At 41.7% G+C, this 142,333-nt stretch overlaps 4 protein-coding genes across 6 annotated transcripts; 2 read left to right on the top strand and 2 right to left on the bottom strand.

The window, feature by feature from the left end:
• Window positions 1-9,441: 9,441 nt before the first annotated feature.
• LOC121920816 (low affinity immunoglobulin epsilon Fc receptor-like) lies at window positions 9,442-48,721 on the bottom strand. 2 transcript variants are annotated; one of them, XM_042448029.1, is made up of 10 exons: window positions 48,686-48,721; window positions 41,924-42,036; window positions 28,645-28,767; window positions 25,896-25,958; window positions 23,011-23,064; window positions 21,929-21,991; window positions 17,806-17,895; window positions 16,379-16,530; window positions 14,079-14,185; window positions 9,442-10,362 (listed from the first exon to the last, which is right to left on the bottom strand). In XM_042448029.1, exons 3-10 carry the CDS (start codon window positions 28,655-28,657, stop codon window positions 10,224-10,226), a joined length of 681 nt encoding a protein of 226 aa, XP_042303963.1. In that variant the 5' UTR covers window positions 28,658-28,767; window positions 41,924-42,036; window positions 48,686-48,721; the 3' UTR covers window positions 9,442-10,223. The 2 variants fall into 2 exon arrangements, with proteins under 2 accessions (XP_042303963.1, XP_042303962.1); XM_042448028.1 differs by lacking the exons at window positions 41,924-42,036; window positions 48,686-48,721 and adding an exon at window positions 34,124-34,236.
• LOC121920817 (hepatic lectin-like) lies at window positions 47,192-62,325 on the top strand. The gene is made up of 8 exons (XM_042448030.1): window positions 47,192-47,291; window positions 50,538-50,654; window positions 51,393-51,509; window positions 53,500-53,719; window positions 56,882-56,889; window positions 57,681-57,832; window positions 60,430-60,536; window positions 61,309-62,325. Exons 4-8 carry the CDS (start codon window positions 53,508-53,510, stop codon window positions 61,448-61,450), a joined length of 621 nt encoding a protein of 206 aa, XP_042303964.1. The 5' UTR covers window positions 47,192-47,291; window positions 50,538-50,654; window positions 51,393-51,509; window positions 53,500-53,507; the 3' UTR covers window positions 61,451-62,325.
• A 2,899-nt stretch (window positions 62,326-65,224) lies between these two features.
• Window positions 65,225-71,121, top strand: NDUFB7 (NADH:ubiquinone oxidoreductase subunit B7). Its single transcript, XM_042448914.1, has 3 exons — window positions 65,225-65,413; window positions 69,957-70,125; window positions 70,936-71,121. Exons 1-3 carry the CDS (start codon window positions 65,302-65,304, stop codon window positions 71,027-71,029), a joined length of 375 nt encoding a protein of 124 aa, XP_042304848.1. The 5' UTR covers window positions 65,225-65,301; the 3' UTR covers window positions 71,030-71,121.
• Window positions 71,122-73,838: 2,717 nt separating this feature from the next.
• Window positions 73,839-131,161, bottom strand: TECR (trans-2,3-enoyl-CoA reductase). 2 transcript variants are annotated; one of them, XM_042448913.1, is made up of 13 exons: window positions 131,028-131,161; window positions 103,190-103,240; window positions 89,413-89,464; window positions 85,550-85,594; window positions 85,014-85,117; window positions 84,808-84,923; window positions 84,059-84,164; window positions 83,714-83,786; window positions 81,938-81,981; window positions 80,809-80,866; window positions 78,435-78,523; window positions 78,090-78,135; window positions 73,839-75,626 (listed from the first exon to the last, which is right to left on the bottom strand). In XM_042448913.1, the coding sequence occupies exons 1-13, from the start codon at window positions 131,040-131,042 to the stop codon at window positions 75,499-75,501; spliced, it is 927 nt and encodes a 308-aa protein (XP_042304847.1). In that variant the 5' UTR covers window positions 131,043-131,161; the 3' UTR covers window positions 73,839-75,498. The 2 variants fall into 2 exon arrangements, with proteins under 2 accessions (XP_042304847.1, XP_042304845.1); XM_042448911.1 differs by lacking the exon at window positions 131,028-131,161 and having other exon boundaries at window positions 103,190-103,716.
• Between the last annotated feature and the right edge of the window lie 11,172 nt (window positions 131,162-142,333).

Genomic DNA, 142,333 nt, shown 5'->3' with positions numbered 1-142,333 from the left:
GTGAGCCTCTTGCATCAGAAAACAGATTGAGAGTGGCAAAATAAGCAATGCCTGCAGTTAGGGATGCCATATCCCGGTGGCCGCCGGGAAAATCCCACTTTTGGGGGGCCCTCCCGGTCACGGCCCAGTTTGGTCCCCACCCAGGTATTTGTCCCGGTCCGGGGCCCGCTCCCGCAGCCATTGCTGTGGGCATATGCCCAGAGTGGTCAGAGGCACTGCAGTCCATAGGGGGTATCTACAAATGACTGGATTGGTATTGGACACAACGTGGAAATACAGGAACAAGCTAGTGAACTGCTTGAGGGTTTTGAAGATTCCCAGCTTTCCTACTCCTTACAATATCTTAAAGCAGGGGAAGGCAACCTTTTTGAGCCGGGGGCCAGGTTGCTGTTCCTCAGACAACTGGGGGGCCGAAGCCAAAAAATAAATAATTAAATAATTGTTTTTTAAAACTAAATAAATAAATAAACCGGGACAAATGTAGGACAAAATTTTCAAATGGAGGACACTTTTATAAAATGGAGGACACACGAAAAAAATATTGGTTTTTTAAAAAAATGTTAATATAAATGCATGTTTCTGAGGTTTCTATAGCCTCCCTTGCCCGCCACTTGCCCCCCCTTGCCCGCCTCCTCCTGATAGGCCAAAGGCCCCACACCCTTACGCGAGAGGCCAAAGGCTCCGGTGGCAATCGGTGGCAGGACTGGGCTGGGGCCGGTCCCAAGGCCTTGCCGGGCCGCAGGTTGCCTACCCCTGTCTTAAAGCATGGGGCTCTCTGTTCAGAAAAGATGACCATCCTTTGTCTTCTTCTGTTCTGCCTTTGCTCCAAGACTAATTCAATGAAATCAAGAATGCAAATATAGCTGGTCTGAGTGCTGGAAAGAGTTTTGTGTGAGGTTTTGTTTTTTTAAAATATCCTTCTATGCAGGAAAGAGGCCTGAGGTAGGGGTCAGCTTAAAAATCCAACTTACATCTGTGAAAAGCTAATATGAGGGCAGCAACTGCCATGATCAGAGAGAGGAGGGCCAGTACATAGGCAAAGTTAATAGGAGATCTGCACCATCCTTTCAATTTGTCAATACCAGATGCAAACAGATCTGCAAATAAAGAAGAGCATGAAGACAAGTTGTAGTAAGAGATAATGGCGTTTATCACACGTGAGGAATTTCTCTTAATTTCGAATGAAAAGAAAGTGGGGCCAGAATGCATTCACGTAAAGTCGCTAGTTTAGCGAAATTAAGTGAATGCTCATTGCATTCAATCTGGCTTCCCATTGCCCGAAAATAGCATGCCATTGCCCGAATTTGCTTGTAGCAGCACCCCATGATTGCATGTGGACTTACTTTCCATTGCCCGAATTTGTGTGTAGTGGGTTATCACGCAATAACAGTAAACCCCATGATTGCGTTCAGATTGCCATTGGATTATACTTCCAATTTCCCTTGTCTGATAAACTCCAACGTACAGTATTTTAGTTGTTGCATTAGTACAGGTTGAGTCTCTCTTATCTGAAATGCTTTGAATCAGAAGTATTTTGGATTTCAGAATTTTTTAAAATTGAAATACCTATATTTTCACATAACCACATAATGCAATATCTTAGAGATGGGACTCAAAGCTACACACAACTTTTATTTATGTTTCATAAATACCTTATACACATAGCCTGAAGGTAATTGTATACAATATTTTAAATAATTTTGTGCATGAAACAAAGAAGTTTATCACACGGGCCCTAAAACAGACCCGTTGCATTCCAAAACGGATGTTCGCAGGGGGGCGCACAGAACAGGATGGTACTAAGAACTGCATTTTACTGCACAAGGGAATGCCGCTACTGCCGCCAGGTGTTCCAATCGCGTCCTCCCTCCATTCCAGAGGGTACAATTTCTGAGAACTGTTCTAAAGCATTCTCAGAAATTGCGCCTTCTGGAACGGAGGAAGGACGCGATAGGAACGCCTGGTGTCAGTGGCAGCGTTCCTTTGTGCAGTAAAATACAGTTCTTAGCCCCATCCCGTTCCGTGCACGCCGCTGTTGTAGGACACAACAGGCCCGTTTTAGGGACCGTGCAATAAACCTCAAAGTCTGTGTACACTGAACTATCAGGAGGCAAATGAGCATTTACTGCCAGGGACCAAGAAGACAACTCTTCCCCATCACACCTCCTATCTGACTTTTAGGAGCACTTCATCTTTCGGCCGTTGAGGGAGAGAGCAGGCCGGCCCAGCGTCATCAGGGGCTGGCCTGAAGATACAGTGTATCTTAATTGTAGATTTTTCTTATACTGTTATATAATTTTCTTGTACACCGCTATGATCTATTTGGAATAGCGGTTTATAAATAAACTTCTGGACTCGTCTCTGCAGTTGACATCTCAAGTAGATGCGACAGTCAGAAGTGCTTGCTATCAATTTCGGTTGATACGCCAACTGTTGCCCTTTCTGGGCCAAAGGGACCTTGAAACTGTGGTACATGCTCTGGTAACCTCTCAATTAGATTTCTGTAATGCGCTCTACATGGGGCTAGCCATGTACCAAGTCTGGAAGCTTCAGTTAGTACAAAATATGGCAGCCAGATTGGTCACTGGTGCATCCAGGTTTGACCATATAACACCTATCTTGAAAGATCTTCGCTGGCTGCCCATTCGCTTCCTAGCGCAATACAAGGTGTTGCTTGGGCCCGAGTTACTTGAGGGACCACATCTCCCCATATGATCCACCCCGCACACTCAGAACATCTGGGAAAAACTTACTGGTAATTCCACCTTCCAAATATGTTGCCACATCCCAGATGGCCTTTTCAGTGGTGGCCCCACGGATGTGGAATGATCTACCCGAGGAGCTCCGTCTGACAACCCCCCATTCAAAAAGAGGCTTAAAACTCTTCTTTTGTGTCAAGCCTTCCCCCCTGAAGAATGAAGTTATCTACCCTGTTGCCATCGATTACCTGCTTACCCTTGAAGGCGAATGATTGTGCTTAGAGTTCTGTAATTGTATGGTTTTATTATGGGATTTTATCCTTTTATGAAATGCCTGTATGGTTGTAATTGTCTGAACACCGCTTTGATCCGTGGAAAAGCGGTATATAAATAAAATTTATTATTATTATTATTACTTATATGGACATGGGAAGGCATGAGAGGAGGCCATTTCATTGCTTTTTTCTTCAGGTGAAACTTGGCTGAGCTATTCAGCTGGCACATAAATTACAAAAGTTCACTTTAGGATGTCAGAAGTATCAGAGAGTACAGATGCCCCTCTGTTTACACAGACTTCATATCTGTGACCCTCACTTACTCATGAGGAACAACTGGAGGGGGTTAAAATGGGCTGCACACCCCCATTCAAATCTATGGGGCTTGAATATCTGTGAGTTTCCGTTTTCTCAGGGGGTCTGGAACGGATCTCCCGCAAAACTGAGGACTGACTGTATCCTGTTTACTTTGATATGTTCTCTCATCTATTCTAGACCATGGAGCATCCAGAAGTGCCCCTGCAAGCAGAGAAAAGGAAAGCCACCCATAATCTTTCCAATCACTGATCCAAGATAGCTAGGGATTACATTTTCCACTCTCATTTGGCAGGTTCAGGCATCAGCTGATTCCCAGTGCATGACAATTTTAATACTCACGTGTATATTTTTAATTATATTGTTCTTTGAATTTGTAACCCACTTTGTGTCCCAATTTTGGGGGGAAAGTGGGATATAAATAAATATAATAATAACAACAGCAGCAGCAGCAACAGAAGGGCCACTCTTTCCTCCAGGTAGTAAGCAGCAGCGGCAGCACACTTCCAAGATCAGCAGATTTGTTGTTTTCTTTGCCTGCGGCCTGCATGAAGCCCTTGCCACTCTGCAGAGCTACTGCAGCTTCACATAGTTTTTCAAAGGGGACTGTTTTCCTAGTCATGGACTCTGATGACCAGAACCAGGCAGGTTCAGTGCGACCATCTACAGAATCCTTCTGCACATGAGATCATGAGATGGGTGGTAGGTGGGTGCCAGGGTGGTAAGGGCAGCAGATAGGGCAGGAATCGGGGGAGCTTGGGTCATCCTTGACCTTTTCATTTAGCCACTTTTTACAGTCATATCATTCTAAATAAGCATAATGCCTCTGTTTTGACTTTCATCATCTCTCACCTTGCTGTGTTTTCAGCCCTTTCTTGGGTAGCTTCCTCATCAACATGGCAGGATCTGGGATGTACTCATCATACTCCTGAGTCTCCTCATCACTAACAGACAATGATCCTAGAGATAGAAGAGGCAATGACTCAGGTACTGTGTTCTCAGCAGTGCATTTACATCCCTCTAACTCTTATAGAACTTTATTTTGTCAGTGATTATGGCCTATATTCTCTGGAAAACATCCTTCATGAAAATGGCTTCCATAGATGAAAATGCATGTACAAATCCTGACTGTGCCCCAAGACACTGAGATTCAATATTGCCAACAAGCCTCAAAGATATCCCCTGGAATGTTTAACCAAAATCCAAAATCCCTGGAATTCCCTAATATTTATTATTATTATTCAGTCAAAATCCCCGGAAAGAAATTAATTAAATTCTCGGATTCTGGGGAATTCCCCAGAAATTGGCAACACTGCTGAGATTCTCTCTTCCCCACTGATAGCTAGTGGCTTCCATACAAATGATGCAGTGAATCCACTCCAGGTTTTAATCCAAGCCTTAAGGGAGGTGCCCAGATAGGTTCAGTAACCTTAAGTGCTCTTTAAAGCTAGCCAAGACCTGAAATGGATTCACATTCCCACTGACAAGGGAGCTCCTTTACTCTTCTCCTGCCTACATCACATGCATATATTTGGTGTGTACAGTTATAAAAGATTTTGATTTGCACATATGCTTCAAGTAGCAGTGTGCATTTCTCAAAGGATGACAGAGTTGGGAAAGATGGAGCAATGGAGAAGGGCATCCCCTGGCCCATGGGCATAATCCAGCCCACAGGGATTCCCCATCTAGACACATATCCAAGCTTCATCTAATTTTATCTGCTGTCATTCAAAATGGGAGATGTCTTGCAGTAAACTGAGATGTGATTTGTAGCTCTTCAAGATTTTGCATTTCTGCTTTTCAGACTGGAACATAATTAGGTCTGATCTGGATTTGCATTCCTAAAAGCTGTGGAACTGGAAGAAACTGGCCAGATTTATATCTGGCCCCACCTGATTTAATTTGACCATGCTCCATGCTTATAGCTCTGTCCTCAGCTGGGATGTAGCCCACAACATCTTTCCCAAACTGGAATTGAACCATGAGAAGGTTTCCTCATTCCTGGTCAAGAGGATGACATGCTGGTCAGGGGCTGGGTAACTGGATATTCTCATCCCAGAACAATCTGGATGGGCCACCTAAAAGATAAGGCTGGGCTTATGAACAAAGAAGATGAAAACCTTCCATCACTCTGCTCTGCCACTCTGCTACCTCTGGAATGGCAACAGGTGTCCTATTAGAGAGATTTGCAAAGTCATTTGGGTAAACCCTATGTGTTGAGCTACACACGAGCATGAGCAACAACACTGATAAAACTATGATTTCAACATGTGACATCTGCAGCATGATCAGCAGGGATGGAAAAGGAATAGGATTGCAGATTGGAAAAGGTAGCTAATACCAAGTAGAGCATCTATACTCTGCCCAGGAGATCCAATTTATCTTCTGTGGACCTAACATAGCTCTTTAGATAGCCCCTTTCCATCCCTCTCCCCTGACCCTCCATTTTATGTTTACCTGCTTTTCCCAGTTCTGAGTAAGCTTCTGGGGCATGGGACAATTTCTCCAAAATGCTGTCTCTTTGGTAGTCTTCATTCTGGTAGTCATCACCCATGTTGGGTTGCAATAACAATGATTTTAAGGGCAGCTCCTTCCTAGAACCAGATACTGGTGCTTTATCTGGAATCATTATCAGCTTCTAACAGGCCACATAGAAGAATCAGTCACATGTACCACCCCAATGCCCTGCTGCTTGGGAGGAGGGAAAGAAGAAGAGAAAATCCTCTTGTTTACAGGGTAAAAACTACAGGAAAGTACATCTCCCAAAGTTAGGAACGTCATTATAAGTAAGGGACAACCCCCCCCCCCCCTTCCCCAATTGCAAGGAACAACTAGAAATGTTTCAGGATTTGTAGCTAAGGCTGCAGAATTAACACAATTTGATACTGTTTTAACTGTCATGGCTCAATACTCTGAAATTCTGTGGTTTGTCATTTTTGTGAAATATTTAGCCTTCTGTGTCAGAGAGCTCTGGGACCACAACAGATTACAAATGCAGGTACTCCATAGCATTGAGCCATGACAGTTGAAGCAGTGTCAAACTGTATTAATTCTGCAGTGTGACAGCAGCCTAAGAAGAGAGAGGGAAGCAGGAAGGAAAGGTGGAAGGGGTGTTCAGTTCCAATTAGGATCATGGTGGGAAGAAAGGGTTAAAGTTTCCCTATTCCCATGCTATGACTGCAGTTTGCAGCTCTTCCACACTGCAGAATTAATGCAGTTTTGCACAACTATCATGACTCCATCCTGTGTAATCCTGGGATCTGCAGTATGGTAAGGCATTTAGCCTGGTCTGTCAGATAAGTTTGGTGCCTCACTAAACTACAAAGCTCAGGAGTCTGCAGGATAAGAGTCATGTCAGTTAAAGTGGTGTTAAATTGCTTTATTTCTGCAGTGTAAATACATTCGTGGTTTCTCCTCCTTCTTTTAATTTTTCTTACTCCATTACTCCATTGTGTATATAAATGACATGGTAAACTTCTTGTTTGGACTGGTCTTGAGATGGCGTTCTCAAGGCCAGTCCAAACTGTGTTTGCCATTAACTGTAGATCTCATGTTTAAGGTCCCCTCTATAGTGTCTGTCAATGTGAGAGCAATGATCTAAAACATGGGTGGGAAGAGTGCAGCCTTCAGGCCAATATATAGCCCCCAGATCCCACCAGTCTTCCCAACCCTCCATATATGTGGTGCATTTTTGCCCAAAAGCCACACAGCAACCCTAGCAGATGAAAACATATAAAAATGCTCACACAGGTGTTGCATGTGTGAATTCATTTAACTGCATGCAAATTTTAAACCACTCAGTAGCTTAATCCTGAACTGAACATTACAAAAGTGATCAATTGAAACCCACTGGGAGAAACTGACCTTTTAAAAAAGAGCTGGTCCTTGTCCTTAGGCTTTTGTGATGGGTAAAGGATTGTGTTTCCTGAATGATGGCTAGTAGTGACTGGAGGAATTTCTCTTTGGTTTGGGACTGTTTTCAGGAAGGGGTAGGAATCATGTAGACTTCTAGATGTTGCTGGAGTACAGTTCCCAGCAGCCCCAACCAGCATAAGCAATGATGAAGAATGCTGGAAGCTGCACTCCAACAACATCTGGAGGCCTGCACAATTCTGTTGTGTAGGGGCTCTGAACTGCATTGCCACTCTCCTTGGCTTGTCTGTTTCAAGCCTACATTTCAAGCTAGTAAAGTGACCAATGCACATTGGGCCTGAAGCAAATTGGGACTGATGCACTATGGGCCCTGGCAAGGGCATTCCGATGTGTATCTTGCACTCTTGCTGGCATCCTATGACACATCTTTGCAATTCAGTAAAGAGGTTTCTGTCTCTGCTACAGAGCTAGGTACAGTACTGTATATGAAAAGTTACATAATGTAACAATTCATACAGGATTCTAGTGCTACTTTTTAAAAAGTATAACTATAACAGCAACAAACTACTTTGAGAGTCTTAGAACAATGACTGCAACAAATTACTTTCTGAATGCCATTTTTCAAGCTCTTACTATTATAATGCACAGCTGGAATAGAGTGTTCAATGAATGTTAGGGTGCACTCTCAATTCATACTCAAGTGACAGAACAGCCCAAGTGTTCTAGCCAGTCCCTACTTGAGCAGAGAGTCCTATCCCCAAAACATAAATCCTCGGCAATGCACAACATTGCTGTGGCAAACAAGCTGATGTGTGAAGGTTAAACCCTGAACATTTTTTTCAAATTACTCTTGTTTTGCCAGGAAGTCTCACTTCTGTCCTTCTTGCAGTTCATAGGCAGGTAGTATGTGGGCAGGTTAGTGTCTGTGAACAACACACACCCTGTAATTAATACATTGGGGATTTGTTACCAACACTAGTGATCACTCTGTCAAACATGGATAGAACAGACCAAGAACCTGTATCTTGTTAGCCTAGCATGAATGTTGGTGTAGTTATGCTGGATCCCACTGTTGCACAACCTGTTATGCAACAGATACCATAGCCTTGTCCTTCCCATTGCACAACCGTTCCCCACACACCATTTCAAATGTGAACAAGAGGAGGCTGTGTGTGTGTTTGTGAAATGATTAGCTGAACAAGTGACAGCACTCACAAATCCTTTGAGAAAAGTAGTATTTAACTATTTTTACATTAGCATAATGAGCCAATGATATCTGGATAGCTATATGTAACCAACTAAATCACTCTTCATATTAGCTGCAGTTCTGTCCCCTTCAGTTGTTTATTTCTTCTGTGAACTGCTGTCATTTAAAAGTAACAACAATCTAGGTAAAAACTTTTCACTTTGTCTGGGGATTATAAGCTTCTTAGTCTATTATTTTGCCCTGCCTTGTACTGTTTTATTGTTGTACTGTTTTATTGTTTTTAGTACATAGCTGTTGCTCACCTCCCTGATATCTTTTAATAAAAGCTAGTATACAAATATGCAAAATTGAACGAATGAGCGTAATAGTCACAGCTACAATATATGGACAGTTTTTGGTCACAACTATTCATCAAGAACTTCATAGATGGATATGTATGGATTCCTCCTGATCTGTGCCAAGCAGCAAGGAGACAGCAAGGATATTGTTTATGCTCTACTGAACAAGGATGCATTGTTCACAACAAGCAAATATCTAAAAATAAGGACATTCTTACCTAACATAAAGTACAACATGCAAAAACCAGCAGCAGAACAACACAACACACAATCAAGAGTATTTCAAATATTAAAGAACAGAGACTAAAAATAGAAAATAAACTTATTCACAGAAGGCCTTCCTAGATAGAGGTCTTACACCAATGACTAGAAATATGTTTGGAAATAAATGAATAGGAGGACTTCCCTTGGAAGGGATTTTTGGAACTAAGGTATAGCCAAAGATCATTAAGCAGTAACAATTCCATTAAGTGTGGAATTGCTCATTGCTGTTCTCCTGGTACTTGCTATTGATTTCCAAAATGTGATGACATGTTATAGTAAGATTTCTTCCTCAATGTCTTAATTTATTTATATCTAAGAATATATCCTGCCCTTCAAATAAGTTTCCACAGATACTTTACAGTTGCTGCTGTTGTTGTGTGACTTCAAATTGTTCCCGACATATGACAACCCTAAGGCAAATTTCTTGGCAAGTTTTCTTCAGAGGTGGGATTCCCTTTATCTCCCTCTGAGGGTGAGAGAATATGTCTTGCCTAAGGTCATCCAGTGGGTTTCCATGGCTGAGTGGGGATTTGAACCCAGATTTCTAGAGTTGTTGTCCAACATTCAAACCACTATATCACACCGGCAGTACAAAATCCAAAAGTACAAGAAAAAGAATTGAAACTTTTTTTTAAAAAAATGTACAGGCTAAAGGGAAGAGAATCTGAAATTTGAGGAAGCATGAACCTCATGGAGATAAAACAGGTTTGCTTTGATTAGGGAGCCACAGCAAAGAGGACCTTGTTATTTTAATTACTAGAAAGTATATGGCAGGTGAGGTTTCATGAGAAACAAATTCTACAGTTAGGGTGTTACTAATAAGAAGGCCCTTTTCCTGATAGCAACTCACTGGACCTCTTCATTCTGTATACTATAAAAAATGAGCCTACTATATAAGGTTAATAATTGGCTTTTGGGTTAGGTTGTGTATGTGAGAACTAGATTAATCTCACTAGTAAACCAAATAAATAAAAGACTCTGGGACTGAAGCTGAGACCTTTGAATTTTACCTCCAGTTCAGGAAATTGAATGATGTCAAGTGGACTGTGGAAAATAGCTAGAAATTATGTCTGGAATCTTAGCTATCTGCTGACTTATTGCTACTTCCTTGATCCAGTTCAAACAGTGAGATTTCCAAGTGATGATCAAACCCACCACCCAGAAGGAAGCCAACATTTGCATTGTTGACAGTCTGTGACAACAAAGACTCAAGCACTTAAGAGTTATTTTCAGTTCTGTTCCTGCTGGTCACTTAGCATTTCCAGGCCTGTTCACAAATCCAGCCATCGGCGTTGCCTCCACACTCAATGTCATCCCACCAGCCAGTACCGGTCATCACAACACAGTCTTGCCCCCGGCCAGCATTGTTGGGTTCCCGTGGATTCCAATGGCTGCAGAGAGAAATTTAACAAATAAATACATGGTAGAATCAATAAAGGCTGGTAGGGTAGGTTTTACTCAAGCAGTGGACTAGGAGTAGAAAAATGTGACCTCCAGGCTTCAGGTAGCATTTCAAGGCCATTTTGGAGGGCCCAAAAGTTGCACAATGTACCCCAAACATCTTTGGTGAAAAACGCTAAAAAAAATACCTCACAGCTCTGAAGGCAATTTGACAAATTTTTTTGCATCTCTCACAGTTGTTTTTGCTTCTTCAAATTAGGAACTAATTTTATAGAATATAGGTACATTTTTAGGTTTAATTTTTTTTAAAGTTTAAATAAATTCTCCCTGAAGAGACCAACCCTAGTGGGGGAAGATGCCATCTAATGTCCCACAGGTGACCAATGTGAAGCCCAACTCCTGCCAGCCTCACATCTCTATGGTAGAACATAGTGTATATTCCCCTGTGCTGAACAGTAAATGACAAAGTCCTGTGAGTTCAATGATATCAAAAACGTATCACATTGTATTTCATAATTCTTACTGGTCCCAGTTGCTTTTCTTAATTGGTTTTAAATTGGCAAAATTTTGGTGTACGATCCATGACTCTATTCAACAAATTTTGGATATCAAATTTCCTATGAATCCTAAGTTATATTTATTGAATATGACCTCTGTTTTAGGCTCGAAAGATGAAATACAAAATTGGAGAACGTTATTATATATGGTCACCGCTGCGAGAATAGAAATAGCTAGACTTTGGAAATCAAATAAAATTCCATCATGGGAATCTTGGATGTTAAAAATAAATGAATATAGGGAATTAGATAGAATAACATGTATTTTGCAAAATCGTAATAATGTAAAAAGAAAGGAGGCGTGGAAAAAAGTTTTGATAAGATGGGAAAAGGAATGGGAAATTAAAATCTCCTTAATCGAAATTTAAAAGAGGTACTGTGTATTGGTGCAAAAATGGAGGGAAAATATGATTTGATAGAGTGACTAAAGGATGGTATTAATAAGATTGTGGTTTTTTCTTTTATCCTCCTCCTTTTCTGCTTTGTAAAAATTTATAGAATATCAGATCTTATTTTAATTACTCACTGTGTGATGGAACCCTTTTTGAGAGGGCCCTTAAATTGTAAATTGATGTCATCAATTATTAAAATACTAAAAAAAAATTAGTTAGTTGCCGATAGCGATTGTTAGTAGCTATATGGAAGAGCTGTATAGTAATCTTCTTCAAAAAGAAGAATTAGTGGTTGCATGAATTAGTTTTTTCTTTATATAGTGATAAGATTACTGTTTGAATTAGACATCATTTTATGATACAGGTTTCAAGACGAATAAAAGTTGTTACAGTGACTCAACCCTGGAAGGCAAACAAGGAAGACGGAATCGGGTGAAGACAGAAAAAAAAAGTTTTTGTTGTTTTTGCATGTATGGATGATGTTTCCTGTCTAGATTATGTAAAAAATTTTATGAAAACTTAATAAAGATGAATTACAAAAAAAAAAATTGGCAAAATTATGGAAGATAAATTATGCTGAAACCTAGAGTTGCCATAACTGTCAACCTCCAAACTGGGACAAATGTAAAAAATATGTAGGATAAAAGTAGGACAATTTTTTTTAAATAGAGGACATGTGAACAACTAAAAAATTAATAATTTAAAAAAGCATTAATACACTTGGGAAAAATACATATTGGAAAAAATACACATTGAAGAAATGCATATGGAAAAAATACATATAAGAAAAATACACTAGGGAAAATACATTTAGGAAAAATACACTAGGGAAAATACATTTAGGAAAAATACATATAAGAAAAATACACTAGGGAAAAATACATATTGGGAAAAAAACACTTGGGAAAAATACATATTGGAAATGGTCACCCACCTCCACCTCCTCCTCCTCCGCCGCATCCTGGGTGACCAGGAAATGGCCCTTTCCCCTCCCCGTGACCCAGAGCCAGAGGCCTAAGCTCAGTGCTCCTCCTCCTCCTCCTCCTCTGAAGCTTCGCCCCCTTCCTGAGGCTGGCCAATGGCAGACCGGGGCTGGAAACAGCCAAATCCCAGCTGTTTTGCTATTAGCCAGCCAGACTCAAGGGGAGGAGTTGCTCTTTTTTAGCCCTGTGTGCATGAGTGCTGCTGGCCAGGCCCAGGCAACTGCCACGAGTGGTGCGGCCGCACCGAAGCGATGCACACAGAAGTGCAGGAGGAGGCAGAAGAGGAGGAGGAGGTGGTGGGTGGGTGGCCGGCTGGCTGGCCGGCCAACCGGTCACATCAGCGGGCCAGGCCCCAGAGCCGGCCCCAAACCCGGGAGTTAGTGGCAACCAGGATGGGATTGTCCTGGTGCCGCTAAAACCGTGAATGTCCCGCCTGCCGGCGGGACATGTCAACACTACTGAAACCCTGAGTATGAGAATCTCTTTACCACAAGAGGGCAAAATTTTCTTTTTTCTTGGAGCTTATTGCATTTATAATTGGTGCAAATTATGAAAAACACACACATACGAATACAAACAGCTCCATTTGTATCTCAGTCTTACTCTAGAGCTAAGATCTCTCAAGCAGGTTGAGGTCCCATATATACTTAAGTATAAGTTTATCTCATGTCAGGGGCAGGTTTGGGGACCAAAATTTTGATATGGCCCATGGATAAGTCGAGAGTAAAATTTAAGGGCATGTAATAAAGGATGAAGCAAAGGTAAACAATGCCTAAGAGCGTAGAAAATTCCAGCAGGCATAACTGCTTGTGCTCATACTAATGGCTGGATGGATGAGAGAGTAGTACTTCCAGGACAGCTTACATTCTTGTCTTTCACCAAGGGGTGGTTCATTTTTATAAAATTTAAAGTACAGAATTTACACTGACTCATGGATATGTCGACTGAGGTTTTTGGGTCAAGTTTTCAACTAAAATTTCTAGACGTATACATGAGTACTGTATATACAGTATGTTCACAGTGTAGTTCCATCATAGTAAGACAGTATTTGATTTTAAAAATGGTAAGGAGCATCAAGATTCTTTCTCATTCTTATGTATATTCCCAAATTTGGCCTCAATCTGCTAAATTGCTAACTTGTGTCATTTTCAAACTAATTTATCTCATATCTGAGAAATGTGTTTCACTTTTAAGTTAACATATTGCTTGCATTAAATCAGGGTCAAGAAATATACAGCCTTAGGTTCTGGTGCAGTCCCACAACCTCTCCCTTTCCCTCCTGAAATGTTTTCTCCCACTCTTACTCACTAGGGACTGTGGCTGAATCTACACTGGAAAATTAATGCAGTTTGATACTGCTTTACCTGCAGTGACTCCATCCTATGCAATCCTGAGATTAATAGTTTTATGAGATATTTAGCCTTCTCTATCAGAGACTTCTTGTGCCACAACAAACTACAAACCTCAGAATCCCATAGGATGGAGCAATGACAGTTAAAGTGGTATCAATGTACATTAATTGTACAGTGTGTAGCAGTCATGTGAGTGGCAATTTCATCACATGAGGGATGGGGATGCGCTGAAGTGTGTTTCAGTGAGAGAGAACTTTTGTGATAAACAAGAAGTGACTTCTGATTGTATCTTACTTGTGAAACTTAAATCTTCTCCATAATGCAACCCGATGGGTTCTCTGTTTGAGAATTTCACTTTTAGTTTAACAGGTTTTTTTTCTCAAAAGAATACAGATGAATTGGCTGCATGTCACTAGACTTACGTGTACGATGTAGAAGTGTAATCCACCCAGGTAAATGTGCTCTCTGAGTTCATGTCACTGAGACCAATCCAGTAGATCTTTTTTTCTGAGTGTAAAGTGAGAAAACTCTGAAACAGAAACCATATTTAATTATGTGAGCTGAAGTGGAGCAGATAGCCAAATAATCTGTTATGACTAGCAGCATGTCATCTTAGATGCAGTGCCAGACTCATTCTGCCAGACTCACATGTGCCATACATCCAAGTGAAATGCCTAGCATCTCTCATTGAAAGAATTTAAATATCTGCTGTAAGGGTGTTTGGAGCAATCTCTACTTTAATCCTTGTCAGAAAGTACTGGGCTAGGTGGACCTAAGTCATGGCTTGGAATAAAACAGTTCCAATCCATATAATAGACAAAATTATGAAGGATAAGTTCATCAGTGGCTATTAGAGAAACATGGACCTTTCATGTTCAGAGGCAGTATACATATTTTATAGTATTTGTCATTTATTTAGAATACTTTTACCCCAGTCTTCAGCCTAAAAAGTTCCCAGGACAGTTTCTGTGTATTTACATGCTTTCCAGTCACTAGTTAATTTATGGTGATCCCTTGAATTTCATGTTGGGGTGTGAGTATTAAAGAAAAAATGACAGCAGAGGTTTGAAGAAATTTAACAAAACTTTACTTAACAGAAGTCTAAAAAAAACCTGAAGCAAAACAATATGAATGGCATAGTACAAAATCCTGATATAGCAGCATGCATACATGAGGACACCATGGAGAGCAAGATTCAAAAAATGCTCCCAAGACCCAGTAGATCCACAAGGAAATTATACCTTTCTAATTAGTTAATACAATCACCTGGTTTACTTGGCTTATTACCATGGTCTACACCTGCCTGCTCACTAGATTCTCATCCAGTCACAACTTATTACCTGGACATTTCATAGGTGTTTTCTTACATAAGGAATCCTCAGAGATGGTTTTGCCAGCTCCTTCCTCTGAAATATAGGTGTTCTTTTATCCAGTTTCTGACCAGAGCTGACCTTGCTTATCTTCCAGGATCAGACAGGATCTGGTGCCTTTTAAGGTATTTTGACATTCCAGGGTAGCTTCCAAATACAAACCATTAATCTGAGGGTTACCTGCTGTCAGGCTTACAATCTAAATAAGACAGGACTCACAAGGAAAGGGGGATGGCAATGGGGCAATGGCTGCTCTTCTTTCCCTCAGAGGGCAAAGCAATGACTATTGAAACAAGCAATGGGAATTGAAACATGGCCTGTCACCAGCTGCTAAGCCAAGGCACAATAGAGTTGTCCCTGGCTGCTCTTCGTTCTCTCAGAGACCATAGCAATGGTAGTTGGAATGGTAGAGAGAGGACCATATTTTTTTGTGGGCTTTTCAGGCTATGAGGCTGTGTTCTATAAAAGTTTATTCCTGACATTTTCCCAGCAGCTGTGGCTGGCCTCTTAAGAGAAGATGCCAGCCACAGCTGCTGGCGAAATGTCAGGAATAAACTCTTATAGAACATGCCATGAAAAACCCACAAAAAACCTATGGATGCCGGCCATGAAAACCTTCAACTTCACAGAGGGAGGACCATCTGTAGTTGGTAATTGCATATCAATTCTTAGATGCTTTAAAGAAAACATGGCTCTCTCAATTTTGCTCAGTTTTTGCACTAAGAAAATAAATTGATGGGGCGGTTGGTATGTAGCCTGAGGGACGGTACTAGAAAGGAATTGCCAAATAAACTGAACCTCTAACTGTTTCTTTCCCCAACTCTCCAAAGTTTACTGAGTCTTTGAATGAGAGAAATTGACTGAACAAGATTCCTTGAGTGCCTGGCGGTTTATCCCAGATGAAGGCAAAGTCAACAAAGTGCAGCCCTAAACAGGAGTACACTGCAATATTTTGTTATATGTATTGCACATACACATATACACTTGCCCATTCCACTCTTTCCTAATATATTCAATAAAGTCTAAGATGTAGTTGGACTGACCTTTACCACAATTGCTTAGCCAATGTGAGTTTGGTGAGTTTAGCAACTGTCTGTCTATTCATATACAATAAAAGATGGATGAATAATTGCATTTACGCTGCCAACAATACTTACCCCATCACTTTCTACACAAAACCATAATGCTATCTGAGAGAGAAAAAACAGCCTTCCTCAAATAATAGATGTACTTCTGAGTACTGTACCCAAGAATTGCACTGTTCTGTGATGAAAGTGCTAGCTTGAGGGAAGATATTGTGGACTGTGCTTAATAAAAGGAAAGCAGATCATCATAAGGGAGTCTTGCCTTACCTGCTCTTCAGCATCATTGATGACAACCAAGGAGCTGTCTTCATCAGTACATGACTTTTGGGCAAAAGACCAATGTTGGTTCATTTTTTGGAAAAGGTAGCAGCTTCCTCTGTTCAGCAACCAGCCCTCAGGACAAACGCGGCAGGCTGAGACTACAAAGTAATTGCAGAGATTTTAAAGCAATCAGAAAGGCACGGACAGGTTCCTGAGGTGTTAATGGTCATTAGCAGAAATGCCGCCCAAATTGGTAATGTTTCATTCTATAACCCACATTTCTGCTGTTTGCATTTCCAGTATCTGTAACAAGCCCTGATTTGATTCTCTGAAAAAGGACTGTATTTATAATTAAAACCAAGATTTCATATGGGTTACACTACATTTTCAACACCAGTACAGTTTCTCTGGTTGGCAGTCAAACTTTGCCCTCTTTGCATGCTCCAATCTAGGAGATTATCACTGCAGGCACAATTGTTACAATAAAATGAGAACATATTGCTTTCCAGGCAGATATAACTACACCTCCCATCACACTCTCTTCTTCATCTCTTCATTAATGCTGCTTCTCTCTCCCTTATGCCCTACCCAGCATGCCTTTAGTGTTTTTTCAAAAACTTCTTTCACGTAATTCTGGAGTTCTGCAGCCACAATTTAAACTTTAAAAAGGTTTTTTTTTAACTTCAGTTTGTGCTGCAGAGCTCCAAATTTGTGCAAAAAACTGGAAAAGAAAGAGAAAAGGAATAGCAAGGGATAGAGGGAAGAGGAGAGGACACTGACACTACCTGACTGGCAATCACACAACTGCTCCAGGAGTGACTGTTCACACCTGGGAAGTTGCACGATTGCCTGGTCATTCATGAGGGGAACCCATGAATGAAAAGGGATGCATCAAGGACAGAGCAGGTACAAGTTGGCAGCATTGGTGAGAAAGCCTCTTCTTTCCCAGTGTTCTCAATGTTTAAAAGACATGTGTGGTAATCTCCATAGTCCAATGCTCAAATCACTACATCATGGTGGTTCCACTAATTTGTACATACCCCATTAATTTATATAGTGGTCAGTCAGAGAAAGTTGCACAATGACATATGTCAGTGTGACAAATGTTGGTGGGAAACAAATATTGTATAAAGTATATTATGTTCTCAAGGTGCATTTTGGTAACATGCATGTAGCAAAATTTGGCAGTTATACAAACCATAGACTACAGAAGACCTCTTGATGGAGTTCATTTGCTGGACTTGCAAATCAGCTGCTGGACTCTGAATGACAATACAGTCACTTTGTCCACAGCAACATGTTGTTATCATTTTGCACTGGCTTTTTGAAGTGCAGTTCTGATTAGCACAGGCATGAGTACTTCGTAATAGCATCCTATTAGTTTAACGGTAGAATAAAAATAGAATTACTGGCAATACAGTCTCACATCTTACCATTCATCTTGTATAGTGCTTCCTGCAGCTTAAAGGTATCTTCTTGGATCCTTTCCTCTGCAGCATCCAAATCCGTCAGATGTTTGTACACTAGTAAAATAAAACATTAAGGGGAAAAGTTACAAACTTTATCTGAATACAAACTTTATCTGATTCAATTGGTAAATGACGCAGAGTTGAATCCTAGGACCTTATCACACTGAGGTTATTGAGCTAAGATCAGGGGTGAGTGCGGGTCGAATGATTCGAACTGACGTTATAATGTGGCTGTTTTATCACACCTGGCTGTTGTTCTGTTGCCCTTCTGAACTGAGGGGGAATCGAATCCAAGGAAGTCACATGATGCGGATTCAGGCAAAGTGGAGTGAGTGCAAATTGTATTTCCACACCTTTGTATACCATGGGGATTCAACAATTCGAATTGGGACCCTTGCGCATGCCCAGTGGGGCCCTGAAGGCATCCTGAACCTTTGCACTTCCGAGGTGAAGAAGGGAGCCTGGCTCCACTTTCACGGGAATGACAGCTGCCCCTTTCTTCCTCCCTTCGATTTTCCCTCCACTTTCACGGGAATGACAGCTTCCCTTTTCTTCCTCCCTTCTATTTTCCCACCCCTGGCAGCCAAATTCAAAGGGTCCTACGTGTCAGAGCCCCCTTCCATTTCATCCACATCTATATCTATCCTCTAGTCATTCCCCTCATCTATTTCAGCAACATATATCTATATCTATCCTCTTGTCACATCATCCCCTGCATCCTCCTAGACCCTGATCTGCTTCCTTCCTTCACCCTGACACCTAACCCATCATCCCCTGACTGCTCCTGCATCCCCATCTCGCCCCCTCTGCCACCTAACCCATCATCTCCTGGCCCCAGTGACCTATCCCATCATCCCCTGACTGCCCCTGCCTCCCGATCCTGGCCCCAGCGACCTGTCCCATCACCCCATGACTGCCTCTGCCTCCCGATCCTGGCCCCAGCAACCTCTCCCATCATCCCTTGACTGCTTCTGCCTCCCAATCCTGGCCCCAGCCACCTATCCCATCATCCCGACTGCTTCTGCCTCCCAATCCTGGCCCCAGCCACCTATCCCATCATCCCCTGACTGCCTCTACTTTCCAGTCCTGGCCCCAGCGACCTATCCCATCACCCCCTGACTGATGTGTATGTATATATGCAAGTGTGTGTGTGAGTGAGAGAGAGAGAGAGAGAGAGAGAGAGAGAGAGAGAGAGAGCTGGTTGGCCAGGCTGCTCTGCAAGAAGTGCAGCGGGGAAGGAGAGGGAAGGAGAGAGAGAGCTCCAAAGGAGCCCTGGTTGCCCTTAAAGCGGAAAGGGCCACCGGAAGCAAATGGGGCAAAATGCCAGCAGGGCATCATGGGAGATTTGCAACCCTGGGGTCTTGCGATGGTGTTCAAGAGCATCAGCAGATTGGAATTCCACACCAGACCAATCCGTAGTGAGTTCGAACCCAGTCTCAATGCGAATCCCGTCAATCCACTTATTTAGTGCACTTGCCAAAATGAGGAGCCAGGAAGGATTCAGTTCGGAAGCCCCGCGGAAGCCCCATGGAAGGGGCTCCCATTGAATGCAACCAGGTGTGAAAATACATGAACGTTCTAACGTGAATCCGCATCACTCAATTCGCACTCACCCTAGTTCTGAGCTCAAAAACCCCAGTGTGATAAGGTCCCTAGTAATACCTAACAACCAGATCCAATTGTGAGTACTCACTTGGCTAGAACTTTTGAATAAATTATAACTTGATAAATCAACACTTACATAAATTCTAGTAAATCAATAGATCAGCTCTATTTGAGATTAACAGTTGACAGAACACTTAAAAATCTTCAACTTCAATTGATAGGTTGAGGTGATACATCTGTGCCTGGGATATAGCACTTCAGGGTTCAGATGGAAGCTCACAGAACATAATAGTTTTCCATACCAAGAATTAAAATCCTGTTTATAGACAGATGCTGGGGAAAATACTAGGCTAACAATCTTTCTTGAAATTCAGATTTTCATATGGAATATTTGGGTGTAGAAGCCTTCCTTCAAGCAGCTACCTGGATTTGATTATTATTCATAACTGTTTTAACATTTGAAATAGTTAATATTTATACATTTTAATGTTGTACTGTTTTAAATTGTATTGTTTTAAATCTGCTGTTTGCTGCCTTGGTCCCTATATTGGGAGAAAGGCAGGATATAAGAAAATAATAATAATAATAATAATAATAATAATGATATACAGACAGAACAAATTTATGACCTGTGTGAGAACAAGGTTCCCATCTATTAATCGGTATTAGGGTGAGCTACAGAATATAATCTTAATTCGTGAAGCTATTATTTAAGGGTATACCTACATAGATTTTATATATGCAGTAAAATTTTGGGGGGAAATAAGTTAAATGTATGTATCCATGTTTACACCTGAATTTACATGTTCTTCCCCTTCATCATTCTAACATTTAAATTATTTTTTTGGATTAGATCTTCAAAATAACCTATTTAGTGTAGCCACCAGGACGATTCTAGGACCTGTTTTCTGACAGAGCAACATCTCCAAATACTGCTTCAAATATGTCAGAATTTGTAGCAGTTCAGGTTTTATTCAAAGTTCAAAATTTCTCCCTCTCTTGGTGGTCATGAATGCCAAGGCATATTATTTACCTTTTATTTGAAAGGCTGTCAGGCAATGTCCTCTGTCTGAACAACAGATTCTTTTCAAGATAAAGACCCTTAAGCCAACTGAGTAGTAGAGGGAGGTGTCTTGAAGTTGCTCATGCACAGACAGCACCTGTATAGCAGACTGAGCAGTAAGATGCACAGGGTACATTGTCTTCCCCCATGTATCAAGATGTGTCACATTTGTATTTCAATTATTCAAATAATTATTTATTTATTTTAATCTATAATTAACACATGCAGATTTTATGTGACTCTGATTATCATTTTTGTCTTCGTTTTGGTTATGCATTTTTGTATCGTCTTTGCCAAGGCTTAGTATGGGCCTCTTTATTCCCTTTCCCTCCCCAGGTTTGACCTGCTTCAGCAACCATTAAAAATTCTAGTAGCCTCAAAATGAGAGCAAAAAAAGAAAAAAGAAAAATAATAGTTTAAAATGGTGTTCAATGGCTCTCCTCACACATTGGTCTATGAATATGGAGCAGAGGGGAGGTTTCAGGGGGAGTAATGTGTTTACTGAGTTTGGAGCTTAATGTAGCGCGATCGCGTTACCCTGCTTTCCATTCCACCGGGGGAAAGGCTATGCGAATGAAAGAAAATGGCGCTAGTGATGCAGAAAGAGAAGAAAGAGGGTGACACCCCCAGACCAGCCCCTTGAGCACTGCTCCTCCCACCCCCAGGTTCCCGAATCAGACACCCTTTCGTTCCCATTCATTTTCCCCAAATCAGACTCCGGAGGCACAGGAAAATTCACTAAAAAGCCACTATTTTTTAAAACCGATTTATCGATCTAAAATTTGGATTTTTCAAGCTAATTCGATTCAGATTCGAATCCCAATGGGAACGATATTGGAGCAATGCGGGTCAAATGCGTGCTCAAATGGAAACGATGCACCCATGATTCGCGTCCTGATCCGCTTTATAGGCCAGTGGGAATGGGGCTATAGACTTCCAGATGTTGTTAGGCTAATTCCTTGCAGTCTTTGAAGCTGACCATTCTGGCTAGGAAGGTCACCAGATTCCAATCTCAGTTTTACAAGGTAACACGTTGGTATGGTTTAAAGAGTAAGTTATTAGCCATTACTCATTGCATTGCAATTAACATGCGGCTTTTAAATTTATTTTTAAAAATTACTTAAAAACACAAACAAATTCTTAACAAATATTTTGAAATTACTCACAAAATAATATTCTGAAGTATTTAATAAGGATTAGCCATTACACACACACACACACCAAAGGTAATAATGATGTCAGTTTTTACATTATTTTCCCGTAATGCGTCCATTATCTCTAAAAGCAAAGTAGTAACAGATAATGTTACTGCAAAAGTCTGATCCTGAGACTCGCTACAGGCAGATCTACCTCCATGAGAAACCATCCTCCACTTACCACCATCACTACCACCAGAAAATGTTTTTTAAATCTACTTACCCTCCTTTTTCATTGTATCCTGCTTAGCCTCTAGCTTCTTCAACTGTTCAGTTAGCCTTGATCCTGGAAGAAAACCACAGATCACAACTACTCTTCAATCACTGCTTACAGATCAAAGATATTGGTGAGTTTTCTACACTTCCCTGAGCAGGTTAGCAGCCTTTTGAGGAAACAGTGAGACTTTATGGAAACATTCTATTAATAATCCTGGATGCTGACCAATGCTACATCCATATTGCAGAATTAATGCAATTTGACACCACTTTAACTGTCTTGGCTCCATCCTATGGAATCCTGTGATCTGTAGTTTGTTATGGCACCAGAACTTTTTGACAGAAGGCTAAATGCCTCACAAAATTACAATTCCCAGAATTCCAAAACATTGAGCCATTGCAGTTAAAGTGGATTATTTCTGCAGTGCAGATGCAGCCTATGTCACACCAAAATTAGACTTACTGAGATTAATAGGATTTAACATAGTCATGTTTCCTATAAGCCCCACTGATGACAATGAGTCTGCCCTAAGTATGTATCCAGCCTGTTGGTTCAACTTGCAATAGTAAGAGTATCAGGAACAAATAGACTACTACAGCAGACAGCACAAGAGTTGATCCTGCTTCAGACGCCCCAAAGCAACAGCATAGATACCTTTATTCCAAACTCAAAAAACTGCCAGTTGACTATTCTTTGTCCACACACATGCTTGCAGAGCATGTGTCGCTTCTACTCATCCCCAAAACACCGTTCCATTTTCCACTCAGGAGAAACATGACTTGAGGCAATATTCATTCCCTCTGAATAAATGTTTCATTCTTTATTCATTCTTACATACTGTTTTATCCCAAAACTGGGACTCAAGGTGCCTTATTAATATGCTCTTTTTAGGGACATATATCATGCCTTTCAGCAAGTTCCACCAGTCATCCCTGAATATTACAGAACATAATCAGCTTAACCAAGATGAAAACTCTTTGAAAACCATGATAGTGATCCAGTAGCTACAGCAGTATTTAATGAGGGTTTGGGGAAAGAAAGTGAACAGCAGTTGTGTATATCAGAATCACAGCAAATTCATTGCATACCATCCTTGGAGTGATCAGAATGGAGTCCCGCCAATTGCTTTTCCATCCTGGCACCTAGAAATGACAGAATTCAATTAACAAGGCATAACTGGTTCAAAATGTATTTGTTGAAAAGTATAACAAATATTTATGTAAATGTTCACTCTGTTGGTTGTTCTTCTAAAGTACCAGGATGATATAGTCTGGGCAACACAACAGAGAGTGCCTTCATCCTGTGAGGAGAGTTTGGCACCTCAAGGACAAGTTAGCAAAGTATTAATGAAACAGTATAGAAGACTCCAATGAACCAAAATAGAAAGTAATTTCTTGGCAATATGGTGATACAATATATGAAAATTTATAGGTACATATTCAGATAACAACTGTGTAATAGGAGCATCTTCAGATTCCACAATTAGTCTTAGAAGGATACTAATTTCCAAGTCCATTCAAATAAATTTAAATTGACTTGGACGTTGGTTCCAAGCCCACTTGTGGAGGTCCAACCCACATAGGATAGGCTCAGCAGCTTGCCTCCTCTAGGAATTTATACCTTTTTTTATTAGTTACATTCACATCCCACTGTTCTTCCATGGGCTGAAGTGGTGACATACATAGCTATCTTCCTCCTCACTTTAACTTCACAGAAAATCTATAAGGTAGTTCAGGCAGAAAAAATGGCATTTTGCCTAGTGAAACTCATGGCTAGGTGGGGAGTAAAACATGGACTTCCTGAATCCCAGGTCAATACTGTTGCCACTGTGCCACATTTGGCTCTTGCAGAAGTGCTATGTAGATGGCTGGTGTGAGTGTGGTACTGTATATCAAAGGACTTTATCACATGGGGAAAACAGAGGCATTTAAACATTGATTATCCTGTGAAAATTGCACAATCATGATTAACATTTTCACACACATCGCAATTAAATTGCCATTATCCCATGAATGGGAATTCATGAATTAGCCCCATGTATGGTTTGTTGCTGTTTATTGCCTGTTTATTCCCAGGATAATGACAATTTAATTGCAACATCATGTGAAAATGCTAATCGCGACTGTGTGATTTTCATGGGATAATCAATATATAAACCCCCGATTTTCCCTGTGTGAAAGAGAAAAGATGTAGCCCCGCCCCAGTCCTCCAAAAACACATCTTCAATAACCATAGATTAGGATCCTTCCTGTCTTCTCAACATATCCTTCCATAAACCAGGTCCATTTACAAAACAGTGAGAGACTGGGGAGATTCCCACGCCCATTCTTGTGTTATCAATTATAGTGAGCCCTTGAGGTCAGCTGGAGTTTGGTTCCAGGTCCATGCCATATGGATATCAAAATCTGTGGGTGTTCAAGTCTCTTATATAAAATGGCTTGCTTATGGGCATGGAGTATGGGCATGGAGCCAGCACTTCCCGCAGTAATTTCAAGAGAGCTTCATAAACCAAATAGTCCTATGTTTTAGCTCCATGTTGTGCAATAATCTATAGTTGCTTAATTGTTAAAATCTCTTCCTGAAATAAACCCTGCAAAACAGAGAGACCTTTGCATAAACATTTGTTTTACATAACAGAAATAGCCACAGCAGTTATAAACAATAAAATCTTCCTTCTGTTAGGAGTCACAGCCTTTCTGTATGGATCCAGACTTTAAAAGGTCAGATCCTAGATGCAAACGATGATGTTATCAAAACAACAACAACAACAACAACAAAACATGTATCTCAACCCCTTCACTTTAATTTTTCCCGCTCCCACCCCACAAATCTGCTATGGGAGAGAGTTATGTTGTGTTCAAGGAAACACATGTTGTATCCATGTTGTGCCTAGAACCCTGTGGGAATAAGAAAAGTGACTTGGAACTGCAGCACAAACCAACAGGGAAGGGGGCTCACCAAACCATTAAGCAGAGATTGAGGTGGCATATGTTAAAAGGACAATGCTGTATATGTTTACTACACAGAGAGCATTGTACACTTCCCTAATCTGGCCTGTTGCCATCATGTGGGGTAGCTGGATCTGATAGCTGTCAGGCAATTCAAGGGTAAAGTTTGCAATTTCTCTGGTTTGTGCCTCCTACAAATGATAAATAACTTAGATTTAGTGATACTGAAGTGCGGGGTGGGGGACTGAGGGAGATAATTGTGGTGAATTTACATTAACATCTTGCCTTGGGATATCAACAATTGATTACCTGATTGTATCTTACAGTTTGTTAAATCTAGTGTGAAGTTTCAAAATAGCTGTATGTACTTACAGTGATCATTTCCCTTTGATTGTTGTGTTAAATCTAGAGGCACAAGGTCTCTATGTGATCCTGAGTTAACATTGGAGGCTAATTTAAGATTTTCTCATGTCAAATGGACTGTTAAATTAGAGTAAGCCTTAACCAATTTCTTACATTCAGAAAGCTGCCTTAGATTAAGAGTGTCTCCCCTGTCCATAAGATCAGCAGAAGATGCTTTACTCTCATATTACAATCTAACTGTACACCTGTAAAATTGTTTGTTATGTAGTAACCTTCCCAGACAACACACACACATCCTTCATGTCTAAACCTTGGTTTGACCAAGAGTGTTTAGAGATGAAAAAATCCCTTCTGCCTCTTGTATTTTCACTGGTATGATTCTTTCATACAGGACATAGCAGTTATAATAGTATCCAAGTCCTGTAATTGTGTAGTGGGAAAGAGACTACAGATAAACTGAAATTATATATATTTAAATATCTTTATGTCCCCTCTCCTTCTGCAGCCATTCCCATCTTGCATATATTTTATTAGACCAGCTTGAAACTAAGCCTGTTTTTAACACTGGTTTCCTAATGGGAGTGACTGGCCCTAAAAAAGCAGATTCCTACCCAGGGACAGAAACAAGACAGAAGCAGGAAATGGCAAAGCTCGGTTCTTACCACTTGCTGTCAGCAGAGTTTGATTGTTATGCAGCTGTTCAAATTCCTTGGCCATCTCTGAATCTGAAACAACACAAAGTCTGATCACTGTAGTATTGAGCTTGGTTAGTTTACAAGAAAGACAGCCTTGATTTTCACTTTGATATTTAATCACTCTTTTTAATCCCTGAGCAATGTGCCAAATGGATGCTTCTGAAGGACAGCAAGGAAAAAAGGTGCTTGGAAACACAGATTGAAATATTACTTTCATGGCAAAAGATGTTATCCTGAAGTCATTCATATCTCACTGGAGGTAGGATGGTGCTCTGGATCCCCAAGCATCATTCTGCTGATCAGTTATGGATGGCTTCAGCATGTCATCACTGTATTAACTTTGCTTAAATGTACATTTTCAAGGTCTACCAAAAAATAAAAATGTATTGCAGCATTAGATATATGCCTAACTTGTTTCAGCTCATTATGTTCTTCATGGCTAATTTGGTTTCATGCAATCTTATTCTTCTGTCCTATACATAGAATGTGACAGTGACAAGTGTATATAAATATTTGGCATATGATACTGTACAATACACTTTTCTCTCCGTATAATCAAAGGCTCCCTCTCACCTTTGTTTAGAGAGCAGGCCTTCAACTGCAAAAGCATAGATATGGGACTGTTCCCCCCCCCCCCCCCCAAAAAAAGAATAGTCTTTCTATTGTTTAGGAACAGCAAAAGACAAAGGAAAGGGAGATGCTAGATATTTGGGCAAAGAGTGAGGAAGAACTAGACATTGCCCACAAGTAGAAGTAGAAGCCAGAGTAAGACATAGCTGTGGGTATCAAACTCCCTTGAGTTGTAGGGGAGCAGCATTGCTCCTCTCTCTCTCAGGCAATAAAATATCTTGCCCACTGAGATGAAGGTAAAAGGAGAAATGGTGATCTCAGTAGTGAATAGCTGGCTAATGCAGCTCTGGGTGTGAAGGAATGTGGCAGTCTCTGGAGACAACAGGGGAAAATTAAAATGAATGGTCTCCAAGACAAGGTGATAAGAATGAGTGAGGGTACTCATTCTACAGCATCACGCTATGTCAGGATGACTGTACTTTGAGGACAATGTTACTTACAGGAGAGTATATGTCCCAAACACCTGTACTAGGACACTGGTTCCACCATACTGCCTTTTGGATCATTGGCATCAAGAGATGCATCAGATAAATTCCCAGAGAGACACAGATTCATTACAACCTGGTTACATTACGGACGTTATCGCACTAGTGAAATACCTTTCAGACACAGGATTTAAACTAGATTTAAAATTTAAAAACCCCACAAATGTGGGAAGTTATTCACACGACGTTCCTGCAAACATGAAATAACACAAAAATAAACAGAAAGTAAAACAGAGAAAAACGGCAGTTTTTTACTTTCAGAACTTCCCTTATTCAGCTTATTTTCACATTATTTCATGTTTGTATGTTTATCATGTGATAAATTTCCCACTTCTGCAGGTTGTTTTAAATTTAAGTCAAGTTTAAATCTTGTTTTTGAAAGGGATTTTGTTAGTGTGATAAGGCCCTATTTTAGGTGTCGGGAACCTCTATTGTTTCAGATGTTGTAGATTCCAACTCCTGTCAGCCCCACATAGCATGAGGTTCAGTCAGGAATACTGGGAGTGAAACAACATTAGAAAGCCTACCGACCTCCATCCCTGTATTGTTATATATGTTATAGTAACACTTTACCTCATGTGAATTCTTCTTGGGCCTCTGAAGAACATTTTCTCCTAAGTAGACTCACAAGGCTTTCAGATATATCAGTGCATCGGGGAAAAGGGGCTTTCACTTCCATGAAACACTGTTTTCAGTATTTCAAAACAGACTTTTTAAAACTTTGGTAATTGGTTGGGAAGTGCATTATTAAAAATCTGATTTGGATTTTAACAAATAAAAATACTATCAGAATATCATGTTTGGCTTTCATTTACTGAAAATCCCATGTTTGGGTCTGGAAAAGGTTAAATATATAAGTGAGTATGTGGTTCTAAACCTGAACCCAAATAAATTTTGAGAAACTGGAGACAAAATGATTCAATAATACAGGTTAAGTCTCCCTTATCTGAAACCTTGGGACCCAAAGTGTTTTGGATTTCGATTTTTTTTTATTTTGAAATACCTGTATTTGCATATATGTACATAATGAAATGTCTTGGAGATGGGAACCAAGTCTAAACACTCATTTATTTTTCATGTATACCTTATACAGTGGTCCCTTGATATCTGCTGAGGTTTGGCTCCAGGGCCCCTCATAGATACTAAAATCCATGAATGCTCTCAAGTCCCATTATATACAGTGGTGTGGCAAAATGGTGTCCCTTATTTAAAAAGGCAATATCAAGGTTTGCTTTTTGGAAATTATATTTTCAAGCTGTGGGTGTTTGAATCTGTGGATGCAGAATCTCTGGCTATGGAGGGCCTACTGTGCACGTTGCCTGAAGGTAATTTTATACAATATTTTTTAATAATTTTGTGAATGAAACAAAGTTTGTGCACACTGACCATCAGAAAGCAACACATGAAAAAAGTTTTGGGTTTTGGAACATTTTGGATTTCAGATGTCTGGATAAGGAAGGCTCAAACTGTATTAAAAAGGCTCCAAGTTTCAGTTTGTTCCCTCACTGCTTTTCTTCACTACTCTTCCTGCCACCCCCACCCTGTATGTCTGGTCTCTTAGAACAGACGCAGATAGCAGACCTTGGCTTCAGAATCCTTACATTTTGAAATCATAACGGCGAAGATTATGATCCACAGCAGAAATGACACAGCAGTCACAGCATAGAGGATAGGCAGGGAGGTTCTCTCTGAACCACATGTGCAATATTTCAAGAGGAAACTACCTGTAGATAACAAAAATACATCATGTAGCTTATCTGACACAGTGGGAATTGAGCACTTAAGAAGCTAGGGATATTTAGTAGTAGTAGTAGTAGTAGTAGTAGTAGTAGTATTTCCCTCCTCTCCCTTCAGAATGTAAACGAATAATAATGGAGACACTATAGCAATCAGGAGATGGAAAGTTAGCCACATAATACTACACACTAACCAAGATGCCTTTAATTCAGCAACCCATAATACTACAGCACCACAGAAACCAGGTACTGTACTTTTCTGTGTCGTGAGCTTTCACAGCCAGAAGACCTTTTTTCCCCTCAGATGTATGACATGGCTAAGCATGTCAGGGAAGGTCTGAAGAACTTGAAAATACAATCCATGACACTCCACCAGCAGATGGCTCTGAACATTTCTATGGTAGGAGGACATCAGTCCACAGTTTACTAGATCCTGTATGGCTTTGAATGCACCCAGATTTATGATAAGCAGTGCTAGTTCAGCCATTTTAATGGTATGTTTTCTATTATAGTGACATCTTATTTTGTTACTTCTCCATGCTTTAACTCTTTAATAAATGCTGGTGTTTTGCCTTTAAGTCATTTCCAGCTTATGGTGACTCTATGATGAAGTTTGCCTTTGCCAAATCATTACACCACGCTGGCTCTCCTTTGATAATTATACTTGAATAAACATATACTTTTAATTGTAGTTGTGATGTGTTATGACTGAAATGCCATCCTTCCTAGATGCCCAGCCACTCTTCCATGCCATATAACTGGTAATGAGAGAAGTGGCTGGGAGTATTTCCCCCTCAAGCACTAGTTCTCATCCTATCCAGATAGTTGATAGTTTTGAAAGGAAATGGTTCCAATTACTCCCAGATAAATAAAACAGAGGGCACACATCTCGGTCAGTTCTCAAAGACAGGTGCGAGCAAGTGTTTGCCTCATAACAGCCCAATGATCATTCTTAGTATTCCCCTATGATAAGCTATCCCAAGATTGATTTGAAGAACCCATCTATGCTAGTTTAAATTGTCCATCCCCAGCATTCTGCCCCTCTCAGTGCAGAGTATGTGTCATGTTGAGCACATGGAGTTCTGAATCTTGATGAGTCCAACAAAAGAGCTTGCTGGTCTCAGGCATCTGACCTCCAGGCTGATGAAAGCCAGGGCTGGGGGACCGTGCCCCTGAGCTGACCCTCTCTATAAAGGGAAGGGAAGGCTATGTGGTCAGCTGTTAATCCAGCAAATGGCTTGTGCAACAGAACAAAATTCATTCTCTGACTCACTGAGTAACAGCAAGAGGCTTCTGGTAACAGTCACAAGATGCTGCAGTGGACAGGAGAACACAGACAGAGGCCAGACAGTGGATACTTCTTGCAAACAAGGTTTTTGCTCTGCCCTGATGTCATTGGAGGACATCACATGGGAGGAATGTCTTTCAATTTCGAAAGAAAAGCAAGTAGGGCCAATTCAAAAATGAAGGCTATTATGCGAATGGTTATCAAACACACAGAAGAACACAGCGCCCATCCCAAAGCCAAAGTAGTGTGAATGCAAAAGAAATTATCATATGAGTATGTACCCTTCGTAGTCTAGAATTCAAAGTAGGGCCACAGCAGACATGCATATCACACCAAACAACATTGCATTGAATGCAAAGTAGCCTGGGAATAGGATTTGTGTATTTGCTAGATCACTGGTAGCTCCAGGGCCAGCCACATAACACCTGTACTAGCAGATCTGCACTGGCTGCCAATTCGCTTCCGGGCACAATACAAGGTGTTGGTTGTTACCTATAAAGCCCTAAATGGCTTGGACCCAGAGTATTTGAAGGACCGACTCTCCCCATACAATCAGCCCCGCACTCTCAGATCTCGTGGGGAAAAACTTTTGAGTGTTCCCAAGACAAGATACGCAGCGACTGCGCAAAGGGCTTTTTCTGTGGTGGCCCCGCAGTCTTGGAACGCTCTCCCTGAGGAGCTCCGCTTAGCCCCCTCCCTGGAGTCATTTAAGAGAAACCTTAAGACTCATTTATTTCGTCAAGCCTTCCCTCACATGTCCTGACTGTTTTGCTCCTGCATACTATTTATTGTATTTTTATATTGTTTTATTATTTTGATTGATTAATGATGGATTTTAATGATATATAGTAGTATACAGTTTTTTTATGAAGGACTTTAGCTGTTAATTTTGATTTTTAAACTGTGATTTTTATTGTATTATATTTATAACCTGTATCGTATTGTATCTTATTCTGTTTGTAAACCGCCGTGATCATAGGAACGGCGGTATATAAATAAAATTTCAATCAATCAATCAAAAATTAGCATCCCTGCACATGCGTAGTGAGGGCAGAATCGGATTGTGACCTTTTTACATTTCTGGAAGGGCTTGCATTTGGTTCCCATGGTTTTGCCTTGTTTCACATTATTTGTTCATTCATTACTCCTTATTTCACGTTATTTAAGCAATTCACATTATTTGTTCATTCATTACCCTTTATTTCACAGTATTTAGGCAATTTACGTTATTTGTTCATTCATTACCCTTTATTTCATGTTATTTAGGCAATTAACCAATTCAAAACCAGTCCAAAGCCACCTTGTATTTGGTTTGAGCATTGGACTATGACTCTAGAAGGCAGGGATCGAATCCCACTGGGTGACCTGGTGCAAGTCACACTCTCTCAGCTTCCTCAGAAAGTGGCAATGGCAAATCCCATCTGAATAAACCTGGCAGGAAAACCCAAAAAGTGGGGTGGGGGGGTCTCCCAATGGTTGTGTGTAAGATTGTGCCTGTGCCTTTAAGTCCCCTGCTATGTGGGGGGAGGGGGGAGGGAAGGAGTCCCTCCCAATTTGGGAGAGCATGGTGAGGTTGTGGGGGGCCTGGTTCCTCTCTGGTTCTAACCTGGCTCATTGGGAGTCCCATTGAAGGCAATGGCGTTGCCTCCTCACCATGAGTTGGAGGGAAAGGGGGGAAGGGGAGGGGAAGGTCTGGCGGCTAAGGCTACATCCACACTGGCGAAATAACCCAGTGTGGCACTGGTTTGACTCTTTGTGGCTCAAGATTATGGAATTCTGGGAGTTGGAGTTTGTTGTGAGCCCAGAGCAATGCCCCTGAGGGGAGGAAAACAGACCCCCATTCCCCAGGCTGCCCCACTCTATCATCCCCCAAAGAAAGAGGAATGGAGGAAGAAGAAGAAGAACTCTTTGGGGCTAATCAAAAGGGGGGGGGGGAGTTTTCTCTCTTTTTGAAGCCCCCTGGCCCTGGAGGAAGGGAAGGAAGGAGGCAAAAAGGTCCCTGGCAAGGGGCCAAGAACAGCGCAAGCCCAAAGCCCATCTTTTTGGACAGAGAGAGAGCTTGCAGGGCACCTCATGGAGAGCCACTCTTTCCTGTCAAAAACAGCTGCTTTTCCTCTCGGTTGCCTGGGAAGACCTAGGAGACCCGGAAGCCAAAACAAAATGGAGGAATTGATGCGAGGGTATGCCAGGGCCACAGCAGACATGCATATAACACCGAACAACATTGCATTGAATGCAAAGTAGCCTGGGAATAGGATTTGTGTATTTGCTAGATCACTGAATTTACTTAATGTTGGATTGCTGTGGAATTGCGTTCGGAGTGTGTTCGGAATGCCAGCAAATGCATCTGATAACTTTTTGTGCAATAACGTGAATACACATGATTGCATTCAAGATGACACTGGATTATACTTCCAATTTCTGTCGTGTGATAACAGCCATTGCCATTTGTAACATTTCCATGTTGTCCCATTTTTGCTCAGTTTACTTCTGTTTCTCCCAGTGCTATGAGTTGAACAGAAGCTGGATTAACCTCATCCCTTGCCCGGTTCGGCAGCCACAAAACCTCCTTCCAGTTCAGAACAGCTGCAGGAAGGACAATGGTAAAAGCAAGAATGGATGCACTAGCCCCATATTAGTGGTGGATCCCCTGACCACCCTAACCCTAACCCCTTGTTTTTACCATAGAAAATTAAGGATCTCTTTCACATTACACAATTATAGTGCTATGATTCCACTTCAGCTGATCCTGGGGTTTGTAGTTTGGTCAGAGGCACCAGAGGAGCTCCCTGGCTAAGGATTCTGAAGGCCCTTCCCTAAACTGCCCATCCCAGGATTCCATAGGATGTTGCTATGGCAGCTAAAGTTGAATCATAGCACTATAATTGTGTAATGTGAAAGAGATCCTTAATTTTTTGAGATTTGGGTTACCAGTGAATCCACCACTGGCATGGACTCTGAGCTGAAAGGGTGTTTTGTGGGTGCTCTATAATTGTGCAATGTGAAAGAGACCAAGGAAGAACAAGCAGACTAGTGAAATGTATCTGTCATGCCTTAGGGCTGGTAGTGCTAGGAGGTGTCCTAATATTTATCCATTTAGATCAGTATTGCCTTCTCCAATTCAAAAGCCCTAGAAAACTCTAGTACTCACATTGACTGAAAGAAGTTGTAGCATAAGCTTTCATAGACTTGACATACTGCATCTGAGGAAGTAGACCAAGTCAACAAAAGCTTGTGCTACAATTTCTTTCACTCAGTTAGACTCAAAGGTGTCACAAGATCCCTTTGCATACTGATTTTCCAAACTGACATGGCTAGGTCTTTGAATTCTAAAGTTATACATTCATGACTGTTTGGTATGTTTTTACATATTTCCTAGTTTAAAGGGTTTATAGGGACCTTTAAAGTCCCCCAATCCACACTTGCCAACTAGCAGGGTGTGATGCTATAACCCTGCTCCCTTGACCTCCAGCTCATTGCAGGTGTGTCATTTTGATTTTTGATATTTTTATAAAAATAAATTTGCATAATTTTGGAAATGAAGAATTTACGGTAGTTATGTGAGTCTCAACTGTAGTTTGGAGAGGCACAAGACAAACACATGATGAAAACTAAGCTGAAATGAGAGTAGAATAAGAATTGTAAAATACTTCATACAATTAGCTAAAGTTCTCTTTCCTTCTTGGATGTCTCCTAGTGTCTCATCCAGCTCTAAAAGTTGAAAATAATAATTTTTGTTACTTACAGTGCCAATCCCATGGATGCCAGTTTAAAAGACAAGTCTCACTGTGTTCCATTAACCTTAACATTTTTATAGTACGTGCCCAGAGTTACATCAGACTTTACCCATCAGCAAACTTATCTCTTCATATAGCCTTATTGCTCTGCTTCCTTCTCTCTTGAATGAGCAGAATCTTATGTGCAAGGGCAGCCTAATCAAGAACCTCACAGCCAGCCCTCCAAGACAAGTCAGTCCCTGTTCTTCAGGTCCCAGAGTCTCTTCTGTTGAGATTGAGAGGTGATCATTCTAAGATCCTGCCTGGAGTGGGCATTTACCTGCTTTCCTTGGTATCATGGTGTCCTTGATTTCAGCCTGTTCAGGTTCCTCACACTTCCTATAGATGCCTCCTAATGCCATTCTTGCCAATCTCAGCAAGCTGCTCCTCACAATTGCTTTGATATCATCTCCAGGTCCTGGGTCCTTTTAACCAGAAGGAAATGTGCACATGCAACCAAACTTCCTCTTTCAGGTTCAGGGCACATGGCTGTCACTTCCATTTTAAAGTTCTTGGAAATCTTTGTATGTGAACTGAACACACTGATTTCACAGGACAGCCTTAGAAATGTATTGGATAGTAAAACCCTTTTTAAGTGATATTCAGCGTTCTCTTGAATGGTTTCTGAAATGTTAGATTTTATGAGTTATTTGCGTATATTTTTCTTGATTATTTTGAATTTATTTATTTTTGTATTGCTTTTTATCCAGGCTTTGGAATTTCCTCCTTGGGAAGGCTGGGATGATTATCATGGTGGTTATGACAATATTCATTCATTTATATCCCACTTTTTTCTCATTTATATCCCACCTTTTCCTCATGGAACTCAAGATGGCTTATAAAAATTAAAACCAAAACAATTTTAAATCCCCACAAAGATATCAGCAAAAACATGTGTTATTTTTAAATATATATATAACTAAGCATTCTATAGAATTAAAACTGTGAGCCAGCATGGCACAGTGGTTTTAATGACTCTGGGGACCAGGGTTCAGTTCCCAGCTTGGCCATGAAATTCACTGGGTGATCTTGAGCAAGCCACATGCTCTCAGCTTCAGGGCATTCCTTTCTATGGGCACTCCTTCTGTGGCGCTTCTGCAGTGATTACAAAGTGACCCCTTATTTTGGTAAAATCGGGAAAAAAGTAACTTCACAGAATTCACTTTCAAGCTCACTTCAATTTTACTTCGAATTGGTCTGGTGTGGAAGATCACTCCGATGTCACCCTCCTTGGCCCCCCGTGTCCTGATCCTTCATCTCCCTCCTCCTCCTCCATGCTATCTCATCCTCTCTGCCACCCTGCGACCTATCCCATCATCCCCTGTCTTCTCCTGCATCTGAATCCTGGCTCCAGTGACCCCATGCAACTTATCCCATCATCCCTTGTCTTCTCCTGCATCTGAACCCTGGCTCCAGTGACCCCTGTGACCTATCCCATCATCCCCTGCCTTCTCTTGCATCCAAACCCTGGCCTCCAGTGACCCCCTGCAACCTATCTCATCATCCTCTGACTGTTCCTTCAGTCCAATGAAGGATGACAGCTAAGGAGGGGGCAGGGAAGGAGGATAGCGTCCAGAGCCCCACTGAGCATGCGCAAGGGTCCCAGTTCGAATCGTTGAATCCGCATGGTATGCACTGGTGTGGTAATACAATTTGCATTCACTGCGCTTTGCATGAATCCGCATCACATGACTTGCCTTGGATTCGATTCCCCCTCAGTTCGGAAGGGCAACAGAAGGGCAACCAAGTGTGATAAAACATTCACGTTAAGACGTGAATTTGCATAGCTAAACCAGGAGTCACCCCAGATCTGAGCTCCAAAAAGCTCCATGTGATATACTCCTAAGACAGAAGATAAAAATCAGCAAAACAACACACTGTTAGAAGCCCATTTCCACAAAAGTGTTTTTGTTGGTTTTGTATTGTATTGTGTTCTTTCAGCTTTTTGTATCCATCCAGAGAACTTTGGCTATTGGATAGATTAAAAATCTGAACTAGAACCCAGAACACATTCACTGTTGCACTGGCATGGAAGTGTTCATCATTCACTGGTGGGACATGCATAGGACGTCTTTTTACACTCACCAAATACACAATCAGAGGTGGAGGGGACTAGCCATTGTAGTTTGCATTGTCTGTGCTCTGAAAGTGTGAAAGGGTTGGTCTGAAATCTGTTCTCTTGAAGAATTTCACATTTCCTTTCTTCAGAGAATTGTGGTTTCTTGCAAAATTGCCCAGAGAGGCGATGTTATAGGGAAGTACAGAAACAATGTAAATAAATAAATGAGGTGGGTTACAATTGGAAAGGGAGCCTTTTAGTTAGCGGTGATTCATTTATAAAAAGCATGTTTCAGATAGATATATCTGACACTTTCATGGGTAAATGTTAGTCAACCTGCATCTTTTAATTTGCTCAAGTCTTTTGAAATCTTGTAAAAAATTACATTGAGGTAGCTAAGGTAATCTGTTGCACCTTATACGCTGAAAGATTTCTTCACAAAAGTGTCTCATATTGTATTAAATCAGTAACCTTTCAGGGCCCCTCTGGACTGTCCAATAGTTCCAGTAAATGTAATGCCTTGGTCACAGTTGCTTCCACTACCACATCCACTTGTGTACTAAATATAATGGGATTTTAGCTCTGGCTAATTGCTGGTTGTAGCAGGTTTTAATGTGAATTCTGATCTGCATGTTTCGTTTCCAATGCACTTTTCTCACACCTGAGGTGTGGTTAAGGCAGTGGTCACCAAATCTTTTTGAGCTACCACTCCCTTTCCTTTTCAGTGACAACCATAGTGCTTCCTCAACACTTACTTCTTGATATTAAGTCTATTGTTCTACTGCAAATTTAAAACAACAAATCTCAGTCACTGCTCCTTTTGCACTCTGTCACCCCAGAGGCACCAACTGAACAGTTGGCTGAGCAGTGACCAAGAGGCTTCACACCCATGACAGCCTTGTAGCAAAGGCCAGTGCAAGCAAGAAATTTCTAGGGGGTTATTCAGATTTTTTTTTAGTATGACTGGGGTCATTCCCACTATAAAAAGAATTGAATTGCTGATCGGATTAAATGACCCTCATTCCCATTTGAAACCGGTTCCTGTTGTGATGTGATCGATTTCTGTAATGATGAAGTGAGGCAAAGGCAAAAAACCTGGTTTATCCAGAGAGTACTTTCAAAGTGGTTCTTTTGAAAAGAATCCATTCTAAAGTGTGTTGGATAAATGGGAATGATAAATCAGTAGCACAGCATTCTGGAGGAGAGGGACTAATTGGAAGAGGGCTGTTTACCATCCCTCCACAGTTTTTGGGAGATTTCACACACACCCAGTGCTACCTTTTTATTTGTGGTATGACCTATGGACGCATGTTTTTTTTAATATATATATATATAGAGAGAGAGGTGGGGGGGCGGGAGAGAATTTGTGTGTGAGACTATTTGTGATTGAATGTATCTGATGGAGAGAGAGTCTGTAAAAAGCCTTACTAAGGCCCCATTCACACTATGGAAATAAATGGGTGTGGAACCAAATTATTTCCATAAAGTTCATATTTTCCCAACTGCACTTGGCGCAGTTTGCAGGAGAGTGACCAAAAAGCCCATTTAAACAGGTGCATTTGGCACCTGATCCCTTAGTGGTTCTTTTTTAAAGATCTGCAAAAATCCACATCTTTGGTAACATGACCATGCTACCGAATCGATTTGGATCATGCAGTATCATTCCCACAAATGGAGGCACCTCCATTTTAAATTGATACAGTGGCAAATGTGAATGGCAATAGGGTTCAAATGGCACGGAGAGATTAGTCACAATAAACTTAGTGGGAACACCGAACCAATTCTGAATCAGTTTTGAATAGGCACAGAGATGTGAATCTCTTCATTCAAAAAATAAATGTAAATGACTGCTGAGTGTATGTGTGAGAGTGTGTGAGGGAAAGTCACTCACACATAGGGTTGTCATAACCCAGCTGCAACTGGGATTTTCCCGGTTTTGGCGGCCCCGGGCCCCTCCCATCCCGGATGCCACCAAAAACTGGGACAACCCCACTTGCAGCCAGGTTGCCGCGGCCCGCGGGGCCTCGCTGCCCTCCTCCTCCTCGGGGAGGCAGGGAGGAAAAGGAGGGCAGCGAGGCCTGGGGCGGAGGAGGCGAAGATGGAGGCGGCACCTCCCCGCGCACCCGTGCCACCCACCTCCTCCTCCTCCGCCCCCTTTCCCCCAGGCCGCACGGCCACGTGGAGGAGGCAAAGGTGGAGGCAGCGCCTCATGCACGTGGCTGCGCCACCCTCCCCGCCTCCCCATGCGCCCGCGCCACCTTCCCCCACCTCCCCGCCACCTTCCCCTGCCTCCCCGCACACCTGTGTCACCCACCTCCTCCTCCTCCGCCCCCTCTGCCCCAGGCCACGCGGCGAATGGAGGAGGGGGAGGAGAAGAAGGAGGAGGAAGGGTGGTGAGTGAGTGGCCAGAGGCCTCAAAGTGGTTTTTTTTTGGGGGGGGGTGCTTTTAATGCTAACAAGTCTCCCTTGTTTTGACAGTGATAGCGTTGATGATGATGATGATGATGATGATGATGATGATGATATGAGTCAGTTTGAGAGGCATGCAGGCACTGTTTCAGAAGCCGAGAGAGTGTCACCTTCCAAAGTGTGTTTTGGGTGCTTTTAATGCTAACAAGTCTCCCTTGTTTTATAATAATAATAATAATAATAATAATAATAATAAGAAGAAGAAGAAGAAGAAGAAGAAGAAGAAGAAGTTTTATTTATAAATCGCTTTTCCGCAGCGGTTTTGACAGTGATAGTGTGATGATGATGATGATGATGATGATGATGATGATGATGATGATGATGATATGAGTCAGCTTCAGAGGCGTGCACGCACTGTTTCTGAAGCTGAGAGAGTGTGACTTTCCAAAGTGCCTTTTCTGTGTGTTTTTGGTTCTTTAATGGTGATATTGATAACAGCAAGCCTCTGAGGAATGGCCAATGTAAATTGCTGTGATTTTTACAAACTCATGCGCAGTAAAGAAAAACCAAAGTCCCTTGACCAAGTACACACTTCTGAGAAGTACACTTGGTGCAAGAACTGTGAAACCACCTTGACATGTTCAATATGCATAGCCATGTTAAACCATGCTAAGTGTTAAACCCAAGGGGTTTGGTTATGGAATAAGCCTTTGATGCAAGAGGCCATGTTAAGTAAAGCCATGTGAAATGCCCAAATGTGCTGTTGTGTGTGTTTTGGAATGCAGGCTGGGGGTGTTTGGCCAGAAAGGGAAGTACATTTCTGCCATCTGTCTAGAAATAATGCCCAAATGTCCTCCGTTTTGATCATGCCTAAGAAACATGCATTTATATTAACATTTTTTTAAAATCATCATATTTTTCGTGTGTCCTCCATTTATAAAAAATGTGCCCTACATTTGAAAATGTTGTTCTACATTTGTCCTACATTTGTCCCGGTTTGGAGGCCCTGACTTAGGGCAACCCTACTCACACAGAAAGAGGTACTGAGGGTGTATGAGAGAATTAATACCAGTGTGACTGTGTGAGAGAGTGTCACACTATCCATGTGTGAGAGAGAATGACCATGTGAGAAAGTTTGAGAATGTTGTGTCTGTGAGGAAAGGAGACAGTATGACTTGAAAGTGTGTGCGTAACAATTAACTGGTGAGGAAGATGTGAGGGAGAAAGCCAGCAAGAAAAAAATATCCAGCTGAACATGTGTGTGTCTGTGTGCATGAGTGAGAGACAGCCTTGTGTCACAAAGAGATAAAAGAATCTAGTGTAGCACCTTTTGAGACTTCAAAGAAATGGGTCATAGAGCCAGAGAATGAGTGTGAACCTACCCCGTGAGTGTGCGAAAGAACAGACCAAAGGGGCAGTTTGTCACCTGCCTCTACCTGTGAGTGGGAATCCTGGCTGGCTGGCTGGCTGGCTGGCCAGCCAAAAGGGTGGAGGTGAAGACATAGGGCAGCAATGTACCCAGGTGCATGCTCTGTCCCAGTGGTTTGCAGGAAGCTGCGCATTTGCACTGCTCCCCCACTGCCAGCCAGTCTGATGTCATTTGGGAGTGAAGCCACTTAGACCACTTCTCCTCTGCCTCTGAGGGAGTCCAACCAGAACCAAGCGATGGTGACAGCCCCAAGCAAGAGGCGCCACCAGCGTCAGCCACTGCCAAAGGCCATCAGAGATGCTGTGGGCCTAGGGCACACTGGACTAAGCACGCACACAGGTTGAGGCTGCAGCAGACTTGGGATGGGCTCCACCAGAGGCTGTAATCCAGAGAATTACTCTCCTCTCCTCCTTCATTTAACCACTGCCCTGGTGGCGCAGTGGTTAAATGCCTGTACTGCAGCTATTCACTCAAAACCACAAGGTTGCGAGTTCAAGACCAGCAAAAGGGCCCAAGCTCGACTCAGGCTTGCATCCTTCCAAGGTCACTAAAATGAGTACCCAGACTGTTGGGGGCAAATTAGCTTACTTGCTAACTAGCTTACTTGCTGTTCACCGCTATGATCTTTGGAATAGCGGTATATAAATAAAACAAATTTTAAACAAAATTCTCCTCTTCGCTTAGGCTGATTTAGCTGCTTCAATCACCCTCCTTCTATTTCTCTTCTCTACCAGAAAAAAGTGGGAAGTGGAGGAGGGGGAGAATCAGGGCTTCCAAGTCTCCACCCCCCCTCCCCTCTCAAGCAACTCTTGTTCCACCTCAGGATCTCACTCCACAGTTTGCGAACTAGTGGTGTAGTGGTTTTGAGCACTGCACTAGAACTCTGGCAACCAAGGTTCCAATATTCATTGAGCCTGGAAATCCAGTGGGTGACCTTGAGCAAGTCATGCTCTTTCAAAGGCAAACACCCCCTGAGCAAATCTTGCCAAGAAAACATTACTTGAAGGTATGCATCAACAACAACAATATAATGTCAAATTCAGGTTTGTACATTATGCTTTTTTATGCTGTTCTCTAAAAGTGTGAACATGGTTTTGGAGCTGTAAATTGGAACCTTGTAAGTGAAAAATTAGTAGACTTTCCAGACCCAGCTGAACGATTGATTCCCTTTCACATTTTCCAATGCTACTCTCTTATTTTTCACTTTCTTTCCAAGGTTTGCGGCTTCTGGTGTGGGCACATGTGCCATCAAGACCTGGCGTATGTGACTCATCATGGCTGTTGAGGGGACATTTCTGGAAAAAGAGGTTGTGAAACCAATGAACCCATTCTGTTCTCTGGTAATGTGTAATTCTCTTACATGTCTCAACAAAAGCCATTTTAATTCCTAAGAATGGAATAACTGACGCAAGAATTCTTGGTGCTTTCTTTGATTCCTGTCTCCAAGGAAGAAACCTCATGGGTCATAACAACTGTGAGATGTGAAGCACATGCGGCATGCAGATAGTTTGCAGCATAGCTCCCAAACCTAATAATTCCTCAATGGATCTCCCTCCTGGAAACTTCCACATAAGTATTGCATCTGGAACTGAAGTAAAAGCCATTATTTGTGGAATTGGCTCGGTCAGTGGTTGGTGGGGAAAAGGTTATGTCCAGGGTGACCAGACATAACCTCCTTTTCCAGGGCATGTCCTACATTTCCAGAACATGTCCTACATTTCCAGGACATGTCCTACATTTCAACCTTATGTGCAGGAGGAATTCCAAGTCCTCCATTTGGAGCATGATTAAGAATTATGAATTTATATTTATAGTAGTGTATTTCTGAATGTTCTAAATGTTATGGTGCTTTGTCCTCTGTTGTGGTTAGAGTGTTTGGCCACCCTGGTTAAATCCATACATCTTTGTGTGTGTCTTCAAATTGCCTGTCAACTTATGGCGACCCCATTAATTTCATAGGGTTTTCTTAGGCAAAGAAACTTCAGAGGAAGTTTTGCCAGTTCCTTCCTCTTAAATAATAGTCTACAGATTCTGATATTTATTGGAAGTCTCCCATTCAACTACTAACTAGGGCTGACCCAGCTCAACTTCCAAGTTCAGACAGTATCTGGTGCCTTTAGGGTATGTAGGCCCTTTTTAAGCCCGTATACCCAGTACTTTTCCATTCAAAATTATTTACTGACCTCACCAGTGTCCTCTTTGGCTACTCCCAACCTCTGAAGTGTGACAAGTGGAAAGAAAGCCTTCTCAGCTATGCTGTCTCAACTTTTTTTTCTTTGCTTCAGAACTGGGTCTCCTGGGATAAAAACAAATAATATTTTAGGTGCCTGAATAACAGAGCAGATCCAGTTCTGATCCTATTTGGAATGGTTCTTTTCATCACTGTTTTTAGATAGATGATAAAAGAGAAGAGATAAAAACTGGCTACAGCTGAGGAGAAAGACATGGTCCTCACAGACTGCCCCAGATGAGAGCAGGTATATAGCCAGTGCCAGGAGCCTCTATGGAATGAACCTGGAATCCATTTCAAAGACAAACCTGATGGCCCGACACCTTATTCCCAAGAAGAAGTGCTGGTTCTGGAGGTCTCCAGTGCACATAAGTATATATGTATGTGTGAATGGATGGATGAATAGACAGACAAATATTGTATAGATAGTGTGGGTAGCTTGAAGAGGCCCAGAAGCTGTGAAAATAACCAGGGACCACATGCAGTCCAGAGGTTGCATAATCCGACCATGTATCTGGACACTGACTTAGAAACCAAGAAACCAGTGTTGCCAACAGAGAACACACCTTAGATAGACTTGGAAAGCCAGAAATCTCAGTGCCCAAGGTACTGGAAATCCCCAAACCCTTAACAGTCCTGAAACCTCCAAACCTGAGCTATCATTGACAGCCTCTGAGTCCCCTTCCAGCACTGAGATAGCACATGTTCTGCCTTCTCTAGGAGCTGCACCATCAACCACCCTGGGACCTCTCTTTTCTCCTTCCGCTGAGCCTCACCCCACTCACATGATCTCTTCAGCAGTTTAAAGGGACATGGGCAAATGCCACTGCCCATTTCTGCCAAAACGCAGGTGCCTGAAGTGCAGTGGTGTCACCCCACCTTAGGGGCCATTCACACTACCTTTTAAACCGGTTTTGAAATCGATTCTTCCACGTGAAGTTCATACGGATTTTAGCCCAATTGTTTCACAATCCATGTTGAGGCTTGCACAAGGAAATGCCCCTTACTGCGGGTTATCAGGAATTGGGCTAAAATCCGTCTTTTCTGAAAAGACCCAGGTTCCGCGAAATATGAACTTGCCCTCGATCATGATCGGGACAAATTCAGGGAGGGATTAAGGTCAGAGGGCGGGCAGAGGCCAGAGCATTCCCTCCCCTCATCCGAGGGGAGGGGGAGGAGGAAAGAGCCGAAGGAAAAAAGGGGATCTGGATGCAAAGGGTGACAGGAGGCAAGAAGGGGGTGACTGACGGGGTCAATTCAGGGCAGGACAGGGAGCTACAGCAAGGGAAGCCTCTGCTATCTGGCAGAGACCTTTTTCCTTTGGATTTTTTTTCAATTATTTTTGGCAAAAAATGTGCATATTTCTTGCTAAAGATATATACATATATAGATATATAGACAGATCGTGAGCAGGAGCAAGGGTCAATTCAGGGCAGATCAGGGGGCTACAGCAAGGGAAGCCTCTGCTATCCGGCAGAGACCTTTTTCCTTTGGATTTTTTTTAAAATTATTTTTGGCTGTCTATGCGCATATTCTTTCCTTTGGAATGACTGCTGCAATGTGAATGAATGTTACAATTCGAATGTAATGTTGCAACTTGGCAAACTGATACAGCTTTTGCTACTGTCTCTAAGGAATTCAGGGGTAGCCTATTTTTTCCTTTGGAATGACTGCTGCAATGAGAATGAATGTTACAATTCGAATGTAATGCTTCTCTTTCCAATTAGGCAAATTGGCAAATTGATACAGTTTTTGCTACTGTCTCTAAGGAATTCAGGGGTAGCCTAGGTAAAGAAAAAAAAGCATCCTTTTCTGGCATTCCAAGGTGAGGAATTAATGTTGTTGTTGTTGTTGTTGTTGTTACCTGTGTATGAGGCATTCTCGGATGCCAAGGGAGTGGGATACAGGCTACAGAGATGGCACTAGCTTGCATTTTGGGGTTGAAAATGGGGCCAAGGGCAGATCATAACCTACAACACTGACCCAAATGCCCACAACACACACACACACACACACACACACGCACGAGGTTTTTACATTTGACAAGTGGTGCCTGGTCCTTTAAAAAAAAGGAGAGGAGGAAAGCACACTTCTGATGCCCCTACCAGTGCTGGAAACATCACCTATGACCATCGTGGAACTAACTTTGATTGACAGCCAGGCACCTTCACCTTAAACCCAAATTCTCCAAGAGGGCATTCATGTTAAAATGCCCCTGATTGGTAGTCAGCACTTGCTTCCGGAGAGATTCGGGAGGGGCCCCCTCGAATCTGCCCAGTTCCTTCCAGGGCAATGCCGCCAGTGTGAATGGGGCCTTAGGGTGTCACCTGGTGCAGTCCAGATCTCCACACCCCTAGTGACACCACTGGTACAAGGTAAATATCTGTCCTTTTAAGGCTTTCTGCTTTGAAGGAAAGGATGGATGGGGACTTGAAGAAGGGGTACCCCCATGGGTGGGCAGAGGAGGCTACCACTGTCAAGGAAGCTGCCTGAAATGATAGACCTTGATGGAAGAAGTTGCTCCCCAAAGCAAGCTTGGGTGCCTTGAGATGTATTGCTCCCCTTGATTTCAGATCATGGCTACTGATTTAAAAACAAAGTAGTTGAAGATGCTGCATTCTCACCCTTAATTTAGGATTATTGTTTGTTTGTTTGTTTGTTTGTTTTAGTTTTATTCACATGACACCATGAAATATATTTTATTGCTATTTTTGGTATGAAATAGTTTCTGCATTTGAGACATTAATTGCCCCAAGTCACCAAGAACCTCCTACACACACACACACACACACACACACACACACACACACCAGTCATCTTGGAGTGTGCTGTAGCTGTGAAAGATATCAGCTATCAAAAACTACAAATGTTTATTGATCTCCACCCTAATCCCCATCAGTTTGTGTGTGAATGAACATCCAGCACAATTTGCCTCATAAGGAGTTGTTTCAGCATGTTAGGACTGGAGAAAGGGTAGATCATTGTAAGGGGAGGAAGAGGAAGTAACATTGCTCACGGTGACATCTTGTACTCATTGTGTGAATAAAACACAGTAAGAAAAAGCACCACTCCCTGAAATATGGAGGGTGAGGAAAATTGCAATCCTGCTTATAGGTTGCAACAGAAGAGCATTACTCTGTCATCCTAAGAACCCTTCTGTTTGGAAGCACAGAGAGGTGGACACAGTGATTTGGCTTCAGAAAGAATCTTTGGGATCAGGATTTTGTCTCTCTGTGATGAGAAGCCTTGTGTGAGGGGTCGGTCAGTCACACTTAGGAGCTTATTGCATGAACTTTAAAAACCAGTTCAAGCCTCCCGGGCTGCAGCTGGGATACAGGATGGAAGCGGGGATAATCGTGTGCTAAATTGCTGTCTAATCACCAGCCACCATCAACCTGGGTCTACGCTGGGTCCCAGCCATGCTCCATCAGCACGTTTTAGAAGTCAGAAGCTTTCTGGCTTCTAAAAAGTGCTGGTGGAGCATAGCTGAGACCCGGGCTGATGGCAGCCAGCGATAAGGCAGCGATTTAGCATGCGATCTCCACCTCTATCCTGTGTCCCGACTGCATTCCAGGAGACTTGAGCCAGTTTTAAAGTTCATGGGATAAGCTCCTTACATTTTTTTTTACTGAGGCAATCTGGGTCTCCTTAGGGATGTCATTCTGAATTGAAGTTCCCACTGTGTTTGCCATGATTGAATCCTTCCATGACATTTTATCCCTATTTCCATTCAGACTCGGGGGGAGGGGGGGATAGAAATAAAATGCCACAAGAGATTTGATCATGATAGGAGGGGGGTGAGGAAGAGGAGTAGAAAGGAGGAGGAGAGAGGAGGAAGGAGGACAAAGGAGGATGCAGTGGTGGAAGGAGAGACGAAGAGAAGAAAGGAGGAGGGAGGAGGAAAAGGTGGTGGACTAACCAGATAATTTGAAAATGCAGGTGCCTCCATTTTCAAAATGATCCTGTGTGATTCAGATTGATCCAATCCAGTAGTGAGTTCTCACTACCAAAGATCCAGATTGTTGTGGCACTGCAAAAGAGACGAGGTAGATGACCCGGTGCCAGATACACCGGGTCAAGTGGATTTTTTGGTGGTCTCCCTGCAAACTGCATCAAATGCAGTTGGGGTGAGTGTGAACACCTATGAAATAACCCAGGTTGGGGTTTGGCTTATATATTTGTGAACACAGCAATTACTTGAAGAACAGAATTATAAGTACTTCCAGATGAGGTTTATTGTGCAGTTGCCTTGTCTCAAACTTGAAATGTTATACAGGGGTCCAGAAAATGTCATCTTCTAACCCACTTATGTTTTCCTATAATTTCTTCCTTGTTTCTTCTTATCACAAAAAATATGAAAACAATGGAAAGCTGGTGGAGCTGCACAGCTCGATCTTGCTAGGACACCTCTGTCTGCAAGTGCCAAAATCCCCAGTACTCTCTTCCTCCACAGAAACCAAAAATACTTCTTGCACGTCACCACATGCGGAAGTAGAGAGTGCCCCACAATCTCGGATTCATTAAGGACACACCTGCCCAAGACGTTCCGCTATTTTGAGATCTCTTTGGGTAGCTGCACTAGGCCATTGTGTCTAGGTTGACTATTAAGATTTTATATAATTTTATAAAAGTAAGGGCAAAATTACAAGCAGTGCCTGAACCATTTACTTAAAGGAAACGTATCCAGGAAAAGCCATGTTGGCTGTATAGCAAAGTGCAATATCATCCAAAACCCACAAAATAGTAATACCTTTATTGGACCAACCAAAATGAACAAAATATATGTCACAACATATATTATGTGCATTTTGGGAGGTCCAATAAAGGTATCACTGTTTTCTGGATTTTGGATGTTACTGTAGTTATAGGCAAGGCTGCCAGAGTAAAAACTGGAGACCGCTTCTGTAGTTTTAATAGTTGTGTAGAAGGGGGAATTTCAGCAGCTGTTGCTTGTCACACAACTAGCTAATATGCAACAGCTGCTGAAATGCCTCTTCTACACAACCATTAAATGGGCAGGTAGCAACTCTATTTGCAGGTGCTGTAGTACTTGCCAGGGTACAGAAACTATCCCTCTCAAAAAAGGAACAGAAACATAGGAAAACAGAATAAATATAGAACCAATAAAGAAATGAAAGAACCCTAAATGCCATAAAAGGAAGAGGAAAGGCTCTGTTTTAATCCATCCAGAGCAGCTCCCTTTCTGAAGTGTATACCCATGTATGATGACACAGAAGCACCAAGCAGGGGAGCGGATCTCCCATATGGGAGTTGGCGTCCTCTCCCAGCTAAGCCCATAGAGAAGACTGAAAATGTGGAAGGTAATTAAATTTGGGGTAGGGAGGATGGGTTTTGACATATGGCAGAATGGTCTGGATGTGCTATGTTTAATACTATAGTGCATTGTTGAGTAGTGTGGTATGTTTTTATACTGCTGTCTATAGGGAAGGCACAGCCAGAGCAGGATTAAAAGCTGAGACCTGTGGCTGGTGGACTTGATTGTCAGCTCCAACAGGAAAGTTGCAAGTGGTTGGGGAGGAGAGGAGGGAACATAGCTAGGTAAGCTCCAGGTTTGCCTTCCTTTCTCTGTGGAGAAAACCATTATCTATATGGATGGCCAAATGCAAAATAGAGCACGGCTCCTGCACCATAAACTGCGATGCAGAAGAAAGAACTGCAGCAGGTGTAGCTGGCAGAACACTGCACTCACAGGCACAGTTGGTGGAAATACAGGGCCTTCCCCATGGCTATTTTCAGGTTTTGAAACTCCCTTCTCAGGAAGGCTAGGCTGGCTCTTTCCTCTCCTTTCACCAGCTGGTGTCCTTTCTCTTCCAGCAGGTGTTTGGGGACTGATTGTTTTACAAATAAAAGGCTTTTTGTTTTAGTGTCGTGTACTCTTTTTACTCTATGCTACAGAACTATTAAAGGTGTAGAAGTCCTGTCCCCTTTTGCATCTGGACAGTAAAGAAATAAGTAAACAGCTATGGATGCTATGCCAAAACAGTCTAGTGTGGCTGAAAATCATTAGAATAGTCAAGCAGCTATGGAAGTGATCTAATCTAATTTCAATAACAAATACATCCTTCCCTGAAGATCCATGTTCAGGAGAAAACGGTGCCCTTAGTTTGTAGCAGAAGCTGGATGTGCCCTGGACACATTGACCAACCCTTGAAAGATCATGAACCCACCTCAACCACCTCTTCTTAGAGAGGATTTTTTTTCTGGTTACAGACAACTTTAGGATTGAATTTCTCCATAAAAGATTCCAAGCAAAATGACAGATGAACTCAACAGAGATTTAAGAAGATGAACTTATAATGGGATAATGGCAGCAAATTTAAAGCAGGGTGAAGAGGGCAAAGAGAAAATCAGCACCAAATTAGGAGTCAGTAGATGTGTATTATTCAAACAGCAATTATGAGAGGAAGCTGAGAGCATACCCTCAGGGACGTAGCTAGGATTTTAGGAAAGGGGGGGGTCCAGACTAAGTGCCACCATTATAATGGGGCTTGGGTGCGGCGGCACAGCAGCACACACCATTCATTTTTCTAATGGAAGGGGGGGTGCGGACCCCAAGGACACCCCCCCCCCGGCTATGTCCCTGATACCCTCCAACATTTCACAGATGGGGCACATATGGCCAAGCAACATCAGAATGAGATCAAGATGACAGAAATGATGGATAAGGAACAAAACACAAGCTAGAAGTGCTCACCTTTGACTGAGCCTACTGTGAAGGACAGGATTCAGCCCTCTCCTCTCCTTTTTCCTCTATTGAGTTAACTGAGTGCCAACTATTTTTGCATTTTGAACACAGTTTGCAGCAACTGAACTAAGCTAAGGACAAAAAGTGAAAGTGGAAGGAGGATGAGAGATATTTTAAAAGCAGCTAAAAAGTGACACAGTAAAGGATTAATTAGGTTTGGCTCTGTCAAATTTGGACAGTTGAAGAGTATGTGAGACTTTATTCTTCAGCAGGGGAGGAGTGCAATGGAGGACATCACTAGACAAGATCACACCAACGCCTCATTCTATACACCTCTGTTTATTAGTACTGTATATATTCCACTATAAGTTGGTCTCATGTATAAATTGAAGGCAGGTTTGAGGGCTAAAATTCTGGATTTTCATATGACCACAGATAAGCTGAGTGTAAAACTTTGGGGCATGGAACAAAGGATCTAAAAGAGGAAGCAAAGGAAAACAATGCCAGGAGGCATAACTGTTTGAGCTCATACTAAAGGCTATATGGAAGAGAGAAGAGAATGGAGTCAGTTCTTCCAGGAGAGATGATGCTCTTGCCTTTCACCAGGAGATGGTACCTTTTTAAAGTAAGAGTTAAAGTATAGTATTTGCATTGGCCCATGGATAAGTCAACCCAGATTTCTGGGGTCAATTTTTTGACTAAAATTTTTAGACATACACATGAGTATGTATAGTAACTGTCATCAAGTTGTCTTTGACTTATGGTGACCCAAGAATGAAAGACCTCCAAGTTACCCTATCATCAAGAGCCCTGCTCAGATCTTGCCGACTCAGGGTCTTCCTTGATTTAGTGTATCCATCCAAAATATGGTCTTTCTCTTTTGCTACTGTCTTCTACCTTACCATGCCTTAGTGTATTTTCTGGTGAGATGTCATCTTGTGATATGTCCAATGTATGACAGTCTCAGTTTAATCATCTTGGCTTCTAGGGAGAATTGAAGCTTGATGTGCTCTAGAACCCATTTATTTGTCTTTTTAGCAGTCCATGGTATGTGTAGAACTCTTCTCCAACACATGTCAAATGGGTTGATTTTCCTCCTGTCAGCTTTCTTCACTGTCCAGCTTTCACAATCATATAGAAATGGGAAAAATAATAGCAAGAACAATCCTAACTTTAGTACTTAGTGATATATCTTAACACTTCAGGATATTGTCTAGTTCCTTAATAGCTTCCTTCCAAGTCCTAGTCTTCTTCTGATTTCTTGATTGCAGTCTCCATTCTGATTAATTACTAGGGCTCTACAGAAATAATCTAGGTTGATACCACTTTAACTGTCATGGCTCAATGCTATGTAATTCTGGGAACTGTCATTTTGGAAATCATTTAGTCATCCTGTCAGAGCTCTGGTGCGACCACAAACTACAAATCCCAGAATTCCATGGGGTTGAACAATGGTAGTTAAAGTGATTTCAACCTGCATTATTTCTGCACTGTGGACGGAACCTTAGCCAAGGTATGGAAAACCTTAAAACTGTTTCAATGTCTTCACTGTCTATTTCAAAGCTATGTAAATCATCTGTGGTCATTATTTTTGTTTACTTGAGGTTTAACTGTAAGCCTGCCTTTGCTCCCCCCCCCCCCTTGAATTTATTCAATAATCTTTCCAGGTTTTTGCTATTTTCTGCTAGTACTATGGTGTTATCTGCATGCAGTTACAAAAACAGAACAACCAAGCAAGCCTGGGAAAGGGTGAGGAAGGACAAATGGTTCAGTGATAAACTGTCTTCTCACAGACCCCCTTTGCCAGTTTTTTCATGTTTGAATTTTTCCAAAATTAACCCCTTCCCTTCTCCCTATCCAGATGAATATGAAAGCTTCAGTGAAGAAAACAACTATGACAAGATCCCACTTCCTTCTAAAAGGGAGGAACCAAAACCCCACGCTAAACAATCAAGCCCTGAGGATAACTTTGTTACAGGTATGATGTTGCTTGAGCACTGCTGCCCTCTGCTGGTTGTTCTGCATACAGCAGGCCCACAGCGTATGGCCCTCCAGATCTTGTTGAACTCCAACAGCCTTATCCAATACAATGGTCCCTTGTTATATGCTGGGGTTTGGTTCCAAAATCCCCCGTGGATAACAAAATCCGTGGATGCTCAAGTCCCATTGAATATAATGACATAGCAAAATGGTGTCCCTTATAAAAAATGGAAAATCAAGGTTTGATATTTGAAATTTATACTTTTTTTTAAATATTTTCAAACCGTGTATGCTTGAATCCGTGTATAAAAAAATCCATGTATAAGAAGGGACAACTGTACAGTCATTGGGGATCATAGAAGTTGCAGTCCTGCAAAATCTGGAAGACTGTAGATTCTCTTCTGTATTACACATAGATTGTCTCCATATAAGTTCTTTTATCCAGAGCTGTCATTCAACCAGGTGTGGGTCTGTGCATGAATGCACGTTCAGCTTGCATGTCAACCTGTGTTGGCCCCACGAATTTCATATGGTTTCCCTAGACAAGGAATCCTCAGAGGTTGTTCTTCCAGTTCCTGCAGCAATATAGACTACAGCACCTGGTATTTGTTGGCAGCCTCCCGTCCAAGCACTAACCAGGGCTGACCCTGCTTAACTTTTCAAGATCAGATGGGATCTGTTGCTTTTAAGATATTTAGGCCATAACTGATTCGAATATCTTTCTGTCTCCTTGCAGGCAAGTCAGTCTTCACTCCATTCCTCTGGAAGGGCTCTTGGAGGAGAAATGGCATACCTGTGCTCTTGGCTCTCGTTGTTGGCTGTCTCATAATTGATATCATTCTTCTCTCACAATGTGGGTACAAGGGACAGGGTCAAGCAGCCTAATCGTACATTTCAGAACCAAGTGATGGAAGCAGTAAGGAGGGGGAACTGGGATAAGAGAAGGAAAGGATAATATTTTGACATTAAAAGTTATAGGAACAGAACAAGCAATCGAACCTATGAAAGGATGAGCAAGAACAAATGATCCCCTTTAACAGTTTATTCATCTCTGGATGTCAGAAATTATACTAGAAAGGAACTGGCCCCTCTGGAAAACTATGTAAAACAGTAAGATAGTGGTACATTTAGATATTCAAGCCCTCATCATGACAATTCCATTAGCCACTTTGTTGTTGTTCTGTGTCTTCAAATCATTTCTGACTTCTGGTGATCCTAAGGTGAACCTATCATGGGTTTTTCTTGGCAAGATTTGCTCAGAGGGGGTTTGCTTTTGACTATCTCTGAGGCTGAGAGAGTGTGACTTGCCCAAGGTCACCCAGTAGGTTTCCATCGCTGAGTAGGGATTTGAACCCTGGTCTCCAACACTCATACTGCTACACCAAGGAAACACACATGTAATGCAAGAAGAAGAAGAAGTCCAAAACAAAAATTGTTTTCTAAAACACACACAAAAAAATTCTATCAGCAGTCTTTTGTAAATCTAATTGATCTTGCTCATTTGAAATGAAGCCACAGACAGATTTGGACTGCAAGAGATATAACTTATAACATTACATTTTTGCTAGGCCAAATCCACTTCCCTTCCACCTATTGAAAGGATTGCAATGAAATCCAGAGTTGAAAGAGAAGCTTGAAGGAGTGGTAGGTGATGTCATAGTCCCTGCTGGTCAAAAAGTCTTGGGGCTTTGACCTTGTGAGCTCTGGCTCCATTGCAATGTTTCTAGTAAACACAAGGTCATCACAATGCTTGATTCAGGTACTGTGTGCCTGACTGAATAGAGGGAAGCATCAGGCCCATATTTAAATGGTTAAAAATATTTTATTTTATGAATGTTATTATATTGGATGTTCTCTGTTTAAATTCAGTTTGTGCTGTGATGTTTCCCTTCCCCACAACTCAAAACCTCTGACTATGAAATTGTTCTAGAAGGAGTGGGGATCCAGTGTGGGGGTGGAGTGCTGATTAAATTGTAGGAAATATTGGTATTTATATTAAGCAGAGTGCAGTGTGGCCCAGTGCAACATGATCCTCTGGTATAAAGCAGAATAGAAATCTACAAGATGCTCAGGCAAGATTTTAAAAAACAAACTTTACATTTATTACTAGGATTTATCATAATTTAAACAGCACTTCCAAAGTCTGTTTGGGCCCAAAGTTACCTATACTTCAGTAAAAGAGTCCCTAATGCTAACTTTCATGTGTGCATGTATGAGGCATCCTGAGAAACTTCATGGATGCTTCTTTCTCATAAAAAGGGTTGTAAAACACTTAATACTAACTTTTGGAGAGAAGGGGGAAGTGACCTCTGAGGGCAAGAAGCAGAAAAGTCTTGAGTTAAATTGAGCAGGGAATATAGAGATGAAAACAAGACATGCAGTTCAAAGTTTCCTCTCTACACCTAATTACAGTTGATCTTCCACATTTGCAGATATGACTTTTGCAGATTTGATTATTTATTAATTTGATTAATATGTTAATATGTTTAACAGGATTAATATGTTCTGTCTAGGAATCTCTAGGTCCTCTATCATGACTCTATGGTCAACTCCCACCAAAAGTCATGTTAGAGGACCTAGAAGATCCTAGAGAGAACACTTCTCTAGGCATTTGTAGGTCCTCCAGCGCAATTCTATGGTTAGCTTCCAACAGATGTTGACCATAGAGTTGCCCTGGAGTTCTCTCAGGTTAAAAAAAAGTGATTTTCTTTTAATTTGAGATTTTCCTACTTTCACAGAGGCCCTGTGCCCCTAAGCACAGTGAATGTGGAGGGTTCACTGTACTAAAAAGACAAACAAAGCCGCTTTGTTTCGAGCAAACACACCTGCCCTTCCCTTTCCAGATGCTGCCATGATTTCAGAGCTCAAGAAGCTGAATTTCAGCTTTACACAAGAAACCTGTGATGTTTCAACAGCCCTTCTAATGATCAAAGAGGCGAAGAATGAATTTCTAGCAGAGCTCAGAACTATAGAAAATATTGCTCAGAGGTGTGAAGCAAGTGACAGAAGAGCGGAGGAAACGATCAGATTAGCAGAAAAACTGAGTGCAGAAAGGCAAGCTAAGTAGGGAGATTATCACATGGAGGAAAACGGGGGAAGAAAAAGGAAAATTCCAGGATAATTGCACGATGGTGCATCAGATTTTCGGACAACATCACATTCAATTATCCCAGGAAGAGCCAGGAATTAAAAGGCAACAAACTATTCATGAGATATCCCTTGAATAGCCTTCTCAATACCATGATTAAAGCATGACTGGTAGGGTGTGAAAGCTAGTCGTGAAGAAACCCAGGCATTTTATTTCATTTTATTTAAATAATTTTTATTAAATTTCTATATTGACTAAATTGGTGAAATAGAAGAAAAAAGAAAAAGTACAAAGAATGTACATGTAGATAAACCTACAGATATATGAAACCAACAATGGTGAAATAATCATGTTATCGATCCATCTAGATGTATATTGGTGTGCTATTAACAGCTTATTATTCCACAATTCTTCACATAACTGACAATGACCTAGTACAGACTGCCACAAAACGGCAGTCTGTAAGCGCCTGTTTTTACTCTGGAGGGACAGCGCAGCCCCCAACCGCGTGCCGTCACTCCAGAGTAAAAAGAACCTGGAAAAACCGAGTTCTTTTTGCACCACCATAGTTACGTCACGAGTGCGCCAAGACGTAACTGGCATGGCGTGATGTGTGGACACTATGCATCCGTTACATCATAATGGCGGCGCCCGTGTACACTGGACACTGCCATTATTGCACTGCTGGCACATATTAGGGTTAGGGACCGTGTGGTTGCCACGTGGTCCCTAACCCTAAAATCGATGCCAGCACAGCGCTTTTGTGCAGTCTGTACTGCACCAATATTCTCCTCTTTTTTCTTTCTTTTTTAACTATTATATATCTATATCTTATCCTTATTTAAACCCAGGCATTTTAAAGGGGCAGCACTGGTTGGGGATCTTTCAAAGTTGAAGTGGCTGCAGGCAACAGCCAGGGACATGTAAAAGGGAACTGGCCTCACTATGCAGCTGTGGACTGCAGCCAGGGACATTTAATTTTTAAAGGGAATCGTCTCGGGATTGCTCATTTTTGAAGCAGCTGCCAGGGACTTTAAACATTTAAGGGGCTGCAGGAAGCAGGCCAGGAAATTCAAAATTGAAACTCATGCCCACAACGACCAATTCCCAAATAATATCAATTCATTCCCAGGTATGTGCAAAAACCAATTGCGGGATTTTTGCGCTTTCACGCAAGAGTGCAACAGTGTGAAAATATTGAACTACTATTCCTTTTTCTTTTCACTGACATGATTACTGTTGAATTGGCCCTGGTATGATCATCTCCTCTGAGAAGGAAAAAGCCAGCAACAAATGAAAAGGGAATAAACATCATTAGGAGCACAGAATTCAGAAATTAAATCCTCCAGTCATATTTGTGCCAAAAGTACTAATTCTTTTGATTTAAAAATGTGTGTGTGTGTGTGTGTGTGAAAGAGAGGGACAGCCAGAGAGCCAGACAGCAACTATTGATGCATTGTTAGTATTGTTTGGGTGAGTCCAGATAATATGAAAGAAATAGAAAATAAGCCTAACAGATGTCCTCAAACTGTATGAGATTTAATTAACTTTCTTATGTATCTTCCCTACAGAGTGGTGCTGCAGCTGAACTATCTCCCCATCTCCTACTAAATCTGAAATGGCATCTTTTGGTAGAATTTGTGGATTAAATAGCATGAGGAACATGTTCTATTACAAGGGATTGCATTAAGAATATAGATTCTTGATAGCCTTTGTGGGATCCAAAATTCATAATTTTTATGTTATCATGATGATCTATGATAACATAAACAACCAATTAAAAATAATTTTTAATTGGTTGTTTATGTTATCATAGATCATCATCATCAGGACAATAAAAAATGATTGAAAATTTCTGAGACCAAAAATCTGATGTTACAAACATCAGTATAAGGGACGAAAAATTTAAATAACATATCTATTAAGATATATGGCAAAAGTTAGATTTTTGTAATGATTTAGGGTTAGATTCCATTTTTCTGCAATTTTTCAGATGAAAAAGGATTTTAATTACAGATTTCTTATCAGATAATGATATTTTTTTTATTGCAGCATTTCCTTTTTCAAATTAATTAGATTTTATAAAGAGCCAGTTTTTTTTGGAAGATATTATTTTTGGATTATTTTAAAAGAAACAGACAGGTATGTTGTTCCCCAGAACCAACATGCCTGAGGGTTTTCTGAGGCAGTTCGCCATGAGTCAGAGTTGACTCAACGGCTGTTAAGCACAACAGATACATTAAATGCATATTTTTTAAAAAAAAAATGTGTAAAGAAATACATAATTAAAATAGGTTTAATTCAAAATACATATATATTTCCACCTGTGAAACTGATGGGGTGTGTGTGTGTGTGTACACAACTTGCAATTCACTATAGATTTTTGTTTGGTTAAGAATGCTGGTGAGATTCTGTGAAACGCAATGAAATTTGAGAGGTTTCCATAGCCCTGTTTGAAGGAGAATGCTTATATTGAAGACAAGATTATAGAAATTCACAACTGGAACTTATCGTTCTGTGTGCCTTCCTACCACTCCTCTGGAAAATATATAGCTGTTTCAAGAAAGGGAGGTTATAGCAAGGAAAGACCAGGGAAACAAAGGGCTAAAGATGACTGCCAATATCTTATGGCAGTTACTTAACTAAGGCCCCATAGACTGCCAAAATAAAACTGCTTTGGGTCACTTTGGAGGTATGCTGTTTAAATGTTGCATGCGTCCTAAGAGTCTGGAAGCTGTGCCAAAGCTGCACTCCTGTCCTTAGGACTGGATTGTGGCTTTGACATGGCTTCTGGACTCTTAGGACGCATGCATCATTTAAACAGCATAACTCTAAAGTGACCTGAAGCAGCTTTATTTTGGCATGTCTGTATGGGGCCTAAGTAATGTCTCTGGCCTGATCCCCCCAAACCTACCAAAAGGTGATCAGGATGCAAGAGGATGATGTCCCCAGCCCCCTCTTGCCTACTAGCACAGCTGTGATGAAAAACTGCAACAAGGTTCCTTCCTGCTTTTCATTGTCGCAGCCTTGTTCACTCAGGAGCTGAATGCACAGCTTTAATAAAAGAGACTTCTAATTCTAATTGGGGCTGCATCTGGATTCTATAGCATGGGGCAAAAATGTGTGTGATAGTATAGCCTTAGAAGTGGTCTCTAGAAGGTTAAAATGTTTTAAATTAGTTATGCAAGGCTTACCTGCCCTGGCTTTTTCATTTCACACGTGCATGTTGTTAATTTTGAATTAAAAGTTTCCTGACCTATTAAACTGCTCTTTGTTTTTTGTGGTATAGAAACTTTCCATATTGTTTCTGCCTCCGATACCAAATTTTCAATTAAAAACATAATACCCAAGAACACATCTGCTTCATTAACTGGGGTATATCTGCATAATAACAGAAAGTTTGTATGTAAGGAGACTATCACACAAGAGGGAAAAGCTGGGAGTAAAAGGCATACCACAATTGCAGCAAAGATTTTCACACACGTTGTGATCTGAGAGGACTTATTTCATTCATGGGGAATGCTGGAGCATTCCTGGTTCTTCTTGGGATAAATCCTCTCTAATCATAACATCATCTGAAAATCTTCACCACGATCATGTGAATTTGCTGGGAAAATGCCTTTTGAATCCCTGATTTCCCCCCATGTGATGGTCTCCTATGTGCCTTCAGTGCCTATAAAATTTAACTGCCATTCTTAGGAAGGTTTGTTTCTGTTACAATGGAACATCATCAGTGAAATGTGAGATATGAAGTCAGTGCTATTCCAAGTGGTAGTCCCCAAGCCATTGGCTGCTGGTCCCTGAAGGGTTTCCAAGAAAGGAAGAAACATTTATATCCCATGGGCACAAATATGGTGCTGATTGCCAATATCAGATAACCTGAGAAGCACTGATATAAATTACTGAGACCCACTGTGCTGTTCTATCCTCTTCTAGATGTCTGCAGCAGACCTGACCCTTTGCACTGGCAAGAATTTGAAGGTAGCTGCTATTATTTCTCAGATACTGAAGAACAGTGGAGAAATGCCAGAAAATTCTGTGCTGCAGCTAACTCCCATCTGATCATTATTAACAGCAAGAGGGAGCAGGTAAATGGCATACCCTCTTTTCTTTATGTACCTGTCTTTTGTTTCCCTCTAGCCCTACTTGCATTACAGCCCAGTCAGATAGTTGAAAGAAAGAATTCCAGCTCCCTCTTCTTCCATTTGCCTGCCTGCCTGCCTATGCAGAGTCTAAGGGGTCATTCCCACTTACTGAAAAATCCAAATCTCGATCTGGCTGTGCTCTGCTATGCCAAATCGATTCCTCGTCCACATATGAATGGGGACCTTTTGGAATCACTGTTTTTTGGCACGGACCTTCGTCCCCATTTGTTGGCACCTGCTCCCCAGCCTGGCCTTGGGCCCTCCCCCGGCCTCCCCGCGCCCTCCTGAATCTGTGTGGAAAGGTAATTACTTTTAGCCAAAGTGTTCCCCTCTCCTCCTGAACAGAACAGCCCAGCAGTCTGTTCTAAGAGCAGAGAAGAATAACTTTATTAACACAAACCAGACATTCATAAGCTTGCATAGAGATGATACAGAAAGCTGTAAACAAACGTGTACAGTAGAGAGGTTCTCAGGACTTCATTAGGTGAAATGTATCATTTCAGAATTATTTTAAACACTCAACAAGAGGTATTCATTTCATCTGCATTTGTTAGTCCACATTGCACAAATGTAACAGTAAATGATACAGAGTGGCGGGAGCAATAGTTCCTAGCATAGAATCATAGAGTTGGAAGACCACAAGGGCCATCCAGTCCAACCCCCTGCCATGCAGGAACTCACATCCCCGACAGATGGCCATCCAGCCTCTGTTTAAAGACCTCCAAGGAAGGAGATCCCACTACACTCCGAGGGAGTTTGTTCCACTGTCGAACAGTCCTTACTGTCAGGAAGTTCCTCCTAATGCTCAGGTCTAATCGCTTTTCCTGTCGCTTGCATCCATTGTTCCGAGTCCTGTTCTCTGGAGCAGCAGAAAACAAGCTTGCTCCCTCCTCAACATGACATCCCTTCAAATATTTAAACAGGGCTATCATATCACCTCTTAACCTTTTCTTCTCCAGGCTAAACATCCCCAGCTCTTTTCTCATAGGGCATGGTTTCCAGGCCCTTCACCATTTTAGTCGCCCTCCTTTGGACACGCTCCAGTTTCTCAATGTCCTTTTTGAATTGTGTTGCCCAGAACTGGACACAATATTCCAGGAGGGGCCTGACCAAAGCAGAATACAGTGGCACTATTACTTCCCTTGATCTAGACACTATACTTTTATTGATGCAGCCTAAAATTGCATTGGCCTTTTTAGCTGCCGCATTGCACTGTTGACTCATGTTCAACTTGTGGTCCACTTGGACTCCCAGATCCCCTTCACATGTAATTTCATTCAGCCAGGTGTCTCTGATCCTATATCTATGCATTTCATTTTTCTGCCCTAAGTGCAGTACCTTACATTTCTCCGTATTGAATTTCATTTTGTTAGCTTTATCCCAGCTTTCTAGTCTATTCAGGTCATTTTGAATCTTGATCCTGTCCTCTGGGGTATTAGCTACTCCACCTAATTTGGTGTCATCTGAAAATTTGATAAGTATGCCCCCAATTCTGTCATCCAGGTCATTGATAAAGATGTTGAATAGCACTGGGCCCAGGACAGAGCCCTGTGGGACCCCACTGGTCACTTCCCTCCAGGATGAAAAGGAGCCATTGTTGAGCACCCTTTGGGTTCGGCCGGTCAACCAATTACAGATCCATTTAACAGTTCCTTTGTCTAGCCCATATTTTACAAGCTTGTTTACAAGAATGTCATGGGGAACTTTGTCAAAGGCCTTACTGAAATCCACAGCATTTCTTTCATCTACCAAGCTGGAAATTTTATCAAAAAAAGAGATTAGATTTGTCTGGCATGACTTGTTTCTCTGAAACCCATGTTGATTTTTTATCAACAATAAATCACCACAGCTGCAACAATATCTCTAATATACCAGACTGGCCAAGATCAATTCCCACTGGTACTATCCATACCCCACCACCAATATGGCTGAACTGTGGTTTGGAAATAATTGACTCTAGGTCTTTAAATATGAAAATTTCTTCAGCTATAGAAAATCTGCCTGCAAGAGCGTCTAGCCTGCACCCAACTAATGGGAATGTGGAGATTTTAAGTTTAACTTTTAGATAAATCATTGAATTAATGATGGCATCTCAAGATTTACACTGCTACTACTTCTGCTGGCATAATTATGACGGCAGAACAAACCAACAGAATTTCAGGCCTGAACCTAATGAAACAAGTTACAACCAGGAATTAAGAATATCTTATTTTACTTCTAAAGCTAAAGGGAGGAAGCTTATCAGCCTGGGCTGCATTCTATCCATCTCCTTTGCCCTCCTACCCTTTTTTCACCCTCTTCTTTCAACCAGCCAGCCTACTAGGAATGGGACAAATATGCCTTACCTGAGATCTCTACTGATTACTATCAAACAGCTTTGAATGTAGGCCTGGGCTGCATATAAAATCAGTCAGAAGGCCTCAGGATGTTCATCCCAACTTTAAACTTCTGTGAACGTAGTAAGATAGTATTGCTAAGGAGGCTTCTGTTTTCATGTGCTTAGCATTTGGGAAGATATAAATGTTTGTTTCCCCCTCTAGGATTTTGTGGTTCCAAAAATAAAGCAGACAACAGTCTGGCTTGGCCTAAGTGATATAGAAACGGAGGGAACCTGGTGCTGGGTTGATGGATCACTGCAAGGACTAAAGTATGTGTGTGAATAGTTCTTTGTCTTCTTCCTGGGGTCCTTTAAGAGGGAAAAGACAATGTAGAAGGGGAGGGGGGCTAGGACACTGTTGGGGACACTATGGCTCCCAAGGTTAGTGGCAAGAAGAACCTTGCCTGGTGAGCCAAGTGGAACTGTATGTCCTCAGGTCTCAGCCTTTCTGAGGCACAGATGTAAATGTTTATGTATCAGTTTCATTTTTATTTGCACAATTTATGCCAGCTAATAATACTAAAAATAACAAGTTATAGACAGTTTAGTAAATAGCCAAACAAGAAGGATATAAAACCAACATTAATAAGCTTGAGTAGACAGAAACAGAAACTTACCTTCTGAGACAGTGGCCTGTAAGTGGCCTGTAAGGGGCTAGGAACTGAGCTGCTTCCTGAGTAGCGTCCAGCAGCCACGATTCTTACACTTTCTTTCACATTTATCCAGAGTTGTCAACAGTCCTGTAACACGTTGTTGAGCAATTTACATGTATAAATACATACAGTAATTATGTGGACTGCTAGTCTGAGGATTTTTCTATTATCTTCATAGTAGTGCCAGACCTTTTTGACTAATTTTGCTCAGTGCATGTCCACTCTGGGGCACACTATGGTTTGAGTTATGAAGGATGATTTGGTAATAGATCATCCATAACTCTTTATTTCCTATAATGCCATCAATGTAGAAGGTGATAACTTAATTCAGTAGGCTCCTGGTTGTGGGATTTCATCATTCTGTGTTCTGTGCTCCATCTTTTTCTCAGATACTGGAAGCATGGTGAACCTAATAATACTGGTAATAATGAAGACTGTGCTGTCCTGTCCACAGAGAGAAACTGGAATGACATCCCTTGTGATAGAGAAGTCCATTTTGTGTGTGAGAGGATAGGTTGTATCCCTCATTAAGAAAGAAAGCAGTGAGTCTCCCTATATGAAATCCTTGATGCATGTTCCACATATTTCTTTTCTCCAGGCTTTTCTGGATATTCTTTAACAGCTGCAGATCTGGGATACTCAAGACAACCATTAGTACATTTTTTTATATGTATTAATATATCACCTGCAAACATGGTACAGTTACTTTGAATCTTTGACTACTGCTTCTTGCAGAAATAGCTGCAAATCTTTGAGTAAGATGTATGCCTTTCATAAATTAAACTGATTCTCCTTTATGTCAGCACTCCTTATGAGATAACTTTCCCATCTGACCTTTTCAGATGGGAAAGATATGGTTCATCATCTTGTTCACATATGAACGCAACACCATGGAGGGATTTAACTAAGTATAGTAGCAACTGCCACATTTCCAAAGAAATGCTTGATATGCAGACTTTTACAATAATTTATTTCTAATTTTCATGCTGTTTTCCACAGTCCGACTCCCGAATGACAGCTCTTCCCACCAAGTCATGGTCCTTCGGATTTAATTTTTATTTCAGTTCATCACATCAGTGAGCAAGGTCACTGGGATTCTAAGTGCATCCTTTATTTTGAATCTCACAAATTCTATTCAGTGTATACCATCTATAAATTTCACTGGGATACACAAGATCATCCTTCCTAAAAATGGTGACATGACTGACAAAGAGCACTCTTCCCATTTCAGCACCCAAGAAGGCATGTGTGCTGCATGAAATAGTGATCATAAACAAAAGGGCAATTTTTTTCTAGGGTAGTTTTTATCACTTTTCATTATTGTCATTTCAACCATGTGCAAGACAGTGTACCTGTGTGTGTATATCACCTGTTGACTTATAGCGACCCCATTAATTTCATAGGGTTTTTTCAGGCATGGGATACTCAAAGATGGTTTTGCCAGTTCCTTCCTCTGAAATAAAATAATAATAAATAAAATTTTTATTTATATCCCGCTCCTTCCCAGGATCAGGGCGGCTCACAACATATATTAAAACAAAATAGATACAATACAATAAAACATCAAATAAATACATACAATAAAATAACAAGCTAAAAGCCCCATTAGCCCACGGAAGAGGAGGGAGGCCCACAGGATTTTATTCGGGGAATGCTTGTTGGAACAGAAAGGTTTTTAAATCCTTTCTGAATTGGGCCAGGGAGGTTGATGAGCGGAGCTCAGTGGGCAGCGTGTTCCAAAGGGCCGGGGCGGCGATGGAGAATGTCCTCTTCGTAGTGGAGGAAAGCCTGGCCCCGGGCACCTTCAGTAATTGCTGCCCAGATGTTCTGAGGGTGCGGGACGGAATATACGGGGAGAGGCGGTCCTTCAGAAATCCTGGGCCCAAGCCATTTAGGGCTTTATATAGCCTATGGCATGTGACATTTGTGAAGCTGATTATTTTCAAATATCAAAATATTGTTGTCTTTAAATCTTTGTCATAAATATTGTATATACAGTACATAATAATAATAATAATAATAATAATAATAATAATGTTTTATTTATAGACCGCTATTCTGCAATGATCATAGCGGTGTACAGTAAAAATTGTAATACAATACAAAAGGTGACAGTTAAAGGAAGGAGAAGTCTCATCCTTCAGGCAGTCCCTGATGTTGCTGGGTCTGCCTGATCGCTCCCTCTGAGGCTAAGATGACAGTGTCCTGGAGAGTGTCTCAGTATTCCTTTGTAGTGTGATGCTCACATCGAATGCTAAATTAACAATCAGAATAGCTAGAATAGCCAGTTTTTGAGTCATTGTTAAACCTGACCAGTATAATATGCACTAAGAAAACCCTATGAAATGCATGGGATCACCATAAGTTGACAGGCAATTTAAAGGCACATACATATGTGGTACAAGCATTTTTCTCTCTCTTCCTGTGCAAGATGCAGCACATTCACAGCTGTTTGTATTTTGTACAGCTACAGCATTTGCATACCCTTCAATATTTCACAGATGGAAACTGTGACATGTGTAGCTAAGTCACATCAGAGCATGATCAAAACTGTGTAGCCAGGCAACAAGAGGAGAAAAGTTATTATTAAGAACAACACATAAAACTACTATTTTAAGCAGAGAAACCAGAATTTATGTACTGAGTTTAGGAGCCTGTGCTGAGTTTATCGAGAGCAAACTAGTTCTACACTTTGAACTTAGTTTACAGCAACTGAAGTAAAAACAACTGAGAAAGTGCAACAGGAGAGTATTAACTAGGGCTGTCCCTGCCAAACTGGAACAGTTGGAGAATATGCATTTGGTACTGGGAAAACTTTGCTTATCATTGTGAAAATCCATGCCATCCAAAGCAAGTTTCTACTCCTTATCTGAAAAAAATATTGCTAGGATGTTGACAATAACTGGTAAAATTTCAGAAGCAAGATGCAAAGGTAATAGTAAGGTGTGTGTTGTTTGCCTTCAAGTAATTTCTGGCTTATGATGAACCTATCTCAGGATTTTTTTGGCAAGTTCTTTCAGAGGGGATTTGCCATTGCCATCCTCTGAGGCTGAGACAGTGTGAGTTGCCCAAGGTCACCCAGGGTGTTTTCTGAGAGAGGAGTCGAACTTTGTTCTCCAGAGTCATAGTCCAATGCTCAAACCTCTATACAAGGAGCCATAGTAAATTTAACAATTTTAAAAACTATTTTTGAAACAAGCTACTGCTGCCGAAAGTACTATACCTTATAACACAATATATACACATGGAATGGTTATGAATAAAGACATTCTTTCTGCCTCTCTCTGCCTATCATTTGTGCTATAGATCTGTAACCAGAGCCCATCAAAAATCTCTTGCAGTGAAGTCTGATGTTCTGTAGGGTCTTCACACACACACACACACCCCCCCAAAAAAATCAAAGGAAACAGGGCTTTTGCCATAAAGATGCAGGAAATGAGCTGCACCCTTTCTACTTATATTGCAGAAACATGCTGGCCATAGAAACAGAAATCTGACTAGCATATATAGTACTTGCTATTTCTATTATCATCATCATCATCATCATCATCATCATCATCATCATCATCATCATCATCATCATCTCCATTTTGTATCTTTTGGAAGTGGGGAAAGCCCTTTTGTCTGCCAGGGATATGAAAAATAGAAAGAGCTACGTCTCCTGGATCTCTGGTTTCATATTAAGGAGGGAGCAAGCTTGTTTTCTGCTGCTCCAGAGACTAGGACCCGGAACAATGGATGCAAGCTGCAAGAAAAGAGATTCCACCTCAACATTAGGAGGAACTTCCTGACAGCAAGGGCTGTTCGACAGTGGAACACACTCTTTCCTCGGAGTGTAGTGGAGTCTCCTTCATTGCAGGTCTTTAAACAGAGGCTGGATGGCCATCTCTCGGGGATGCTTTGATTGTGATTTCCTGCATGGCAGAAGGGGTTGGACTGGATCAGGGCCCTTGCGGTCTCTTCCAACTCTACAGTTCTATGATGATGATACTACAGTACTACTCCTACTCCTACTAATAGTAATAGCATGAGCTTTCCTAGACTTGGTCCACTCCCTCAGACTGCCATCCCCTTCTCCTTTTTGTCTTGTCTCTTTAGAGTGTAACCCTGAGGGCAGGGAAATGTCTAATTAACAATTTGTAAGCCGCTCTGAGAACCTTTTGGCTGAAGAGCGAGATATAAACAAATTATCATCATCATCATGGTGGTGTCTGTCATTTATAGCTCTATGATCGTTGAACTAATCATGGCGGCGAGGCTTCTAGTCTATGGTCCCAGAGAGGCTCCTTCCGGTTCCGGGGGAGAGGCGAGGAGAGCGGAAGTGGGCGTCCTAGAGCGTCCCGGCGGGAGGAGAGGCGGCGGAGGCGGCATCGGGGGCTGCGATGGGGGCCCACCTGGCGCGGCGCTACCTGTGGGACGCGGAGGTGGAGCCGGACCCGCTGAAGATGCCCACCTTCGACCCCCTCTACGGCTTCCCCGAGCGCAAGGAACGCGGTGAGCCCCGGAGGGAGAAGGTCACTCGGACGCCCTCCAGAGCAGGCTGCCCTCCTCCTCCTCCTCCTCCTCCAGAGACGCCCCCATTGCTAGCCCCCTTCTGCCCGGGAGGGCATCCCCAGGAGGCCCTCCATCCTGAGCAGCGCTAAGAAGCCTGGGCTTACAGTTTAGCTTCTGTGGTTCCTTTCGGCCACGTCTCCCATTTTCCTTGGAGGCCCTGAATGCTTATTTAAGCTTTGATCATGTTTGGGAATAATTTCCAAAGGGTCTTCCATTCTGAAGAGGGCTAAGAAGCATGGCTTTATCATTTATGTGTGTCCTAGCTTTTATTTGGTCATGCCTTCCTTTATTTTTAAGGCCCTCCATATTTATTTCATGTTTAATAATATCTCATATTTAAGGGACATACTTGCCCTTAGGGAAACACAGGGGAACTATGCAATGTTTCCCTATGGGCAAGTGTCTCATTTGGTTTAGTATATTAGGCCCTCCATTGAATACTCCTATGTTTCCCTATGGCAGGTATTCCCCAATGATTCCCTATGGGCAAGCATGGTTTCCCTATCGACAAGGACTGTCATTTGTTTTAGGATTCCCCAATATTTAATAACATTCAAAACGTCCTCCATGCTGAGCAGGGCTAAGAAACAGGCATTTATAATACATTTGAGTGTTTTTAGTTTTTGTTTGGCCGTGCCTTCCATTTTTCTTGAAGGCCCTCCATTTGGCAGCGCCTTGTCCTCCTCGGCAGTATCAGGACCTCTGGGCAAAACGGGTGGCAGAGTGCTGTGGCCCCTGAAGCAGGGGCTGTTTTGCTGCAGCTTCTAGCCTCCCTCCTCAGCAGCTGTGCTGCCTCAAGTCAGGGGAGCTGCTTCCCCCCAAAATATGGAGGACCCCCAATTTCCAACCCCACCTCCCTTGGTTGGATTCAGGGTGAACAGACGTGTCCTCCTTTTCCTGGATACACCCTACATTTCCACCTTCTGTCCAGGAAGAATTCTAAAATGCCCTCCCTTTTCAGCAGGACTAAGAACTACGGATTTATATTTAGCATTTTTGGGTTTTATTTTGTAACATGCAACATTTTCTTGAATGTCCTACATTTTGTGGTGCTTTGTCTTCCTTGGCGGTGTGAGGACACCTAGGCACCCCGGCTGTGTTAGAATTTAGAGTGGTGGTGGTGGTGATGGGCCTTCAAGTCATTTCTGACTTCTGGCCACCCTGAAATTCTACAAAGGTTTTCATCTATCTATCTATCTATCTCTCTCTCTCTCTCTCTCTCTCTCTCTCTATCTATCTATCTATCTATCTATCATCTATCTATCATCTATCTATCTATCTAATCTATCTATCTAATCTATCTATCTAATCTATCTTCTTCTTCAAAATGAAAATGCTCTCTAGGAGCCCATAAAGGTTCCAAAATATGTCACATATCCCATCCAGGGCTCTGATGGTTCTTGTTATTGCTGTTATTGTATGTCTTCAAGATGTTTCCTAAGGCAACCCTATCACAGGGTTTTCTTGGTAAGATTTTTTCAGAGCGGGTTCCTCTGAGGGAGGCTGAGGGAGTGTGACTTGCCCAAGGCCACCCAGTGCGTTTCCACTGCTGACCAAAGATTTGAACCCCGCTCTCCCTAGTCATAGCCCAAAACTCAAACCATTACACCATGCTAGGTCCCTTTAGGGTAGCCTGGTTTTAAATCCCCACATGATCATATTAAGATGTAGGATTCAGAGACATAGCTGTGTTAGTATGAAATATCAGTATGCAGAAGGATCTTGTAACACCTTTGTGACTTAAGTGTCCAAAAGAAGTTGTAGCATAAGCTTTCATAGACTTAGGTCTACTTTCTCAGATTAGGATGTATTACTCTATCTTTTCTTGCAGGGTGGTTGTGATGGCAAAATATTAGCGCTGTGGAGATGAATGCTGCTTTCTTAGAAGAAGCGTGGAAAAAGTGATAAATGAAATTGGAGTCTTGGGCCTCATGTATAAACCTGCCCTGTAACACAAGTGTCTTAGGAGCATCCACCCAGTGGTTTTTGTTTGTCCTTCCTTCATTCTGCTCTAGCCAGGGCTGAATGTGAATGTTCTCCCACAAATCACACCTGCTTATATCTTGGTGGAGATCTTAACTTGTCCAGAAAGATCCTGGAGAGAAGTGACTAGAAGGGTGCCACAGGGTTTTGTCCTGGGCCCATTGCTATTCAACATCTTAGTCAGTGACTTGGATGATGAAATACAGGGCATGCTTATCAAATGTGCAGATGACGCCAAATTAGGAGGAGTAGCTAATACCCCAGAAGACAGGATCAGAATTCAAAATGACCTTACAAGATTAGAAAGCTGGGCTAGAACTAACAAAATTAATTTCAGCATGGAAAAATGTAAGGTACAACACTTACACAGAAAAAAATGAAATGCATTGATATAGGTGACACCTGGCTTGACAACAGTACATGTGAAAGGGATCTGGGAGCCATGGTAGACCACAAGCTGAGCATCAGCCAGCATTATGATATTATGTAAAAAAGCCAATGTGATTTTAGCTTGCATCAGTAGTATTAGTGTGTAGATCAAGCGAAGTAATAGTACCACTCTATTCTGCTTTGGTCAGACATTACCTAGAATAGTGTGTCCAGTTCTGGGCACCACAATTCAAGAGGGATGTTAACTGGCTAGAACATGTCCAAATGAGGGCAACCAAAATGTTGAATCGTCTGGAAACCATGCCTTATTAGGTTTTTAAACAAAGGCTGGATGGTCATCTGTTTGGAGTGCTGTGATTGTGTATCTCTGCATGGCCGAGGATTGGACTGGATGGGCCTTGTAGTCTCTCTCAACCCTTTGATTCTATGATAGTGAGGTTTCTGCAGTTTCATACAGTTCTGCAGCTGGTACTGTTTGAAGGTATTCCTGCAGAACTGCTTGGAGAGTGTGTGATCTCTCTACTCCAAACCACAAACATGTTTGGCCAGGCAGAAATTCTTTTTCAAATTTGCTTCTTTTAAAGTTTGTATGGCTGTCCCATACTCTTTATTATGAGAGCAAATGCATGGGTGTGTTTCTATATTTTATCAGTAATGGAACCATGGCATAAAAAGTATCCTGAAAATGCTTGTATTATGTCTGTTTTTAAAAGAACATTTGTTGCATTAGTCCTTTGACATAGCAGATTAAAATCAGATAACAGTATTTACATTAAAATATTGAATTGCTAAAATGAGTAAAATTAATGAGACACACTGCTTATAAAATATATATTGCTAGGAGAGTGAGAATAACTTATAAAGCACAGTGTTACTAACAAGGGGAGGAAATAACTCTTAAAGATTTATGTTAAGAATATTTATCATATATTGTATCTCCTTGACGATTAACTGAAGTGGGAGCATACACAGTGCCTAGGCAAAGGCAGTGATCCACTTCCCTGAAATAAACTGAAATGATGCCTGTGCCACTTAGGCGTCATCCACACTGCAGAAATAATCCAATTTGACACCGCTTTAACTGCCATGGCTTCTTCCTGTGGAATCCTGGGATTTGCAGTTTGTTGTGGCACCAGAGCTTTGTGACCAAGAAGGCTAAATGTCTCATAAAACTACAATTTCAGAATTTCACTGAGCCATGGCAGTTAAAGCAGTGTCAAACTGGATTTTTTCTGCAGTGTGAATGCAGCCATAACACCAAGATAGCACAAGAACTCGGTGTTTGTATTTTGCTTTTATATTTGTTTAAAAATTGTTCTGCCCTTCCAGTTTGTATGCACTGCTTAAATTAGCTGAAGATACTGTAAAATCACAACTAGTACAAGAGTGGGGTCTACAGTTAAAACATATTTTCAGGTGAAACAGGTATTGACCAGTTGCGATAACTGCAGACATGCTGAGACTAGAATACAGTACTTGGATTTTAAACTAGCATGATATATTATCTGCAGCCTCCCAACAGTTTTCTTCTACAGCTAAGCCTGGAACTGAACACCATAGTCATAACACATACCCTCAACTCCAAATTCACCAACACATAAAGTCAAATAAAGCTTTAAAAATACTCTTCTCACAGAGCAATTATTTCAGTTATGTACTCTTTGCAACTGTGACCTGCATTCCTATCTTGGAAGGGTATTGATTGATCCTCAGCATCTCTGATTTTCACTTCAGATCTTGTTCAGTAGAACAGATCAGCTAAATCAGTGCATAGTGCATAACCCACTAACTTATTCGTAGCCACAGTAGAAGTTTTCAAAATGATGTTGGTGAGGAACTTTTTTGTTGTTGTTGTGTCTTCAAGTCACTTCCAATTTATGGCTGTCCTAAGGCAAACCTATCACGGGGATTCCTTGGCAAATTTCTTCAGAGGGGGGTTGCCATTGTCATCCTCTCAGGCTGAGAGAGTATGACTTGCCCAAGGTCACCTAGTTGGTTTCCATGGCCAAGCCAGGATTCAAATCCTGGTCTTCAGAATCATAACTATGCCTGGCTACTTTGATGCTAATCTCCCTTCCTTCCTTTCTTCCCCCTTTGTTTTTCCATGCAGTGATGATAGCAACACAGCAGCAGATGAATGATGCTCAGCTTCCTGTGGAGCAGCGAGATTATTGTGCCCATTATCTTATTAAATTGATGAAATGCAAACGTGACAAATTTCCTAATATCTTCGGATGCAAGCATGAACGTCACGACTGGGATTACTGTGAGCACCAGGAGTAAGTTAGAGCAGGGTTCCCCTTCTTTTCCTATCTTGATACTTTTTTTCTTCACTCTGTCAATTAGCTATAGTTCAAAAATCTCCCAAATTGGGATTGGAGGTGGCCTAGAATGGCCTACTCCAGCCTAATGTGCTCCACATATATTGGACTTCAGTCTGCCAACATGATCATTGTCCACCCTGGCTACAAGTAGTCCAACACATGTGGGGAGTTCAGTATTTAGGACAGGTGGTTTAGAAAGGCTTGCAACATACAGTTGTGTAATTGCACGCAAAATGTATTCTACCACCCACCAGCAAACTTTTAGAAGACCTGAAAAAAGTAGCATGAGTGGGGTGAAGGTGATTATGTCATAAGCGCCATGGTGTAGATAGGGAGGAAATTTTATGTAGTAATTTGCGGTACTGGTTCCTTAAAGCTGGGTGAGTTTTGATATATCTTTATTTGGTTGGAAAAGAATGCTACTACAGCTCATAAACAAGCTTTTGCATGAGCAAAGGAATCCTAAACTAGCAAATGTTTGAAATGGACCTCTTTGCTCACATTCATAGGGAAGAAAAGGGAAAAGTAAGGATGCTCCTTAAGCCTGAATCAGCAGAAGACCAGAGGTTTAAGGATAAGAGCATAAGGTGGATACTCACATATATGCTGAAACTGTGCCTAGATTCCAGATACAAGAAAGTGTAAGGAGGGTAAACATAAACCAACTAGACTTCTGGCCTGGAAATCATAGCATATATGAAAATGTGATACTCTGCTAGGGGCTTCTTGCTCTGAACTGATCTACACTTGTGTCCTTGCCCACAGCTATGTCATGCGCATGAAGGAATTTGAACGTGAGCGACGTTTGTTGGTTAGGAAGAAGCGAATTGAAGAGAAGAGAAGAGCAGAAGCATCCTAATTGGCTTTGGTGGGCCTCCAGGCTCTGTTTATAAGAAGCCTGTAGAATCCTCTGGTTTGTTATGCCAATCGTAATAAAGACATTATCCTATGGCTGGGCCTGCAGTTCATGACATGAAGAGACAAGGCTAGGAATTGGCCAGTAGAACTAAGTGGATGCATCTGAGCATCAGCACTGGGAAAGACATGGGGTTCAATTGCTATATTCAGACAAGAGTATCCATCATTATAGAACCATCTTTCTAATAGGACAAAGATGGGGAGCCTGTCATCTTCCAGTTTGGGCTCCCAGCAGTCTCAGCCAGAATGGCTAAAAGTCAGGAATGATAGGAACTACAGTCGGTCCTCGCCTTACGCGAGGGATCCGTTCCGGATCCCACCGCGTAAGGCGAATTCCGCCTATGCTCGAGCCCAATTGGAAACAATGGGGCTCGTGCACGGCGGGGCGCAACGGGCGCGTGTGCCCATTCAAATGAGTGGGATGCGCTGCCCTTTCTGCCCCGCGCGGCTTGAGCGCGTATGCTCAAGCCACGTATGGCGCGGGCGCACTGTATAGTTCCAAGAGCTGGAGGGCCGTAGGTTCCCCACTTTTATAATGGAGAATGCTTGTTCCCTTTGTGAGTTGTTGGAAGTATTGATTAGTTAAAAAGTTTTTTAAAATGTACTCCTTGTTGATTAGAATCATAGTCTGTCACTCTTTCCTTGTATGCAGTTGGGTAGTCTCCAAGATTGCTCTAAACAAGCATTTACTCTTATTTTAGCTGCTGATGGCAGCTGTTTTTGAGTCTGAAGTATATGCTGAGTTCTACATAGCAAGAAACCATTGCACCACCATGTGGTTAGATTGGTACATATTACATAGGCAAGGTTCAAAGGGAGACAGAATCCTTAGGGTAGGGTGTGAAGCTACATCAGTAAGGTGAGGCAGGTCCCAGTCCCAGCCTACAGAAGCCAGACTTTGTGGCACTTGTACTGTATGAAATCTTCTCTGTCACGTCTTGGTTCAAACCTATCATGTGCCTTATGTATTTTAGTTGGGCAGAACCTCTTGGTATTGTTTTTATTGGTATAATTTCAGCAAGACAGTTTCACATGTGATCTTCACAGGCCTTAGCGTGTCTTGTATAGATGCCGCAGCAGCCATATTTTTAACCCTCCTCCTCTGCTGAACTTTTCTCAGGAGATTTATGTTCATTCCTGCTGTTTCATGGGCTAAGCATATGTGTAGTTTTCATGAGGAGGAAAGATGAGGATACTCCCATTATTCTGCCAACCAGAGTCCTGGATGACTGGCCAGCATTCAGTTGGAATGGGGAGAATGGGGAAGTTATTTCTTCTCTCCTTCATGCTATTCCTTCCTCAATGTGAAAAAGAAGAGTGGGCTTATATGAGTACCCTAGGGAGCAAAAGGTGGCCCACCCATCAGTGGACTAGCACAGTAGCTGCCTTTCCTGGCTGGAAAGAGTAGAAAGACGAAACTACATTGTAATTGTCTCACATGTAATAAGAAGCATTACCATTGGATATCTTACTATGGCTACATAATTGTCAGCAAGTTATCAGCCTTTTGCTGCTGATGTTCTCAATTAAAAGCTTTTGGAACAATGCAAAAACTCATTAGATGGCCCAGAAGCTGAGAATGTAGAGTTTTGTTTCTGCACTAAGATCCCATGCCCCCTGTACTCTTAAACGTACTGTATAGAGGTAATGGTATTCTCCATTGACAAGGTTTTCAAGTCATGTCCAACCATAGGGAGTGGTGCTCATCTCAGTTACTAAGCCAAAGAGCCAGCGTTGTCAGAGACTACTCTGTGATTGTGTGGCCAGCACGATGACACAGAACACTGTTTACCTTCCCACTGGAGTGGTAATTTTTTTATTTGCATTTGTATGCTTTGAACCCCATCATGCAGCACTGGGGCCTCGAACTGCCAACCTGCCGATCTTGCTCTTGCAATCAACAGAGTCAGTGTCTTAACCACTTGAGTACACTTAAATGTACTTTGCTCTAATTTGAGGAGATACTTGACCTTTCACACTTATATCTTCAGAGTACCTAGTTTTCAGTAAAGGTCTCCTCATACATAAGTAATATATGAAATCCACAGATTAGGATGACAATTCCATCTTCAGTACTTTTTTAAAAAGCCACTTAGAAGTCTCCTGTAAACCTGTCTATCCCATGGTAGTAACTAAGAACATTTGTATTGGCAATAGTCCTTAACTGTTGTAGACAGAGCAGTGTTATGGCTGTCCCTGTTCAGAATTCTTGAGTCAAACCCCCCCCCCCCCCCCCACGAAGCATCCTGCTGTGACAACTGAACTTGATGCAATTTAACACTGCAAGCCCTGGCCATTCCCATTTTACACTTAGCTCTTCAGAATGCATTGAGATTGCACAAATTGTACAGTAAGACTGATGACTTCATCTTTACAATAAAATGAGGAGGAGATTAGGGCCATGCTCTCCTACTTGCTGTCAATACTTCGTTTAATCAGTTCCTACATAGGCTTCCCACATGATTTTGGACCTAGACTGGACAGGTGTAAATGCACATGGGAAGCCCATACCACCCCCTAGAGTAGACTTGCCACTTTAGGTCTCTTTTGTCCCCAAACCCATCCCTATTTATGTGGTTAAATGTGAGGAGGGAAGCTCTATCAGGGTTGTATGGTTGCCATTTGTGGGCTTCTGCTTTTTAGCATTTACCCTTCTCTTAGATATGATCCAAATATTAACAGTTTTGTGATTCTTTGGCATGCAAGTCTGGCTATCCTGCTCTAAAAAGAAGTAATTTGATACAGTCCAGTGGCTGGATTATTTTTATTGGTATAGTTTCAAGAAGACAGTTCCACGTGAAACAGACCATAGCTAGTCAAGTGGCTCATCTTAAACAGCTGCCATGGAGCCTAGCAGGTTTCCTGTATCTTCCCGCTCACATGCAGCATAAGACTATTGCAAATTTAAAGCTGATCTTTGACCAACTTGATTTGCTTATAAATAAGTCCCACTGAGGTAAATGGGGCTGACTCCCAACTAAGTGTATGTAGGATCATAAACTTGATTACATTAAGACAAACAGGAAAAGATAAGAAAGTCCTCACAAGGAGACTGTCAAGCACAGATGCTTCATTTCCGTAACACTGAATATTCTCTATTGTGAGAATGCGGGCCTTTTTTTTTTAAAGTAACAAGAAATGGCTACAAAGCTTGTTTCAAAGCAGTCATTTTTTCCAGGAGTTTCTCAGTGCAGCTATAGGTATAGCTTTTAATAACAGTCCTGATGCTGTCAGTACCACACCAAACACCTAAGTGAGCTAGACCAAAATGCTTGAAGAGACTGACAATGGAATAGAGAGCAGGCTCTGCAGAAAAGACTAGCTTTTCAAAGACTCCCTTCAATGACCTCGCTTTCCAACTAAAGACAACCTACCTTACTATCTCCCACAGCACAGTAAACTTGGAGAATAGTGTTCTACCAAGCTTGGGGCATGGGGAAAAGAAACAAGGCTCCTAATTGCTACTAAGACACAATTTAGAGGAAAGGGGAGGCATCTGTGCTTAAGACTATGTGATGGCACCTATGGAAGCTCCAGTTGCTCTCACATCACACCAGCTTTGTCTCCTTTACTTGTACAGCAGTGTATCTTGTGAATACATACCCTTGTCACAATTGTAAACCCCACTGGTCACAATAGGCGGCTACAATTACATTGCCTGACTTAGAAAAACATACTGGCAGGCTTGTTCATACCATTGATTTCAAAATTCAGGTCTCAAGCACAAGTACCTATTTGTTAAATGGGGCCAAAGGGTACACAAGGTCTTGCTATATAACTTGCTATGAAGACAACCTCCTCAAGAAGTCCTTATTGGGTTCTCCTCCTCCCAGAAAGGTCTTAAGAGAATTTTTAGTATGGAGAAACATTCCAGAAAGGGAAGTCATACAGTAGGGTTATGCCATACCAGTACTTGCCACTGTAGGGCATACTTAACCAAAGAGGCAGATAGCCCTTCTTAAATTTCATTGAGTAGTGGAATTAGCCCCTGTTTTCCCAAGCAGCTAGAGTGATAAAACAACTTTTGCCTTTGGGTGGCACTCAGGCTCCCTAGATTCTGTTTTTGGCACCTGCTCTTGCAAATGTAATGCCCAGCAGCTCCTTCTGTGGTGATTAATCATGGTACAATTGAATTGTTCCCTCTTTGCTGTAGCATTTGGCTATATAATGTTTTCTAGGGAAAGGAGATTCTAAGCTCAAGGCTCTTGACTGGGATACAGAGAAAGATACTGGAGGAGGGTGGGAAGTGGAACAGTAACCTACAGAATCAAGGAATCCCTACAGTTTCCCTCTGATCATTGTGCAGACAGCAAGAGACAACCCTACTTTTAGGCTCCAAAAACAGCTGCTCACAAGGTTGAAAAACAAAACAAAACTGCCGGCCCAGATCTAGAGGTAGCTGCCTCCAGCTCAGAGCAGGAAGGGGACAATTGGTGAACGCAGTGGTGGGTAATCCCGGAACTCCTTCAGGTAACTTCGGTGTTTCCCTTTTGCCCAGATGGTCATTTGGATAAATCCAACCAGGGAGAACAGAGCCACTGTTAGGAAAAATAGAAAGGGCAACATATGGTGTTAGTTGTTGAGAAAGTTATTTTCTACTTTCTTCTCCAAACACAAAGGAGTGGTTTCAAGAAATTAACAATTATGGGAAACTTCAGAAAAATTCTGCTAGTCTTTCAATCAAGCCACCAAAAAACTCTGCATTTTGAGATAGAATCATCATTTAGAATAGAATGGGCAACCTGTGGCTGAATTTCAGAAGCCCAACAGTGGGATCTCCTGCCACAGGAGCAGTGAATACATGCACGTTTACCACCACTCTTTCAAAAGCTTCTCCGAACAGGAGTTTTCCTGGACCAATGGCTGCAGTATTGCGTCTCTTGAAGCCGCTCCAAGTTGAACAGCTCAGAGCAGCTGCACATGAGGAGTGGCAATGGAATTAAGAGTGGGATTGTCATCCAACATCAGCCTGGGGTTCAGATATAGCAATAGCCATCTGTTCTTTTTCCTGACAATGTGCTGGGCAGGAAGGAAGAGGGAGAAACAACAGAAAGAGGAAAAGCAGTGATGTGCCCACTGCTGATTCCGATTCTGTCCACTGCTGAATTTAGTCCCATCCACCACCACCACCAGAGTGTCCACTTATTTCTGATTACATAATGACCAAAAATAACCAAAGGATTCCTCACAAGCACAGGGGTAAGCACCCAAACTTCTAGCAGACCACTTTCAAGAGGCTCTCTCTTGCCCTAGCATGTTCCATTTCATCAGCAGGTGTCAGGCACCTCATCAATATGACATCCCTTCAGCTCACAATAGATATCCACATCCCCAGCCCCCTAAGTCATTCACCATGCCCTATGAAGAATGACTTAGGGAGCTGGGGATGTTTAGCCTGGAGAAGAGAAGGCTAAGAGGCGATATGATATCCTTGTTTAAATATTTGAAGGGATGTCATATTGATGAGGGAGCAAGCTTGTTTTCTGCTGCTCCAGAGACTAGGACCCGAAGCAATGGAAGCAAGCTACAGGAAAGGAGATTCCACCTCAACATTAGGAGGAACTTCCTGACAGTAAGGGCTGTTTGACAGTGGAACAAACTCCCTCGGAGTGTAGTGGAGTCTCCTTCCTTAGAGGTCTTCAAACAGAGGCTGGATGGCCATCTGTCAGGGATGCTTTGATTGTGATTTCCTGCATGGCAGGGGGTTGGACTGGATGGCCCTTGTGGTCTCTTCCAACTCTACGATTCTATGATTCTAAGTGAAACACACTGAAAGAAAGTCACACTGAATTCAATGGAACCACTAAACATACAGTGGTGCCTCGGGTTACGAAATTAATTCGTTCCACCATTCCTTTCGTAACCCGAAAATTTCGTAACCCGAAACACTTTTCCGTTAGCACTGGAAAGCCTATAGCTGCACTTTGCAGCATTTGAATTTCGCGCCGAAATGAATTTCGTAACCCGAAAAATATTTCGTAACCCGAAACAGTTTTTGCCAATCCAACTTTTTCGTATCCCGGAAATTTCGTAACCCGATCATTTCGTATCCCGAGGCACCACTGTACTTGCAGAAATTCTGCTGAAGCAGTAGGAATATCACCAGTATCTTAATGGTCTTATATACATCTCTTACATTTGGCTAAAGCTGCATATAAGCAAGGGTGAACTACTAAGGGCCTCTAAGAAACTACTAAGTGTTTCTGGACTGCAGCCCCCATAACCTGTTACTACTGTCTGCTTAGCTGAGGCTTGTATGAGTTGTAGTCCAACATATGAAGGGCCATAGCTACCCATCCTTGCCATCTAATTTTGGTCATCTTATCTCACAGGGATTAACACAGAACTGGAAAAGATGTAGGGAAAAAAACTAACCAGAGTGATGAAAGGGGCTGGGACACATTCCCAGTGAGGAAAAAGCATAAATGTTTGAGGCTTTTTAGCTTTGAAAAAAGATAACTAAATAGGGATGTGACAGATTTATAAAGTTATTTAGTATATGCTAAAATTGAGAAGATTCTCCTCCTCTCCTTTAATACCAGGGCTTTGGGCCACTGACTGAAGTCATGTAGCTGCAGATTCGTGCCAGCTGTAGAATCTGGTGTGGTGCCATTTTACAGCCCACTATCCTGCTCAGAGACACTGTTCCATTCAATACTAATGGTGACTAGTGATTAGAGAACTAGGCTAGACCTCTGAGAGACCAAGGATCGAATCCCCACCAGAACCCGCTGGGTGACTGGACAAGTCACTCTCTCTTATCATCTAGGAAAGAAAATGGCAATCCTCCACTGAATGAATCTTTGCCAAGATAACCCTTTGATCAAATAGCCATAAGTCAGAGTCAACATGAAGGCACATAACAAAATCAATGTCTGGCTTCCTAACGAATGAAAATACAGCAAAACAGAAAGGCTGGGGGAAGAAAAAGAAAATATAACATGCCCTACAGTTCTTCTCTTAAAGTTATTAAGAAAGGCATCTTTGAAGCCAGGACTTACCAGGAAGGCACTGAGTCATGATAGCAAAGCCAACCCAGGATCCCACCTGAAAGAGAAGGAAAACACCATCTGAATATTGCTGCAGGCAAGACAGATAAAACCCCCATACTATATGTTTTTTAGCTGTGGGTCAGTAAGAATCCAACTACACAAGCCTCCTTGGATACTTCTTCACAGTTACAAGGGGGAGGAAAATGCCAGCATAGCGCAGCCTTCAAAAATCTACCTGTAATTACACTCTGGTGATAGACTTCATGTGAAAAAGAGCACAAGACACAGCAGGGGAAGGCAAGGTCCCTTCCACATTCAGGCTTTTCTAACCTTTTATGAGGCTCTGATTCTCACCTCATAGGTATAATTAGGGCAGGAGACAAATAGGAAAAGCCACGTAAAAGGATTCTTGGTAGGATATGGGATCTTCCTGGTCTTAGAACCTGCAAAGAATTAAGAAGAATTTCATTTCATTAAAACAATAGGCAAAATTACACGTGGATTAAGCCATACAGTGGTACCCCGGGATACGAATTACCCAGGGTTCTACGAATTTTCGGGATACGAATAATCCCATGGGATTTATTGTTTCGGGTATACGAGGTTTTTTGGGGTTACGAAAAAAACCGCGGCGCTATTTCGCCACCGGAGGGCAGCAGAGAGCTATTTTTTTCCATAGCGCCTATGGGAATTCGGCTACGAAGGTATTTTGGGTTACGAAATTAACCGCGGAACGAATTAATTTCGAACCAGGGGTAACACTGTAGTTTGGTTCTACCATGCCTAGGCAGAATGTGCAAAACATGTACCTACATTCTGCACCCCCTCTTCTCATTCCAAGCAACAGCTTGTTTCAGCGCCACTTAATCAATTCTGAAGAGGGTTGTTCAAAATATAGCAGAGTTGTTTTAAAAATATGAACACTGCTTTGTTAGTGATTCAGTAAAAGGAAATTGCTGTAATACCAACCTTCAAGCCAGGTTATTCTGCCATGCCACAGAGCACTGATTCGCAGTTAGTATTACAGTTGTACCCGGGATACGAATTACCCCAGGTTAAGAATTTTTCGGGATCGAATATCCCATAGGGATTTATTGTTTGGGTTACGAAGGTTTTTCGGGTTACGAAAAAACCGCGGCGCTATTTGCCCACGGCGGGCCAAGAGAGCTATTTTTTTCCATTACGCCTTGGGAATTCGGCTTACGAAGGTATTTCGGGTTACGAAATTACACGCGGAACGAATTAATTTCGTAACCCGGGGGGTACCACTGTAGTTTGGTTCTAATGCCTAGGCAGAATGTGCAAAACATGTACCTACATTCTGCACCCCTCTTCTCATTCCAAGCAACCGCTTAGTTATCAAGCCACTTAATCAATATCTGAAGGGGTGTTCAAAAAACTAAGCAGAGTTGTTTTAAAATTGAACACTGCTTTTTTTAGTGATTCAGTAAAAGGAAATTGCTGTAAATACCAACCTTACAGCCAGGTTATTCTCGCTCACACAGAGCACTGATTCGCAGTTTTAGTATTACAGTGGTACCCCAGGATACGAATTACCCAGGTTACGAATTTTTCGGGATACGAATAAATCCCATAGGGATTTATTGTTCGGGTTACGAAGGTTTTTTCGGGTTACGAAAAAACCGCGGGCGCTATTCGCCACCGGAGGCGCAGCGAGAGCTATTTTTTTCCATTAGCGCCTATGGGGAATTCGGCGCTTCCGAAGGTATTTCGGGTTACGAAATTAACCGCGGAACGAATTAATTCGTAACCCGGGGTACCCCTGTACCAGTCTAGTTACACACACAACAGTCTTTACATTTTCTCTGTGGTAGGCACAGCACTTCTAGTAAACTCGGGAGCTCTTGGGTCAGACTGGCCTGCTCAGTAAAGAACAGGGTGCTCTAAGAGAAACTATTATACCAATCTCATAGTTGTTACACATTTCCTCTGAAATAAACATGTTCCATGGACACTGGCCTACTATAAATTGTAACCAATTTGGTAATGACATACCAGTGAAAAATTACTTACATATTCAACTAAACCTGCTTTGACACCTTCTTCCAACATGGCATTCTGACTGCTTATGGAAACTTGTACTTGAAAAACCAGGAGATACTCAGAGGAAGAGGATCATACATAGGATATAACCTAATGTTAAGTGTTTGAGATATAATTTCTCTTCTACCCAAAATGCAGTTGGACTATATGATGTCTAGCAGCCCTTCAGGTGTCTATAAATACATATATACAATACACACAGAATCCAGAAAGCTGAACAATATCAGCAAGATAAAAAGATCTGTATAGTGTGTGTGTTTTATTGGTGTGATTGTATTATCTGCATTCTCATATTCCAGAAAATGTTATGGGGACAGGCAAGAAGACTATCCCTAATAAAGACAGAACAAAGGAACTCATTATCACATCTCCTTCCTTTGTATCCTATTTTTGCTTGGAAACATTTTAAAATATACAATCTAGATGCTACATATCCCAACAATATTATGAGTTACACAAACAATGATACTTTTTCCAGAGTGAACACCAGATATGGAGCATGCTGAATCTGTACAGCTCTGGGCTGACATGGTGCCTTGTATCATGTATCCCTTTTAACCTGGCCACTATATGATGGACCATGAGGCCCCTTTCCTGCTACTTGGCTGCACTTTTTCTGCAGCCCAGAAGCCCACTTCCCATAACCCTCCTCTGCTCTACTCACCAGGTGGGCGCAGGTTTCGCAGAGCAATGTGGATTGAGAAATTTCCCAGCTGACAAAACTGCAAGAAGAAACAAAGCCAGTGGGGTCAGCATACAGGGGCCAAACACCCCTTATCAGTCCAAGCCAGATTTTTGCACCTAGATCTATCCCAAAATCTGTAGATAATTCTGACCAAGGTTGTCAAGTTTCTTCTTTTTGACACAGGAGCTACTCCAAAGGGAGTGTGAGTGACCTGAGCATGCCAGTACAAGGAGGAATCCTGTTCTCTCACTGGTAAATTCTGACCTCTCATTCCACAGCTGTCACTTCATTGCTTCTAGAGCTGAGCCCCAGAACTGAAAAGGGTCCTAGAACAATGCGCAGGGCAACCTCAGCTCAAAGCAAGGAATCAAGGATTAACAGGAGAAAACATGTCTTGCATCCAATATTCTCCTATTAAGTAAGCCAAGGCATGAACAAGTAAAATTATCATGTGTTCATTTCAATTCCACTCCCCTTTCTTTGCTTTGTTGTTTCATGTGTCTGTTCTAGATTGTAACACCCGTATACTGGGGAACTGTCCTCTCATTCATTATAATATGCTGTGTTCTTAGAAGGCAGCTCGCAGCAGCAGCACCACCACCACCACCACCTCCATCTCACACATAGCAGCAGCACACATGAGAGGAGGAGAAAGCATTTTTTTACTTCAGCTACTTGGTCCCACCTAGTGGGACACACAGTCCCAATCTTTAGTTCTGACCTAGCTCAGCTTTTGGCATGGAGACCCTATAGTGTGTTTGCAGTCCCAATATATCCTGACCCTCCCCTTCCCTCCCCAAATCTCAAGACAACACCAGTTCTTTCTTTCATGGGGGTACCCCTGCAGTTTCTGCAAGATCCAGCATTTGCCTTTCACAAACTGGCACAGGACTGGCCTCATGGCACAAGCAGCCCAGACCCTTGGCACAGCTGTGTTTCAGCACAATGAACTTTTTCATAGATGCCTCACATATCTCCATAGTTCCAAACCACACCCACTAGAAGCTACTTTGTCTTTGGAATCTTCTTCCCCATTTCCTATCACAGCCCTTTCAGTCGTACAATGGGCTGTTTTGCTAAATTCTCAAAAGATTTAATAAATTCTTACCAGGAACAGAATAAGTGCCAGTTTCACTTGCTCATGTCCATATGCTGAAACGGGAGTGGGAAAAAGAAAAATTATGTTAGGTAACTTTGACAGAAGAAATAAATAGTATGTGTCTACAAACAACAGTTCCCACAGTGAGCACAGACTCAGATGAATTGTCTAGAGGGACAGCCTAATGACAGCAACTATATAGCTGTTTTTGTGAAGCTGTGATCATCAACACCAGAAAAGAAATCAGGAGAGAAGCTACAGACTTTAATACATGTGGAGGCACCAACACCTCCCCCAGCTTCTTCCTTATTAACTAAATGCAGGGAGCAAATGACAAATCATAAAAAGGAAAATTTAAAACTGGGTACAATGTAACATTTTAAAAATCATGGGGAGAGGTTGGTTTCCAATTACAGTATTTAGAGGCCAATGAAGAAAGGATAAAGCAACAGCATGCTTAGAAGTACAGGAAGTCTGACATCTGGCACATTATGGGAAATGTATCCACATTATGGATACAGTTGACTCTCCACATTTGTGGCTTTGACTTTTGCAGATTTGTTTATTCACGGATTTGACTACTATATTCTCTCTAGAAATCTCTATGTCCAGCCTGACTCTGGTGGAAGTTGACCATAGAGAAACACTGGAGGACATAGAGATTCCTAGCAAAAACAGTTTTCTAGGCATTTGTAAGTCCTCAAGCACAATTCTGTGATTATCTTCTGGCAGATGTGCTGAGGACCTAGAGATTCCTAGAGAGATTTTATTTCAGGTTAAAAAAGTAGTGTTTCTTTTTTAATTTGCAGCTTTTCCACTTTCACAGGCGCCCCGTGCCCCTAACCCCATTGAATGTGAAGAGTCCCTGTGCCCCTAACCCCAGCGAATATGAAGACTCTTCACTTTTGCTGGGGTTAGGGGCACAGGGCGCCTGTGAAAGTGGAAAAACTGCAATTTTTTTAAAAAAAACTATATTTTTTAAAAAAAACTCCAAAGGTGTTACCTCCACAAGCAGATAATCTGTGTATAAATTACCTGACAGGCTAGCAAGTGAATATCAACTTAAGTCTTAGAGTAATTTACAGTGGAGAATTTGGAGTCTTAATATTTACTGTAGTTATATGCTACCTTTCCTCCAAGGTGTTCAGGACACTATATGTAATTTTCACCACCATGTTTTTATCCTCAAAATAACACTGTGAGGCAGGAAATTATGCCTCACGAAACACTGTGACTTGTTAAAGGTCTACCTGGCAAACACGTTCTTGGCTCACTAGACATTGTTTCTAAGAACTGCCTTTATGGTTTCATACTATTTCAGTAGTAAAAAAAGGCCTAAAAACTTTTTTTATGAGGGGGTGGAGATTCTGTTGACTTATCTGTCCATCACATTTTTTGCATGGGCCAGATTCAAAGAGTATACAGAGTCATGACTACACTGACTCATTAGCAACAGAGCCAGTATATTCCCTACTGTGCTAGAACAAACACCCATTCACAGCAACAAAGCTAAAGCTCCCTATGCAGAAACTCTTTTTGGTAAATTACAAAACAAGAAAAATAAATAACACCAGGTCACTAGCTCCATACTTATTAAACTTCTGACAGGCTATTAAAAATCTGAATAGCATGTTTTTAAATATGTTTCATTGTGATTTTATTGCACATTGGACAGAAAAGTAATTTGTAAATATTTTACATACACACACACACACACACACAAATATATTGCTTCTTTAAATGCTGTTTGGACTTTCTGGCCAGCACTGCCCACCAAGAGCTTACCAGGTGGAGTGTACAAAGGGTGGTTGATGTAGTATGCCATCCAGGCAGCAAAACCCCAATAGTAAGTGCAGTTCTGGAGAAAGAATCCAAAATTAAGAAATTATTGATTAATTTCTACATTAAGAAATGGCTTTCCAGTGGAATTAAAAGAGATATGCTCCCTAGACCACTGTCATACAAGAAGAGAGGATGCCAGACCTTCCCTGTACTCCCAGAGAAGATGGGGAATACTATTTGCCACTTGAAAAGAGCAAGTAGTACTTTGGTAGGTTGCCCTTTACAACTCTTGTACTGTTTGCCCTTCTATGCCCCTCCTTGCTTGAGTTCATCTCCAGCCCTGCTCACCTTGAAGATGTTACGCAAGGGCATTGTGCCGTGGGAGAACCTATGAACAAAGAGAGTCTCCAGGAGGCGCTTGATGTAGTGGAAAGAGTGGCAGATGCAGGCCAGGCTGGAAAGGATAACAGGAGGTTGTCAGAAGAAATTACTATAGCAGCATAATCCACCAGAGAAATACTGATAATCCTTCTCCCACTAGAGCAGCAACATCTGGAAATACATCTGGAAGGTTACAACCCACTCTCTTTAAGTTCTCTAGGTCTTCTGTTTTGAGACTGCATACACAAGTATTTCCTTAGTCAGATATTTGTGCAAGTTTTCCTTAAGCAGCTACAACAGATTGAACTAGCATGGTCAGAACAAAATCCCTAAGAAACATCCCAAAGCATCAACCAAAACCAGAGATTTTTAACAAGTTGAGCAAAACTGACTAGTCCAGGACCACCCCATGGGCTTCACAATTTAATGAGGAGCTAAAAAAGGATCCCCCCAAGTCCCAGTCCAGCAATCTACTGCATCACATTGGCTTTCTGCTTTGCTCTCTGCTCACAGCATTTGGTGTTCAGCCCTGTCAGTTCTTTTCTTTCACAGCTAAAGTATTGTTTATGAAAGTGCTGACTGTGGTAAAAAGAGTGTTCTCATCCTAAGAGCAAGATGCAATAAAAGAGGCCAGTCCAACCAGAAAGGAAGAAAACACATGTTCTGTGTGCCCAGTTCCGGGTTAAGTGAGTGGCCCTTGGGCTGCACATACTTACTGCACAACAGAGTACTTGCTGGAAGTGAAGTCATACTTCCGACCATAGATAAAGGGCACCCGGAAGTAAAAGAGCAAATAAATCAGTAGCGGCCCAGCATACTCTGTGAGGAAGACCTGAAAGGAAGGGAAGCAGGATGATGAAGGCTAAGGAAATCAAAGACACAGTTGGGGAGGGGAGTCTGTTTAAGGAAGAAGCACACTCACAGTCACCCAGCTGATTTGTGCTCCCAGGTCCCGGAAATATAGGGTTGCAGTGGTGCCCACGGGTAAGTTCTGAAGGATGTCTTCATCCTTGAGAGACTTTCCCTCTGGAAGAAAGGAGAAGTCACAATGAATCTGCAGCTGTCTCGAGCACCTTGACAAGGAAGAGTGCAGCAGCTACCTCTTTGGTTACCACAGGAGAAAAACTACTCACTGCTTCGCATCCAAGAGGAAGACACTCAAACTGGGGATGGGGATGGGAGACAACAAGAACATATGCTTAATTAAACATTCACTAATCCATGCATCTGGAGTTCCAGAAATGCCTGCTTTCTGAAGGGTTGTATAGCCCTTCACATAGGATCCTCATATAAATTCCCACATGCAGAAATTTCTAGGACACAGATCAAGACCCAGCAACCCTATTCATATGGTCTACTACCAGCCTATCTTTAAAAAACACCACCACTGCATTCTTGTCAAGAAAAGTTACTCTGAAGAAGGGATACTGGAGTGCTTTATGATACACATAAACTTACTGGGATCTAGTCGCAGAGACTGCCGGGCTGGATACCACTGAGGATCTGGAAAAAGGAGAAAGAGGCTGTCTTATATCCAGTCTATTTGTCAATTGAGGGCTTCCCTGCAATTCCAGGCAGAGGTCTCTCTTAGGCACATCCCATAGAGAAGAGTCCTCCCATAAGAAACTTTGTAAACTTCAGTGGGTCCCCATTGCAGCAGCTAGAATCTTGACAGGGAACAGATCCAGGGAAATTATTACTACCATGTTCTAGGGAGTAAAATTCTAGGGTAACTGTTGCCAGAAGTACCCCTCATTCCTTTAAACCTAAGCCAGCAGGTTGCTACAACATGAAACCAGGAGCAACTTATGATCTTTTTATGCAGCTGGTCTTGAGTTTTTCAGTGTTGCCTTTACATGCCCACCACTCTCTAGTCTTAAAAGGATTTGGTCCCTGTCCCCCCCATACCAATAAGATTTGGCAAGAGGAAGGGAATGCAAGATACAACTTTATTCTTGAATAGCCTAGACAAGATCTATATTTATGCAATGTTTCCAGTGGAGAAGCCCTTCAGCCACTAAAAAGAGACTCCAATGTGACACTGTGAGCCTGAGCTTCTGACATCAAAGGACAACATTACAGAAAGTCACCCACTGTGCTTAAAGCTTTACTGCCAGATTTATGGACAAGGATCACACTTGGATCAAGAAAGAAGTCTAAGTAGAAGATACCTCAATTCAGTGTTCCAAAAGATGAGCGGAAAAAGCATTCATTCAGTGGTGTGCTTCCTTTGTACCCAGGATTATCACTGAGTTAATGATCAAGAATTCTGGCCCATTTAACAAAAGGGAAAATTGGGAGGAGGTTTTTTTAAAAAACAAATGAAAATTTGGGGAAACTGAAAATAACCATCATGGATTTTTTAAAAGAAGAATGAGTAAAATTATTCTTAAGGCACTTAAATAGTGTCTGATGAAACAATTCTATACATGTCTATATGTGAACTCATTCAGGTTTACTCCCAGGTAAAAGGTATGTGGTTGCAACCTTAACTGCCTTTCACTCCTTCAAAATGTTTGCTAGTAATTATGTAAGAGAAACCCCTCTTACAACATGAGGCAACATCAATTCCTGTATACTACAGACACATACAACACTTCAATCATATAACCTATTTCACATTTCTCCACTTCTTTCAACACATGAAAGAAACTGATCTACGTCTGGAAATACACACTCCAAATTAAGGAAGAAACTAACATGTGAAAGAGTGAAGAAAACTTTATCCATCCCATCTGAATCCAAGGAAGCTGTCTTGGTATTGAACCAACGTCTGTTGTCAGTAAATGACTGGATGAGGACAAACAAAATGAAACTTAATCCAGACAAGACAGAGATGCTCTTGGTCAGTCATAAAGCAGACCAGGGAATAGGGACTTGGCCTGTGTTGGATGGGGTTACACTCCCCCTGAAATCTCAGGCTTACAGACTCAGCTCTGAGCCTGGATGCCCAGGTTTCAACAGTGGCTAGGAGTGCATTTGAACAGCTAGAACTAGTGCAGCAGCTGTGCCTTGAGACTTCAGATCTAGCCACGGTGACACATGCCTTGATTACATCCCATTTAGACTACTGTAATGCTCTCTACAATGGGCTGCCTTTGGAAATTGTTTGGAAACTTCAGCAGTTCCAAAATGCTGTGGGTAGAATTCCAACTGGGGCCAGTTACAGGGATTCTTCTTGGCTTTACTTTGCGAACGAAGATTCAGGAAGGACTCATTATAGGAGCTTCCGGTTGCATACAAATTCAAACTAAGATTATATCGTGTCACTAGATAGTTTAGAAGTTTCTCTTTTTGTCAGCGCTAACTCAATGTACTTAGCCATATGATATGACACATAGTAATTTATTCCTGCCAATAAGAGATCATTTTTTAAAAAAGGGAGCAGCATCTCTGATGTATACAACAAGAGGGTTGGACTCTCAAGTCTCAAGTTTGAGTTTTTTGACTGCTTGAGGAAGCAAAGCCAGATAAAGGTGCAATAGCCAAAGTTCTATAATCATTCCTTGTAAATACAATTTAACAGATTGCCCCCAGTTAAATTACAAATTCCAAAATCTCACTGTTCAGCCAATACTCAGTTCGACTTTCAAAGGTTTGTCTTTTCTCTGCTGCTATTTAATCAAATGCTGTGGAATGCAGAATGCAAGATGCATCATGCAAAGTTTTTTCAGACTAAATGAAAGACCGTATCTCCCTATATGAACCTCCCAGAATGCTAGGAACTGCAGGGGAAGACTTTTTCTTGGTTCCACCACCATCACAGGCTCGCTTGGTGAGGACACTTCCGTGAGAGGCTAGGCTGGCCTCCTAGTTTCCTTTCACCAGCTAACAAAGATATTTTTATTCAAGCAGGCTTTTAATATGTAATGATTGCCAGGGAGGCTTTTATAGGGTGTGTGTGTTCTATTTATGTTTTTTAACTTTTGTATTTTAAATGTAATTTTATACCGTTTTAATGGGATGATTTTAGTTGTTTTAAATATGATGGTTTAACGGTGTCAGTTTTTAACTGGTTTCTTCTGTAAGCCACCTTGGGTCCCACTGTGGGAAAAAGGTGGAATATAAATCTGTTCCAATTAATGAAGTTTATGAGGACGGTATTTTTCAAGGATACATTACAGTCCTCCCTCCGTTTTTGTGGGGGATCTGTTCCGGACTCCCCCTCCCCCTGGCGAAAACAGAAACCCTCACATATTGAAGCCCTATTGGTGTGAATGGAGGTGCACCCCCTCAGGGGCATACACCCCATTTTAACCCCCTCCGTTCACCTCCCACAGATAATCAAGGGATGTGGATCCCAAGTCTGCGAGAACGGAGGGAAGGCTGTATTTTAACTGACACTGATAAAGGTTTCCAAATACTAACTTTATTTATAAAGTAAGCAGCTCTGCACTTTTGATCTTCTGCCTCTCCACTAGATGCCAATCCAAGTGTAAAACGATAAGACAAGGGCAAAACTGCTGGAAAATATTTCTCAACCAAGCATTCTCTTTACATCCTCTTCTCCCACTTATTATTAGAGCAAGGAGGTGTCAAACAGTATGGCTGTCCTGTACGTCCTTACCCTGTACATACTGTCTTTCCCCGGTTGTAATGCATGGTGATCAATGCATCCATGTATCAAAGCAACCACACCATGTGGCAGAACCTTCCAGGTGTGTCTGCAGCCACATAAAAGATTCCTTCCTTTCTTCTTTATTCCTCAAGATGGTGAGAGCCAGCTCTGCTGGGCTTCTCCTTTACTCGAAACATTCATCTAGGTAGCCAGGGTCTAGGCAATATGTGTATGTGTATGTATACACACACATGCACACACACACATTCTTAATGTACATCTAAATTTAAACAGTAAGGATTTTAGCTCAGTAATTTCCATCCTGCTTGCCTGCTTTCTTTTGCTGAAGTCAATATCAGAGAGACACGAGAGAGTCAGTGCTTTCACTTGCATACTCTGGCTTCTGCCACAGTGCAGAACTAATAAGGTCTGACTCCAGATTAACAGCCATGATTCAATGTTATGGAATTCTGGGATCTGTAGTTTTGTGAGACATCCAGCCTTCTCTATCAGAGAGCTTTGATGCCACAACCAACTACAAACCTCAGGATTCCATAGCTTTGAGCCATGGCAGTTAAAGTGGTGTCAAACTGCATTAATTCTGCAGTGTAGCAGCTTCTATTGAAGGAGACTTGATTCTTAATTGAACCAGTGTTAATCTTTCCAAGAAAATGGGCTAGCACCCCGGGAATCTACTCCGAATCCAACAAAAACCAATAAAAGATCTGTGTTTAGATACACAAGAGATTAATTCCATACATACGGGTTTTATGGAAGAGGTTCTTGATCTCTGCTACTGTGGCATTAGGCTCTACCTGAAAATAAAACAGATAAACGAGATTAGGGAACTAAAGCACCATATCCTACTTGCTTGTGAAGCCTGAACAAATTTTGAGCTTCCTCAAGCCAATCATCCCCCAATCCAGATGGACCATCCCATGGTTAGTCACATTATGCTAAAGTTGGAGATATATGACGACTAAGAGAAGAACAGCCCCTGTATTTAACATGTGCTTAGGTGGGGAAAACACACCCAAATAGACAACACAAAAATGGTAGGAAACAACAGAAATGCTCCCAGCATTCTAGGAAAAGAATGGCAACCAACTGGGGACTATTTCAACACACACACACAGACAGACAAAACCAATGAATTCACAGCAGGTATACTCCCACAGTACACATTCTTGCACACTAACTCTACAACTAACCAACCAACCAACCACCTAAAATACAAAACAAAATTACTGATACCACTCCATCTTCCCCAGTGACTCAATCAGCAACAGCCTTTTTTAGGCCCTCTCCCTAGGTATCCCACCAAAGAAGGGTTGAATCCTCTTATGCTATTCATGACCACTGTTTTACAGACCACAATACATAAAGATGGGGAGGGGATAAAACAAAATCTAGTACTCATATGAATCCCTGGGCAGGACAACTACAAAGAGCACACACACAGGCCTTCTTGGTACTAACATTCAAGACTCACTGAGAAAGGAAGCATCTTTTGTTACGTAGGCAAAGGAAGACACACACACACACACACACACACACACTGATTACAACCTCCAGTGGCTCACTCCATAGGGCACGTACCACCACCACCACCACCACCCATACACACCAAGGGAAGTGAGCAATGTGTCTGTACTGACCTTTTGCATGCCTGGGGGAGGAACAGTAATGTATGGGGCAAAGGAGAGGAAGCTACTGAGGCAGGAACTCCTACAGTAACATGCAAGAAGACTATCCTAACTACTTGGGCATGTTAACAATGACAGACAACATGTAGCATATGTGTCCCAAATCACAATAATTGGCTATCAGGAGCACAGCAACTATGAGAGAAGCCTTAGCCAAGTGGCATGACAAACAGCAAGGTAGCAAGTGGTGTGTCCTTTATAGCACCATAGAGCACCTTACTTCTTTGTGATGGAATCTGCATGACTGGAGGAGCCTGTCTAGATTCATTTGGTCAGCAACCTCCCAGTGAAACTAGTGAGAACCATCAAAGTCACTGCTAGTGGTCACAGAGCTGGTTTCCTTCAAAACCCAGACAAGAGGAGACTCAACAGAACATCCAGTGACCAGTGGTGTCACTTGCGAGTGCAGGGTAACACCCTAAGGGGAGTGACACCACTGCTCCTCAAACATCTGCATTTGGCAGAAAGAGTTTGTGGCATTCATCTGTTTCTGTTTAAAATGTTTTAGGAAATGGCGTGAGTGGGGTGAGGCTCAGTGAAAGGAGAAAAGAGAGGCCCCAGATTTTTTTTAAAAAAATAAAAATTTAAAAATTCAAAAAAATATTTTTTAAATATTTTTTCTTTAAAAACATCACATTTTACAACATTTTCTTGGACTCCATGAAACTGTGCATATGTAAACATATTTATTCTGTGTGTATGATATTGTAATTGAAAGGTACAATTTTAATTTTGCAAATTGTTTATGTCACAACTATTGCTATTAGATTCAGTGATATACAGAAATTATGGTTTATGAGTAACAGTAATACCAAGAACATTGTTAAGGATTCTGTATGGTGTGGTATAGGAGGAAGTCAGTGGAGGGGGTGACGCCATGAGTTACCGCACCGGGTGACACTAGTTGGTGCCAGCAACTAAAGGCCACACCTTACAAAGGATGTGTGTGTGTATATGTGTGTATATATATGCCCAGTTCTCATAATCTATTCTAGTTCTGTTTTGTTTGTTGTTGTTGTTGTTGTATGCATTCAAGCAGTTTCCATCTTATGGTTACCCTAAGGCAATACTATCATGTGGCTTTGTTGGCATGTTTCTTCACAAGGGGTTTACCAATGCCATCCTCTGAAGCTGAGACAGTGTGACTTGCACAAAGTGGGTTTATGTGGCTAAGCTAGGATTCAAATCATGGTCTCCAGAGTCATAATTCAGTGCTCAAACCACTATGCCATCTTGCCAAATTATCTGATCAGCCATATGAAAAATGTAATTTTCTGAATGTATGTACTCCCTCAACATAGGCTTGTTTTTTAAATGTACAGAATATACATAGCTTTCATGAAGGAAATTAAGTGGAGGGGAGGTAGTTGTGGACAAACAGAAGATGTTTGTTCTTACCATATTAGTATATAAAGGACTATTGTAGCATCTTTGAGACTAACTGGGAGATAGATATTTGTGGCATTATCTTTCATAGGTTCAGTCTACTTTGTCTGCTTCTACACAAAAGCAACAAAAAGCATCTGATGAGTGAGACTTGAGTCTACCAAAGCTTATGCCATAAACCTTCTTCCCCAATTAGCCCTACAAGATTACAGTACTTTGTATGCTTTCAAAAATGTCATTTCTAGACATAAAAGCCCTTCGTTCACATGCACCACATACTGTGGTGCACCTTGACACTGGAAATAGAATTGAGCTGTTCCTGCACTACACAACATCTCTTCCCAGCAACAGTTGTTGCAAGAGGAATCTGTTGGACCTTCATGCAGACAGATGACCTGTGAACTTGAGGGAACGCAACTCAGCTTTCAGATCAAAGCAACAGGAATGTATGAAGATTCCCAGACAGGTGCCAAGCATGGATCAGCACCTCTAACAGCCTGAAAAAGCAACGCAACCTGGGAAGCACAACTCAGGTTTTAAATTACAGCTAAACAAACTGGCTGATTTGTGACTCCAATGGCCTAGTTCTCTTAGAAAAGTTTTGCTTTCATACAAGCCTTTTCGTTTTGTTCCTATCCCATTAATTTGTCTAGGACTCTCTACTGAAGCTTGTACAATGATGTCACTTGCTTTTGTCAGGATGGCTCAGAGATGGGAGAATAGTACAGAATGGTACTACCACCACCCACCCACCCCAAAAAAAAAGACTCATGGAAAGGGAAGTTGAACTATTCCTGTCTAACCAAACATGGATGACATAATCTATGCACTTCTATGATACATCTGCTTTATATTCCTCCATGCAAATTTGTCCCACATTTTTAGCACTGAAAATTGCAAGTTTCAGAAGTTCAAGGGGAAAAACAACAACAGCTATATGTGTTTTTTATAATGGTTTATAAGAATAGTTTATTAAAGGATGCGTAGCGGCTTGTATTGCCACCTGTAGCTCTTTAATGAGGCTGTGTGTACGTTTTAATTAAGAACTGCTTCCTTGGTCCTTTAAATGTCCCATCAATACAAGCAGATTTATATTACAGAGCAGAGGCTGGCTTCTTCTTTACAATAAACCTCTCTCACTAACCCTTTATGATGCTACTCCTCCAGTGAGCACAGCTGTAAAGTTGAAGTAAGAGTTAAGTATCCCTAATACCTATGGCGGGAAACCTCTTGGCCCTAGTTCAGGCCACTGCTTTGTTTCATCCAGACATCAACCAAGATTATCTGCACTAGCAGGTACAGATACTAGTGCAGATGATGTTTGTATAGATGTACCATTTTGTGTTTTTATAGTGTATTATATTGCATTGTATGTATTGATTTTAGCAGTCTGTGACCCCACTTCGATCCTTGGGAGAGGCGGGGAAACACAAATAAATTATTATTATTATATTATTAGTAGTAACAAAAAAGAGGTTTTCTTTCTTCCTTCCGTCCTTCCTTTTGTATACTACCTCTTATTCCCCTTAATACTTGGGACACTTACTGATTGCCTGTGTGTCTTCAACCCTTGACAACATCTCAAAGTGTAATCGGGTTTAGGTATTGCAGTAAAAATGTACTTATGTCAGCAGGAAATCACAGAATGTTAAAGTTTGTGGTTATTTTGGAGATTTAAAAGTTATTGTTTAACAGTTTGGATCATGTGTGGATTAAACTGCATGCTATTAGTTTCTTCCTTCCTATTCTAGGAAGATTTTCACACTCAGCTCAAAACAAACACTATGGCAGGTTACAGACCGTTGAAAAGTGGCGACCTGTACCCGCCCCTTTCCCCAGTGTATCGGGGCCTCAGTGGCCAGAGCAGCAGCCACTGAGGCCCCAATCCGCCGCTTTCCGGGCCGCGGGGAAGCGGCAAAAGACACCTGGAAAGGGGTGTCCTTGGGGCTTCAAGCTCCAAGGACACCCTGCGGTGGCGGGGAGGAGGAGAAAGGGGCTGCTTGGCCCCTTTCTCCTCTGCGTCACTGGCGCAGCCGTCTGAAGGCTGCGCGCAGCGATGCAAAGCCAAGAAGGAGTTCCAAAACGGAGCTCCTTCTTGCGCTGCGTAAAGGGCACTCTAAGCGCCCTCGCGCGGCGCGATGGAATCACGTCCGCGCCACCTCGTTTGGAGGCGGCGCATTCGTGACACCATCATGGCGTCCCCCATGTAGATGGGGCGTCGCCATCTTGTACATCCTCAGGATGTATTAGGCTTGGGGGCGTCAAGAAGTGACGCCCCTTTTTAAAACTAGGACGTCCTGAGGACGTCCCTTATGGCAGTTTGTAACGCGCCTATGTTTCCTTGCTCTCCCTGCGCAGAATGCCTCTGGCATGCAAGGAATTGACTGAGGTGAAGGAGGAGATGCTGACATTTCAGAAGGGTGTGCCCACCACTGCCATCATAACTAACCCAAGCAGATGGTGGTGTTGGGTGTCCAAAGCAGCTGACAGCCAGCTCCCCTGTGGGGAGATACGGTACTCTTCTCCCTTACAAGGCTGATTCTCTGATTCAGAACAAACTGAATAAATACTCGAAACAGCAATGAGGCTGATGGCATGTTGTTGTTTGGATTGTACAGGAGAGTTTGGAGCAATTCAATGCAGAATGTTATCAACAGGGTTGCTGACACCAACTAGACAGCCAAAAAGTTTGGATGGGATTAAGAAGAGCTGGGCTAATGAAGTTTACAAGTCAGCAAGATGACCCCATTGCAGATAAGATCCTTCTCACATGACAGACAGTTATCACCTCGGCAGTCATTTTATAGGCCTATGGGCCACACAGGACAGATGGCAAGGGGGCTCTAATAGATTAAGGAGAAAGAGAGTGGCATTGCAGTTAATTAGTTATAGGACTAAACCTGGTTAGGTTAGGTTAGGTTCTTGTCCCAGTCCTGCCATGATCAGAAAGATGTCTGGTGAGGACATGACAGTTGGCATCTTAGTATTTCCTTCTAGGCTCTAAAACTCCTTGTGCAAAACTGACACAATGTCTCAGAATGTAAGGGGAATTACACTTACAGGCAATGCATGCATTTATTTTAATTTATGCTGGGTATATAATTATTCCCACCCATGGCACTAACTTTCTGCGGTGATAAAATTGCATGCTTCTGTGTGGCAGGAGGCTATGCTGATGGCTGCAGTGCTGCTGATAGGGTCTTTATGTCAGATCGGCTTTTGCTGAGGAGTCAGACTAAATATGCCAAAGAGCTACTGGGCAGCAGCAGTTGTGGGCAGGGAAGTGGCATGGGCAGAGGATCTTTCAGAAACAACGGCAGTGGGACTATAGCTAATGTTAGCACTGTTCATAGTAAACCCCTTGTGAATGTCATTTACCATGAAAACCCTATGATGAGACAATCCAAAATGAAATAAGAGGTAGTGACAGAAGATGAAACTGCCAGGCACTCAATGAGTTACTGGGGTACAGTAGAGAACAACTATGAGTAGTGCTGTGGCTAATGATGCAACTGGACTCAAGCCAAAAGGATATTCAGGTGTTGATATGCTCAGAGACAAAAGTAAAGTCTGAAGCTGCACAACATATATTACCGGAATGTGGAATGTAAAAAGCATGAACAGAAGCTAGATATAATAAAACAAGAAATGAAACATATAAACATTGTGATACTTGGGATGAGTGAGCTAAAGTAGACAGGTATGGGACATTTTCAGTCAGATAACTGCTCAGTGTTTTACTCAGGAAATGAAAATCTAAAAAGAAATGGGCTGTCATTAGTATTGAAGAGAGATTTAGCAAAAGCAGACAAAGGATATAATGTAAAGTCTGACCAAATAATATCATTAAGACTAGAGGGAATACCCATCAATATAACCATAATCCAAGATTATGCTCCAACCATAGAGGCAGAAAAAGAAGAAGCTGAACAACTGGATGCTGGAGTCCAAGAGGAGATTGATCACACACCAAAACAAAACAATACCAAAACAGTTGTTAATCGCAAGCAATTGGAATGCAAAAATAGAAAACAGAGCAGAATTAAAGATTGTAGGAAAATTTGGCCTAGGATCAAGAAATGAAGCAAGAGACCGACTGACAATTTTGTAGGTCAACAATCTGTTCTTCACAAACACATTCTTTAAGTAACCAAAGAGATGACTATATACATGGATATTACCTAAGGGCTAATACAGAAATCAAATACTATGTAACTGGAAGCAAAAGACGAGTAAGTTCCATTCTCTCTGCAATAATAAGACCAGAAACAAACAGTGGAACAGCTAATATAAAAAATTAGATCAAAACTAAAGAATCCTAAACCAGCCATCTTGATAAAATACAAACTGAAGAACATATCTGTAGAATTTAAAGATAATGTAAAAAACAGATTTGCACTATTAAGCCTAATTAACCAGCAGCCAGGGACATTGTCAGGGAGAAATGCAAAAAGAGACTATAACCGCAGACAAAAAGAAAGAGAAGCCTCAATGGATAACAGATTAAACTCTTCAAGCAGTTAAGGACGGACTAAAAACCAAAGTTAAAGGTGACTGAAACAGGGTCAGAATCCTGAATGCAACTGTTCAACAACTTGTGTGCAGGGACAAGGAGAACTATTATAATAATAAATGCAGAGAAAAAGATGACAACCAATAAGGAGAAAAAGGGACCACTTGCTCAAATTAAAAAAAAATCAAAGGGTAATTTAAACCATGAATAGGGATGCTCTACAATCAGCAAGGAAGCACATTACATGACAAAGTAGCATTTTTTTTCTTTAAAAATGGAAACACTACACTGAAGAATTATAAAACAGGGATGAAATTATGACATTCATTCAAGTAAGAACTGTTTGAAGATAAAACTACCATTTTAGAATGTGAAGTGGAAGCTGCACTCAGGGCACTTGGGAAGAATAAATCACCAGGAACAGAGAGCATACCAGTAGAGTACTTCAAGCTAAAGAGAAAGAATCTACTCTAGTTCTAAATACAATCTTGATTTACTCTACAACCCACTCATTTGTCTTTTTAGCAGACCATGATATCCACAGAACTCATCTCCAGCACCACAACTCAAATGAGTTGACTTTCTTCCTATCACTGGTCAGCTTTCACAATCATATGTAGAAATTGGAAATAAGTATGGAAAATATAGGGACTGTATCTCCCCATATGAGCCAGCCCAGGCTCTGAGATCTTCAGAAGAGGCCCTTCTCTCCATCCCACCCCCATCACAAGCACGACTGGTGGGGACACGAGGGAGCGCCTTTTCCATGGCTGCCCCTAGACTCTGGAACTGTCTTCCCAGGGAAGCCAGAATGGCCCCATCCTTGGTTTTTCACCAGCAGGCAAAGACCTTCCTCTTGAGACAGACTTTTAAAACAGAAGGTTTTTGAAAACAGGCTGGATGTTGTATTCTTTTAAAGTATTTTAATCACCTTTATCTTTTTAACTATATTTTCTTTTTATGCAGTCTGTTTTAATATTGTAATAATTTAATTCTGTTTTAATGTAACATTTTTCTATGTTTTTATTTGTACTGTTTTTAATCTTGTAAGCGGCTCTGAGTCCCAGTTTTGGGGAAAGGGTGGGATATAAATAAATATAATAAATATAACAACAACAACACAATGGCGCACAGATTGGGAATGCTCAATATACATTCAAATCCCCAAGAAATGGGATACCAGGGACTGCAATAACCACAGGACCATTGCATGCCTCTCTCATGCAAGCAAAGTAATGCTCAAAGTTCTACAACAAAGACTTTCATCATATACAGTATGAGAAATGCCAGATGTCCAAGCTGAGTCCATGAAAAGAAGATGTACTAGGGATCATATTGCAAACATATATTGGATAATGGAATGCACCAATGAATTTCAGAAGAAAATCATCCTATGCATTATAGATTATAGCAACATCTTTTACTGTGTAGATGGCTCGCTCTTAAAGAAATGGGTGTGCCACAACATTTGAGTGTACTGATGTATAACCTGTACTCAGGACAAGAGGCTACTAACATCAGGACAGAATGCAAAGAAATAGAACACTTTCCAATTGGCAAGAATGTCAGGCAAAGGTGCATTTTAACTTTGACATTGAATGTATCCTATGCAAAGCAGGATTACTCAGAAGAAGGAGATGTGAAAATTGGATGAAGGAACATCAACAACATATTGCATATCTTAAGTTGTTGAACTTCTAGGTGGAGACTATGGTGGGTTAGCCGTCTCTGCTTTGTGCTCCCAAGGCTGAGAAAACTAAGCATCTGATTAGTTGGCTAATTAGCAATTAGATGTCATAACAATGAGGATTAAAATATATACATTGGATCCTTCATATCAGTGGGCTGGCAATCTGTGAATGTCATCATCCGCAGACTGACATGCCCTATACAGTGTGCCCTTTTTTGACACAGGGGATTGGTTCCAGACCCACCCACCCCCCGCATAAAAAAAGGGTATGCTCGAGCCCTATTGAAAATAATGGGGCTTGTGCATGGCGCGGCGGTGCAGGTGCGTGTCCCATTACTCTTAATGGGATGCACCGCCCCTTGCACCCCGTGCGTTTCTGCGGGCTCCCTGGTGGCTTTCAGCATATGCTGAAAGCTGCGTATGGTGCGTCCGCATATGACGTGGGCGCAGTGTATTATTCAATGGCAGCGTATGCATGCATCTGTGGGTGTTGCCATTTGCAGAGGGGCCTGGAACTGAACCCCTGTGGATGGGAAAGGTCCACTGCAGATCATTTAGTTGAAAAGGGTGATGGAATATCTTAATTATAGGATGTTTAATTGTAAGAATTGTAGGATAGAAAGATCTGAAACCACTTAATGATTGTTTATGAGAAATTGTGGATTTGTGATCTTGGATAATTAATGGGAATGGGTTATTGGAAGAGGTGAACTGTTACGTGGTAGCTAGGGAAGTTATGGAATCATTAGATGCATTTACAATAACCATAGGGAAGATTCAAAGTCATCTTTTTTTCTTTATTGCATTGACTTTTTTATTTCTCACTTTTTCTTTTTGTTTTGTATTTGTCTTTTTTTCTCTCTTTTTAATTTCTTTTAGTTTTATTTTTATCTTAACATAAATAAAACTAACAATAGAAGCAATTCAAGATATGCAGATTCACCCACTGGACTCAGATGTACAGGAGGAGGACATCATAACTCATCCCCTGGACAACCGAGACGAGGAGGAGGAAAGGATAGAGTACTAGGAAGCTACAACTCCAGATGACAAAGCTCTCCCAGAGTCTGAAGAGATGGCAAAGGCTTCAGATGCAGAAGATGACATGACCCCATGCTTGAGAGAACACAGAATTGAGAGACTCCACATCCAGCCCATGTTAAATATTAGATGCTGAACTAATTAGGCACTTATGACGTACAAGTGACCTTGAAGGAACTTCTCATAAATATCCCAGCAGTTCTGTCCCAGCCTTAGAGCTGAAAACTGACTTATCTGGTTACTGGTAATATTCTCTCGCTTTCTTGTTTTGTCTTGACTTTGGACTCACTATGTTCTGGACTATTCCATTTACTCCCTGCTAGCTTGTGTAATTGGACGTCTGTACCAGCTAATGATAACTTTCTGCTTCTCTCTGTATCCTGCTCAGATAAACTATGATTGATCTGGATTGGACTGACCAATCGATATCTCCTATTTGCTTCCTCAGGCACTTGCTGACTTGCGTTCAGGACACCGATGGCATCATACTATTAGCAGAAAATAGCAAGAGTTAGAATGATTACTGAAGAAAGTGCAAAGGCAGTTTTATGGTTGAACCTTAAAACAAAAATAACAACCACAGATGATTTACATAACTTTAAAACAAGCAATAAAGATACTGAAATAGTTCAAGATTTTCCATACCTTGGCTCAGTCATGAATCAGAATGGAAACTGCAATCAAGAAATCAGAAGAAGAATAGGAGAGAGAAGAGACTAGACAAGTTCCTGTCGAAATATTAAACACTAAAGTTAGGATTGTCCATGCCATCCTGCTTCCCAATTTCTACGTATGATTGTGAAAGCTGGACAGTGAAGAAAGCTGACAGGAGGAAAGTCAATTCATTTGAAAAGTGAGTTCTAGGGATACTATATACTTCTAAAAAGACAAATGAATGGGTCCTAGAGTAAATCAAGCCTGAACTCTCCCTAGAAACTAATATGACTAAACTGAAGCTGTCATACTTTGGCCCTATCATGAGAAGATGTGACTCACTACAAAAGAAGGCATTAGAAAAAGAGGAAGACTGCATGCCAGATGGATAGATTCAATCAATGAATCCACAGCTGCCCTGCTGAGTCTGTTAGATCTGAGCAGGGCTGTTGGTGATTTGAAGGTCTCTCCTTCATAGGGATGCCATAAGTCTAAGTCAACCTGATGGCAATAAACAATATAATTATTAAAGTATATATATTGTCCTGTTCTAACACTCAATATAGAAGGCCAGACAAATTGTTTTGCGGCACAATGTGTTAGGCTATTTTTAATAATAAAGCATTCCTTTTTTAACATGCTAAGATAATGCCTCCCTTTTACACTGGGGTCTACTGGATGTTTCCAGTTCCACGTGTTTTAGAACTCTCTGCCTGAGGAAGGCTAGGCTACTCCCTCTCTGCTATGCTTGCCCTGGGAGGCAAAGATCTTTCTCTTCAAAATGGCCTTGTGACTGCTGTTGAGGGTGAATAATTGGTTCAGTGATTTTCTATTTATTTGATATTTCTTTTTACAGATGTGGGATTTTCTTTTTTATAAGTCATATGTTTTAGCTTCTCTACTATCTGAGTGTTATTACTGTTAACCATCATGAATGCTATCCCTGGCCAAATGGGGGTACATGAACGCAATTAAATGAGTAAGAGACATTCCAAGTGGTTGGTCTCCAGCAAGATGAACAGCATGTTCTTCGGTCCCATTTTTTAGGCAAATACTGAGGATGGACTTTACATCTACTAGTGTCAGGATATGTTTTAAATAAATAATAACATTTAGCAAACAAGAGGAAACTATGATTCTTTCTTTGCAGGTATGTAGTTTGAGTCTCATACTTTGCAGGTATTCTGGCCACCTCTCTATATTTAGCCTTTCTGCACAGTCAGTAAAAGATGCTTATTTGTGGGAAAGGATCAACAATGCCCTTAACAACTGAAACATAGATGGGTATTTTGCCAATTACTGCCCTGCCCTTGCACAAAGCTAAACTGCGATCCTTAGTGGGACAGAGAGACAAATAAGTGCATTTCCTTACCACATTTTCATATTCTTTTGTAAAAACTCTACTGTGTTTTATTCTATTCTTAATTTACATATTTTGGAATCTGGTACAAAATTGGAGATTCGGTGACCAGAAACTGTCTGACGTAACAATAATTAGCATGTTCAGCCAAATAAAACAACCAGTAAACTCTATACATTCTTAAGAGTTCATAAAAAATTTGTTCCATCACTGTCTTCCCTATTCCCCACTTATTCCTCCTCCCTAATGTATACCACTTTCAAAGAGAAAATAAATAAAAGAAATATGAAGGGGCTATCCTTGCATCTCCTTTGCAAAGACAAATGAATGACTACAAATATAAAAGGCCATTTGAAGTTGATGTATAGGTTCATAGTTTCCAACTTGTCACTACATTTAAATCTTCCCCTCCATCAAATTGGCTAGCATTTCTGTGCACTGTGCATAGCATGCACTGATGGCATCTGAGGAATAACGTTTCTATTTTCTTAATCTACAGACACTGCAGCTGTTGTGCTCTCGTTGGATCACATTATGGATTACTTGCATCCAGAGACAGTTTAGGGCAAGCCCATATACATTAGAAGGAATTTCATACAAACGGTCCTGCCATCTTTAAAATTATGTGTTTTCAAGATTCAACCAAGTTGATATTGCCAGTTTTCCATAATCTTTCAGGAACAATTACTCTGGTTAAAAAGCAGTTATCTTTTAAAAAGCAAAGCGTTTGATTCATTTGCTTTTATTCCTCACACACAAGTATCTTGACACAACACATGGCATGAAGGAACCTCCACACTCAATTACACAGAACTACAGAGAGGTTTTGAGGTGGCGTATCATAAAGGCATTATCACAATGTGGATGCTGGAATTTGTCTTAAGGTTGGGAGGTCTTGCATTTGTAACTAATTTTCAGTCATGTTATCTCCTAAACTAATGATGTTTCCTGATTCATTCCACTTTCTTGATCCTTTGTGAGAGGGGAGTGCTTAGCAGTAATGATGAAAGTTAGCCAACTTCTTTCCCTCTGACATTCACAATCAAGCCAGAGACAGCTCAATCTTCACTGTAAGAAAGGAAACACCATTTATTGAAACAACCTGTTCTGAAGGTTTAGTGCCCTGGTGTCTCAAGCTACAGTGGAAATCCATCTCCCAGCAGCAGCTGTCAGTGAGGATTTAAATGTGTGAACGTTTGCACACAGGGGTATCACACCTGCTGGTCTCTAGAAAATTTGAACTCTTAACAATAGACAGCTTGCAGTACCTAATGCAGCAAGAACACTAGGGCTGCTTTATAGAAACCTGTAAACTAGAATGGAGATCCAGAAAACCAAAGCAGACCTGTGCGCAACAGATGACAAGGCAAACAGTAATAGTTAGCCCTCCTTAGCCATGGATTTTTTATCTACAGATTCAAGCATCCACGGATTGAAAATATCTTAAAAATATACAAATTCCCATAGGCAAACTTTGATTTTGCCCTTTTATATAAGGCACACCATTTTACTATGCCATTATATTTAATGAGCCTTGAGCATCCACAGATTTTGATATCCACGGGGGGTGGGGTCCTGAAACCAAAGCCCAGCAGATACCAAAGGCCCACTGTACCACACATTTACTACTGTGTCAGTAGCCTGCAGTCCACAAAACCTTCTACCTCACAAAACCTTTAACTTTAAGGTGCTATTAAGACATTTTGTTAAAAGTTAAGAGTTAGTAACATGGACTTCTTGGTTAATCCTTTTGACAATTTAATGTACAGAGATGTGAATAGATGAATCAAATGTTGTTAGATTTTTACCTTTTTTGGGAAAGATGAAAAGTGGTGAGGAAATAATTTAATTAGGTATCAAAGAAGTTCCATAGACAGAATCTCTTACAACAGATCATCCTCTCAAAATGCAAAACCCCACCGACTGTATGAATGCACAGATACCAGAATTTACTCAGCTTGCCCAGAAGCCAGGTTTGCTATTTTTCTTGTCCCTATGAGTATTATGCTCCAGCTGACCATATGAGCCAGTAACAGATTTCAGGACAAAGCAAGGATTCAACATCTGGTTTACCATAAAGAAATGAAATGCCTTCCCCTTTAAAAAGTTGTTCAGCAAACTATAAAATCTTTGATGGCAAAAGGCCAGCCCCACCATCATACCCCTCCCTCCCTAATTTAGAGTCCTTACCTTGTCCAGGAAGCACAGCTTTTCCCGGGTCTTGGCATCCAGGAGCTCCACCTCAAAAAAGAGAACAGCTCTTTTAGATTTCTTAGTAGAAGATTTGGACCCCATATCATTGAGATTTCTTTGATGGGGTGTGCACCCCTCGACAGGCACCAGACTCCCATCCATGCCTTGTCACACAGCAGTCAAATTTCCCCAAGAGGGTGCAAAAAACAACAACTGGGATCACAGCTTGTTCCCCTGTGTCAAAACTCCATGTGTGGAGCACTCCTGGTCAGAAGGCTCCTCAGGAGGAGCTATTCATCTAACAGTGGGCAAAATAGCTCATCCAGAGACTGAGGCTCCAGGCTCAACCCTTCAAGCCGATCCAGATCAACATGCTGAAGAGGTTCCTTTCTAGTCTGTTCGGCAGGTTGAGTTCCAAAGGTGTAAGTCGATAGCGTAGGGAGTTGAACAGCTACCGTTTTCAGCTAAATATAAAACTGAGCCCAGCAAAGACCTCCTTGCAAGCAGTCTTCTGGCCAGACCAGCCAGAAGGGAATTTTAAAAGACACCTCTCTCTCTCCCTGACCCACCCCCATAGGCTACCCAGTTCTTGTTCAGAATTCATAGGGTGGGGTTGTACTACAAGATCCTCCCTTCAGTTTCTTTACAGCCTGACTAATTTGTAGGAACTGATCCAGCATCAGCCAGACGTTAAAGGCTTAGAATTTCACCAGCCTTGCACCTCCCAATCCAGCTTTCAACATGTGTTACATTCCAACATGTGTTGCATTTACACAACACAGAAGGAACAAATTCCCAAAGAAAACAACTGAGATGAATGGGAATGTTGGACTTGGTCAAATTATAATACCACAATATCTAGCTCTAGGGCTGTCCTTAAATACAGTTTGGATACTTTAACTGGTGCCAATTGAGATGCATAGTGGTTTGAGTGTTGGGCTATGACAGTATTGGATCCCCTACTTGGCCATGAAACCCACGGCGTGACCTTGGGCAAGTCATACTCTCTCTACCTCAGAGGAAGGCTATGGCAAAACCTCCTCTGAACAAATCTTGCCAAGAACACCTCATGATAGGGTTGCCTTAGGGTTGCCATATGTCAGAAACAACTTGAAGGCACACAACACATGCACACTGCTAGTGAGAGCAAAGGAGTCACTTCACATTGCACCAGTTCTATACCAGCTTCACTGCTTACCCATTTGTTTACAAGTTTGATTTAAGTGATGATATGGAACTTTAAATCCTTAACTGGTCTGTGATCTCATTATTAGCAGGTTGCGTGTTCACATATATTATGTGTTAACATATATTAGGATCCATATGCCACATGCCATCCTTGGGATCTCAAAGGGTGGCTGGTAATAAAACCAGGGCCAATTCTGGAACAGTTCCAAAACTGTAGAATTCCCTCTTTAGAAAATAATTAAACTCTGTATAAGATTTTTTTAAAAAAAAAAAATCCAGAATACATTTCTGAATGACTCCTGATTCATTTCTATTGGCTTGTTTCATTCTAGATTGTATTGTTTCCAAACATCTTGGTCTTAGATCACTATTTTTACTGCCTTTTGAGATTTCACCATCAAAAAGGCACGTTATAAATAAAATATGAAGGACTCCCTTGTTTGTCTAAATATTTTGCACTAAATCTACTTGTCTTATATAAGGATGACCAAAATATTATTAATAAAATCCTGTCAGTGTGCACAATCTAACCATGTCATAACACTCACACATTACCCACCAGTCTTTCTCAATCTTTTAACTATGGAGGAATCGCTGAAATAATTTATAAGTCCCAGGGAACCCCTACATAAAAATTATATCTATGGTTCAAAAAGGTTATATGTTTTCCAGCACAGTCTTTCATGGAAACCCTCAAAGAAACTTGGTTAAGAAACCCTAGTATACACCGTACAGTGTTTCATTCCCAGGAGAAGCTAGGATTTCAGCTTCCAAGCCTGTGTCTGCACTAAACTGACACCACCTCTAACAGTTTTGTGAAAACATGTTTATCCATACCACTGTCCAGCCTTTTGAGCTCTCTTACCAACGTAATGCTTCATAATAATAATAATAATAATAATAACAACAACAACAACAACAATAACAATAATAATAAATTTTTATTTATGTTTCCCCGCCTCTCCCAGTGGACCAAAGCGGGGTTACAGACTAAGTTCAGAATTTGCCCATAAAGAAAAGTGGTTTTGTTAAGTAGCAGCATAATAGAAGGTTATAAAATTATACATATGGTTAATAGTTGGAAAAGTTTTGTTCTTCCACAACATAAAGATTTGGGTTCAACCAAGGATGCTCGTTGTCCATAAAACTCAACAAAAGGAAGTTTTCTTCACAATTTGAATAGTTGACTTACAGAATTCACTGACAGAAGATGTGATGGTGGAGACTATGGGCTTAGAATCATATGTGGAAGACAGGTCTATCAATGGCCATTAGCCACATTTTGTCTCACTGTATGGTGGTTTGAGTGTTAGACTATGACTCTGGAAACCAGTGGTTCGATTCCCAGCTGCGGCCATGAAACCCACTGGGTATCCTTGGGCAGGTCATATGCTTCCAGCCTCAAGGGAAAGCAATGACAAACCTCCTCTGAGGCAAGTTCTAAATTATTCCTCAATTAGGCACAAGGTGATAAGAGGACAGATAAGACAATCTACACTTCCATAACAATCAAGGAAGACCATAAAAAGCATCTAGTAAAAATAAATATAAATGGAATTTATATTTTGGAAAATAACATCAGCGTAACATTACACAACCATAAGAAAATTTGGTTATGTATTACCAAGGAGATGCTGAGATTTATTTCAACTGTCATATTGGACTGCGTGAAACTATTTTTTAGTCTGTCCTTGAAATGAGCTTGGAATACCACTGGTTTATCTCACATAAAATCTGCGAAAATGTGAATGGTGTTCTCTTGCAGCAAGATTTTTCATTCTTTGTTCATGCAGAAAACTTTTAGTCTCTGGCACAAATTATAGTTTAGCCAAATAAAGCAGATTCCTATCCGCTTTTGCTTATGACTCACATTCTGAAGAAATAATACTACAATTAAGCACATTAGCTAGCTTAACACCACTTTATTCAGAGACATCATGTAGCAGAATGGCTACATGCTGGGGACATATAAAAGGAGTAGGAAGTTGTCTTCAGATTCTGCGCAATAGTCTCCCAAAGGTATAAGGCAGTGAAAAAACAGGAATAGGTCATGTATGGGAATTGTGTGGCCTTCTAAATATCGTTCAACTGCAGCTTATAGTATTCCTTGCCATTAGTTATGTGGCTATGGGCTGGTAGGAGCTGCAGCCTAAGAAAATCTGCAAGGCCACACAACTCCCACCCATGTTCTAGGAGGTCTGATCCTTAGATTTACCCTACAGACCTCTTTTTATGGTCTTTACTTTCCAAGGTCTTTCCACCAAACTGTTCTTGTAAGTGTTTTTAGTGTATTAAAATGGAGGGTGAGTGAAGGTGAAACAGTTCTCTTTGGGCCAGCATATCTGGAATCCAACCACAACCAGCTCAGTGTTACTGGGTGAACTGAAACAGTCACATCTGAACACTGGGTTTTTGTGAGGATAAAATGGAATATCCTCCACACACAGCCATTGCAAAAACACAGATCAAATTTAGAGTCAGACATAATTAATGGTAAGCTCTATAAAGGTCTTAAAAGTGGCAGTCATAATGTAGATAAGCTAAATGTCAAATAAAAAAGGCATAACAGTTTAAATGAAATAACTTACTACCCCATCCTGGGTAGTTTTTGAAATGTGATACTACAAAAGATTGATGAGAACAATAAAACAAACACAAAAGGAACTGGAAAATTAACAAGAGGATAGTAAAAGCTGCCCTGCCTTTATAAGCACTGTAGCTACTGTCATCTGACAAAAGCATTTAAGATAGCCCAGTTGATTGCCACCCACATGCTATCTTTTAAAAGCAGACGACTTACTGCTATCAGTGAAAGTTGTTAAATGTTAAATGGCATGTTCCTGAACTTCTGGGCACAGAGTGACATTTCGACCAGTATGCCTGGATCAAGGAAAACCTGTCTCTGTATCATTAGAGCACAACTATGTCAATGTGACTGTGAGACAGGGCAAGCAACAGGGAAAGTATACATGGAGGGTGATGAAAGATATTTGTGACTTCATGCCAGGCCCTTTGCAAGACTGCCCATCTTGTTTCTCATCCAAAAGGAAGTGGCAATAACCAAGGACCAGAATATACGCTACGGGTAGTAGCAGAAAATTGAGCTTGATGTGACTATAATCCTTACACAGCCATCCCTAAATTGTCTTCCTCATTCTTTTCTATGGATAGAGGCAGAGAAATCCTGTCATCAATCTCCTGCTTATTTGTAAGTGTATGGCCTGTATCAAGGGAGGTGTTGTCTTGAGTGGGCCAGCAAGAATTTGGAGTCTGTTCAGCACTTCCAACAGATAGCAATGGCCAGCTCCAAACAGAGGTATTAATAGAACTGTGCCTCAGGCTGGAATGGTCACTCATATGCCTCAGAGCTTCTAGAACAACGAATTTCTTCCAGGGGAAAGCAGCACACTCACTGTGCTGACCATATTAAGTTGCTGACCATATTAAGTTGTTGCAAATTACAACAGTCACACAGCAGGAATGGAGGGCATCAGACTGTGCTATTAAGGGCAGGAGTAGTGCCCCAGTAAAAAAAATCAAGATGCCAATGACCTACTAGAAATATTCAGAAGAACTGGCTATAGCTTTCAAGCACAGCAGCAGTGCAGATACCCACAATAAATACGAACTGGAGAAAAAGCCCAGGCTGTCAGGATAGTAAAACTCACAGACAGTCCAAGAAGAGAGGGAGAGCTCCACTGACACGGAGTAACCAATGAGCTCTGGTAAGTAACTGATTAACTGAACTGTCAGTTTTGGGTAGACGGTGTTGAGGAAAAGGGGAAATATATACAGCCATATCTGAAACTGCACCTATGGTAAAGCAAGCAGATAAGTATCAGAGAGTCATTTGCATACAGATAGGTGTGAATTCTGCTAATACTAAATGGGCTGGTTTATGCTACAAACTGTTTCACATACACTGCTTTATACAAGTGCTTTGTTGTTGATGTTGTTTTAAAAGGACAGTTCGTTGAAATTTTCTCTGACATTTTTAATAGGTGTCCAGCACAAGAAATTCTGCAAAAAGCAAAATAAGTGTAAACAGGCAAATGACATGCAAGGAGATATAATTTTATTAGTGTGTAGCCCAGACAAAAATTGATACATCACCCATCTCCCTCATGGGCCCATTCAAAGCACCACCTCTTAACTTTAGTCAGTCTATCAAGCCATCCCTTCCCTGAAGGGAGTGACAGTGCAGAATTTCAAAATTCCCAAGAGTATGTTTGATTTGTTATAGGTTGCTCAAATGGGCTCAACAGCACAGGAAACCTGATTGTCTTAGAGATAATTTTCCTGTCTAGCCTTAACAAAAACATGGGCTATTTTAAATTAGTTAGCATCCCACCTTTCCGCCAATAAGGGGCCCAATCTGGCTGACATCATAAATACAGGTAGCCCCCCACATTTTTGGCTTTGACTTTTGTCTGACTGTTCAATTAATATGTTCTCTCTGGAAATCTCTAGTTCCTCCAGCACAACACTGTGGTCAACATTTGACAGAAGCTGCGCTGGAGGACCTACAGATTCCTAGAGAGAAGACTTATCTGGGCATTTGTAGGTTCTCCTGCACAATTCTATGGTCACCTTCTAGTAAATGGCAACCACAGAGTTGCGCTGGAAGACCTGGAAATTCTTTTTTTTTTTTTTAATTTATGGTTTTTCCACTTTCACAAGGGTCCTGCACCCTGAACCCTAAAGAATATGGAGGGCCCACTATACACCTTAATGCTTAAAAAGTTAAAAGATAATAAACTACCATATTAAAACATCAGTAGGACTCAATAGAAAAGACATTTATGCTTTGTAAGGTAGAAGGTAAGAAGATTGCATTCAAGATGGATAGACTCAATCAAGGAAGCTACAGCTATGAGATCTGCAACACCTGAACAGAGTGGTTGAAGATAGGAGGACTTTGAGGACTCTCATTCATGGGGTCACCAAAAGTCAAAGTCGACTTGACAGCAGTTAACAACAAAAAAAATTTAAAGAACAAAATAATTTAAAATCATGACAATAACAATACAAATACAGCACAGACACACCATTAAAAGATCCTACTGCATAGCCAATCAGTCAACCAAATCCCTGCTCAAATAAAAAGGTCCTTATCAGCCAGCTAAAGTTTAGTTATTAAATCTCCAAAACAATTAGCAGCTCAAAAAATAAAAAAACCCAGGCTCTTTATGCCAATTTTTCTTATAAAATTCTAACATTACTTAAATCCATCTTAAATAATAATAAAATAAAAATTTTATTTATATACCGCCCTTCCATCGATCAGGGCGGTGAACATTACAATAAAATCAAACACAATACAATAATAATATACACATATTAAAAACAAGTCAAAACCCCATCAGCCAGCCATCTTGCCGACCAAAGAGGGAGGAAGGCCATCAGGAACTCATTCGGGGAATGCAGCTCGAAATAGGAAGGTTTTCAAGTCCCTTCTAAACTGAGCTAGGGAGGTGGCCGAGCGGAGCTCTGTGGGCAGCATATTCCAAAGGGCAGGGGCAACCTTTTATATCTCCTTGGACAGGTTGCTAGTTTACAAGATTACTTTGACGAGGTGGGGAAAGTACAAACCCCCAGGAGTTAAATATATATACAATGGAAACTCGCCTTACGTGGGGGATCCATTCCAGACCTCCCCCCCGCGTAAGGCGAATTCCGCCTATGCTGGAGTCCCATTCATTTGAATGGGGCTCGTGCACACGGCGGTGTGGGAGTGCGTGGGGCACCACAGGCAGGCGCCCCATTCAGATGAATGGGATCCGCCGCACCTTGCGCCCCGCGCGTGCCTACAGCTTGAGCGCATACACTCAAAGCCACGTATAGCGCACCCACATATAATGCGGGCGCACTGTATATTTAAAAATCTGAAATACCATATATACTTGTGTATGAGTCAACCGCATGTATAAGTCGAGGGCATGTTTTGGGGGCAAAATCAAGGCTTTTGATATGACCTGTGGATAAGTCAAGGGTCAAACTCAGGGTCATGTAATGAAGGATCTAAATGGAGGGGGGCACCACTTTGCTCCCTCTTTCTCCCTCTCTGGACCTTTCCCAAGGGTCACAGTCTGGGCATGCAAAATGTGGACACAGACCTCCGATTTCCCTCCCTTCCCCACAACTTTCCCCAAGGCTGATGGCTTGCAAAAAGGGGGTCACAGACCTCTGATTTCTCTCCTTTCCCCACAGCTGATGGCTTGCAAAAAGAGGGACAGAGATCTCTGATTTCCCTCCTTTCCCCAAAGCTGATGGCTTGCAAAAAGGGGGACAGAAACCTCTGATTTTTCTCCTCCCTCCCTTCTCCACAGCTTTCCTGAGACTCAATAAGAAGTACTACCATACTGACCCATATATATGTCTACCTAGGATTTTGGAGCCCATTTTTGCGCTTAATTTTTTGACGTACAGGTGAGTATATCCCAAAAATTAGTTGTGGATGGCATTTCACCATATCTAGAGCCACACTGGAACAACCTCAGGGAGATCAAAACAAAATTCTATGAAAAATTTCAAATAATTTTTATTGCCTCAAATTGCCCGAAAATGCCCCTTAAGAGCCCCAAAATCCCCAAAATATGTCACATATCCTATGTAGGGTTTCATGGGGCTCATTGTTGCTGTTGTTGTGTGCCTTCAAGTTGTTTTCTAACTCTATCATGGGCTTTTCTTGGCAAAATTTGTTCAGTGGGGGTTGCCTTTGCCTTCCTCTGAAGTTGAGAGAGTGTCACTTTTCCATAGTCACCTAGTGAGTTTTCATGGGCAAGCTGGGATTCAAACCCTGGTCACCACTGTCACAATCCAACATTTAAACCACTACACCACATTGGATCTCATCTTTTTGGGAGACATTTGGAGGAAAATAGCTTAGGGCTTTTTCGTAGGAGCAGGTATAATGGATAGTACAGCCCTCCAAGGTGTCCTGGACAGCTAATGCAGCCCTCTAGCTTTCCACAAATGCCCACTCCTTGTCTATAGTAAGAACATTGTTTAACATATCCCTGCACCTTCAGAGAACTGGAACATTGTTGAAGCAGCCTCGATCTTATTGCAGAGACGGGATAGAAATAAATATTATTATTATTATTATTATATGATCTACCACCAACCTCTGGGATGGACTGACTGTATGTATAGTAAAGCAGATCCCATGCCATATGCACACTCACTTCTTTGGAAGAGGGAGATAAGCAGGGGAATATGAAGTTGTTCAATTAAAGGTCAGAAGCTAAATGCAGTTCTACATTCCCTTGTGGCTTTATAGCAGCAAGTAGTACAAGCAAAGCAGCAGGCAGTCGCCCATACTTTATACACAACAGAATTCCTCTCATACGCATATATGCAGCTGGTCCAATTGAGCAAGAAAAGAGAAAAAGGAAACTCTGGCCTTATTCCCTTGTTGCCCTCAGATGCAACTGAAGACAGTGCAAAAATGTGGTAATAGTATCCTTTAATCCCCACTGACTGGGAATATTAACAACTCTGACTTGCATCAGACAGCTTTTCTGCTGTTTCTATCTCTGCAAACCACCACCCAAGAAAAGTATATGGAGATAGATTCATACAAGACAGGGTACTGTAATGGATACCACTTATTTTTTGCCCTGTAATCTACTTGAATTTCCCAAGGCATAAAATTTACCCTAATCAGGTGTTGGATTCATGGTAAATCTCCCCAGGTAAGGAACAGCCAGCCCTCTGTATCTACAGATTCTGTCTCCATGGATTCAACAATCTGCAGCTTGAAAATAAATTTGTTGTTGTTATGTGCCTTAAAGTCATTTCCGACTTACAGCGACCCTAAGGGAAACTGATCATGGGGTTTTCTTGGCAAGATTTGTTCAGAGGAGGTTTGTCATTGCGTTCCCATGAGGCTGAGAGCATGCAACTTGCCCAAGGTCACCCAGTAGGTTTCATGGCTGAACTGGGAATCTAAACCTGGCCTCGAGTCTTAGTCCAACACTCAAACTACTACGAGTAATTTTTTTTAATTCAAAAAAGCAAACTTTGATTTTGCTATTTTATATAATGGACACTAACACATAATTGTATATGATGGAACTTGAACATCCATGGATTTTGTTATCCACAGGGAGTCTTGGAAGCAAACCCCAGTGAATATCAAGGACCCATTGTACTGTACACTTCACACTTCAATAGCAAGTTAGTATTTTGTAACTCTAGCAATATATCAAAGTTACAAACATATAGTCTATCAATCCATCCTCAGAAGAAGCAAGCTTTGCATGCATTTCAGTGTCTTAATGTCTTGGCAGCTTTTTGGTTAAAGCATTTCCCAGTGCATAGCATTCAGCGACAGTTCTGCTGTTCCTTGAAGCAATTAGAAAGGATGACCAGAGTAAGCCTAGAAGATCTTAACACGGCATTCAGTATGTAGCAACAGATACAAGACTAATGGGGGTGGAAATGTGGAAGGGATGACCTTCTGACTTGAAGATATGGAAGCAGCAAGGCAAGATGCCAAAAGTATTCCGAAGAAATATTTAACACTTTTCTTACGCATGCAACAAAACATCTCTGAGATGTAGTGACACATGACTGCCATTTGTTTGGAAAACGTAATGACAGTAAGGACGAAGTAGTAGAAATGTCAAAAGTGCAGAGAGAGAGATAGCAGGGATGTGGGGGCTGAGATAGATTCAAACTCAAAAGCCATTCCTAGAGGCTTAAACTGACTGAGTACCTTGAATGGGTTGTTATTATTATTATTATTATTATTATTATTATTATTATTAACCTTTATTTATGAAGCGCTGTAAATTTACACAGCGCTGTACATACAATCCTTTTAATTAGACGGTTCCCTGCCCTCGGGCTTACAATCTAAAAAGACATGACACAGAAGGAGAAGGGAGTGGTGGAGGGAAAGGGTAAGAGGTCCAGCAGTTCCTCTCTACCTCCGAGGCCTGGACCAAGGCAGATGGACTGGAGGGAGGGCTTGGCTTCATAATGGATGGTTAATCTTCTTCCAGGGAAAATACATACTCTCAAGTAGGATAATACATATACTGTACAGTACATAGCAATACAGGAAATGGTTTGATAAACAGGCATCAAAAGAACATCAAATAGTAAGCGACAATTATGCAATGCCTGGGAAGGCTTCTCTGAACAGGATGGTTTTCAACTCTGTTTTGAAGCTGGATAAAGAAGTGATGGCTCTTGCTTGTGGGGGAAGAAGGTTCCAGGAGTGAGGGGCAGCGAGTGAAAAGGGGTGAATCCGAGATGGGGCAGAGTAAATCCTGGGCTGAGACAGCAGCCCTTGACTACCAGAACGGAGGGCCCAAGTGGGAAGGTGAGGAGAAAGAAGGTCTGATAAGTAAGGAGGGGCCACTCCATGGAGGGCTTTAAATGTCGACAGCAGGAGCTTATACTGAATGCGGAAAGGGAGGGGGAGCCAGTGAAGGGATGCCAACACAGGAGAGATATAGTCACAGCGGTGAGCGGATGTGATAATGCGTGCAGCTGAATGCTGGACAGGTGATCCTTGAAGACCAAAATGGACCCTTTGTGCTTGTGTAATACAGTTGTTAGTAATTTTCAAACACTGGATATGACTGGCCAAGATTAAAAGTATTAAGAAATTAAGTAAGGAGTACTGCTGTTGTCACAATCTAAGTGAAGGGACTTTTTTAAAAAATTCCAAGCAGGTGAAATTTACAGCAACTTTCAAGTCTCCCCCCCCCCTTTTTTTTTTTTTTTTGCAAGCCATTAGCCTTGGAGAAGGTTGTGGGGTCGGGAAGGAAATTGGAGGTTTGTGTCCACATTTTGCATGCCCAGACTGTGACCTTTGGGAGAAGTCCAGAGAGGGAGCAGGAGGGGAGGGAAGTGGTGCTTCCCCCCCCTCCATTTAAATCCTTCGTTACATGCCCCTGAGTTTGACCCTCGACTTCAAGTCATCTCCAACTTATGGCGAGCCTAAGGTGAACCTATCATGAGATTTACTGGGGCTGAGAGCATGTGACTCACTGAAGGTCACCCAGTTGGTTTCCATGGCTGAGCGAGGAATCAAGCCCCGATCTCTAGAGTTCTAGTCCTATGCTATTTTTCTCCTCTGTAAAGCGCTATGTAAATCCTATGGTGCTATACAAATAAAAGTAATAATATTATGCTCTAAACCATGCTGGCTCTCTTACAGCAACAAACTGAAGTACATATGACAGGGCAATTATAAAAGCAGACCTTTTTAACAGAAAATGTGCTATAAGACAGTTGTTTTTTAAGACTGTGATCAGCTCTTCACTAGTCAACTTTCTAAAATGAAAGAGAATTCTCAGAATCAGGGGATTGTACTTTGGATTGCTACTTTAATTAACCATGACCCAGAAGAGTAGTCAAACTCACCCTGTATTAAAAATTCGTCTTCTAATCTCTATAGCTCCTTCTTTTCTGCCCTCGCTTCTCCATATCTTCAATCTCTCTCTCTCTCTCTCTCTCTCTCTCTCTCTCTCTAGGCTCCTGCCCCTCAGACTTCAAACATGCTCTCATTTCCCCTATTCTGAAAAAACTTTCTCTTCACCCCTCCTCTTTGTCTAGCTATCGTCCGATTTCTCTTCTTCCCTTTCTTTCTAAGGTTTTGGAACGGGTTGTTTATTCTCGCTGTCTTGAGTTTCTTGAAGCCAATTCCATTTTCAATCCCTTTCAGTCTGGTTTCTGCCCACAGCATTCTACAGAGACAGCTCTCACTAAGATCTCGAATGACCTTTTACAGGCCAAGGCTAATGGCCTTTACTCTGTTCTCATTCTTCTTGATTTGTCTGCAACTTTTGACACCGTTGATCACTGTCTCCTAGTTGACATACTCTCTGACCTTGGATTCTCAGACTCTGTTCTCAACTGGTTTCAATCTTATTTGTCTGGCAGATCTTCTGCAGTGGTCACAGGTGGTCAGACTTAGTCCTCTGTTCCCTTATCTGTTGGAGTGCCCCAGGGCTCTGTTCTGGGTCCCCTTCTGTTTTCTCTCTACACACTGTCCTTAGGTAAACTCATTAGCTCTTTTGGTTTTTCCTACAATCTGTATGCCGATGACACCCAGTTGTATCTTTCCACCCCCGACCTTTCTCCAAGGTGTGAACAACAAGTTTCATCTTGTTTTACAGCTGTCTCGCAGTGGATGCGCCATCACCATTTGAAGCTCAACATGTCCAAGACGGAGCTTCTTGTCTTTCCTCCTAAGTCCACCCTTCAACACTCCTTTTCTGTCTCTGTGGACAACATTTCTGTTCAACCAGTCCAGCAAGCCCGCAGTCTTGGTTTTATCTTTGATTCTTCTCTGTCGTGTATCCCTCAGATCCAGACCACAGCCAAGGCTTGTAGATTCTTTTTGTAAAATATTGCCAAAATCCGACCATATCTCTCTGCCTCTACTGCCAAGATCCTGGTCCATGCCCTAGTGGTCTCACGACTTGATTTCTGTAACATCCTCCTGGCTGGGCTTCCTCTTTCTCACCTCCGTCCTTTAATTTCTGTCCAGCACTCAGCTGCATGCATTATCACATCCGCCCACCACTCTGACCACATCTCTCCTGTGTTGGCATCCCTTCACTGGCTCCCCCTCCCTTTCCGCATTCAGTATAAGCTCCTGCTGTCGACGTTTAAAGCCCTCCATGGACTGGCCCCTCCTTACTTATCAGACCTTCTTTCTCCTCACCTTCCCACTTGGGCCCTCCGTTCTGGTAGTCAGGGTCGGCTGTCCCAGCCCAGGATTTCCTCTGCCCCATCTCGGATTCACCCCTTTTCACTCGCTGCCCCTCACGCCTGGAACCTTCTTCCCCCGTGAGCAAGGGGAGCACTTCTTTATCCAGCTTCAAAACGGAGCTGAAGAACATCCTGTTCAGAGAAGCTTTCCCAGGCATTGCATAATTGTCGCTTGCTATTTGATGTTCTTTTGGTGCCTGTTTTATCGAACCATTTCCTGTATTGCTATGTACTTTATATGTATTATCCTACTAGAGAGGCAGGCTAGCTCCAACAGGCCTCCCTGGAAGAAGATTAACCATCCATTATGAAGCCAAGCCTTCCCTCCAGTCCATCTGCCTTAGTCCAGGCCTTGTGGATAGAGAGGAATTGCTGGACCTCATCCCCTTCCCTACCACCACTCCCTTCTCCTTTTGTGTCATGTCTTTTTAGATTGTAAGTCTGAGGGCAGGGAACCGTCTAATTAAAAAGACTGTATGTACAGCGCTGTGTAAATTTACAGCACTTTATATATAAAGGTTAATAATAATAATAATAATAATAATAACTAAGATAGTTCCTTCTTTAGCAGCTTTCCTACCAAATTCCCAAAGTTACAAAGATATTAATATTTAAGATATTCAGAAGGGAACACAGGAGGCAAACCAACTGGAAATCTCTGGTGTAGATCCAAATGCCCAATATGTTTGATTGTTTCCAGCCAGTTATTTCATTTCTCCAAAAGGACAACAAATTCTCGATCACATTTTCAGTTATTGCACTTGAAAGCATACATTACATTCCAGAACTTTGCACATTCTTTCTTTATCATTTTTCTGTATTTACTCTTATTACATTTCCTTTCTAAGCATGATATTAGAATAGTGTCCCAATTTTTTATTACAATGACTTATGAATGACTTTTTGATTTCTAAATCTCTCTTGCTTAGGACTTAGAAGCTGGTACTCTTAGATAGTTCAAACACATTAGTTTCGGAAATTATGTCCCTGCTATACCATTTCTTTTTTTTACGCAACCTATAATAAAGCAGCCAGAACTGAGTTTCACAGACACCATTATAAATATTTCCTAAGAGACAGCTGTATTAGCCTTTATTATATGAAAAGGAGGTAGGAAAGAAGCCTTGTAGCACTAATTGACTTATTGTTGGCATTTATAACAATCTATTTACAATCTGGGAATCCTAATCTGAGTTGTAATCCATAAAACAGATCAATTAGTTGTAAAGAGGCCACAAGATTCCTTTTTCTCCACTCAGCCATGGAAACCCAACAGGTGATCCAGGACAACTCACATGCTCTCAGCCTCAGAAAAACACAAAAGCAAACTTGCTCTGGACAAATCTTGCCAAGAAAACACCGTGATAGGGTTGCCATAACTCAGAAACAACTTGAACACAAACAACAACAGCAACAAGTGATTTTGTCTGGTGTCTATGTAAGCACAAAATCAGTCTCAACAAGTAATCAGATGAAAAATGATGATTTGAAACTAGGGAGCATTGCTTAACTTTAGGGCAGGGTTGAACAGCATGTGCGTTATGGAGTTCAATATCCAAGTGGGAGAAAACTAAGTGAAGTGCAATTTATGCCATGGACTAAACCCAGCTGAAGTTAGCGATGCTTAAATTCCATTTATTTCAGTGGAAATGAAGTGTGGCCAACTTTGCCTAGTTCCAAATGCAGTCTCTTAGCCTGATTATCTTGAACTACAATATATACTGAAACAGCCAGACATACCCAGACCTTTTGGCCAGAGAAGTGACTCAATGCATCAAAGATATGGTTTCTCCTGCTTCAGAATTAAAATGCAAGCAAATAGTAGGACTGAATGTATGTAGTCTCTTTTTAATTTACAGGTAACTGCAAGTATTTTACCACAACCAAGGAGCAAGCTTGGTGTTTTTCATTTGGATTCAAATATTTTTCTGAGAACAGCAAGGCTACTAATAACTCAAGCAGCCAAGAAAAGAATTTTCCAAAAATCTGTATGGCTTAAATGCCCAGAGATCTAGATATAGTCAACCAGACCATGCTGTTCATAGTTTTGCCTTCAGTCAAAGAACAGACACAATTTCATTCTGATAACACAAAAAGCAAATCTGTACCACCAGCATTCAGCAAACAAACAAAAAACCCCAAGCCTGCTTTAAAATATTGCACCATCCCATTGATAAAAGATAAGGAAATGTGGGTTGGTTGTTACAACAGGGGAAGGTCCGAACTACAGAGTGCAAAGTAAGACCAATTGCTAAAATAAACAGTGACTTCACTTAGATGCACAGAGTCTGCCTCAGTCTCCTGTGGGATTATTCCTTCTGCTAAACGCCACACTAAGCCATTGAAGAAAAAGAAGCAGCCTAGAAATAGATCATAGGTAGAATGCATATTTTTAAATGTTCAGCTGACAGCACCCTCTGGTGTACAAAAAGTGAATTTCCTAGCTGCTCTATAAAGCAGCTGTCACAGGATTAAATCATTACTATACACATGAAGGGTATATTTTGATAAGAAAAAGCTGAAATCCAAGGCCTACTTCTTCTGCTTCAATTATTCAGAATGAACAAAATTGAAAACACAAAGATTGAAGAGTGAAAAAGGGACTGGGAGAATAGAATGCATGTGTACAGTATGTGCTTTCAAGTCAATCTCAACCTAAAAACTATCATGAAAATGCACTTTGCCTCCAGTATGTTCACAGTAACAAGCAATCCTGATCTGACAAAATGAATACCACAGACATTCCTGTTGCTTCAGAGATTTTAAGCCTGAATTTTTATAACATGACAATGCAAACAGAATGGTTGAAAATTGTATGTAAACTGTAGTATTCCCAAGGAAAAATTTGGGAATGAAAGACATACCAAGATTTATTTCAGTGGAAATGAAGTGTCAATTGTGTTCAGTGGCCAACCTGGCTTGGAAATTCTGGCAGTTCTAGTCCAACAGAGTAAATTTGACAAGCTCTAAACCTAAACTTAGGCAAAACTGTCCTATTCAGATTCCCAAATAACTACATTCCTCTAAACTTTCAAACTAATTTAGTGAAAGTCAACTTGTTTTGCACAAACACCAACAGAAGGGTCAGCTCCTCAGAGTCAGATTCTTGTAAAAGTTTGCTCTTTGCAGCCCAAGAACTACTGAAGTAGAAACACACCAGAACTGGAGATTCAATAGAGCTCAACATGTTAATAGGCAATGGAGGATAAACTCCTCAGCCTTTTTGAAGTTGCAGCATGGGTCTATCCTGACCTAGATCAATCAATGTCTCCAACAGGTATTACGGGTTACAACTCTTTTCTGTATCATTTATTCTCACACCATGTGCCAGATCAACACCTCTCCTCCAGCTGGGAAAAAACTCTGTGTTGTGCAAGTAATTGATGAAATTGTCATAGGAGGCTCAGGACTGTCTCTCCGCAACATCTACTTGTAAGTTAACTCTATTGTTTGCATCAGGAGCAGTTAAATTATTTGTTTTATTGCCTTATATGTTGCCTTCATGTTGCCAGACTTTGTTGAACTTGTTTATCATCAACAAACAAGCTTGTAAAACGTGGGCTAGACAAGGTAACTGTTACATGGATTTGTAATTGGTTGGATGGCCAAACCCAAAGGGTGCACAACAATGGCTCCTCTTCATTCTGGAGGGAAGTGACCAGTGGGGTCCCACAGGGTTCTGTCCTGGGTCCAGTGCTATTCAACATCTTTATCAATGACTTGGATGACAGAATTGGGGACATACTCATCAAATTTGCAGATGACACCAAATTAGGAGTAGCAAATATCCCAGAGGACAGGATCCAAATTCCAAATGACCTGAATAGACTAGAAAGCTGGGCCAAAGCTAACAAAATGAAATTCAACACAGGGAAATGTAAGGGATGCACTTAGGGTGGAAAAATAAAATACACAGATATAGGATGGAGGACACCTGGCTGAATGAGATTACGTGTGAAAGGGATCTAGGAGTCCAAGTAGAGCACAAATTGAACATGAGTCAACAGTATAATGCGGCAGCTAAAAAGGCCAATGCAATTTTAGGCTGCATCAATAAAAGTATAGTGTCTAGATCAAGGGAAGTAATAGTGCCATTCTATTCTGCTTCAGTCAGGCCCCACCTGGAATACTGTGTCCAGTTCTGGGCACCACAATACAAAAAGGATGTTGAGAAACTGGAGCGTGTCCAAAGGAGGGCGACTAAAATGGTGAAGGGTTTGGAAACCTTGCCCTATGAGGAACAACTTGGGGAGCTGGGGATGTTTAGCCTGGAAAAGAGAAGGTTAAGAGGTGATATTGTAGCCCTGTTTATATATATGAAGGGATGTCATATTGAGGAGGGAGCAAGCTTGTTTTCTGCTGCTCCAGAGAACAGGACCTGGAACAATGGATGCAAGCTACAGGAAAAGAGATTCCACCTGAACATTAGGAGGAACTTCCTGACAGTAAGGGCTCTTCGACAGTGGAACACACTCCCTCGGAATGTGGTGGAATCTTCCTCCTTAGAGGTCTTTAAATAGAGGCTGGATGGCCAACTGTCGGGGATGCTTTGATTGAGAGTTCCTGCATGGCAGAATGGGGTTGGACTGAATGGCCCTTGTGGTCTCTTCCAACTCTACAATTCTATGATCATGTCTAGACAGATTTTGATTTATCAATGGGCTCAAACAGACAGGCCAAAATAAAGCTGCTTCGGGTCACTTTGGAGGTATGCTGTTTAAATGATACATGCATCCTAAAAGGCTGGGAGCCATGCCAAAGCAATGCTCCAGTCCTAAGCTTCTGACCTCTTAAGATGTGGGTGTAATTTAAACAGCATACCTCCAAAGTGACCCGAAGCAGCTTCATTATGGTCTGTCTGATTGGGCCCAATATCAGTCAAACTGAACTGCAAGAGCTTCTTGAATTTATCTGAGGTCTTTATCAGGATAAATCTGGACAGGTGTTGTGCTATATGTGAAGGTGGTGTCCACAGTGCCATACACGATGCCTATTTGAATAATGCAATCAGCAACAGGATTTTTATCACTAATGAAACAAAAGTTGCATATCCAAGGGCAGTCGTGTTGGTCATATAGCAAAGTACAATAACACCCCAAATCCACAAAACAGTTCTACCTTTATTGGGCCAACCATAAAGCTTTCCAAGCTCCACTGGCCTCTTCATTCGGCAAAAATGTTAAAAATCATTCAGGAGAAAGAAATGATGATGTTAGTCATAGCCCTGCATTTTGTCAAGATGCTGTGGTCGTTGTCCTCAGTTCATATGGTATAGGCGAGACCCTCCTCCTCCTGGCCATGTGAGTACTGGGAGATTCTTCCAGGAAGTCCAGGAAATAAAATTTAGGTCTGGTACAGACTGCCGAAAAGTGGCAGTCTGGGGCCGATTTTAGTGCTCGGGATTGCAGAGCAACCACATGGTCCCGAGCCCTAATGTGCGGATGTGGACACACGGGGGCCACCATGATGACACAAGTGTGGCACAGCATCTGCACGTTGCGGCACCACACTTGTGTCATTGACACGCCACCGTGCACCAAGGGCGCACTCATGATGCCTGCTGTGGAGACTAAAAGAACCCACTTTCAGTGAGTTCATTTTAGTCTTGACAGAAGCTTTGCTGTTTGCTTGGTGCAGCCTCCATCAGGAGAGCCCACCCTTTCAGGCCTGTCTGTCAAGCCCCTTAAATTCAGTTAGCAAGACAAAAAAATACTCCCTTTGAGATCCAGTTTGTCTCCATCCTTTGTGAGGCTACAAGCTCTTTTGTTAGGCAAAGAGCACTGAATTTCTCAGGAAGTTTTCATGCAGGGCCTGCCTGCACAAATACTGCTCCATACCATCTGAACTGAGGACAACATCTTAACAAAATGCAAGTCTGTGACTATCATCATCATTTCCCCCCTCCTTTTTTATTTTTTACAGCCAGTAGAGCTTCAAAAGCTTTCAACATGTATACTGTATTGTGCAATTTGGTTCTTGTGGTTCTTGAAACAAAGGTAGTTTGTTAAAATAGGTTTGATGAACATCTGAAGTGTGATGTTCTTTTACTATCAACACAGAACTATGCATGTTTGTAGTGATTTACTGGAGACCTGTGTAGATCTTCTGGGAAAAGTGACAGAACATCTCCTAGGGAACTATGGAGCCTTCAGATGTAGGTGAACTATAAATCACAGCAGACCTAGCCAGTATAACCAAGGTTGAGAAATCCCACAATACTGCAGTTCAAGAACATCATGCTACCCAATTCCTACACTTATCCTATATGATTTACAAGATTCTATATGAATTATTCATTTGTAATATAGAACTAGAAATGAAATGTTTTGCCATACCTGGCATTTAGCTTTTGCTCTACAGCAGACATTGTTGACCCTAAATCCTAAATTTGCTTTTTAAATCCTAAAAGTTCACAATTGCCTAGGAAGTTATGAAATACATGCTTAACACTTATATTTTTTCTGTATTTTTATCTTGCTTGTCATTAAATTCTGTCTCAAGGTAGCTTATATCAATTTTAAAAAGGCAGCCCCAGAGTCACATTACAAAATTTAAAACACAAACACACAAGACAAAGCACTCAAGAGAAAGGGAATGGAGGGAAAGAGAAAGATGAGTTCTTTGGGTCCAGAACAAATGACCTATAAGTGAGCATTTAAATGCCTTTTGGAGAGTCTGATGTTTCTTTGTTGGTGTTCCCAACTGAATAGTAGTTCAACAGTATAGTGCACCCGTGTTATACGCGGGCGCACTTTACGCAGTCTTGAGCGTATGCGCTCAAGCTATGGGGCGCAAGGGGCAGCGTGTCCCATTCAAATGAATGGGCGTGCACACCCGTGGTGCCCCGCGCACCGCTGCGCCCGAGCCCCATTGTTTCCAATGGGGCTCGAGCATAGGCGGAATTCGCCTTACACGGCAGTGTCCGGAATGGATCCCCTGCGTAAGGCAAGGGCAGACTGTAGTTCCCTAATTTCTTTATTTTGTAAACAGAGTCAAAGTACTATTTCCATTTACATTTGCAATCTAAGGGCAGGGACATAGCTAGGATTTTAGGAAGGGGGAGGTCCAGACTACGTGCCACCATTATAATGGGGCTTGGGTGCGGCGGCACAGCAGCACACACCAGTCATTTTTCTAATGGAAGGGGGGTCCGGACCCCAAGAACCCCCCCCCGGCTACGTCCCTGCTAAGGGGCTCTACAGACCAACCCTAAGGGGCAGTGGGATTTCGCCCCTTTCCTGGCTGGATTGGGGCCTCAGCAATCTCACGCCATGGCCCCAACCCAGCCTTTGGAGGGCATAAAAAGAAGTCACAAAAAGTGGCTCCTTTCTGCATCCTCCAAAGGGTGCCATAGTTGCAGTGGCACGGCTGTATGGAATGCCTTTGCCCTGCATCATTTGGACGCAGCACTGGAGGTGTGCCATGATGTTGTCGGCATCCGGAGTGGCAAGCGGCATCGTTGCGCCCTGGGGTGGAGTCAGGCTGTGCGTCATCAGGATGCTGCACCTTGACTCCACTGGCTTTTCGGGCCGGTCTGTGTAAGGCCTAAATGTGACGGACAGTTGAAATTGTATGTCCTCTTCAATAACAAGATTATGTTTCCTGAAACTAGTCCTTGTCTGGCCAATAGAAGGGGGTCTTCCACTTTCTGTGATGCTCTCCTGGCTGGCAGAGGGTGCAGTCTCCTGGTACCTGTAGGTCCCATGGCTGATTGCAAAGGCCAGAGCATGTATCTCATCTCTTCTGTCTGGGATGCTTAGATTGTGTGTCCTTGCATGGTTTGGACTGGAAGGCCCTTGAGGTCTCTTCCAACTCCATGATTGTATGTTCAACAGACCCAAGGCAACAGTCCCAGGACTTAGGCTGCATCTACACTGAAGAATTAATGCAGTTTAACGCTGCTTTAACTGCCATGGCTCAATACTATGGAATTTTGGGATTTGTCGTTTTGTGAGATATTTACCCTTCTCTGTCAGAGAGCTCTGGTGTCACAACTAACTACAAATCCCAGGACTTCACAGGATGGAGCCATCACAGGTAAAGCAGTATCAAACTGCATTAGTTCAGCGGGATAGCAGCAGCCTCAGATCCTCTTTTTTTTCTAAATAGCATTTTAGTTCTTAGATGTGACAATGTTTGGTGGTCATGATCTTCCTTTGGACTTATGTTTATGTTGGTTGTTTGTTTGTTGTGTGTGACTGCAAGTCATTTCTGATTTATGGCAACTCAAAAGCAAACCCATCAGGGGGTTTCCTTGGCAAGTTATGTTCAGAAGAGGTTTGCCATTGCCTTCCTCTAAAAATGAGAGTAACTTGCCCAAGGTCACTAAGTGGGTTTACATGGTTGAGTGAAGATTTGAACACTGGTCTTTCTGAGTCCTAGTGCAACACTCAAACCACTACACCATAATGGTTCTTTGTACCAATCCACCTGTTGTATTTTATATGTTACATTTTACAAACCCTCTCCCAAGCACTTTCCCTCTACTTTATATATATATTTTAAATGTAGTCAGCAAATAAAATAAAATAAAATAAAATACCCAAAAAAACAGTTAGTCAACCAAATTAAAATTGCAGGGTTTGTTCCAAGACATTTAAACATGTATGGTTTTGAAACTTGGAAAGTGATGAAATCTTGCAGAAAGAGAATCAACTCATTTGAAATGTGTTGCTGAAGAAGAGTTCAACATATCCTGGACTGCTTAAAAGACAAATAAATGAGTCTAAGAGCAAATAAAGCTCTGAACTCTCCCTAGAAACAAAGACGACTGAATTGAGATTGTCATACTTTGGACTTCTTATGAGAAGATCATAGGAAAAGACAATAATGATCAATAAAGTGGAAGGCAATAGGAAAAGGGGAAGACAGCATTACCAATCGATTGATTCAGTCAAAGAAACGGCAAATGTAAGTTTGCAGGAACTGAACAAAGCAAGTTAAACTAGGGCCCTTGGATGTCTTTTCGTTCCTAGGATTGCCATGAGTTGAAGTCGACTTGTCAGCAAATAATAACCAACAATTACCCAACCTATAAGCCAAATGACTCCATATATTGGCCAGTACATACTATGATCTTTTTAAAACAAAGACAATGATGAGGATGAAAGACCAGTTTTGTTCTAACTACAACAGTATCTCCCACAGTATCATTACAGTAGTAACTCTGCTTCTTCTGCCAATACGAACTGCTACAATTTACTTCCATTACTTCCATGGAAATAAATGTAAAGAGAACATGTTGAAACAGCTGCTGGTTCTTGAGCTAAATCTGCTTATTTTCAGAGCTACTGGGAGCATAGCCTTCTCCTAATTGTTGGGAACTGCCTTGTATATCTGAACAGAAATTCTATGTAAAAACTAAGTAGCTGTAACAGAGGATTAAGCACTCATAATTAACATGGTTTCAAAAGCAATACAAATACATTGGCTGGAATCAATAGGAGTTGTAGTCCAACACATCTGGCGAGCACCACACTGGGCAAAGTTTATCTAGACAAACCTTCCATACAGACAAGGAGATACAAATTGGGTGAGGAGGGGAGGTTAGATTATGAAAGGCTGAGCTTGCAAGTGTAATCAGGAACAGTTGTCCTGACTGATGTAACTACAGTAAATCTATTCTTGTTGCTATCCAGGAACAGCAGGACTTACATTTATCTGTCAACTTCAAAAAATGTAATTTTTCTGGGGAGGCTATGGGAATGTGCACTATCCCAGACCATGATGCTGGAGACAGATATTAAAACCTTTCCTGCATAATATTCAGATAGGGCAATTTCAATGCACAGAATATCTGAGAACCTGCTGAGCTGGTTGGGCAGGCAGTACATACAGCCAATCTTAGTCGTGTTGCACTGCTGGGCATATATCCATTTACAGAACAGGTGCAAAGGCTGCTCTGACCTCATGGCTCCAGAGACAGACTTAGCTCCTCAGGTCTCCAGACTGTATCAGAGCAACTGATACAAATTTCACTCAGTGGTTTATAAATCCTCTGTCAGATAACAAAGGAAATAACTGCTATTCATAATTTTCCACACTAACGTAACATTCCTCCTTTTAAAAGTTCTCATAGCTCCTAAATAAATTTTGGGTAACGCACCTGCTTCCTAAATAGAAGTTACTGCCAGCAATTGTCTCAGAATAATTCAGTGCTATACTTTGAATTTATTGTGCAAACCAGATCTGAGTCTCCCATTGTTTAGGGGATCCATGTCATTAGCTCATGCTAGGAGGTTTAGTATCTGTTAATTTTTTAACCTTTTAAGGGGTTTTTACTTGTTAAATTATGTTTCTATTCCTTTTAAATTATTTGCATTGGTTTAAATTTTGAATTGTTTTAGATCCAAAACTCACTGCAGAAATAATGCTGTTTGAGACCATTTTTAGCTGCCCTGGCTAAGTGCTGCGGAATCCTGGGAATTGAAGTTCATTGTGGCACTAAAGATCTCTGAAGGAGAAGACCAAATGTCTCACAAAACTACAGTTCCCAGAATTCCCTAGCATTGAGCCATGGTAGTTGTAGCAGTCTCAAACTGTATTATTTCTGCCATGTGTTTTGGACTTCCGGTGTTCAGATTGAACCACTCTGAGAATACATACTGTATGGTGGCATGTAAACATTTTAATTAATAAACAGGGTAGGCAAACAGGACCCCTTCTTTAGGGTTATACTTCTGGAAGCCCTAGTCAAGGCGCATGGGAGCTGTAGCTCAAAATGACTCGATAGCATGAGAATGCCTACCCCTGACTTGTATTCTCAAATACGTAATAATACACAATTGCTTCCTTTAAGTTTATCACTTCTCTTAGTGGAAAATCTCAAATTGCAACAATACCTAGAATCCAGCTTTTAAGGTTAAAAGCCAGCCTTCAAGAAGGGACAGCAGGCAGAAGAAATCTCAAGCTTCTGCCACTGAGCATGTAGCCCTTGCTTCAGAGAAACAGCGAAACTTTTTTAACATGCAGATCTTGTTTTATTTGCAAAGAGATAGACATATCTCTTCTTTTCCTCCAATCTCAAAAAGTTACTGACTGCAACAAAAGTATGAAGGCAGTAAGTCCTTCAGTCTCCTCCACATATCACTATACTTTCCTTCTTCTGAATGGAATACACTAGATTTTCTGCAAACTTGTACTATGATGAACACAGGTCAATATATGTTGATTAGAAATATTTCTATACTATTTCTCATTTGCAAAACTCCCAAAGTGGTTTACACATCATCCCACAAAACAATAAATCAATCCAACAAGCAATAATCTCTGCAAAGCCAAGGTAAAAAGACAAGCTTTCAATGATTTACTTAAAACATGGCAGTTCCAAGGCCTGATATAGAGGGGACATCAATCCAAATAATGGATTCCACTGCCAACCGCTGTGTCCCAGCTAAACAGGAATCAGCCACAGCAGCAAGCAGTGGTGCATTCCCCCAAAATCACAGCAGCCTGAGATAAAGGCCAGAAAATTAAGGTATGAAAAAGAGATGCTCTTTGAGATCCTTAAGTAGAGATTCTTTATTAAGACTGTAATGTGTAAATATGAAACATTCCATTCAAGAATATAGAGGCACTGCATTTTATACTAGCTGCAGCTTCTAAACCAGTTTTAAGGGTGGCCACACAACAATGAGAGTGGTTTGAGTGCTGGACTATGACTCTGGAGACCAGGGTTCAATTTCCACTCAGCCATGAAACCCACTGGATGAAACTGGTCACGTCACATTCTCTCAGCCTCAAGGGAAGGCAATGGCAAACCTCAGTTGAGCAAATCTTGGCAAGAAAACCTGATGATAGGGTTGCCATAAGTTGGAAATGACTTGAAGGCACTCAACTACAGCAACACACAATAATAGGGATGCAGGAAATCAAAGCTGTATGCTATTCACATTCTACTGTTCTTCTCCCACCCAGGATTATTAGACACTGTACAGCTGTAACACAGAAACTGGTCCTATAAGCCTGTGGCAAAGCCCATGAAAATATTACTCTTCTAAGAATATTAAAACCAGGCAGATGAGTTACTAGCCCTATACTCCTCTTGACGCTCCCATGTCCACAGACACCCCATTTACATTTCTAGATAGAACGGTTTCTCCCACATTCATTCACTTGCTTAAGAAACCCAGTGTCACATGCTCACACTTTCAGCATCTGCTACTCAGTATTCTGTATACGTATCAATCTGCCTTATGTATTTAGATTTAAGTTTGTGCAGAGGCGAATGAATGTTGCAACCCTTTTTAAAAAATTACTTTAACTGACATGTGGGCCAAAAAATTAACACATGAAAAAGTTTGTGCAATGAAAGTGATACCAGCTCTACTATGATACCAGCTCTCTTGAGCAATCACAAATACCTGTCCCAAAGAACAGCAATACCACATATTCAAGCAATAGCAACAGGAGAGGGCGAGCGCAAAATATTTTTATTTGATAAGATACATTTAAAGTATTATAAAATCTTGGGTGCTCATGTCAACAAAATGGATCTACTACAATTTAAAGAATGAGAATGAAGATTTATAAAGAGGGCTACTGAATGTTAAGCCTTCTCTACTATTTCTCATTGCGCAGCCCTGGGGAAATAATCAGAATTTAGCTTTTTCTCATATTTATAGAGGAACAAAAAAGAAAAAAATATGATTGTAGCGGAAACTGTCAGGCAGTACAGTTATCCAAAACACCACTATCTAAAGCTAAAGAAAATGGGTTCGAATATTCCTGGATTCTTGGGACAGTATTTCTTGGTGAGGGGCTAAAGATCCTAAACGCACCAGATCCTGTCTAACGTTGGAAGCTAAGCAGGCTCAGCTCTGGTTAGTACTTGCATGGGAGACAGCCAATGAATACCAAGTGCTGTAGGCTATTATTTCAGAGAAAGGACTTGGCAACAATTCCTAAAATTCTATGGAATTCATAAGGTTGCCATAAGTCGGCAAGTGACTTTAAGACTCATACACACACTTCTTGGTCACTAAAAACACGAAGAAAATAAGCCAATACAGAATATTGGAAGTTATTCCTTCCAGTGGTAGAGTCCAAAGAAATAGCCATGTTAGTCTGGAAAGTCAGTATGCAAAGGGGATCTTGTATCACCTTTGAGACTAACTGAAAGAAAGAAGTTGGTGGCAGGAGATTTCGTAGACTTGAGCCTCCTTCCCAAACATACATCTGAGGGAATAAGCTCAAGTCTACAGAAACTCATGCTACCAACTTCTTTCTTTCAGGTAGTCTCAAAGCTGACATAAGATCAGGATGACCAGTCCTCCTTTTTCCAGGACATGTCCTCCATTTCAACCTTCTGTGCAGGAGCAATGTCCTCCATTCTGAGTAAGAAGCATGAATTTATATTTTACACATGTGTTTTTAGCTTTTATTTTGTCACGACCCTACATTTTTCTTGAATGTATAACATTTTGCTTTGCCTCGTCCTCCTTTGTGGCTTTGACATCTGGTCACCCAAGATCCCTCTGCCTACTGTCTTTTCCCAATGTGCAAGAAGAACCCACTGCTTCGGCTGGCCCTGGCAAGGACAAAGTGCAAGGAAGAAGACAATTTAGGCGCAACACAGAATGAAAAAAGAGCAGTTTTACTGAAACAGAAACTTTCCAGTATTACAAAATCCTGCTTCCGCAGGTGCATGGAGGACACAGCCTAGCAGGCTAAAGAAAGGAAGCCCTGCAAAGCACATGCCCTTTAAAAAGTCACCCAGGGGTGTACCTTAAACCAGGTTAAGTAAGAAACTTTAGCCGTCACTCAGGGTGGCCAGATGTCCCAACACCACAAAAGAGGATGAGGCTCCACAAAAATGTAGTACATTCGAGAAAAATGGAGAAATATGACCAAATAAAAGCTGAAAACACTGATATAAATGTAAACCCATGCTTCCCAGACAAGCTTTAAACAGAGGGCATTTTGGAATTCCTCTTGGACCGAAGGCTGCAATGGAGGACAGGTTCTGGAAAAGGGGGCGCCTGGTCACCCTGCATCGCAAAGGAGGGCAACTCACTACAAAACATTTAGGACAGCCGGGGGAAATGGAGGACATTGCAACTACAAAAGCTGGGAACACTGAATATAAGTGGAGGTTCATGCTTCTTGGGTCATATTCATAACAGAGGATATTTTGGAATTACTTCTGGACAGAAAGTTGAAAAGTAGGGCATGTCCTGGAAAAGTAGGACTCATGGTTACCCTGCAATGTCCTAACACAGCAAAGGAGCACAACTCACCCCAAAAAATGTAGGGCATGCAAGAAAAATGGAAAATATTAGAACCATAAAAGCTGGAAACGCTGACTATAAATGGAAATTGAACGATATAGCCATGTCTGTAGAGAGATCTTGTAGCCCCTTTGGGACTCTCTACTGAAAGAAAGAAATTGGCAGCAGCCACTTTCTTGGACTTCACTCTACTGTACTTCCTCAGGTGCATTAGGCTAAGTTTAGTCCAGGAAAGCTCATGCTGCCAACTTCTTTCTTTCAGTGAGTGTCAAAGGGGCTTCAAGATCTCTCTACGTATAAATGGAAATTCATGCTTCTTGGCTATACTCAAAATGGAGGCCATTTGGGGATTCCTCCTGGGCAGAGGAAGGCTGGAGTGTAGGACGTGTCCAGGAAAATGAGGACGCTTGGTCCCCTCCCCCTGCCCTCGCTTCAGGGCCCAGCGCATGCTCACACGCCCACTGCCTCCGCGCGCGCATGCGCAGCTCCGCTCTCCCGTCCCTGGAGCAGAACCCCTCACGCATGCGTCTCCCGCGCGCCCCAATCCCACGCGTGCGCCGTCCCCACCGCCTCCCCTCAGGACGGGGCGCGAGGAAGAAGAAGAGCGCCCGCGAGACCCCTCTTCTCCCCCTCCCCCCGCGCTCTTCCAGAAAGCCAACACTCCCCCCTCCGTTCTTCCTCACCTCATAGTACTTCATGGCTCCGCACCCCTCGCCGCCTGCCGCTTACACAGCCCGGCACCCCCTTTTTCTCCTCACGTGACGCCCGACCTCGTTGAAAGTGGGCGTGGTCAGGGGAACAAGGCGGCCAATCGCAAGAAACCGGTCGTAAAGGGATTACCCAATCAGAGGAGTAGGGGCCTCCCCGCGAGCCTAAGCGCCGGCCCCAAACGTCCCTATGGAAACCAGCACCGCCTGACGACGCCCGGTCCAATCAACGGTCAAAGAGGCTTAGAGTGGCAGGACGGTGAACTAATCATAACATCCGAGGGGGGGAGCCCTGCAGAAAAATTTACATAACGGTAAAGAATGTTTAAAAAAGACTGGCCTGGGGGTGTGGGAATAATAAACCCAATACTGTCTTAGACTGAAGAATCAATTCAGTTTGGCCCCTCTTTAACAGCCATGGCTCAGTGCTGTGGGATTCTGGGATTTGTAGTCTTGTGAGACATTTAGCCTTCTCTGTCAGAGAGAGAGAGAGAGCTCTAGTGCCACAACGAACTACACATCCCAGGATTCCATAGGATGGAGCCATGACAATTAAAGCGGTGTCAAGCTACCTTAATTCTGCAGTGTGGCAGCAGTCCTTGCTGCTCATTCCAGTGAGCCAGTTCCTAATATTAAATGGCATTGCGAATCAGGCAGTTGGACATATGTGTTCCAGCCCAGTGCTGGAAAGGCCTAGGGGGAAGTAATGAAAAAGTAATGCATGAGAAAGTTTTATTAGGTAAAATATTCAGCAAAGGCAGTAACGTTAGTTTTCTGGCATCCAGGTAAACAATGTGAGGTCAAGGCAATACACTGTGCCAGAAACTAAAAGCAACAAGTAATGTATATACGTACTTCCCATATGTATGTAGATAAAAAGTAAATGCACTGCCAGTGTACATAGAAGAGTAGAGATATGTGAATCTCAAATGACATACACAATATAAAAATACCCAATGGCAGCCCTACAAGTGCATGAAGGAGGAGAAGTATATGCGCTTCCAGAGGACCTGTAATATAAGAGACAACAATAAAACTAAATGCGTTTCGACTAAATGTCTTCCTCGCTTTGGGAGGGGAAATAATATGCTATATGAAGTTATATCAAGCTTTCATTGTCAGCTATAAGAGCCTAAAACATGCAGGTCTTGGCTACTATATACTCTTGCCTTCTCAAAGACTATTGCAACAGAGAGCAAGCTTGGGCACATCTGGTTAGGTTTGGAATATGGCTCCACTGATGGATTGCATGCCTGGGTTTTGGAAAACAAACAAACCCCAGCCTACCTAAGTACAGAGAAGCTTGTGACTCAAGGGTTGGCTACAAGGTAACAAACATCTTCTTCTATAGGCATAATGATGGTGTGGAAGAATTGTGGCCTGCATCTGTGGAGAGACCGTCTGCACTGATTAAATCATGAATCTTCACAGTAGTAGGACACTCAAAAATAACCAATTGAAAGAGAGAGGTACCACAAGGGGAGGAAACTGGATTAACGTAGGTTCCAGAAAATCAACAAAAACCATCTACATTTAGTGGGCCAAATGCCTGGCAGGAAAAGGGGTCTTCACAAGACAGCAGAAAAACATGTCAGAAAGCCGGCAAGAGAACCTTCCTGTTCATGGAAGTATAGCAGGGAAATATTTTCTCTGGTCCTTTTGAATTAAGAACACCCAAATATTCTCAAACAGAACTCCATGAATAGTTTGCCCTTTCCTGCGATTGTGTGAGGCAACCTTAAATCATACAGCGATGGGTTCAGGAAGAGAAAACTGTAGTAATATGGGCAAGAAAGGACCTGCACAGAAACTCTGCTGGGATTTCTGGTGATTCATACTGTACAAGCTCAAAGGTGGAAGTCAGCCAGTAACACTTTTTATGTTACTCCTACGCTAATTCCTGACCTAGTAAGCATCTGAGCTGAGACACAAAGGCTTGGAGAAAGTAATGACAGCTTGTCACTGCAGTTCTCCCTGCAGCTCTCTGATCCCAAGGGAACTGTCAGGTGGAGCTGGCAATACAGCTCCAAAAATCCTCAATTCTTTTCTGTTCTTCCCCTGAAAGGAATACAAAAAATCCTCATTTTTTCCTCTCTCCTTATCATGCCTTCCTGGAGCTTTCTTTCTGTGCAGTCCACCATTTGTTGTTCGCCTGCAATTTAAAGGAATGTAACACAGAAACATTTCCAAACATTTTAAAACGCCTTTATCTTTTATTGTAATTGCATGTTATTATTTTAATGTATGATGTGTTTTAATACAGTTCTATTTCTATTTTAATGCTCACATTTCATATGTTTTTAATTGTATTGTTCTTTTAAACTGTGAGCCGCTTTGAGTCCCAATTTCGGGGGGGAAAGTGGAATCCTGCTTCTCCTCTTCCAGTATTTGAAACAGAAAGCTGCCAGCCTTCTTGCTGCTACATTACCTTCCTTGTGTATTCTATACAGGACATAGACCCCAAAGTGTGTGTGTGTAATTTTCACACTCATGTGCTAATGTATCTCAAAGGAAACAAACCACCATCTGGGTTGGGGGGGAGGAATAACAACAGCAGTTGGTTGTTGAGATCTTCCACGGCTTAAGATGGTAGTTTGGTATTCTGTGCACCATTTATAATGAATTAGAGACATATTTATACATTGGATGGTTAAAACGTGTACTTGATAATAGCAGCTAAAACAGAGCAAACCACACAAAGATGCGATGCGGGTATCTTGGAATGCACACACACATACACACACCATTGAAAGCCTTAAAGAAGGTGAATTGAATGGAAACCAATTAATATATCTATGTTATAGGTATGTAAGGTGTAAATACCTAATATTCATCATAAATATAAGATGGGCGATAATTCAAAAATATAGCTGTGTTAGTCTGGAAAATCAGTATGCAGTATCCTCTCCAAAACATGCATCTGAAGAAGTAGGCTGAAGTCTATGAAAGCTCAGGCTACCAATTTCTTTCTTTAGCCTCAAAGGTGATACAAGATCCCATGCATGGGTGATAATGGCAAGGAAGAAAAATTGAAAAAGCAGTTGCAGCAAAATGCAAGCAAACACTAATATGTCACAGTAGAAGAGAAAGGAAATGATTAGTGAGCAAAAGACTGAGTGCTCAAGGAAGGAGGAGCCTCTCATTAATTTTAGCTCCTTTGCTTAATCCTCTTTCCTCAGCAAACGTCCTTCATATGTACTATCAGGGTCATGAGTCTATTTCAAGTACAGGTTCTATAAATACAGCTTCTGGAAAACAGTATAGGCAAATATAGAATGGAAGGAAATTAAATTGAAATGCTAAAGCATTCTGAGGCCTGGAAATCCAGTTTGTAATTTTCTCCCTGCCCTAAGCTTAAAAGTATTCTAAATATTCCAGGGAAGTATTTGTAGGGTTTTGGAATTTCCAGAAGAATTGGTGAGGAGTTAGTTATCTCTCAGTTTCACCCCTGTTGTTAACTGCCATCGAGTTGACTCCAAGTCACCCTGTCATCAACAGCCCTGCTCAGGTCTTGCGGATTCAGGGCCGTGGCTACTTTGATTTGACTCTATCTGTTTATAATGTGGTCTTGCTCTTTTCTTACTGCTTTCTACCTTCCCAAGCACTATTGTCTTTTCCAGTCAGCCATGCCTTCTCATGATGTGTCCAAAGTACGACAGTTTCAGTTTAGTCATATTGGCTTCTAGGAAGAGTTTAGGCTTGATTTCCACTAGCACCCATTTATTTGGCATTGCATGGCATCTCTGGAACTCTCCTTTGTTGTTGTTAACTGCCATCAAATCAGCTTGCAAGCCTATGGAATGAGAGACCTCTAAGAGCCCCAGTCATCAACTGCCCTGGTAAGGTCTTGCAAACTTAGGGCTGTGACTTCCTCAGTTCCACTTATCCACCTGTAATGTGGTGTTCCTCTACTCCTACTGCCTCCCACTCCCACTATCTAATTAGCAGTCCACGATATACATAGAAGTTGAATTCTTCTCAAATCACCACATTTCTAATAAGTTTATATTCTTTCTATCAGCTTACTTCATTGTCTAGCTTTCACAACTACACATAGAAATGGGAAATACGATGACATGGACAATCCTAACTTTTGCATTCAACATCTTGACATTTCACAATCTTTAGTTCCTTCATAGTTGTCCTTCCAAGTCCTAGGGCCTTATCACACATGAAACAGGAGCTCCAATTCGAAGCCCTTCTGAAGCGAGGGGGGAGTAGAGTCACTTCGGATCCAAGGCAATTCACGTGATGTTTTATCATACCCGAGGAACGAAATTGTTGTCTCTACTTGGGCAAAGCGGAGCGAGTGCACATTGTATTACCACACCAGAGGGATTCAACAATTCAAATTGGCATCCTTGCGCATGCTCAGAGGGGCTCTGGACACTGTCATCCTTCCCTGCCCCTCCTTAGCTGTCATCCTTCGCTGGGGTAATGGAGGAGGCAGGGGATAATGAGACAGGTGGCAGGGTGCCAGAGTGGGCAAGATTGGGGTGTAGAAGGAGGCAGGGGATGATAGGACAGGTCACAGGGGGTCATTGGGGCGAAATCGGGGTGAAGGAACAGGCATGGGATGATGGGACAGGTCTCAGGGGGTCACTGGGGGTGAGATCGGGGTGAAGGAGCAGGCAGAGGACGATGGGACAGGTGGTAGTGTCGAGGGTTAAAGTCAGCACACTGGGAAATGCTTAGATGTGTGTGTGTCTGACCATGAGCATCTAGCACTGAGAAGGACAAGGCTGATCAAGCACAGCTGATGCTCATAGGCTCAAGGACAGCCTGGTGCCTGGGTGCACCCATGCCTGGATGATGAAACATCTGTCTGGATTGCACAGGAGGACACTTTACAGTGTGACACAGGAAGTCACTGGGTTTGGGAGACCACATGGTCTGAAGGGTATATAAACCCAGGAGCTTCCAGTGATTACTTATGAGTTGTAGTAGGAGAGTTGGTATTCATTTGTGATCTGTATTATAGCACTGTAAATAAAGCACTTCGGGAAACTTGGCTTATCTGGTCGTTTATCAGCCGAAACCTAGCATTGGTTGCTGAGAGTCCTCGGAGGTTCCGGCATTTCTTCAGTTCCTGGAAGACATCCAGTTGCTGTTATCTCAACTGAGGACTGAGAACCACGTTTCTGAATTTGCCAGTTTACTCTGCCATATGCCAGCATTGACTACAGGGCTCAGATGAGTTGCTGACAGGTAGGATGTCAGAGGGGGCGAGATCGGGGTGAAGGAGCAGACAGGGGATGATAGGTCAGGAGGCAGGGTGTCATGGGGGTGAGATCGGGGTGATCTTCCACACCAAACCAATTCAAAGTGAAATCGAAGTGAGCTTGGAAACAATTTTTGTGAATTTGCTTGTTACCGAATTCACAAAAATGAGGAGTCACTCCAAATTGACTGTGGATCTGCCTCAGTATGACCCCACATAGAAAGCAATCGTGTTTGATAATACATCACATTATAATGTGAATATGCATGGCTGGACCCGCAGTGAATCCGGATCTGAGCTGCAAAACCCCTCATGTGATAAGGCCCCTAGTCTTTTCTTGATTTCTTGATGGCAGTCTTCATTCTGATTAATGACGAGGCCAAAGTATGAAAAATCTTGAACTATTTCAATGCTTCATCATCTACTTTAAAGTTATCTAAATCATCTGTCGTCATTATTTTTTCCTTAATGTTTAGCTATAAACCTGCTTTTGCATTTTCTTTCTTGAGTTTCTTCAGTAATTGTTCCAATTCTTTGCTATTTTCTACTATTAATATGGTGCCATCTGCATATCTTAAACTGTTGATGTTCCTACCCCTAATTGTCATACCTCCTTCCTCCAAGTCTAATCCTGCTTTACGTTGATATTTTCAGTGACAAGTTAAATATGCATCTTGCCTAACCCCCTTCCTTGCAAATTTTAAACCATTCAATTTCTCTGTATTCTGCTCCAACTATTGGAATATATGGCGGGATACAGACCACCCAAAAAGGGCGGTCTGCCCGTGCCTTGTTTTGCTGCGCAAGGGAGCCACAGCGGACAAACCGTGTGGCTCCCTCGTGCAGCAAAAAGGACCCGCAAAAAGCGGGTCCTTCTTGCAGCGCCATAAGGACATCGCAGTGCGCCAATAGCGCACTCATGACGTCCTTATGACGCTGGGACATGTGGACGCTTAGCATCCATTGCATCAAAATGGCGGCGCCTGTGTGTACAGGGCACTGCTATTTTGACGCCCCCGTCACGTGCTAGGGGTGAGGCACATATGGGTGGTGTGCCCTCGGCCAACCCCTAGCACGTGACGGGGGCGCCGCAAAGGCCCATCTGGAGAGGGCCAATTTTAGCATTTCCAATCTGTGGACCATTGTTTTATTTTCCATATTTGTTGACAGATTTTAGTTCGATTAAGTTATGTCTTTATAGCCTGAATACTTTACAGTATTCCACATTAAAAGAATTAAGAATTCTTTTAGATTAATAACTCAGCTAACATGAAACGAACATATATACCAATGGCTAGATTCTCAGTGTTAGGCGGAATGTGAAGATCTGTAATCTGGAAGCTAAAAGGCTAGAAAAACTCCCCTGTATGACTGATTTTTTTAACCCACTATTTTGCAGGAGCAGTGAAAACCTTACCACACCCATACATGCAAATTCCAGAAAAATTGTTTTGCAAAGGTTGGGATACTAAGCAGCCATAGAATAGCAGCATGCACAACGTTTGAGGTGTTTTGAAGGTTTTTGCTGCAACCAATCAGTTAGTTGAAAAGGGAAGCTGAATGAGAAAAACATCTTGGCCTTTTCCACCAAAGTAAGCAGCTGCAGCAAACACTTCTACATCTCTGGGCTGTGCACATTCTTTTTCCCTGTCCGAGCAAAATAAGGTTGACTAGGGTCCAAAATGATGCGGCTTCAGGTTGTATTGGGGCTGTTTCCACAAACTGTGCCTAGGCTGTGCCAACAAAAAAGAACTGACTCAAGAAGGAGCAGATATAATCCGCTCCTTCCAGTGGCCCAGTTCAGGACTGTGACAGTGGCCAAGATTGGGGCCAGGCGCATACGGTTACTGCAGTCCTGGCGTGAATGGGACCAGGCGCATTCTCATACTACTCCTTTGGGCCTGTCTGTTTTGGACCTATGACTGCAGTGTTGGCTGGCAGTGGCTCACCAAAATAATTTGGAGTTTAATGGGTTTTGCAGGCACTTGTGGAACTGATCAAATATATGAAATAAACAAAAGTTGTGATATTGCTCATTTGAAAGGTACTGACTTCGGTAACAACCAGATGGCACATTAAAATTAAAATTGTTACCTGGGAATAAACTCTAACAAACATAGAGAAGAGACTGTAGGTCAGTGGCAGAACCCATGTTCTGCCAGCAACAGTCCAAGTTTTCATTCCTGATGTTTCACTTTAAAAACTCATACAGCTGGTGAAGGTTTGGCTATTTTGAGCTTGGAAGCACATTAATTTGGGTATAATTCAATGCCATCTTATAGAAGATACTGTCAGGTGGTACAGATGTGTACTATGGGGTGGCCCAAAGCTTATATAGACTATGCACATCTTATTTGTAAGGGTCTTTCTGTCACCACCTTGCATTAATGAGCACTGCTCAGAAACAGCAGATATGATTGGAGATAATTCCTGTGGATTTTGAAGGAGAAAGTCCACCAGTCAAGGAGAGACATGCTATAGGGTAAATCTATTTTAGAGTCAAAGGGCAGATAAACTTAACTCGTTTACTGACTGAGCTACCTTTCAAACTTTTTAAGTGAATATCTTACTAGGAAATGGTAAGAAATTTCATGATGATGATGATGATGATGATGATGATGATGATGATGATGATAGGAAAAACCTCTGCTGAAGAACCTGGATATCTGCTGTCAATCAAACAAAACTGGCCTAGATGTTTTTGACCAACTCCCAAGTTGCTAGATTGTTAATCATACTGACCTAGGCTTCTGGGAGAAGTCCAAAACATCAGATGGACTAAAGGCTGAATTCTTCAGGTCTAGATAGACAAACTATCTGATTCAGTATAAGTAAGCTTCATATTTTATATTTACTTCTGAGTAAACATGCATACAATTGTGCTGTAAATGTGGTGCTGATGGCATATAATTGTGGTTTTGAATCCATACATCTGCACACCTATCATATTATCTATCTATTTCATGTAGCTTGTGAAACATCCTTTGCAAATTCATGCCTCAACAAAGGAGTGCCACAGCAACTTTTATCTTCCTGCCGCATCTTTAGGCTCAGAAGGTGGGTGTAGGAACCTGACACTTGAGAAAATGTTGCTTCCCTTCTTTGCTTTCAGAGATTTGCCCTTTTGCCTGTTTCGGAGATCATGGTTTTGTAATACACACTGGTGTCTCTTTTGTCTGAACATGCTGAGCTTCTGGAAGACACCTCAGTAGAAAGTGTATAGTCCTTTCTACACTAACTGCTCAATGGTTTGCATCTAATCAGCAGCTAGCTGTGCAAGCATGCTCCATGTGGAATTTAGACTTATTGCTTAAGGTCTGCATTTTGACAAATGCAGGCAGCTGATATTTAACTATACATTCATCCCTCCCCATTCATGGACTTGGGATCTGCAGTTTTGGTCCTTCGTGGATGGCAAGCAAGGAGGGACGAAAGGGGTGTGCACGGAGCACACCCCCATTATCAACAACAGGGCTTGGAAATCTCCAATATTTGTGATTTGTGGGGAGGGGGGGATTGAACGGATCCCCCACAAATTGGGACAAATGTATATACTGTATTATTATGCTTTTACATTGATTTTAATCTAATTAAGCATGCAGTCCAGTTTTGCATGAAGTAAGCAAGCAGTAATTCATGTTTGTTTCATCTATCATCCATGACCAGAAGTTGCACCAACACAATTTCTGATACTGCTCAGAGGTTTATTAGTGTTAGAAGCTCTATGCTGTGTTCTGTTGTCTCTTGATAAATTTTTGGAAAATGGCCCTGGAGTTTCTTATTTGTCCAAGACACTTTCTTATCATTCTCTCACAACATGAGAATAAAGTAATAATTAAGCATCTCCTGATGTGCCCATATCAAGAGCTGACACTAAACTGGTCAGCACATCATTTTTTTGCAAGAAAATGTCAAGTGAGACTACTCAACATGCCCTCCAACTATCTTTATTTGACTGGGACAGTCCTGATTGTCCCACAGTTTTTAAGCTGCTTTTTAAATGTCTCAGTTTCTCTCTCCTTCCACTTTCCTCCTTTATCCTCAGCTAGCTATTTCAGTTGCTGCAAACTGAGTTCAAAGAGCAAAAGTAAATTGCACTCCATTAACTCAGCAGCAGAGAGAGGAGATTAGAGGATGGACTCTTACCTTTCCCTGTAGCTTCGGGCAAAAGCAAACTGCTACAGCCCCTCCTAGCTTGCCTGCTTTTCCTCATTCATAACTTGTCATCTTGACCATATTCTAATGTTGCTTGGCCACATGTATCCCAGTTTTCCTCTATATCCCAATTTTCCTCTATATTGGAGGATATGACACATCATTACACCTTGAGAACAATCACTTCTCCTCTGCTACAATGTACCCAGGTGTGGTGTAAAATGCATCTAGCAAAAAACAGCGAAAGGTATTTTCATAACAACTGCTTCAACCTAAGATCAAAGCATAGGATCTTATAAATTATGAAGTATCCCATTTTGTACCAGCTATGTCTGTGTCCCACTCTTCCTCTACAGGTCAGTGAGACAACATAGATTTTCTGTTAGGTTTCCTACTTTTATAATACTTTAAAGATAAATTAAACTGAGAAATGTATGGCGACCCATACTTGAAGGTTGTATTTGAATCTCAATGCAGGTTTCCCAAATCCAGCATTCTATCCATGGTCCAAAACACACCGCAGAAATAATCCAGTTTGAGACCACTTTAACTGTCCTGGCTCAGTGCTAGGGAATCCTGGGAATTGTACTTTATTGTGACACCAGAGCTCTATGACAGAGAAGGCTAAATGTCTCACTAAACTACAGTTCCCAGAATTCCTTAGCATTGAGCCAGGGCAATTAAAGCAGTCTCAAACTGGATTATTTCTGCAGTGTGTTTGGGACTCATTACATCAAGTCAAAGCCAGTCCTGTTGAGTCTGTAGCTCCCTTAATCTCAGCAGTTATACAGGGTGACCAGATGTCCTCCTTTTCATCCTTCAGTCCAGGAAGAATTTCAAAATGTCCTCCATTCTGAGCATCACTAAGAAGCATGAATTTATATTTATATTAGGGTTTTTAGCTTTTATTTTGTAATGTCCCACATTTTCTTGAATGTTCTATATCTTGTGGTGCCTTGTCTTCCTTTGCAATTATGATATCTAGTCACTCTTCAGTTATATCATTAAAGCTCCCTCATTTTTGCAGACCATCATATTCAGATAATGCTGAGGTTAAACTGTGGTAGCTAGAATGTTTTTATGTGATGAATTAATGGAGGAGGGCAGTGGGCGGGGAGGGGGGGAATAGCTTTGTTTACATAACTTTTAAATTGAGTTAATTAAAAAACTGGAAGCAATTTCAGCTTCTGTTCTGCTCATTTTGTAAACAGCTACAGTAGTCTGTTCCTGCATTGTTTTACTACTTTTACCAATTACTTAAATGGTGGCTATGATTGGCACAGTCTTTCTCTTGCGGGGCAAGTGGGGGGGAGAACGTCCTAGTTCATTTTAAAGCCATTGTTTTGGTCATGCTAAGCAGAAGGTGGTTGCTGCCACAGACAAAATTATCATAATCTGAAAGTTTGGTGTAACTGTGCTTGTTAGCATTGCATCTATTGCAGTAAATGATGCTGCGTCATCTTCTTTCACAAATGGTAATGAGTTCCAGTCTCCATATTGCTGCAGATGAGACCCCAACCACTAGTCCCCCTGCTGAGAAAAACACATTGCCCACTCTCTACTTACTATATTTGCCAGAAAAATAAGAAGCAATGCACATATGCACAACCCAGGAAAAATTACCAAGAAATATTTGTGAGCTGCCTGCCTTGGGTCTCTTTTCCAGGAGAAAGGAGGCATATAAAGTAAGCAAGAGAAAAATAACTTATTTTCCTGCATGCTGCAATCATCCAGGACGGGATTTTTTTTTAAATGACAATTGTTACAGAAAAGCAGCATCTGACCCTAGCAGTGGGACAAATCATGTGGACCATACAAGCGCACACAAGAGGCCACTCTGGGTGCAACCCTGACATATTATTATTATTATTATTATTATTATTATTATTATTATTATTATTATTAT

The sequence above is a fragment of the Sceloporus undulatus genome, chromosome 2 (assembly GCF_019175285.1).
Source record: "Sceloporus undulatus isolate JIND9_A2432 ecotype Alabama chromosome 2, SceUnd_v1.1, whole genome shotgun sequence".
In the NCBI taxonomy this organism is placed as follows: domain Eukaryota; kingdom Metazoa; phylum Chordata; class Lepidosauria; order Squamata; family Phrynosomatidae; genus Sceloporus; species Sceloporus undulatus.
The sequence above is the reverse complement of the archived record's forward strand: the minus strand, read 5'-3'. Positions and strand labels throughout refer to the sequence as shown.

Excerpts from the sequence above, each read along its gene's own strand:
- TECR (XM_042448911.1), bottom strand. The coding sequence starts at position 103,354 with ATGGATGGGAGTCTGGTGCCTGTCGAGGGGTGCACACCCCATCAAAGA. Across the intron at positions 83,787-84,058 it reads CCTTGCGTAACATCTTCAAG|AACTGCACTTACTATTGGGG; the intron begins GTGAGCAGGGCT and ends TTCTTTCTCCAG. Across the intron at positions 78,524-80,808 it reads GCGAAACCTGCGCCCACCTG|GTTCTAAGACCAGGAAGATC; the intron begins GTGAGTAGAGCA and ends AATTCTTTGCAG.
- NDUFB7 (XM_042448914.1), top strand. The coding sequence starts at position 65,302 with ATGGGGGCCCACCTGGCGCGGCGCTACCTGTGGGACGCGGAGGTGGAG. Across the intron at positions 65,414-69,956 it reads CCCCGAGCGCAAGGAACGCG|TGATGATAGCAACACAGCAG; the intron begins GTGAGCCCCGGA and ends TTTTCCATGCAG. Across the intron at positions 70,126-70,935 it reads GATTACTGTGAGCACCAGGA|CTATGTCATGCGCATGAAGG; the intron begins GTAAGTTAGAGC and ends CCTTGCCCACAG.
- LOC121920817 (XM_042448030.1), top strand. The coding sequence starts at position 53,508 with ATGATTTCAGAGCTCAAGAAGCTGAATTTCAGCTTTACACAAGAAACC. Across the intron at positions 57,833-60,429 it reads TTAACAGCAAGAGGGAGCAG|GATTTTGTGGTTCCAAAAAT; the intron begins GTAAATGGCATA and ends TTCCCCCTCTAG. Across the intron at positions 60,537-61,308 it reads GGATCACTGCAAGGACTAAA|ATACTGGAAGCATGGTGAAC; the intron begins GTATGTGTGTGA and ends TCTTTTTCTCAG.
- LOC121920816 (XM_042448028.1), bottom strand. The coding sequence starts at position 34,205 with ATGGCATTAGGAGGCATCTATAGGAAGTGTGAGGAACCTGAACAGGCT. Across the intron at positions 28,768-34,123 it reads CATGATACCAAGGAAAGCAG|GTAGTTTCCTCTTGAAATAT; the intron begins GTAAATGCCCAC and ends TGTTATCTACAG. Across the intron at positions 25,959-28,644 it reads CGCCGTTATGATTTCAAAAT|ATTCAGAGATGGCCAAGGAA; the intron begins GTAAGGATTCTG and ends GTGTTGTTTCAG.